This window comes from Cetorhinus maximus, chromosome 32 (assembly GCF_964194155.1).
Source record: "Cetorhinus maximus chromosome 32, sCetMax3.hap1.1, whole genome shotgun sequence".
In the NCBI taxonomy this organism is placed as follows: domain Eukaryota; kingdom Metazoa; phylum Chordata; class Chondrichthyes; order Lamniformes; family Cetorhinidae; genus Cetorhinus; species Cetorhinus maximus.
In genome coordinates this window covers 3,594,287-3,738,465 of record NC_135910.1, presented here as the reverse complement: position 1 = coordinate 3,738,465, position 144,179 = coordinate 3,594,287, and the positions used below count along the sequence as shown (strand labels likewise).

At 47.2% G+C, this 144,179-nt stretch overlaps 1 protein-coding gene across 1 annotated transcript; it reads left to right on the top strand.

The window, feature by feature from the left end:
* The first annotated feature begins 97,558 nt into the window (after nucleotides 1-97,558).
* On the top strand, nucleotides 97,559-124,828 carry chp2 (calcineurin-like EF-hand protein 2). The gene is made up of 7 exons (XM_078533389.1): nucleotides 97,559-97,650; nucleotides 100,558-100,630; nucleotides 113,311-113,391; nucleotides 116,594-116,718; nucleotides 117,733-117,794; nucleotides 120,004-120,126; nucleotides 121,767-124,828. The coding sequence occupies exons 1-7, from the start codon at nucleotides 97,584-97,586 to the stop codon at nucleotides 121,818-121,820; spliced, it is 585 nt and encodes a 194-aa protein (XP_078389515.1). The 5' UTR covers nucleotides 97,559-97,583; the 3' UTR covers nucleotides 121,821-124,828.
* The last annotated feature ends 19,351 nt before the right edge of the window (nucleotides 124,829-144,179 follow it).

Sequence of the window (144,179 nt, the reverse complement as noted above, 5' to 3'; positions counted from 1 at the left end):
CTGAATCGTGTGACAAGTACTGAATAATGTGAAATGCACTGAATAGTTTAAAAATATACTGATTACTGTGACATGTACTGAATAATGGGATATGTAGTGCATAGTGTGACATGTACTGAATATTTGTCATGTGCTGAATAGTGCGATATGTACTGAATATTGTGACATGTACAGAATAGTGTGACATATACTGAATAATGTGGCATGTACTGAATAATGTGGCATGTACTGAATAGTGTGACATGAATTGAATAGTGTGACATGTACTCAACAGTGCGACATTTACTGAATAATGTGACATCTAATCAATAGTGTGACAAGGACTGAATAGTGTGACATTCACTGAATAAACTGAGATGTGCTGAATAGTATGAAATGGACTGAATAATGCGACATATACTGAATAATGTGATATGTACTGAATAGTGTGGCATATGCTGAATAGTGCAACATGTACTAAACAGTGCGACAAGCACTGAATAGTATGACATGCACTGCATAATGTGACATGTAATGAATTGTGTGAAATGTGTTGAATAGCATGACATGCACTAAATAGTGTGACATGTATTGAATAGTGAGACGTGTACAGAATAATGTGACATGTGCTAAATAATGCGACAACAATTGAATAGTATGACATGCACTGCATAATGTGACATGTTATGAATAGGGTGAAATGAATTCAATAGCGTGATATGTCCTGAATAATGTGACATGCATTGAATAGTGTGACATTTACTGCGTAATGCGGCTTGTAATGAATAACATGACATGTATTGAATAATGTGACATGTACTGAATAGTGCGACATGCACTGAATAGTGGGGCATGTACTGTATACAGTGACATTTACTGAATATTACGGCATGTCCTTAAAGTGTGACATTTACTGAATACTGTGAAATGTACTCAATAGTGCCACATGTACTGAAAAGTGTGACATGCACTAAATAGTGTGACATGGACAGAATAACGTGACATGTAGTAAAAACTGTGTAATGTTCTGGTTAGTACGACATGTACTGATTAGTATGAAATGTACTGAATAGTGCGAAAATGACTGAGTTTTGTGACATGCACTGAATAGCTTCATGTCTACATAATAGTGCGACATGTACTGAATAGTGTGACATTTACTGAATACTGTGACAGGTGCTGAATAATGTGACATAAACTGAACAATGTGACTTCTGCTAAATAGTGTGACATGTACTGAACAGTGCGACATGCAATTAAAAATGTGGCATGTACTGAGTAGTGTGGCATATGCTGAATAGTGCGACATGTAATAAACAGTGCAACAAGCACCGAATAGCGTGACATGCGCTGCATAATGTGACTTGTAATGAATCGCGTGAAATGTGCTGACTAGCGTGACATGTGCTGAATCACGTGGCATATACTGAATAGTGCGAAATTTACTAAACTGCGCGACAAGCACTGAATTGTGTGACATGCACTGCATAAGGGACATGTAATGAATAGTGTCAAACGTGCTGAATAGTGCAGCATGTACTGAATAGTGCGGCATGTACTGAATAGTGCGACATGTACTTAATAGTGTGACATGTACTGAATAAGGTGACATATACTGAATAGTGTGACATGTACTGAATAGTGCGACATGTACTTAATAGTGTGACATGTACTGAATAGTGCGACATGTACTGAATAGTGTGACATGCACTGAATAGTGGGGCATGTACTGTATACAGTGACATTTACTGAATAGTACAGCATGTCTTGAAAGAGTGACATTTACTGAATACTATGAAATGTACTCAATAGTGTGACATGTACTGAATAGTATGGCCTGTACTGAAGGTATGACATGGATTGAATCTAGGGACATGTACTGAATAGTGCAAGATGTACTGAATAGTCTAATACGTGCTGAATAGTGCCACTTTTACTAAAAAGTGTGACATGTACTGAATAATGTGGCATATACTGAATAGCGTAACATGTACTAAATCGTGCAACAGCACTGAATAATTTGACATGCACTGCATAACGTGACATGTAGTGAAGAGTATCAAATGTGCTGAATAGTGCGGCATGTACAGAACAGTATGACATGTGTTGAATAATGTGACATATACTGCATAGTGTGACAAGTTGTCAATAGTGTGACATGTACTAAATAATGTGTCCTCTACTGCACAATGTGACAGGCATTGAATAGTGTGACATCTACTAAGTAGTGCTACTTGCACTGAATAATATGACACAAACAGGAACGTGTGACATGTTCTGAATACTGTGACATGTACTGAATAAGGTGACATGTGCTGCATAGTGTGACATGTAATAAATAGAGTCACATGGACTGAATAGTGTGACATGTACGGAATATTGTGACATGAACTGAATAGTGGCGCATCTACTTTATATTGTGACATTTACTGAATCACGTGGCATGTCCTGTAAGTGTGACATGTATTGAATAGTGTGAAATATACTCAATAGTGTGGCATGTCCTAAATAGTGTGACATGTACTGAATAGTGTGACATGGACTGAATAGTGTGACATGTTCTGAATAGTGTGACATGTACTGAATAGTGTGACATGTTCTGAATAGAGTGACATGTTCTGAATAGGGTGACATGTATTGAATAATGCGACATGTGCTGAATAACGTGACATGAATTGAATAGTGTGACATGTGCTGAATAGTGTGACATGTGCTGAATAGTGTGACATGTGCTGAATAGTGTGACATGTATTGAATAGTGTGACATGTGCTGAATAGTGTGACATGTTCTGAATAGTGTGACATGTTCTGAATAGTGTGACATGTATTGAATAATGCGACATGGACTGAATAGTGTGACATGTGCTGAATATTGTGACATCTAATCAATAGTGAGACATTTACTGGGTAATGCGAATTGTAATGAATAATTTGACATGTACTAAATCGTGTGACATGGACTGAATAATGTGATGTGTAGTGAAAAGTGTGAAATGTTCTGAATAGTGTGACATGTACTGAATAGTGTGACATGTACTGATTGCGTGACATGGACTGAACACTGTAACATGTAATGAATAATGTGACACGTACTGAATAGTGCACCATGTACTGTATAGTGTAACATGGACTGAATAATGTGCCATGTACTGAATAGTGTGAAATTTTCTGAACAGTGCGACATGAACAGAATCTTGTGGCATTTACTGAATAGTGTGACAAGTACTGAATAATGTGACATGGACATGTAATCAATAGTCTGGCATATACTGATTAGTGTGACATGTATTAAATGTTATGTCCAGCACTGAACAATGTGAAATACACTGCATAATGTGACATGTACAGAATAGTGTGACATGTACTGAATAACGTGATATGTACTGAATAGTTGCCATGTGCTGAATAGTGCGATAGGTACTGAATATTGTGACATGTACAGAATAGTGTGACATATGCTGAATAATGTGACATGTGCTGAATAATGTGACATGATTTGGATAGTGCGACATTTACTGAATAATGTGACATCTAATCAATAGTGTGACAATTAGTGGGTAATGCGACATGTACTGAATAGTGTGACATGTACTGAATAATGTGACATGTCCTGAATGATGTGACATGTACTGAATAGTGTGACATGTATTGAATAGTGTGACATGTACTGAATAGTGTGACATTTACTGAATACTGTGACAGGTGCTGAATAATGTGACATAAACTGAACAATGTGACTTCTGCTAAATAGTGTGACCTGTACTGAACAGTGCGACATGCAGTTAATAATGTGGCATGTACTGAGTAGTGTGGCATATGCTGAATAGTGCGACATGTACTAAATATTGCAACAAGCACCGAATAGCGTGATATGCACTGCATAATGTGACTTGTAATGAATCGTGTGAAATGTGCTAAATAGCGTGATATGTACTGAATAGTGTGGCATATACTGAATAGTGCAACATTTACTAAATTGTGCGACAAGCACTGAATCGTGTGACATGCACTGCATAATGGGACATGTAATGAATACTGCCAAATATGCTGAATAGTGTGACATGTACAGAATAGTGTGAAATGCACTGAACAGTGTGACATGTACTGAATAATGTGGCATATACTGAATAGTGCAACATGTACTAAATCGTGCAACAGCACTGAATAATGTGACATGCAATGAATAGTATCAAATGTGCTGAATAGTGCAGCATGTACAGAATAGTATGACATGTGCTGAATAATGTGACATATACTGCATAGTGTGACATGTTGTGAATAGTGTGACATGTACTGAATAGTTTGGCATATACTGATTAGTGTGACATGTACTAAATGGTATGACCAGCATTGAACAGTGTGACACACACCTGCATAATGTGACATGTAATGAATAGTGTGAAATGTGTTAAATAGTATGACATGTGCTGAATAATGTGACATGTACTGAATAATGTGATATGTTGCGCATAGTGTGACATGTGCTGAATAGTTGACATTTGCTGAATAGTGGATATGTACTGAATATTGTGACATATACAGAATCGTGTGACATGTGCTGAATAATGTGACATGTACTGAATAACGTGACATGAATTGAATAGTGCAACTTGTACTGAAAAGTGCGACATTTACTGAATATTGTGACATCTAATCAATAGTGTGACATTTACTGGGTAATGCAAATTGTAATGAATAATTTGACATGTACTAAATAGTGTGACATGTACTGAATAATGTGACATGTACTGAATAGTGTTAAATTTTCTGAACAGTGCGACATGAACAGAATCGTGTGGCATTTACTGAATAGTGTGACAAGTACTGAATAATGTGACATGTACTGAATAGTATGGCATATACTGATTAGTGTGACATGTATCAAATGGTATGACCAGCTCTGAACAGTGTGAAATACACTGTATAATGTGACATGTAATGAATAATGTGATATGTAGTGCATAGTGTGACATGTACTGAATAGTTGACATGTGCTGAATAGAGCGATATGTACTGGATATTGTGACATGTGCAGAATAGTGTGAGATGAATTTAATAGTGCGACATTTACTGAATAATGTGATATCTAATCTGTAGTGTGACAATTACTGAGTAATACGACATGTAATGAATAATTTGACATGTACTGAATAATGTGACATGTACTGAATAGTTGACATTTGCTGAATAGTGGATATGTACTGAATATTGTGACATATACAGAATCGTGTGACATGTGCTGAATAATGTGACATGTACTGAATAACGTGACATGAATTGAATAGTGCAACTTGTACTGAAAAGTGCGACATTTACTGAATATTGTGACATCTAATCAATAGTGTGACATTTACTGGGTAATGCAAATTGTAATGAATAATTTGACATGTACTAAATAGTGTGACATATACTGAATAATGTGACGTGTAATGAAAAGTGTGAAATGTTCTGAATAGTGTGACGTATACTGAATAGTGTGACATGGACTGAATACTGTGACATATACTAAATAGTGCGACATGTACTGAATAATGTGACATGTACTGAAAGTGTTCCATATAATGAATAGTGTGACATGTACTGATTGCGTGACATGGACTGAATGCTGTAACGTGTACTGAATAACGTGACATGTACTGAATAGTGTGACATGGACTGAATAATATGCCATGTCCTGAATAGTGTGAAATTTTCTGAACAGTGCGACATGAACAGAATCTTGTGGCATTTACTGAATAGTGTGACAAGTACTGAATAATGTGACATGTACTGAATAGTCTGGCATATACTGATTAGTGTGGCATGAATCAAATGGTATGACCAGCTCTGAACAGTGTGAAATACACTGTATAATGTGACATGTACAGAATAATGTGACATGTACTGAATAATGTGACATGTAGTGCATAGTGTGACATGTACTGAATAGTTGACATGTACTGAATAGAGCGATATGTACTGGATATTGTGACATGTACAGAATAGTGTGAGATGAATTTAATAGTGCGACATTTACTGAATAATGTGATATCTAATCTGTAGCATGACAATTACTGGGTAATACGACATGTAATGAATAATTTGACATGTACTGAATAGTGTGACATGTACTGAATAATGCCACACGTACTGAATAGTGTGACATGTACTGAATAATGCGACATGTACTGAATAGTGTGACATGTACTGAATAATGCGACATGTACTGAATAGTGTGACATGTATTGAATAGTGTGACATGTACTGAATAGTGGAGCATGTATTGTCTACAATGACATTTACTGAATAGTACGGCATGTCCTGAAAGTGTGACATTTACTGAAACTGTGAAATGTACTCAATAGTGCCACATGTACTGAAAAGTGTGACATGTATTAAATAGTGTGACATGGACGAATAATGTGACATGTAGTGAAAAGTGTGAAATGTTCTGAATAGTGCAACATGTACTGAATAGTGTGACATGTACTGAGATTTGTGACATGTTCTGAATAGCCTCATGTCTACATAATAGTGCGACATATACTGAATAGTGTGACATTTACTGAATACTGTGACATGTGCTGAATAATGTGACATAAACTGAACAATGTGACTTCTGCTAAATAGTGTGACATGTACTGAACAGTGCGACATGCAATTAATAATGTGGCATGTACTGAGTAGTGTGGCATATGCTGAATAGTGCGACATGTAATAAATATTGCAACAAGCACCGAATAGCGTGATATGCACTGCATAATGTGACTTGTAATGAATCGTGTGAAATGTGCAAAATAGTGTGATATGTACTGAATAGTGTGACATATGCTTCATAATGGGACATGTAATGAATAGTGTCAAATATGCTGAATAGTGTGGCATGTACAGAATAATGTGGCATATACTGAATAGTGCAACATGTACTAAATAGTGCAACAGCACTGAATAATGCGACATGCAATGCATAATGTGACGTTTGAATAGTATCAAATGTACTGAATAGTGCAGCATGTGCAGAAGAGTATGACATGTGCTGAATAACGTGACATATACTGCACAGTGTGACATGTTGTGAATAGTGTGACATGTAATAAATACATTTACATGGACTGAATAACGTGACGTGTACTGAATAGTGCGACATACACTGGATAGTGTGACAAGTACTGAATAGTATGAGATGCACTGCATAATGTGACATGTATTGAATAGTGCGACATGCACTGAATAGTGGGGCATGTACTGTATACAATGACATGTACTGAATAGTATGGCATGTCCCTAAAGTGTGACATTTACTGAATACTGTGAAATGTACTCAATAGTGCCACATGTACTGAAAATTGTGGCATGTGCTAAACAGTGTGACATGGACTGAATAACGTGATATGTACTGAAAAGTGTGAAATGTTCTGAACAGTGCGACATGTACAGAATAGTGTGAAATGTATTGGGTTTTGTGACATGTTCTGAATAGCGTGATGTCTACAAAATAGTGCGACATGTACTGAATATTGCGACAAGCACTGGATCGTGTAACATGCCCTGCATAATGGGACATATAATGAATAATGTCAAATGTGCTAAATGGTGTGACATGTACTGAATAATGTGGCATATACTGAATAGTGCAACATGTACTAAATCGTGGAACAAGCACTGCATAATGTGACATGTAGTGAATAGTATCAAATGTGCTGAATAGTGCGGCATGTACAGAATAGTGTGACATGTGCTGAATAATGTGACATATACTGCATAGTGTGACATGTTCTCAATAGTGTGACATGTACTGAATAATATGACATGTTCTCAATAGTGTGACATGTATTGAAACGTGCAACATGTTCTGAATAGTGCGTCATATACTGAATATTGTGGTATTTACTGAATAATGTGACATGTTCTCAATAATGTGACATGTAATGAATAGTGCTACATGTACTGAATATTTTGACATGTGCCAAATAGTAAGACACGTACAGAACAATGTGACTTTGATTCAATGTGTGACATGTGCTGATTACTGCGACTTGTACCGAATATTGTGACATGTACGGAATCGTGTGACATGAACTAAATAGCGGGACAAGCACTGAATAATGTGACATGTTGCAAATCATGTGACATGCAGTAAATACTGTGGCATGTACTGACTCGTGTGACATGTACAAAAGAGTGCGACAAGTACTGAATTGGGTGAAATGTACTGAATAATGTGACATATAATGAATATTGCGACAAGGAATGCCTATTGGACATATACTGAATAATGTGAAATTTAATGAATAATGTTACGTGTACTGAATAGTGTGACATGTACTGAAGAGTGCAACAAGTACTGAATAACATGACGTTTACTGAATAATGTGACAGGTGCTGAATAATGGTGAGCAATGTGACATGCACCAACTAGTGTGACATACACAGAATAGTGCGACATGTACTGAATAATGGGATATGTACTGAGTAATGTGACATCTGCTGAATAGTGTGGCATATACTGAGTTGTGTGACCGGTACTGAATATTGTGACATGTACTGAATCATGTCACATGTACTGACTAGTGTCACGTACTGAATAATGTGACAAGTACTGTCTAGTGTTACATGCACCAAGTACTGTGGCATGTACTGAATAATCTGACAAGTACTGACTAGTGTTACATTCAATGAATAGTGTGACATGTACTGAATAACTTGACAAGCACTGAATAGTGTGAAATGCAGTGAATAATGTGAGATTTACTGAATAGTGTGTCATGAACTGAATAGTGTGACATGTACTGAATATTTCGGCATATACTGAATAATACGACATGTACTGAATAATGCGACATGTACTGAATAATGCGACATGTACTGAATTGAGTGACAGGTTCTGAATAATGTGACCTGTACTGAATAATGTGACATGTACTGAATATTTCAGTATATACTGAATAGTGCGACATGTACTAAATAGTGCGACAAGCACTGAATAATGTGATCTGTACTGGATACTGTGACATGTGCTGAATAGTGTGGCATATAATGAATAGTGCAACATGTACTAAATAGTGTGACATGGACTGAATAACGTGACATGTACTGAATAGCGTGACAGGAACTGAATAATGCTACATGTAGTGAATAGTGTGACATGCTCTGAATAGTGTGACATATACTGATTAGTGCAACATGTACTGAATAATATGGCATGTAATGAATAGCGTGACATCTACTGAATAATGTGACATATACTGAAAAGTGTGACATATACTCAATAGTGTGTATATATACTGATTAGTGCAAAATGTACTGAATAATGTGACATGTTGAAAATCGTATAAACATATATTGAATAGCGTGATATGTACTGAATAATGCTACAAGCACTGAATAGTGTGACATGTACTGAATAGTGCGTCTTGTACTGAATAGTGTGACATGTACTGAATAGTGTGACATGTACTGAATAGTGTGACATGTACTGAATAGTGCGCCATGTACTGAATTGTGTGACCTGTACTGAATATTGCGACATGTATTGAATAATCTGACAAGTACTGACTAGTGTTACATTCAATGAATAGTGTGACATGTACTGAATAGAGTGACATGTGCTGAATAGTGTGACATGTACTGAATAACTTGACAAGCACCAAATAGTGTGACATGTACTGAATAGTGTGATATTTAATGAGTAGGGAGGCATATACTGAATAGAGTGATATGTGCTGAATAGTGTGATATATACTGAATAATGTGCTATGTACTGAAAAGTGTTGCATGTACTTTATATGTAACATGTTTGAATAATGCGAGATGTATTGAATAATGTGACGTACTGAATAGTGCGACATGTACTGAATAATGTGACATATACTGAATTGTGTGGCATGTACTGAACAATATGCCATTCACTGAATGGCATGACATACACCTCAATCATGTTCCCCCTCAATCTCCTCTCCTCCAGGGAAAATAACCCCAGTCTATCCAATCTTTCCTCATAACTAAAACTCTCCAGCCCAGGCAACATCCTGGTAAATCTCCTCTGTACTCTCTCCAGTGCAATCACATCCTTCCTATAATGTGGATTCCAGAACTGCACGCAATACTCTAGCTGTGGTCTAACCAGCATTTTATACAGTTCCAGCATAACCCCCCTGCTCTTATATTCTATGCCTCAGCTAATAAAGGCAAGTATCCCATATGCCTCCTTAACCACCTTATCTACCTGTTCCGCTACCTGAAGGGACTGGCGGACATGCACACCAAGGTCCCTCTGATCCTCGGTACTTCCCAGGGTCCTACCATTCATCTGTATTCCTGTGCCTTGCTTGTCCTGCCCAAGTGCATCACCTCACACTTATCCGGATTAAATTCCATTTGCCACTGATCAGCCCATCTGACCAGCCCATCTATATCCCCCTGTAATCTAAGGCTATCCTCCTCACTATTTACCACCCCGCCAATTGTCGTGTCATCCACGAACTTACTGATCAACCCTCCTACATTCAAGTCTAAATCATTTATATATACCACAAACAGCAAGGGACCCAACACTGATCCCTGTGGAATCCCACTGGACACAGGCATCTAGTCACAAAAACACCCCTCAACCATCACCCTCTGCTTCCTGCCACTCAACCAATTCTGGATCCAATTTGCCAAATTGCTTTGGATCCCATGGGCTCTTACCTTCATTATCAGTCTCCCATGTGGGACCTTATCAAAAGCCTTGAAGTCCAAGTAAACTACGTCAATTGCATTGCCCTCATCTACACACCTGGTCACCTCTTCGAAATATTCAATCAAATTGGTCATTCATGACCTCCCCTTAACAAAACCAACAAGACTGTCCTTGATTAATTCCTGCCTCTCCAAGTGTAGATTAATTCTGTCCCTCAGAATTGCTTCCAATAGTTCCCCCACCACTGAGGTTAGACTGACTGGCCTGTAGTTCCCTGTTTTATCCCTTCCTCCCTTCTTGAATAACAGTACCACATTAGTTGTCCTCCAGTCCTCTGGCACCTCTACTGTGGCCAGAGAGGTATTGAAAATTATTGCCAGTGCCCCTGCTATCTCCTTGCTTGCCTCACTCAACAGCCTGAGATACATTTCATCCGGGCCTGGAGATTTATCTACTTTTAAGCCTGCCAGACCACTTAGAACCTCCTCCCTTTCTAGGCTAATTTCTTTATTTATATCACAGTTCTTCTGCCTGATTTCCATACCCACATCGTCCCTCTCACTTGTGAACACCGACACAAAGTTTTCATTTAGAATCCTACCTACATCTTCAGGCTCCACACACAAATTACCACTATGGTCCTTAATGGGCCCTACTCTTTCCCTAGTTATCCTCTTACTCTTAATGTACTTGTAAAATAACTTTGGATTTTCCTTTATTTTACCTGCCAATGTTTTTTCATTCCCCTCTTTGCTCTCCAAATTTCCTTTTTAAGATCCCCCTACACATTCTACACTCCTCTAGGGTTTCCGCTGTTTTGAGCCCTCGGTATCTGCCATAAGCCTCCCTTTTTCTCTTTATCCAATCCTATATATCCCTCGACATCCAGGGTTCCCTGGATTTGTTTGTCCCACCCTTTGTCTTTACTGGAATATGTTGGCCCTGTACTCTCCCTATTTCCTCCTTGAATGAATCCCACTGCTCTGATGCAGATTTACCTTTAAGTAGCTGCTCCCAGTCCACTTTGACCAAATCATATCTGATCTTATATAGTACACTCCCAACAATGTGATTGCTCTGTTTTTATTTTTCAGTTCTACCTATATGGCTTCTTTTGAGGAGCCTTCTAAGATGTCATCCCTCCTTCCTGCTGTAATTGATCCCTTGATCAATATTGCGATACCCCCTCCTCTTTAACCTCCTTCCCTGTCTCACCTGAAGACCCTATATCCTGGAATATTGAGCTGCCAATCCTGCCCCTCTCTCAACCATGTCTCTGTGACAGCAATGACATCATACTTCCATGTGTTAATTTGTGCCCTCAACTCATCTGCCTTATTCGTCAGACTCCTTGTATTAAAATAAATACCATCCAACCTTGCCAAACTCCTTTGTGCCTTAACTAGCCTATAATTTCCATGCCTTCCAGACTCACTTGCTCTCTCTTCTAATTTTGGCTGTGCATCTGCCCTTGCTGAACCTCCACTCAGGATCCCATCCCCTGCCAAGTTAATTTAAACCTCCCCAACAGCACTAGCAAACCTCCCCGCAAGGATGTTGGTCCAATTCCGGTTCAGGTGCAACCCATCCGCCTTGTACTGGTCCCACTGCCCCCAGAAATGGTCCCAATGTCCCAGAAATCTAAAGCCCTCCCTCCTGCACCATCTCTCCAGCCACGCATTCATCTGGACTAACCTCCTATTTCTACACTCACTAGCGCGTGGTACCGGAAGTAATCCAGATGCTCTGTGATGCAGGACTCTGTGCTCTATGGGCTGTTCACAGGGTCACACACCGAGAGAAACATCAACTCGGTGAAAGTAGCTCTTTGGTCTGCCCAAAACCTGTTGGTCTTCCAGCGCAAAGAGTGGTTGCTGACCGAACATTGCAGACTGGCACATTCCACAGTCTGGGGCTGTGTGCTGATGGACGCACTAATGCTTGGGGCAGCCACCACTGAGGCTCAATGGGGAAAGGCCAGTGTCTAAGGTCTTTGAGCCACAGTTCACCAAGGGGTTAGAAGCTGTATGTTGAACACCTCGGGCTGTATACCTGACATGGATTGTACATTCCAAGCATCAGGAGTGTTGAAACTGTATTGAGGCACCTCGGGGTGGAGCATCCCAAATAGAGGAAGGTTGAATTCTACTGGACGTTCTGGAATATTCACATTGAAATGTTTTTGGAATGTACTTTTACAAGTTTTATGAATAAAGTATATTTTTGAAAAAAAAAGTCCTTTTTGACCCACAGCTGAGCTCCCAGAATCCTCTCCATCACTAAGACCGCCTACTTCTATCTCTGTTACTCTACCCAACTCCACCCCTCCCTTCTGCTGCTGAACTCCTCGTCTATGCCCTTTTTAAACTCCAGAGCTGACTATTCCAATGCTCCCGCTTGGCTGGACTCCCATCTTCCATCCTTCGTAAGCATGAGCTCATCCAAAACTCTGTTGCCCCTATCATAACTCGCAATGAGTCACGTTCCTCCATCACCCTGCGCTCCTTGGCCTGCAATAGTTCCTGGTCCAGCAACATCTCAATTTTAAAATTCTTATCCTCAGGTTCAAATCCCTCCATGGTCTCACCCCTCTGTGTCTGAGAGCGCAAAATCTGGACCTAAACCCCAAGGTTGTACTGAGGGAAGAACTCAGAGCTATACATAGAAGAAAGTCACCAATAAACATAATCGGGAATTCAGAGGAAACCTCTTTACCCAGAGGGTGGCGAGAATGTGGAACTCACTTCCAAGGGAGAGAATAAGGAGGAAAGAATAGATGTATCTAAGGGGAGGGGAAGGATGAGCTGAGAGGTGAGATGAAGAGGGGTGAGGCAAGACTTGTGCGAAGCATCAATGGTCACACAGACCAATTATTCTATGGCCTCAATGTAAAACTCATCTAAAAGCTCACCAGGTACATTTTCAAGAATCCTTCACCTGATGTCCTTCTACTTGCTTTTGCCTCTGTTACTATCCTCATCACAATGGGTATTTTCTTGGAGCTTGAAGGCAATCAAAGAGAACCAAATGGCTGCTGGTTCCCACAGCTGCCATTTTGTAACTCTTACAGATGCTCCTACAGAGCCTTCTCACATGAGTGATGTCACGTTCGCTCCATGAGGCTGCTCCATAGGCTGCACACTTAGCCAACCACATGAGCATTGCACATTCAGGAGGAGATGGTGGTGTAATGGTAATGTGGCTGAACTAGCAACCCAGAGGCCTGGACATGGGTTCAAATCCCAGTCTGGCAGCTGGTGGAATTTAAATTCAATTAATAAATCTGGGATGGTAATGGTGATCATAAAACTATTAGCGATTGTTGTAAAGACCCATCTGATTCATTAATGTCCTTTAGGGAAGGAAATCTGCCATCCTTACCCAATCTGGCCTACATGTGACTCCAGACCCACAGCAATGTGGCTGACTCTGAAATTGCCCAGCAGGAGCAATGAGGGGTGGGCAACAAATGCTGGCCTTGCCTGTGATGCCCACATCCCATGAGAGAATAAAAAGCATCTGCTCATCCCTTAACCTTTGACTTTTATTTTGAGAATTATTCCAAAAATTAAGGAGATAGAAGTGTAGCCATTGAAGCAAAGAGCAGTTACAAAGAGAGTGTCGCTTGAACCTACACCAGTCTTGGCATGGTCATTCCACACGACAGAAAGAGCAAAAACTTCACTCAACATTTTCTCTTTTCCTGATGCAAACTAATTTTGGAATCACGCTCAAGATGTTCACTCACAAAGCTGGGCTGTAAGATTGGTCCTTACAATGCAAAGGCTGTCCTTTGAGGAGAGATTGAGTATAATGAGTTGATGTTCTCTCAACAAAAAAATTCTTCGAGGGCTTGACAGGGCAGATGCAGAGAGACTGTTACCCTCTGTCTGGAGAACCTGCAACACTGGGGGACATAAGAAGGCGGCGGACATTTAGGACTGAGATGGGGAGAAACTTCTTCACTCAGGAACTTGTGAATCTTTGAAACTCTCTACCACAGTTGTTGGGTCTGCTCGAGAATGAGGTTGATTGATATTTGGACTCTGAAGGAATCAAGGGATATGGGGAGTGGGCAGGAAGGTGGAGTTGAGGTTAAATATCGGCCATGATCATATTGAATGGCGGAGCGGGCCCTGGTGGCTGGTGGACCTACTCCAGCTCTTATTTTCTTTCCGTCTTCACATTCTTATGATTGCTTGGTTCCCCACAATTTGGAATGTGCAGCCAAGCCCTCTCTATCATTCCTCCTCACCCACTAGTTTTCGAACTCCAGGCTGCCAAGTACTGGAAACAATTGAGCAATGGTTATTTAAATGCTTTAGATAATTTTGTAGGGAAAATTCCGAGCACCATCAGCACTTAAAGATTTGGCACACGAATAGAGTGATTAAAATAAAGGGCTGTTTCTGGCAAAGAGCCAGGAGGGAGGAGCTCTGAGGGGACAGAAGAGAAGGTATCTGGTAGAATAATGGGAGCAGAAGAACTGAGTTCTGGACTTGGTTGTGCAGGGAAGAGCAAAGGTCCATCCCAGGCAACAACAATTGCTGGCATTTCGACAGAATATTTAATGTAGTAGAGCCCCCAAGGCACCTCACAAAAGTGTTAATGGGCAACATGAGTCACCGAGCCGCAGAGGGAGATATTAGGGCTGTTGGCCAAATGTTTGGTCAATGAGTCAGGTTTTCAAGAGCTTCTTAAAAGAGGAGACCGAGTTCAAGAGGTTGAGATGTTTACAGAGGGAATTCCAAGCCACCAGTGATGAAGCAATTGTAAATAAGTAAAATCCTGCGGATGCTGGAAATCTGCAATAAGAACGAAACGTTCTGGAAAACCTCAGCAGGTCAGGCATCATCTGTGCAGAGGGAAACCGAGTTAGCGGGCGGAATCTTGCTGAGGTGTCAGGGTCAGGGCTGCCGGCCAGAGAGCTGGCGAGAGACCCTCACTGCCTCTTTCCAGGAAGGCCCGCCAAACCACAAGCCAATCAGGCAGTGGTGCGGCCTCCCCCCCCCGCCCCCCACAGGAATCAAGACCCCCAGGGGTGGGAGTCTCTCCTACCGAGAGCTGCCAGCCAATCAGAGGCCGGCATCTCCTGTGGCCAGCAGCCCCACCGAGGAGACCGCGGCTGCTGCCGGGAGGACAGGCACCGGAGTCTCAGGATCGCGGAGTGACCCAGGCTACGGGTAAACAATGTGCAGATGGGGGTGGGGGGGTTTGTAGGATGGGGGGGTTGCCGGGGGGAGGGGTTGCAGGGGGTCGGCAGCCACTGAGGTGGGATGGCTCCCAGCTGGTTTCCCCCCCCGCCGCCACCCCCCCACCCTCCCCTCCCCCCGCACCCCCAACACTTCCCAAGTCCCTCACTCAGGCACTGAGTGCCCTTGATCAAGGGATCCCCGGCCCACCCTCCCAGAGGAGTCGAGCAGCCCACACGGGTTTACTTGTCATACACGGCGCTTAGCGACAGGCCCATCTGCAAGTGGATTAATACCAATGGATTAATACCGATTAATAAATCTTTTTACCCACCACCGTCCCCTCCTCCCACCCCCCCACTAGGGCCATCTGTCACTTGTTCATGTTGTTCTTTCCAGAGTGCTTACCCTGGTCCAGCTATTATCACATTCTGCTTTCTACTCTTAATGCTACCATTAGCACCTCCTTTAGCCAGTGCCACCACCATTAACAACCCTTTGACCTTTTATTCATGACATCTTTGTCAATCTGTCCTTTGCCTCCACCTGTCACTGGCCCTCTAACCAGTTTCACCTACTCCACCCCCCCTTAAACAGTATAAATTTTCACCTCATTTCTATTTCTCTTTAGTTCAGATGAAGAGTCACACGGACTGGAAACATTAACTGTTTCTCTCTCTCCACAGATGCTGTCAGACCTGCTGAGATTTCCCAGCATTTTCTGTTTTGGTTTCAGATTCCCAGCATCCGCAGTATTTGGCGTTTAACCATGGCAATAACTGAGATTTAGATAGCGCCCTTAAAGTAAATAAAATGCTTCACAGGAATGTTCTCTCAAAGCGAAAACTTGGCATTGAGCCTCACGGTGGGGGTGGGGAGGGGTTAGGACAGACGGCCAATGAGGTGGGTTTGAGAGGGCGCCTTCAAGAAGGAAAGTGAGGTAGAGAGGCCGGGGAGGACTGGGGAGGGAATTCCGGAGCTTAGGGATTGGGCAGCTGAAGGCGCGGCCCAGGTGAGGGAGAGAGCGAGAAAGCGACTTTCTCGGTGTGGGCTTTGACCTTTCACCCTGTGGGTGTTGGGGCTGCCACGTGGGTGTAGATTTTATGCGCTGGTTTGGGCCTCGGCGCTAGAAGCCTGAAGCAACTGCTCCAACAAACAGCCGAGGGCCAAACCAGGGGCTGGGTAACAGCGTGAGGGTGGCAGTGAAACACAGCGATGGAGGTGAACTCATCAAACCCCCTCCTCTTCAGTAGGCCGGTCCTTTTCGAACACTGGTGGGTTTGAAGCTGTGGACATCTACCGCCTGCAGGATTTCCCCAGGCGGTGGGGACTTTGAAGTGACCATTAAATACATCTTGGGATGTGCGAAATTCCTCAAGGCTTCAAGGAGTGAAGAAGCTGCTTTGATCTTCAATGGCAGAGCCACTGTTGACACTGATGTCGCATCAGAACCATTTGATGACTGTCCATCTCTACAACTCACATCCTCCTGTAGTGGGTGTGTTCACCTTCCTCACCAATCCAGGTTATCGGGAAGGGCGCTGAGGTCAAGGGTCCCTTCAGGATTTTGAACGGCAACAAGGAGGACAAGGCGACCTTGAAGGTGAACGGCCAGTGAGCCATCCTGTGCCCTCCCTTTAGCTTTGCTATCAGGGGAATTTGGGGCTACTTAGCCTCCACAGGGGCAGAGTCTGTCGCAGCTCCAGCAAGTCTGGCCTCGCTCCGGTCAACTGCAGCGCCCGCCTTCTGTAAGAGCGGCAAGCAGGAAGGGCAAGTGGCTGCACACAGGCTCAGTGCTGCAACCTGTGCGGAGCGGCAGGTTCACCCCTACCAGATCCGTCCCAAACACTGGCCCAGTCACAGTCAGGCGGTGAAAGCCAAGCGGGGGCACGGGGAAGGAATGATGCACATGGAGACCAGCATCGCTCCCACCACCAAGTGCTCCAGTGAAAGAGGGACAGGGAGGAGAAAGGAGAAGGAGGAGGAAAGGGAAGGCGACATCCTCGAGAAGGAAGAGAGTGAAAGATGTATGACAGCACCAACGGTCCCCCCCAACCCACTGCGCCACCCAAGCAGAGCGACACTAGCAGGGCAGCACCAGGGCAGATTTCTCAGCCCAGCAACAGCATAAGTATTTGTGAATTGTATGATATGAAACAACATACCCAAGGGCTGGGTCTATCACATAACGACACAGTTTTAACAGAAGGTTGCCTCTATTAATGTGCATCTCACTAAGTCTACGACGCAATGTGTTTTGAACTTGGGGTACCGGTGCCTAGGTCAAAGCTGATCTGCTGTTTCTGCAGGAGTGTGTGATACCGTGCCTCAGCTCCTACAGGCAATGGTCACAATGAAGGTCCCATGGGCCATCGATCTAGTCAGGAGGAAACAATGCCTGTTCCTCCGGCCTGGGTAGGAACAGGAAACAAAGGGTAATGGTCAATGGATGTTTCCAGTGGTGTTCCACAGGGCTCAGTGTTGGGCCCTTGCTGTTTGTTGTATATATTAATGATTTAGACCTAAATGTGGGAGGTATGATTGGGAAATTTTCAGATGACACAAAAATTGGTCATGTAATTGATGGTGAAGAGAACAGCTGTCAACTCCAGAATGATATCACTGGTTTGGTTGAGTGGGCAGAAATGTGGCAAATGGAATTCAATCTGGAAAAGTGTGAGGTAATGCGTTTAGGGAGGGCAAACAAAGCGAGGGAATACTCAATAAACGGGAAGTTATTGAGAGGGGTTGAGGAAGTGAGAGACCTCGGAGTGCATGTCCACAGGTCCCTGAAGATGACAGGACAGGTGGATAAGGTGGTAAATAAAGCATATAGAATGCTTCCCATGATTGGATGAAGTATAGAATACCAAAGCAGGGATGTAATACTGGAACTGTATAAAACGCTAGTTAAGCCACAGCTGGTGTTTTGTGTACAGTTCTGGTCACCACATCACAGGAAGGACATAATTGCTCTGGACAGATTACAGAGAAGATTTACAAGAATGCTGCCAGGGTTTGAAAATTGTAGCTATGAGGAGAGATTGGAGAGGCTGGGGTTGTTTTCCTTAGAACAGAGGAGGCTGTGGGGTGACCTAATTGAGGTGTACAAAATTATGAGGGGCCTACATAGGGTGGACAGGAATGACTTCCTTCCCCTAGCTGAGGGGTCAATTACCAGGGGGCATAGATTTAAGGTGATTGGTAGCAGGGGGCATGAGGAAAAACCTTTTCACTCAGAGGGTGGTGGGTGTCTGGAATTCACTGCCTAAGCTAGTGGCTGAGGCTGAAATGCTCAACTCATTTAAACGGTACCTGGATCTGTATCTGAAGCGCTGTAACCTGCAAGGCTACAGACCGGGTGCTGGAAAGTGGGATTAAAATGAGCGGCTAGTTTCTTTTTTCTGGCCAGCGCAGACAGGATGGGCTGAATGGCCTCTTTCTGCACCGTACCTTTTCTATGGCTCTGGGTTTTCTGCTGCGGGGAGGCAACTTCACCATTTCTGAAGTTAAGTGGGGCAAGAAAGAAGGCTGGAAACTGTGTAGAACCCCTCATGCTATTTGCCTGACATGGAGTGCAAGCACCAGCGAATATTTGATATGAAATGTAAATATATATTGCAAATTTAACCAGTGAGCAACTTCATGTTCTGTATTGAAAGAAGCTCATCTGTATTGTACTTTATGTAATGTCAATTTGAACTGCCATAGAACTATAGAAAAGTTACAGCACAGAAGGGGGCCATTGGGCCCATCTTGTCCATGCCAGCACGAGGACACCTTTCTAATCCCACCTTCCTGCACCCGGCCCATAGCCCTGCAGCTTACAGAACTTTAGGTGCAGATCCAGGTACTTTTTAAAAGAGTTTAGAGTTTCTGCCTCTACCACCAACTCGGGCAGCGAATTCCAGACACCCACTACCCTCTGCATAAAAAAGTTCTTCCTCATGTCCCCCCTACACCGTCTGCCACTTATCTTGAATCTATGTCCCCTGGTTCTAGAATTCTCCATCAAGGGAAACAATTTTATCCTGTCCACTCATCTATTCCCCTCATAATTTTGTACACCTCAATCAAGTCACCTCTCAGCCTTCTTTGTTCTAAGGAAAACAACCCCAACTTATCCAATCTCTCCTCGTAGCTACACTTTTCTAACCCTGGCAACATTCTTGTAAACCTCCTCTGCACTCTCTCCAGAGCTATTACGTCCTTCCTGTAATGTGGTGACCAGAACTGCACACAATACTCCAGTTGTAGCCTCACCAGTCTTCTATACAATTCCAACATTATATCCTTACTTTTATATTCTATACCTCTGCCAATGAAGGAGAGCATTCCATATGCCTTCTTTACAACCTTGTCTACTTGAACTGCTGCCTTCAGGGACCTGTGTACTTGTACGCCAAGATCTCTCACTTCATCTACCCCTCTTAGTATATTCCCATTTATTGTGTAATCCCTGTAACTGTTTGACCTCCCTAAATGTATGACCTCACACTTCTCTATGTTAAAATCCATCTGCCACTTTACCGCCCACTCCACCAACCCATCTAATGCACTTTTACAAATGTTATGAATGAAGTACATTTTTGGAAAAAAGGGTGATAAAAATTGCGAATGTTCAAGAGGCCAGAAATAGAGGAGCACAGACATGTCGGAGGCTTGTGGGACTGGAGGAGCTTACAGAGATAGTGAGGGGGGCGAGGTCGTACAGGGATTTGTGTATTGAGCCTTTGCTGGACCAGGGGCCAATGTAGGGTTGCGAGCAGAGGGGTGAATGGGGCTTGGGGCAAGGGCGTGAGCAGCAGAATTTTGGATGACCTCAAGTTTACAGGTGCTGGAAGATAATAGATGGGCGAGGAGAGCATTGGAATTATTGAATTTGTGCTGACTTAGTTCATTTCCACCTGGTTGATGTTGTTGGTGGGGGCGGGGGGAGGTGGTGATGGCAAAGTGGTATTATCACTGTCTAGTTTTCCAGCAACCCAGGATAATGCTCCAGAAAACCAGGTTCCAATCTCACCACAGTGAAATTTGAATCCAATATAAGTCTGATGACAATCATGAAACCTTTGCTGATTATCGTAAAAACCCATCTGGTTCACTAATGCCCTTTAGAGAAGGAAATCTGCTGGTCTGGCCTACATGTGACTCCAGACCCCACAGCAATGTGGTTGACTCTTAGCTGCCCCTCTGAAATGGCCCAGCAAGCCACTCAGTTCAAGGGCAATTAGGGATGGGCAACAAATGCCAGCTTTGCCAGTGTCACCCACATCCTATGGAAGAATAATAAAAAAACACAGAACTGGGTAACTATGTAATCTACCTGCAACCTGTCACTAAGATGAAACCAGCCTTTCAGGTGCCTCCTTTCTTTCTGCATCTCCCTCTGCCCATCTCCCCCAGCCTCCCATCTCCTCCTTCGTTGGACCTGTTTTGATTATCCTGCCAATCACACTGCTTCCCTTCCCGGGCCACCAGCTAACATTGTAATTGGTTCCTCTTCTCAGCTACTGCCCACCTTTCTTTCAAAACACAACCAACTCAACCTTCTCAAAAAGCCCCTTGTCTGTCCTTATTGTCATATCTTCCACCTTTCTTTCTTCCCCAGATATGTTGGTGCTGCCCAAATCCATGCCCATTTTCCCTTTGAGGCCATGTTTGAATCCCTGCAATTATGGCCGGAATTTTCCAGCCCCTCCCACCAATCGTCTGGTCCCGCCGAAGCCAACGGACATTTGAATGGCTCGCCATATCCACCGGAACCGGGGCGGGGTGGGGGGAAGGGTGGGGGTGGTTGGGAACCAGCCATGACGGGCCCAGAAAATTCCGGCCTCAGCTGCAGCACAGAAACAACCATTACAGAAATCATAAATTACATCCTTGTTTCTATCATCAAGGTATATTTTCCTTTCTCATCCACTTTAACCTCGCTTAAGCTTTGGCATGATTGACCACTCAATCGTCCTCCAACAGATCACCTGGTTGAATGGGGATGCTCTTGTTAGTCTCCAAACGTACCTCAAATGAAGGCTTCAAGTCCCTTTAAACTCATGACTCACCCAAGGATCTAACCTTGGCCTCTCCTCTTTGTTACCTATATGTCAACCCTCAACAACATCACCTGGAGGCCTGTACAGAGGCAACCGAGGCGCCCCCCTCCCTCACCAAACTCTACCTCCCCACCATCTCTCTTGAGCTCTCCACCTCTATTGTGTCACACTGCTTGTCCAAAATGTAGTCTTGGATGAAGCACAACTCCGATTAAACACTGGGAAGACCAAAGTCAGTAAGACCAACTCACCACTAGCTCCATATCCAAGTCACTGAACCTGGCCTCGCCCCTATCTCCATTGACCAATATTTTTTGTGGCCATCTTGTGATATCATATGCACGTCAATGCAGTTCAGAGAAGGTTTACTAGATTAATACCAGGAATGGGTGGGTTTTCTTATGAGGAAAGGTTGGACAGGCCAGGCTTGTATCCACTGGAGTTTAGAAGAGTAAGAGGCGACTTGATTGAAACATATAAGATCCTGAGGGGACTTGACAGGGTGGATGTGGGGAGGATGTTTCCTCTTGTGGGAGAATCTAGAGCTAGGGGTCACTGTTTAAAAATAAGGGGCTGCCCATTTAGAGCAGGGAGGAAGAAAATTTTTTTCTCTCAGAGGGTAGTGAGGCTTTGGAATTCCTTTCCTCAAAAGGCGGCTGAGGCAGAGTTCTGGAACATCTTTAAGACGGAGGTAGATAGATTCTTGATAAGCAAGGGGGTGAAAGGTTGTCAGGGGTAGGCAGGAATATGAGGTTAAAATCAGATCGGCCATGATCTCATTGAATGGCGGAGCAAGCTCGAGGGGCCGAGTGTTCTACTCCTGCTTCTATTTCGTATGTTCGTATATAATGACATGTACCTTTAAGGAGCTGCATAGTGACATCACTGTGACATCACGGTGTGTGAATCTGGTACAGCCCCCATGTTAGATGCTCACTACTGCCTGTGACCCAACAGTCAGCAACCCCAAACTGGACCTTGTCTTCATCACCAAGCCCGACATCTCCCACGATACCTGTTCCCCCTCACTGATGGCCATCCATTCAGACATCTAGGCCCCACATTGGAATTCTGTCCCTGAATCCTGTTGTAGAGTGTTGGATACCATTCAGTAGGTTTTGCTGAAGCCTTCATAGTCTAAATTGGGTTAACTGTATGTATTTATTAACTACAAGGACTACTTAGCTGGATATAAAGCAGTGACGGGAGTTTATTGGCTGTAAAATGTCCAGGGGCATCCTGGAGGCTGCGAAAGGTGCTATCTAAATGCAAATTTCTTGCAGTAAGACATCCCATGGTTACGAAAGGCAAATTAATTTTCCCTGACTGGGCTGAATTCCAGCCCCTATCCTAATAACAAAACAACAGTGTTTGTAGGACTGGCAGTTCAGCCTGAATCCGAAAATTGGCTTTGTACACTGAATTTGTTGCTGCAATTTAACAAGGCGTAACAACTGAGCTCTTCCTATTGTTTATTTGTGCTAAAATCAACTGTTTATACCAGTCAGAACGTGTAGAGATCCAGATGTTTGATCTGGCAAGCTTTGCAATGGTTTCTGACACAATCTGCAAAACTTGCATATTTACGACTAAACATTGTTTTTTTGTGACTGTATATCTTATTGGGAAGACAGATATAAGCTTTTCCAAATGTCACTGTTTTGCTGATTCAGTTTGTACCAGCAAAGCATCAGATACTATCCTAGGTTACCCAGTCTGACCTTCATCTCAATGATTCAGGTCAATCGTTCTGCTCCATTACTTTTTTTTTTGACTCTGATCAGCAGTTGGGGCACGAAAACATAAGAAATAGGAGCAGGAGTAGGCCATTCGGCCCCTCGAGCCTACTCCACCATTCAATAAGATCATGGCTGATCTGATTGTGGCCTCAACTCCCACTTTCCTGTCGACTCCCGTGACCTTTGACTCCCTTGCCTATCAAAAATCTAACTCAGCCTTGAATATATTCAATGACCCAGCCTCCACTGCTCGCTGGGGTAGAGAATTCCAAGAGTTGCGAGAAGAAGTTCCTCCTTATCTCCATCTTAAATGGGAGACCCCTTACTCTGAAACTATTCCCCTCGTTCTGGATCCCACCCCCACGAGGGGAAACACCCTCTCAGCATCTCCCCTGTCAAGCCCCCTCAGAATCTTTTATGTTTCAATAAGATCACCTTTCATTCCAAACTCCAATGAGTATAGGCCCAACCTCCTCCATGGGTGGAGTATTACGGCCTCCTCCGCAGGCAGGGTTTTCCGGACCCGCTGAAGTCACTGGGCTTTTGAACAGCTCGCCGCTTTATATGGCGCGCCCCTCCCACCACAACGGGGCCGCAAAATTCTGCCCAACGTTTCCTGATAAGACAACCCCTTCATCCCAAGAATCAATCCAATGAAGCTCCTCTGAACTGCCTCCAACGCAAGTATATCCCTCCCTAAATAAGGTAACCAAAATTGTACACAGCACCCTGGGTGCAGACTCACCAAAGCTTTGTACAGTTGTAGCAAGATTTCCCTACTTTTATACCCCAAACCCCTTGCAATAAAGGCCAGCATTGCACTTTCCCTCCCAATTTGAGGTTCCAGTACTTATCCTTGAGTAACTCCACTCGTTACAGTTTTCCAACCTGAAAATGCCCCATTTATCCCAACTCTCTACCCATGCTAATATATCACCCCCAACACCGTGAGTCCTTACCTTGTGTGTTAACTTTTTTGCATGGCACCTTATCGAATGCCTTTTGGAAATCCAAATATGCTACATCTACTGATTCTCCTTGATCCCCTTTATGCTTCTTACACCCTCAAAGAACGCTATTAAATTTGCCATACATGATTGCTGTTTCACAAAACTATGTTCACGCAGAATCACAGAATCACACAGCACAGAAGAGGCCCTTCGGCCCATCGAGTCTGCACCGACACGTGAAAAACACCTGACCTACCTAGTCCCATTTACCAGCACTGGGTCCATAGCCTTGAATGTTATGACATGCCAGGTGCTCATCCAGGTGCTTTTTAAAGGATGTGAGGCAACTCGCCTCCACCACCCTCCCAGGCAGCGCATTCCAGACCCTCACCACCCTCTGGGTAAAAAAGTTTTTCCTCACATCCCCCCCCTAAACCTCCTTCCCCTCACCTTGAACTTGTGTCCCCTCTTGATTGACCCTTCAACTAAGGGGAACAGCTGCTCCCTATCCACCCTGTCCATGCCCCTCATAATCTTGTACACCTCCATCAGGCCGCCCCCTCAGCTTCTTTGCTCCAACGAAAACAACCCAAGTATATCCAACTTAAATGTTTCATCGCAGGCAACATCCTGGTGAATCTCCTCTGTACCCCTCCAGTGCAATCACATCCTTCTTATAATGTGGCGACCAGAACTACACACAGTACTCCAGCTGTGGCCTCACCAAGGTTCTATACAACTCCAACATGACCTCCCTACTTTTGTAATCTATGCCTTGATTGATAAAGGCAAGTGTCCCATATGCCTTTTTCACCACCCCACTAACATGCCCCTCCGCCTTCAGAGATCTATGGGCACACACGCCAAGGTCCCTTTGTTCCTCACTCTTTGTTCACTCGACTTGATCATGTGAGAATTGACAGGTATCAAGCTTTATCTCCACCAGATCTTGTGTTCAGTATGATCGCCTGTCCTAAATCATCGTTTATCACATTCACCTTCCACTCAATGACCCTGTGTCCTACACTAGAGGCCTGAGGCCTAACCCTTTTCACTTTAGTCCAGTGTGTGGGTGGGTGCACATGTCAGTCATTGCTGTGAAGACATGCTTATGGCAACTCTTCATTTTTAATCTCACCAGCTGGTTTCATGCTTGGGACCGTTTAAAACCGAAACAAGGGTATTGACTGAAGCTAAAGACGGCTGCCAATTCGCATCACTACTTAGCCATATTCCATTTTATTGGGATGAAGATTCCATGAAAGCCCTATACCCCGGTGAGCGTGGGGGTGGGAGGGAGCACGGAAAATAGGGTGGTGGCAGGTGCCCAGCTTCCTGCCCACCCCTGAGCCTCATCCTCGGGTGCCGAAACCAGCAATGTGCCCGCCATATTTAAATAAATAATTAAGGTTCAATTAGGCTTGTTGCCAAGTCAATTGACCCTGATACTATACTGCCCTCACCATAAACCGTCTGGCGTGGGCAGCCAGGCAGGGGTGGACAGTCCGATTTTCTCACTTGCATGTTTAAAGAGCGAGAAGGAAGGGATGTGGTCGCTGTCTTATGATGGCCCCCTAAGGTTGAGCCCCCCTCACCCCCCCTTCCTTCCACCTGCTCCCTCCTCCTCGTCCCCATGCCCAACCTACCCAAACCCTCCCGGCCCAAGACCCCGGACTTACCTCTCCGGGGGGGGTCCGTCATCCTCGGCCTTCTTCTTCTGCAGTCCCGGCAGTGGCCACCGACGCGCTCTTGGTGCTGTCGGGCCTGACGGAGCTGCCGGTCAATCGGATTGGTCGGCAGCTCCAGAGAGGGGGACGTCCTCCCCAGGGAGGGGCGGAGGTTCCACTCGGCCCTCATTAAATCGTCCCGGAGCGTTGTATGGCTGCAGGGTGGGTCGGCGCAGAGCATGTTGGCTGCACGGCAACTTTATTTCCAGGACAATGTGCTGTCCCACCATTTTATTCACCCAATGGCTTTCCAGCAGAGGTGTAAATAACCTCCTTCCTACCTGATCAAAAATGGAGATCCACAGTATTCAACTCTGGAAGAATGAACCATTCAGAAGCTAATTGCTTGGACGTTAGAATTAAGCACTTCAGCAATGGCTAAGTGAACAATACAGACGTGAATTGATCAAAGCTACCTTTTGCAATATAAAATGAACTTTTTGAACTTCTGTTGGCAAGATGAAGAGAGGCCATATGACATAACTCTTTGTGTGTGGACTTGAACATGGGGCTGGCAGAATGTGCCAGCAACCATGAGGAGAAGCTTGCTTGCTCTCTCTTTCTCTCTCCCTCCTCTAAGTTTGATCCCTGTTTCACTAATTTGGACTGTGTCACAGCAATCAGAGAATTCTACAGAGAGACTTCAATTTCTACAGTGGCATCTCCATAAAGAGAGGGACATACTAGTTACAACATTAAAACCACCGCAGCTGAGAACACCAACCTCCGGGTCTACAACTCATGGACCCTTGTCTTTTATTTCTTATTGAAACATAACTTGGCCAAAGTCAACCTTCTTTACTCTGTAACTTGTTTTTCTCCGTGCTTACATTTTTAATATTTTTTTTTTTAGCCTGTGTGGGTTTTAGCACAATAAAACTAACTCCTTACTTGTTTAATTCAAGAAATCCTGAGTGGGGAAAGAGGGGAACCATTCCACCACTTCTTAAAATATTTTTTCATGGGATGAGACATCATTGGCCTTTGTTGCCCATCCCCAATTGCCCTTGAACTGAGTGACTTGCTGGGCCATTCCAGACAACAGTTAAAAGTCAACCACAATGCTGTGGGTTTGGAGTAACACATAGGCCAGAGTAAGGAAGGCAGATTTCCTCTCCTGAAGGACAGTAGTGAACCAGAATGGTTTATTTTACAACAATTAACGATACCTTCACAGTCACCATTACTGAGAATAACGTTCAATTTCAGATTTATTAATTGAATTTAAATTCCACCGGCTGACCTGGTGGGGATTTGGACCCAGGTCCCCAGAGCCTTAGTCTGGGCCTCTGGATTACTAGCCCAGTGACATTACCACTACAACACCATCTCCTTTACCATAGCACTCATGTTGACTAACCAATTATCTTAAGGTTTCTGATTTTTTGGACTGACTTTGATCGATTGAGTGAGTCGGAGAGGAATTTTTGAGTGTATTTATCTCCTTATTGGCCCTGAGGTATTGTTCTCTGACTTCTTTGGCCTCTCTCAGGAGATTATATTTCTAAAGGAAGGCTGTGGGGGCGGGGGTGGTATTATGGGATGTTTACTCATGATTTAGTCAGGATGATTGTGGTTAGATGGTCTTTTCCTGTGCGCCATTTTCATATATTCGGACTGGCACATCAATATTGTTGCCATGTCAACCTGTGTTGACCAAGACTGATATCTCCACTGCTTTGGCTAAAAGTTACCTCAGCAGATCTGGAAATTGCAAATTTCCATGATTTTCAAAGGCTCAAGATGGATCTTCAGCTTTTCATGTTTTTTGCATTGGATTCAGAAGGGCCCAAAAGGGGCAGATTTGGCCCTAATATCAGAACCTCACCTCCACGTCTTTCATTGATTTTCAATACCTTCTGACCTCATCGCCAATGATGGAGCAGAGTGCTGGGGCATAGAGACCATCCCTCGGGAGTCATCCAGAAACATTAAACAGTTCAGCTTATGTTCCAGCGTGCCCGCTTGGAAGAGGGAATGGATGTCTTCCATGGTCAGTGGGAGCGCAGTCCAGCAAGGGTCGGTGTGTTCAGGAACTCAGGGAGGAGAGAGCTGCTACAATTAAACATACTTTCTAAAATGGATGGAGGCATCTTCGAAACAGATCAGAGAGGATTTCAGGAATTTAGCATCAGGGACAGTCCGCTCTGAGACAGAAGATAGTAGGTCAAAGCCTTGCTGCAGAAAATGAGTGTAAAATTTGGGCCGACGCTTCAGTGCAGTACTGAGGGAGAGCTGCTCTGCCGTCTGTTGGGTGAGATGTTAAACTGAGAGCTCCTTTGCCCGTTCATCCTGCAACCCTACTCGAAGAAGAGCTGCAATCTCTCTTGGCTCCTGGGCAACACGACCGGAAATCGATGATCTGACCATCGATGTGTTTACTGTTAGGCACAGCACAAGCTGGCCACCACACTTACTTCCATTACAACAATGGATAATTTCATTTACTTGTTCCGAAATGCTTTGGGATGAAAGTCTGTTACTAATGCAAGATCTTTCCAATTCACTGAAAGCTCCAAGCTACTTAACAGCCGGAACTTTTAGATCACCATCGCATGACACTTGTTAAGCTCAATCATTTATGTTTAGCTGGAAGCAGCGGTACTTTAACTCTGCATGGAGAAATCCAGAGGGACCAGAAAAACTGCATATAAGTGGTTGTTGCAGCATTATTTCCAGTAACCTGATGAGAAGTTGCATGCGCATTAAATTCCAGGGAAAAGGCACTGGGAGAAACCAACCATAAAGATTGTTTACACACACGCTTTCTTTGGTTGCTATATTTCCCAATTAAATTTCCCCTCCTCTCCACCACACCTCAGTAAACTGCTGATCGAAACCTTCCTGGGAATGGAACTCCAACTTTTCCTGTTCGTTGATTGGAACCCAGTTCGCTAATGACTGACTATGTCTTCGCGTTCACCTCAACACGTGGGCGTCACTGGCAAGTCCCCATTGAGCATCCAATCCTATTTGCTGCCATAACTGGTGACGCCTGGTCTTCTTCTTGAGCCACCACAGTCCCAGTGTAGCGATGGGGCTCCCACAGTGGGTGTTAAGTAAGGAATACGAGTGACAAGGGTACATGTCCAAAGCCAGGATAATGGAGATGATTGTACTTCCAAAATTCGCTTGGTCTAGCCCAGAGGGATTTTCCCTGTGGGCTTTTGATTAATGCATCCTTTCATATTTCTCAATTGCCACCCATTACTTTACTGTTCAGGTGCCTGATGCATCAGACTCAAAGCCACCTATTAGATTTTAAGTAATAGCTTCATAGCAATATCCCCTGTGCCAGAAATTTCACATTCATCATACACTATACAAACCTGTCCAACTGGCTCTGATCCCTGGCATTAGCTGAGGAACAACCGATGGGAATATTCCATTTTTTTCAGCTTTTTCATTAGAATTGAGCAAGTTTTAAATTAAGAGCCATTTGACCCATTAAGCCCTCAATGGCTGATAGCCTCAACTCCATTCCAACAGAAGATTGTGGGCTCAATTCCCATGTCAGATCTTGAGCTTAAAGCCTCGGCTGGTCCTTCAGTGCCGTGCTGAGGGAGTGCTGCACAATCGGAGGTGCCATGTCTCAGGCAAGATGATAAACCCTCTCACGTGTAAAAAAAAAACATCCTGTGGCACTGTTTCAAAGACGCACAGGGGAGTTATTCTCAGTGCCCTGGTTAATATTTATCCTTCAATCAACATCACTAAAAAACAATGATCTGGTCATTATCACATTGCTGTTTGTGGGAGTTTGCTGTGCACAAAATGGCTGCTGCTTTTCTACATTACAACAGTGACTACACTTCAAAAGTTGGCTGTATAGAATTTTGGGACACCCTGAGGTTGTGAAAGGTGCTATATAAATGGAAATCTTTCTTTCTCTCCATCCAGGGCCTACACAGGAATATGTGAGCTCCTCCTGCACCTCCCACTGCCATCTATTCATTCTTCCTTTAAAATACTGAATACTTTCTACCAACAGCTTTATGATCATTCTAATCATTAAGATTATTGGTGTTATTTTTAAATACTAGATGCAAACTGCTATAGAACAATGGTGATGTAGTGGTAATATCACTGGACCTAATAATCCAGAATTCTGACTAAATACTCTGGGGGCATGGGTTCAAATCTCACCATGGTAGCTGGTGGAGTTGAAATTCAATTGATAAGTTGGGGGTAATCAATAAGTCTCAGTAATCTGTCCATGAAACTGGTGCCAATTGTTGTAAAAACCTATTTGGACTGTAATTCTGATGAAAAGGTGGAATTTTACAGCCCTTCCCACCAATGGGATCTTGCAGTCCCACCAAAGTAAATGGATTTTTGACCGGCTCAACCCCCTTGTCCTAATATCCTAATGAAACTCTGTTTCTCTCTCCGCAGACGCTGTCAGACCTGACTTGAGTGGCTCCAGCATTTTTGGGTTTTATTGTGAACTATCACCTGCTTTGAGATTCCAGAACACAGCAGCGTATCTTAGAATTGGAGCCAGGCCGTAGAGGGGTGATGTCAGGAAGCACTTCTTCACACAAAGGGGAGTGGAAATCTGGAACGCTCGCCCCAACAGAAGGAAGGGCTGAGGTTGACCAAGCCTGGTGGAGGGGCTGCTGTCAGGAGGTCAACTTTAAAAACATTTTAAAATGCAGATTGATTGAGTTCTGTTCTTACTTTGCAACAGTGACAACACTGCAAAAGTACCTCATTGGTTGTAAGGCACTTTGGGATGTCTAATGGTCATGAAAGTCGCTACATAAATGCAAAGTTTCTTTCTTTTTAAGGGTGTTGCCAGGAAGATATAATAATGTCCATAATGCTCTTGGAATTTATTGTAAAACAGGGTCTGTGTCTATGTGTGTGTGTGTGTATGTGTGTGAGAGAGAGACTTAATTGAATTAGAGGCAGCTAGTCTGGGTGTTTTGGTGTAAGAAGAGTAGTTAGGTTTGGAAATGTTAATTGGGTAAACATGGGGGTAGTTTAGAAATATAGGTGTCAAGGGAACATTTGCATTTTTAAATAAACTAGACCAGATTGTTTTCAAAAGAGGGAGTGAAATGTGTCACCTAGCCAGGTGAAGTTTAGAAAGAATGTCTTTATTTTTCCCAAAGATCACTGGTAAAACTTAGTGCTATGAGAGATTTTTATTATCAGAAAGATAAAGTCCAAAGACATAGTGAAACAATGGGTATTTGCATTCAAAGGGGAAAATATGTATGAAGGAGTGAAGGCTGTGTGTAAGGGACGGCAGTCTAAGACCCAACAAGTGTGAAATGCCTTCAACCTGTATGTACCAAACTGCTGCCTCCAGGGACTGAAGTTAAGATAACTCACTTTGAATTTCATTGTTCAGGGTATCATTTACTTTGCCTGGGTCTTTTAAAAATGTGTCTTACTATTGCCTTAACGAAAATGTAACTGGGAGTTAAATTAATTAGGGGATTTAGAAGTTATTATAGTAGTAATTTGTAGACATACGTGTGTGCTTAAAAATCATTTATCTTGTTAATAGATGTTTAATTTAGTTTTCTAAAAACCTCTTAAGACTTGGTGGTCTTATTATTACTGAATTCAAAGCCCGCATCTCGAAACATACAAATTGAGAATTAGTTGTGACAGTTGCTTCAAGTTTCCCTCTGGGATTTGAATAGCTCAGCCTTTAATATCTGCTATGTCATAACAGTGTTAATATATAGGAAAAGAAGCTGAGTAAATGGGGTTAAAATATATACTAACCACCATCCCAGTGAGTGGCGGAACAGGTTTGAGGAGCTGGATGGTATTCTCCTGGATGTGTGAAGGACCTCTTTGTACATACTTATCAGCAAAGGTATTTTGGTAGTTGACCTGGGGGTGCCTGGTTCACAGGTCAATCCTTTTATGAACATTAGTTAAAATTCCATTTTCAATCTGCTGGTCCTCACTCAAACATTCTGTATCTGTATTTTCAGTATTGAAAATGCTTTCTAAAATATCACTAATCTTTTTTATTCTTTCACAGGATGTGGGCGCCGTTGGCTGGGCCAGCATTTATTGCCCATCCCTGAGTGCCCTTGAGAAGAGGGTGGTGAGCTGCCTCCTTGAACCACTGTGCCCGGGGGTGCCAACCTGACTCCTTGAGAGGAAGGAGCACCTGGAGGGACGTTGAGGTGCCCTGTTTCCCTCTTGTATTGCCACTGCAGGAACTCACCCATGGCTCCCATGATGGAGCGCAGGTCTGCACACATCTCCACATTCTGCTGGTTGGATTCTAATGGACACGGCTCTGCTGTGAAGCAGCTCACGGAAGGTGGGAGGTCTCCATTGATGCCTGGGGTCTGCTTCAGAGCATCACAGTCTTGGCCATGGGTTGCTACAGATGATTGATGAGGGTTGGGGGGTTGGGGGAGAGGAAGGTCCAGCTGTGAGTGGGAGAGGAGAGGAGTGGGAGTGGGGAGTGAAGTTGGGAGGGGGGGAAATAAGGTGTCGGGGGGCATGAGGCTGGGAGGGGGGGGAATGAAGGTGTCAGGTGGGGTGAGGCTAAGAAGAGGAGGAATGAAGGTATCGGGAGATGAGGCTGGCGGAGGGCATTCCAGGGTGGAGGCTGTAATGGGGGAGAATTCAGCAACTGGGGAGGTAGGTGCAAGGTGGGAAGAAGGTGTTAGGGAAGGAGTTTGGAGGGGGGAAGGACTTTGGGAGGAGGAAGGACCTCAAGCGGGGGAAGAATTTCAGAGGTGGGAAGGAATCCGGGTGGAGGAAGGAGTTTGGAGGAGGGGAGAAGGAGTTTGGAAGGAGAAGGAGTCCAGGGGGAGGAAGGAATCCAGGAGGAGGAGGGAGTTAGGATGGAAGAGGGAGTAAAGGGTGGGTGACATCCAGGTGAATGTGCATGAGAGGGATTCAAGTCCCATTGCAGGTGGTGGCATTTGAATGCAGTTAATAAATCTGGAAATGAAAGCTAATCTCAGTAATAGTGACCATGGAACTATCATTGATTGTCATAGAAACCCATATGGTCACTGATGCCCCTTTAGGGAAGGGAATCTGCCATCCTTACCTGGTCTGGCCTACATGTGACTCCAGACCCACAATATGGTTGCCCTCTGAAATGGCCGTGTAAGCCACTCAGTTCAAGGGCAATTAGGCATGGGCAACAAATGCTGACCTTGCCAGTGTCACCCTCATCCTGTGAAGGAATAATGACAGCACTTCCAACTCCCTCAGTGATGCACAGGTGCTTGAGTTTCTGGAGTGAAACTTGCTCTGAATAAATTATCCTTAAGGTGATTAAATAGCTTATGAACATACAAAATTGGAGCAGAAGTAGGCCATTCGCCTCCTTGAGCCTGCTCTGCCATTCAATACGATACTGGCTGACCTGTGTGTGTTTCGAGTTCCACATTCCCATCTACCCCAATAGCCTTTGATTCCCTTGCCTAACAAGAATTTATCTACCTCTGCCTTAAAAATATTCAGTGACCCCGCCTCCACCACCATCGGAGGCAGAGAGTTCCAAAGTCACACAGCCCTCTGAGAGAAAAATTCTCCTCATCTCTGACCTAAAAGGGTGACCCCTAATTTTAAAACAGTGCCCCCCTAGTTCTGGACTCACCCACAAGAGGAAACATCCTTTCCATATCCACCTTGTCAGTACTGTTCAGCATCTGATATACTTCAATCAAGTCACCCCTCACTCTTCTAAACTCCAGTGGAAACAAGCCCAGTCTGTCCAACCTTTCCTCAAAAGACAACTTGCTCATTCCAGGTAAACCTCCTCTGAACAGGCTCTAACGTATTTACATCCTTCCCCAAATAAGGAGACCAAAATTGCACGCAGTATACGAGATGCGGTCTCACCAATACCCTGTATAACTGAAGCATAACAGTTCCTCTTGTAACAAAGGATAGCATTCCATTAGCCTTCTTGATTACTCACTGTACCTGCATACTAACTTTTTGTGCCTCATGCACTAGAACACCTAGATCCCTCTGCACCTCGGAATTCTGCAGTCATTCTCCATTTAAGTAATACTCTGCTTTTTTATTCTTCCTGCCAAAGTGAACAACTTTACATTTTCCCACATTATACTCCATCTGCTAGATTTTTGCCCCTCAATCATCCTATTTATATCCATCTGCAAACTCCTTATGTCTTCTTCACAACATACTTTCCTACCTATCTTTGTGTTATCTGTAAATTTAGCTACCATGCCTTCGCTCCCCTCATCTAAGTCATTGATATAAATTGTAAAAAGTTGAGGCCCCAGCACAGACCCCTGCGGGACTCCACTCATCACATTCTGCCAATCAGACAAAGACCCATTTATGCAAACTCTCTGTTTTCTGTTAGCCAGCCAATCTTCTATCCATGCTAATATGTTAACCCCAACACCATGAGCTTTTATTTTCCACAATGGAAATCCTTTGATGTGGCGCCTTATCAAATGCTTCCTGGAAATCCAAACACATCACATCTACAGGCTCCCCTTTATCCAGAGCACATATTACTCCTTCAAATAACTCTAATAAATTGATTAAACATGATTGCCGTTTCATAAAACCATCCTGACTCTTCCCGACTACGTTGTGTTTTTCTAAGTGCCCAACTATAACCTCTTTAATGATCGACTCTAACGCCTTCCCCATGACAGACATCAAGCTAACTGGACTATAGTTTCCTGTTTTCTGCCTCGCTCCCTTCTTGAATAGAGGGGTTATATTTGCTACTTTCCAGTCTGATGGAACCTTTCCAGAATTTAGGGAATTTTGGAAAATTAGCACCAGCACATCTCCTACCTCATTAGTCGCCTCTTTTAAGACCCTAGGATGAAACCCATCAGGACTGGAGACTTGTCAGCCCACAGCTCCATCAGTTTGCTCAGTACTGCTTCCCTAGTGATTGTAATTTCACCAAGTTCCCCTTTCCCTTCCACCTCCTGATTTGCAGCTATTACTGGAATGTTTTCTGTAATCTCTATAGTGAAGACAGAGTCAAAATATTTCGTCCGCCATTGCCTTATTATCTTCTATTAACTCTCCATTCTCAATCTCTGGAGGACCAACACTCACATTACCTATTCTTTTCCTTTTAAAATACCTGTCGAAACTCTTGCTATCCGTTTTACATTTTTAGCTATCTTCCTCTCATACTCTAATTTCCTTCTCCTGATTAACATTTTAGTCATTCTCTGCCATTCTTTATATTCTGACCAATCATCTGACCTGCCTGTTAATATGGCAATCACCTTGTTAAAAAACAGTTGCTAGTTAAACAGGCGATGGGCATTGATTACCCCATCTAAACAGAATAAAAAGATACAGCTGGAACACTTCGGGTGGAAGCTATTTGGAAGTCAGTAGCATTGAGGAGCTGTCTTGAAAATAAACCAGCTTGAACCGAAAGACCTGCCTGGGTTAATTCTTCCACCACAGCCTCTTATTGTGAGTAACATGGTAGCAGAGGATGAACTTTAAGCTTTGCTGATTGATTGCTGTATATGAAGATTTCTGTCTCAATCCTCTGAGGGAAATGAAGTGCACTGTTGCTGACAATTTAAGTTATGGATTAGCGGAAGGACAGTGTAAAATCGCCAGCTTTAACTATCCGCCAATTTTTTTCTGACTCTGAACCTCATCAGCAATGGAAGGCTGAAGTTGAAATGTGGATCCGGGTTACTTCCATACCCCGGAGGGAGCAAGGTATGGCTTTGATGTTATCATTACCGGCCAAAAGTAAGATAAGGAGTAAGGTTTTTTCAGAGTGGAAAGTGGATGATTTGGGTCATTAAGAGGGATTAAATCGTCCGAAACAATTTTTGGATAAGTTTTACAAAAAGGATGGGTTATTGGAAGTGTGTGAAGCTGGGGTGATCTTTGATAGGTTTAGGAAATCAGATGATCAGCCCATGGAAGAATATATATCATGGTTTTGATAAATGGTACAGGAGACAACAGAGATTTAAATTTGAAATTCCAGAATCGGTATTGGCATTTAAATTACTGGACTGCGCTCACATTTCCCATGTTGATCATCTTTTAGCACTAACGGGGGTTCAGCTCCGGGGAGAGAATCTCTCTTGGATCGAATGGCCACTGCCCTAAAAAAGTTTCTTGGGAAACAGTTGTTCCCTGCCATTGTTTTTAGCAAATGTGAACAATTATGCTGTAAAACAAAGGATAGAGGATTCAATGGTGGCTGAATTTCACAGTTGGCCAAATATTAGACAAAGATTCCAATACAAAGATGGGGTTAATGACAAGAGGTCTAAAAATGGTCATAACCCTAGCCAATTTGAGAGTCGGAACAAAAAGCGTGTCTGGAATGGTGACCGTAGGCTTTTAAACCCCAAAAATGCATGGGAAATGGTTAATCGGTGTTTTTGGTGTGTTTCCCAGTATCATTACGTAATGAACCTTATTGAACAAATCACTGCTCAGTGTGAAATTTGTCTTAAATATTGCAAGACACCACCGTAACCTGTTGTAAGCTGCCACTAGCCAGGGAGTTTAACGATGCAGTGGCAATGGACTTGAAAGTTTGGGACAAGGATAGGGGTATTTTTTTTACTACACTTCATAGATATGGCAACCAGATTTGGCCTATCCACTGATACATCGTAAAGACAAATTGTCGATAAGGTCATGGGGAAATGGGTAGGAACAGGATTAGGAACACCAATGAAGTTCCTCACAGATAATGGTGGGGAATTCGCCAATGAGGAATTTCGAGATATGTGTGAAAATTTAAACATCACAGCAGCACATAGCAGCTGAAAGACCACATAGTAATGGTCTTTGTGAAAGAAACCAGCGGTAATAGATGACATGTTACATAAAATATTACCTGATCAACCAGGTTGTAAATTGCGAGTGGTGCTCGCACGGGCGGTGCAGACAAAACTCTCTGCAAATGGTTGGGGGGTACAGTCTGTACCAGTTGGTATGCGGAAGAAATCTGAAGTTACCTTTGGTGTTGTCAGATGCTCCCCCTGCTCGAGTAGAAACTAGCGTTAGCTCTGCCTTTTCTGCTCATCTGAACGCTTTGCATGTGGGCAGAAAAGCTTTCAATAAAGCTGGGGTTTCGGAGATAATTCGGCAGGCCCTACGACACCGCATTAGACCATCAGGAATACAGTTTAGACAAGGAGACGTGGTTTATTATAAAATGGAAGGCTGAAAAGGACCTGGCAAGGTAATAGGGAGTGATGAGGAAATAGTAATTGTGCAGCACGGCAATCAAACTGTTAGGTTACATTCTTCACGGTTAATTGGTACTGACTCTCCCTTTACAGGTTCTGAACAGGACATAGAATGCAAGGAGGCACCATGCACTTTCCATACACTGGGTAGTTATGAGCAGCAGATGACGGCAGATACAGGGTTGACTGACTATGAACAAAGTAATACTGAGGTACAGGACAACGCTATTCATCCAAAAGGGCAACTACCCAAAGTAGGAACAAAGGTAACATACATGCCAGAAGGGAGCAGTGTGTGGGGGGATGCCACTATCATAGGGAGAGCAGGAAAAGGTCACTGGTAAATACAAACATTGGTTAAATGTGCAGGATGAGGGACAGGAGACAAGACCTATCGATTGGCAAACCGAGGTAAAGATGTGGAAATCCAGAAAATGCAGTATGAGTTCTGACAGTCGACCAGAAAATGGTTGTGACCCTAGAAAAAAATCACGGACTTGTGAACGGGGTTCTGTTCGCGTGGGAAAACAAACATATATAGTAGCAGTCCAGAAAGGGAGAAGAATGTGAGTAAGGGCCATAGCTTAACAAGGAAGACTAGAGCAAGCTAGCAATCTCAATTTAAGTAAAAGTCCTTATGGCCGAGAGATTCTAGTAGCTGTTAATAAATTGGAAAATAAGTTGATAAATGAAGCCAAATGGAAAGAGTTAGAAAGTTGGAAGGAATTTGGGGTATATTCTGAAATACCTGACAGGGGACAGTCAGCTTTATCTCCCAGATGGATCTGTACAGAAAAGGTACTCTCAGACTGCACGTATAAGGCCAAAGTGTGATTAGTAGCCCGAGGCTTTGAAGAGAGACTAGGAGATCAGGATGTTAGAGTGAACTTGCCGGCTGCGGGGAAAATGAGTTTGGAGATTTTTTTTAGCTATTTTGGCACCTTATTCCTGGGATTGCAAATCGATTGATATAAAGGCTGCGTTTTTACAGGGAAGGAGTTTCAAAAGGAGTTTTTTTGAAACCAGCCAAAGAAGCTGGGGATGTAGAAGGAAAGCTATGGAAATTGAACAAGTGTGTCTATGGGTTTAATGATACATCAAGAGTTTGGTATTTTTCTGTGAGTTCTGTCTTGTTGAAAACTGGTTGCAGTCAGTTAAATGCAGAGCCCGCGATGTTCTACTGGTACCATAAGGAGAAACTGGCTGGAATCTTTATTGTGCATGTTGATGATTTCCTGTGGGGAAGTTCTGTAGAGTTTGAACAATGGGTAATCGAGAAGATAAAGGAGGAATTCCAGGTCGGAAGTCAGGCTTCAGGGGCCTTTAAATACATAGGTTTAGACGTTAAGCAGAGCAAGTTAGGAGTGACTTTGAATCAACAATCTTATCTAGAAAATGTTAATCATATCCCAATAGCTCAGGTTAGATCCTCACAAAAAGAGGATCCTACTTCCAAGGAACAGAAGAACATAAGAGCTAGGAGCAGGAGTGGGCAATTCAGCCCCTCAAGCCTGCCCCGCCATTCAATATAATCATGGCTGATCTCATTTCGGCCTCAACTCCAATTTCTAATTAAAAACCTGTCTATCTCCTCCTTATAAGAACATAAGGAAGAAACGGAACAGTTAATAAGTTTGATTGGACAGTTGAACTGGCCGTGCATTCAGACTAGGCCTGACGCTAGTTATGATGTGTTGGAGCTGAGTACCATGATGAAACATGCTGCAGTTGAGCACATTCTGAGAGCAAATAAAACACTTAAATAAAAAAAAAATTAAATTCTGAGAGATGAGTGCTCAAGTTTCCAGCCTTGGGTGATCCAGAAGATATGAGGTTGGTCATTTTTAGCGATGCTTCACATGCCAATCTTCCAGACGGGTTCTCTAGCACAGCCGGGTTTATCATATTCTTGGTGGGAAAGAATGATAAATGTTGCCTGCTGGCTTGGGAGGCCAAGAAAATAAAAAGAGTAGTGAAAAGTACCTTAGCTGCTGAAACGCTGGCCTTGGTAGAAGCATTAGATATGGGGGTTTACTTATCCAATATACTGACTATAGTATGTACTATATCATATAAGGGGAAATGTGGGAAAAGTTTGCCCATAGAATTTATGTTTATAACCCCGGTCTCTTTGTGGAATGAACATTGTCCCAAAGTGTCACTGAAAAAAGGCTAAGGATAGACTCAGCCAGCATAAAAGAGATATTAGAGAGAAGAGAGATCGCTAAGATAAAATGGGTTGACACAAGTCACCAACTATCAGACTGTTTTTCCAAAAGAGGTGCCTGCCCTAAGAAACTATTAAATGTATTGGTAGAGGCATGCCTTATATGATGCAATGGGGAAAAAATATTGTTTTGATTTTATAATTGCTTATACATGGTGTGGTTAAAGAAATTCAGGAATTATAGATGTGGAAATGCGTGACATTTCCTCCTGTTTGTTTAAATAAAATGTTCTCTAGTTTTTAGTTTTGGGGAATCTGTTAATTTGGCAATCACCTTGCCAAAAAAAACAATTGCTAGCCAAATAGGTGATGGGCATTGATTATCCCATCTAAACAGAATAAAAAGATACAGCTGGAACACTTTGTGTGGAAGTTACTTGGAAGTCAGTAGCACTGAGGAGCTGTCTTGAAAATAAACTTGAACCCAAAGGTCAGCCTGGATTAATTCTTCCACCATAATCTTTTATTGAGTAATACTGCAACTCATCTTTGTGCAGTTATACACTTTCTCCTTAAATTTGATGCTTTCCCCAAATCCCTTAGTTAACCACGGATGGTGAGTCATCCCTTAGAATCTTTCTGTAAAGTAGGGATGTACTTATTCTGAGTATTTTGGAATATCCCCTTAAATGTCTGCCACTGCTTCTCTATTGATCTATTCCCTAGCCTAGTATCCCAGTTCACTTCAGCTAGCCTCAGCTTTCATGCCCACATTGTTGCCCTTATTTAAGTTTAAAATACTAGTCTTAGACCCACTCTTCCTTTCAAACTGGATATAAAATTCAGTCATTGTGGCCGCTGCTACCTGGGAGTGCCTTTACTCAAGAGGTCATTAATTAACCCTGTCACGTTACACAATACAAAGTCCAATCTGGCTCACTAATGTTCTTTAGGGAAGGAAATCTGCCATCTTTACCTGGTCTGGCCTACATGTGACTCCAGACCCACAGCAATATGGTTGACTCTTAAATGCCCTCTGAACTAGGGATGGGTAATAAGTGTTGGCCTGGCCAGTAACGCCCACATCCCATGAATGAATTTTTTAAAAAATCACCTGCTCTCTGGTTGTTCCAGAACTTGCTGCCCTAAGAAACTATGTCAAAAACATTCTGTGAACTCCTCATCCAGGCTACTACCGCTAATCTGATTGTTCCAGTTTATATGTAGATTAAAGTCACCCATGATTATTGCCGTCCCTTTATCACATGCACCCAATATTTCTTCTTGCCCTACATTGTGGCTACTGTTAGGGGGCTTGTAGACCACTCCAACTAATGACTTTTTTCCCCTACTATTCCCCATCCCCACCCAAACCAATTCTACATCCTGATGTCCTGAACCAAAGTCATCTTTAACTATTGCACCAAGGCCATCCTTGATAAACAGTGTTACATCTCCACCTTTACCTAGCTTCCTATTGTTCTTGAAGGTCATGTACCCCTCACTATTCAGGACACAATCCCTGTAATCCTGCAGCCATGTCTCCGTAATGGCTATCAGGTCATAATTATTTAATTCAATGTGCCTTATCAATTTGTTTACTTTGTGCATAGCATTCGCAACATTCAGGTACAGAGCTTTAAGTATAGTCTTTTTGTTATCTTTGTGACATCTAGTCTTGGCTCTTTGTGCGTTCTTAGATTTTTTTTCTCTCTGTCCCCTCCTGCCATTCTCTGACTCTCATTTCCCATATTACTATTTTCCTCTCTTACCTTGTCTCTACTCTTTGGTATTCCACATCTTCCTACAGATGATCCCTTACCCCGACTATTTAGGTTAGAACTCTCCCTGCCTCCCCAGTTATGCGGTCCGCAAGAACACTGGTCCCAGCCTGATTCAGGTGTAGACCGTCCCAATGGTACAGCTCCCTTTCCCCAGGACTGGTGCCAGTGCCCCATGACTGGAACCCACTTCTCCCACACCAGCCTTTGAGCCACATATTCATCTCTTTATGTACCCTATGCCAGTTTGCACGCAGCTCGGGTAATAATCCAGATTATAACCTTTGAGGTTCTGCTTTTCAATTTAGCACCTAGCTCCTTATACTCTCTATGCAGAATCTCTTTACTAATTTTACCTTTGTTGTTGGTACCTACATGGGCCACGACAACTTAATCTTCCCCCTCCAACTGCAAGTTTCCCTCCAACCCTGAGCAGATGTCCAAACACTGGCATCGGGCAGGCAACACAGCCGTCTGGACTCGCTACAGAGAACACTGTCAATTCCTCTGGCTATACTGTCCCCTAATAGCACTACATTCTTTGTAACTCCCCCCACTTGAATGGTTTTCTGTACCATGGTGCCATGGTTAGTTTGTTCATCCAGCCTGCAGCCCCCACTCTCATCCAAACAAGCTGAAAAAAACCTCAAACCTGTTGGACAATTGCAGAGACTCACGCTCCTGCCCTCTTGAGTCCCCTTACCTGCCTCACTCATAGTCACACCCTCCTGTCCCTGACCACTGACCAAATCAGAAGACCTGATCCTATGTGGTGCAATTGCCTCCTGGTATAAAGCATCCAGGTAACTTTCCCCCTCCCTGATGTGTCAGTGCCTGCAGCTCAGCCTCCAGTTCAATGACTCTGAGCCAGAGTTCCTCAAGCCGCAAACACTTACTGCAGACATGTTAGCCCTGAATCACGGTGTTATCCAGGAGCTCCCACGAGCTGCGGCCTTGACATATCACCTGTCCTGCCACCCTTAATGTGTTGTAAATAATTACTTGACTATATTAATCACTTATGTTGCTTTTTTGTATATATTATTAACTTTACCACCAATTTGTGTACTATTTTACACCTTAGAATAAAACTCACCACTTACCAGATACTCAACAAAGAGCTAACTCCTTTCCCTGTAGTGGAGCAAGAGCCAATTCCTACAGGGTAAGAAAGATAGATAAAGGAAACAAACATCTCCATCCCCCCCCCCCCCCTTCCCCGGACTCCCCCTCTCACCAAACTCCAAGTCTTAACTCAGTCACCTCAGCTACAGGCCGTTTGCATTGAGCAGTGTCTGTGATGGGATAGGCTGTAGATGCTGAGGAGCATCCATGAGGAAATATGTTTTCTTAAATCTCCAGACAGAATTGTTATGGAAAGAGGCCATTTGGCCTGTTGTGTCAGCACCAGCTCTCAATGAGCAATTTATCTAGTACCAATCTCCTGCCTTCTCCCCTTAACCCTTCATATTCCTACCTTCCCAGATAACTATTTAGAATCTAGGATGATGTTGATGGTGAGGCAGTGGAAGTCTAAGTCTTACTACTGATGGGTATTGCCAATTCTATTCCTCCTGCCAGTTAGTTAGCCGAATGCAGTGGGAAAGTAGATGGAGATGGAATGAAGATAGGATTGCTTGGTGGTGTTTCAAGTCCAATACCACAGACCAGTAAGTCATTGTCCATCCCCCACACGAGGATGCCCTGATAAAAGCAAAATACTGCAGATGCTGGAAATCTGAAACAGAAAATGCTGGAAAAACTCAGCAGGCCTGAGAGCATCTGTGGAGAGAGAAACAATTGATGTTTCGAGTCCGTATGACTCTTCAGCCACAGAAGTAGAAATGTGATTAAATTTATACTGTTTAAGGGGGGGTGGGGGGGTGAAGCAGGTGAAGCTGGATAGAAGGTCAGCAATAGGTGGAGGCAAAGGAGAGATTGAGGATGTCCTGGTCTTGATTTGCTGCCAGAAGGGATCTTGACAGAAACCTAGGTTTAGGCAGGATGTGTGGCCTGAGGGAGTAGTTCACCATTCATTGTAGTGGCCAAGATCAGGAGAAAAATTCTCCAAGGAATGGTGGAAGATGAATATCTGTCCGCTGAATCTGTTTCTCAATTTACTCAATGTGCAGAACAGCCTGCCCATAGTCTCCTCCCTTTCAAAGGCCATAGTCCCATTACCCTGACTGTTAGACTGCTGGAGATTCCAGTGAGCACCTTTTCCTGACTCAACCATCAATCTAAACTCCCTGTACGTTCTTCCAATGACCCTCTGAGAATCACTTGAATGGTACCAAGGATTTCGGTCAATGCGGAGAGGACTGGAGAAGCTGGGGTTGTTCTCCTTCGAGCGGAGATGGTTAAGAGGAGATTTGATAGAGTTGTTCAAAATTACCGTGGGTTGTGATTGAGTAAATAAGGGAAATCTTCCCACTGACAGGAGGGTGGGGAGCCAAGGGGACACAGATTTAAGACGATTGGCAAAAGAACAGATTTTTTTTTGTTGTGCAGCGAGTTGTTGTGATCTGGAATGTGCTGCTTGAAAGGGCGGTGGAGACAGATTCAGTAGGAACTTTCAAAAGGAAATTGGCTACGTATTTGAAGGGGGCTGAAATTTGCACTGCAATGGGGAAGGAATGGGCAGACGTGGGATTAATCTACCCACAGGCACGATGGGGTAAATGCCACCCCCCCACCCCCGACTGTGCTGTATGCAATCTCATGTCAGAGTTTTTATCTCGGGCAATAAACTATTTCAACCCGAGGAAGCAGAGACTGCAACGTTTCCTGGAATTTGTGGAATTTACATGGCAAATTACTTGGAATGGAAGTGGCCAGTGAATATGAGTGCTTTGTACCTCCGTGCTGCCCTAGGGAGTCAACTTCTCACGAGTTGGAGGTTTTAAAAACAGGGTGTGAAAAGCTGAAGCAGAGAGAGAGCCAGTACTGTTTCTGATGATGGAATCAGCAGGAAACATTAGTGTGTGTGTGTGTATTTCAACTCTGAACTGATCTGTTTGGCATTTTCTGTTCTGTTTTTCAGAAATGAAATTTGACAGTGTTAACAACAACTGCTGCGTCACGTCATGCTAGATTCCAGGGGCTGTGATAATAACTGAGGACAGCAATGATAAGAGAATGACAAAACCGTCTCCCAATTTCAATTGCTATAAGGCTTGCTCCCTTGTCTCTGGTCTACACATGACTCCAAACTCACAGCAATGTGGTTGACTCTTAACTGCCCTTTGAAATGCCCTAGCAAGCCACTCAGTGGTACCAAACCTCTACGGGGAAAGTCAAAAAATGGAATGAAACTGAATGGACCACCCAGTGTCAACCAAGGCACCGGAAACCACAACTGCACACCCAGTCCTATCAAAGCCCTCCTCACTAACATCTGGGGGCTTGTGCCAAAATTGGGAGAGCTGTCTCACAGACTAGCCAAGCCACAGCCTGACATAGTCATCCTCACAGAATCATACCTTACAGATAATGTCCCAGACACCACCATCACCATCCCTGAGAATGTCCTGACCCTCTGGCAGAGGTGACAGCACAGAGGTATACAGTCGGGAGGGAGTTGCCCTGGTTGGGAGCCCACGACATTGGCTCCGGACCCCTTGAAGTCTCATGGAATCGGGTTAAATATGGGCAAGGAAACCTCCTGTTGAACACGATCTACTGCCACCCAACAGCTGATCAGTCAGTATTCCCGCATGTTGAACACAAATTGAAAGAAGCACTGAGGTGGCAAGGGCACTGAATATACCCTGGATGGGGGACTTCAATGTCCACCACCAAGAGTGGCTTGGTAGCACCACTACTGACCGAGCTGGCCAAGTCCTAAAGGACATAGCTGCTAGACTGGGTCTGCGGCAGGTGGAGAGAAAAAATATACTTGACCTCATCTTCACCAACCTGCCTGTCACAGATATATCTGTCCATGACAGTATCGGTAGGAGTGACCACCACACAGTCCTTGTGGAGACAAAGTCCCGGCTACTCATTGAGGATGGCCTCCATTGTGTTGTGAGGCACCACCACTGTGCTAAATGGGATAGGTTTCGAATCTAGCAACTCAAGACTGGGCATCCATGAGGCGCTGTGGTCTATCAGCAGTAGAATTGTACTCGAACACAGTCTGGAACTTCCTGGCCCAGCATATCCCCCACTCTACCATTACCATCAAGCCAGGAGATCAAACTCGGTTCAATGAGTGCAGGAGGGCATGCTGGGAGCAGCACTAGGCATAACTAAAAATCTGATGAAGCTACAACACAGGACTACTTGTATGCCAAAATGCATAATCAGGATGCAATAGACACAACTAAGTGATCCCACTGCCAACAGATTAGATTAAAGCTCTGCGCTCTTGCCACTGGTCGTGAATGGTGGTGGACGATTAAACAACTAACAGGAGAGGAGGCTTCACAAATATCCCCATCCTCAATGATGGGGGAGCCCAGCACATCAGTGCAAAAGATAAGGTTAAAGCACTTGCTGCAGTCTTCAGCCTGAAGTGCCAAGTGGATGATCCATCTCGGCTCCTCCTGAGGTCCCCAGCATCACAGGTGTCAGCCTTCAACCAATCCGATTCACTCCACATGAAGGGGAGGTGGTATTGTCACTGGCCTAGTAATCCAGAGGCCCAGGATAATGATCTGGGAACCTGGGTCTAAATCCCAACATGGCAGATTATGGAGTTTGAAGTCAATAAAAAAATCTGCAATTAATGACCGTAAAACTATTGTCGATTTGTTGTAAAAACCCATCTGGTTCATTAATGTCCTTTAGGGAAGAAAATCTGCTGTCCTTACCTGGTCTGGCCTAAAATGGACTCCAGACCCACAGCCATGTGGTTGACTCTTAAATGACCCAGCATGCCACTCAGTTGTGTCAAACCACTGCAAAAAAATTGGATAAGGACCAAAAATGGACAAAGCACCCTAGGCACCGGAAATGATAACAACAAACTCAGTCCTGTCGACCCTGCAAACCCTCCTTACTAACATCTGAGGGCTAGTGCCAAAATTGGGGGAGCTGTCTCACAGACTGGTCAAGCAATAGCGTGACAGTCATCCTCACAGAATCATAGCTTACAGATAATGTCCCAGACACCCCCATCACCATCCCTGGGTATGTCCTGTCCCTCCGGCAGGACAGACCCAGCAGAGGTGGCAGCACAGTGATATATAGTCGGGAGGGAGCTTTTTTAATTCATTCATAGGATGTGGGGGTTGCTGTCTGGGCCAGCATTTATTGCCCATCCCTGATTGCCCTTGTTCAGAGGGCATTTTTAAGAGTCAACCACATTGCTGTGGGTCTGGAGTTACATGTAGGCCAGACCAGGTAAGGACAGCAGATTTCCTTCCCTAAAGGACATTAGTGAACCAGGTGGGGTTTTACAATGGTTTCATGGTCATCATCAGACTTTTACCTCCAGATTTTTGTTACATTCAAATTTCACCATCTGCTGTGCTGGGGTTCAAACCCAGATTCCCATGAGTCCCTGGAATACTAGTCCAGTGACAAACACACTCTGCCACCTCCTCCTCAACATCTCAACATCAATTCCAGCCTTATGGTATCAGGTCAAACATGGGCAAGGAAAACTCCTGCTGGTTATCATGTACCATCACCCCCTCAGCTGATGAATCAGTGCTCCTCCATGTTGAACACCACTTGGAGGAAGCACTGAGGGTGACAAGGGTGCAGAATGTACTCTGGGTGGGGGACTTCAACGTCCATCACTTGGAGTGGCTCAGTAGCACCACTACTGACCGAGCTGGCCGAGTCCTAAAGGATATAACTGCTAGACTGGGTCTGTGGCAGGTGGTGAGGGAACCAACAAGAGAGAAAGTCATACATGACCTCACCCTCACCAATCTACTTGTCACAGATGCATCCGTCCATGACAGGGCTAAGCGATTCCACAACCAACGGATCAGATCTAAGCTCTGCAGTCCTGCCACATCCAGCTGTGAATGGTGGTGGACAATTAAACAACTCACTGGGGGAGGAGGCTCCACAAATATCCCCATCCTCAATGATGCAGGAGCCCAGCACATCAGTGCAAAAGATGAGGCTAAAGCGTTTGCAACAATTTTCAGCCAGAAGTGCTGAGTGGATGGTCCATCTCTGCCACCTCCAGAGGTCCCCAGCATCACAGATGCCAGTCTTCAGCCAGTTCAATTCACTCCATGTGATATGAAGAAACTGTCGAAGGCACTGGATGCTGCAAAGGCTATGGGCCCTGACAATATTCCGGCAATAGTACTGAAGACTTGTGTTCCAGAATTTGCCGCACTCCTAGCCAAGCTGTTCCAGTACAGCTACAACACTGGCATCTACCCAGCAATGTGGAAAATTGCGCAGCTATTTCCTATACACAGAAAGTAGGACAAATCCAACCCAGCCAATTTCCACCCCATCAGTCTACTCTCCATCATCAGTAAAGTGATGGAAGGGGTCATCAACAGTGCTATCAAGTGGTACTTGCTTAGCAATAACTTGCTCACTGATACTCATTTTTGGTTCTGCCAGGGTCACTCAGCACCTGACCTCATTACAGCCTTGGTTCAAACATGGACAAAAGAGCTGAACTCCATAGGTGAGGTGAGAGTGACTGCCCTTGACATCAAGGCAGCATTTGACCGAGTGTGGCATCAAGGAGCCCGAGCAAAACTGTCAATGGGAATCAGGGAAAACTCTCCACTGGTTGGAGTCATACCTAGCACAAAGGGAGATGGTTGTGGTTGTTGAAGATCAATCATCTCAGTTCCAGGACATCACTGCAGGAGTTCCTCAGGGTAGTGTCCTCAGCCCAACCATCTTCAGCTGCTTCATCAATAACCTTCCTTCCATCATAAGGTCAAAAGTGGGGATGTTTGCTGATGATTGCACAATGTTCAGCACCATTCGCAGCTCTTCAGATACTGAAGCATTCCGACCCTCACTATCGACATGCTGGGGGTTACCATTGACCAGAAATTAAACTGGACTAGCCATATAAATAATCTGGCTACAACAGCAGGTCAGAAGCTGTAAATCCTGTAGTGAGTAACTCATCTCCTGACTCCCCAAAGTCTGTCCACCTTCTACAAGGCCCAAGTCAGGAGTGTGATGGAATTCTCTCCACTTGCCTGGATGAGTGCAGCTCCCACAACACTCAAGAAGCTCGACACCATCCAGGGCAAAGCAGCCCATTTGATTGGCACCACATCCACCACCTTCAACATCCACTCCCCCCACCAGTGCACAGTGACAGCACCTAGAAGAACTGGTCGGCCTATAAAAGTTGAGAAATTCTTTTGCAAGTGGTTACACAGGTGAACACATTCTGCAACTTTATAATCTGAGGATATATTCACTTTCACTGAATAATGTGCAATGTTGTCTTTCAGCTTCATTTCCAGGCTTTGCGAGTCTTCCCCCTGCATCCCCCCCACTAGCAGGTCAGCTGCACACAGCCGGCCCATGAGTGATTCTGGAGGGAGAGTGTGTGTGTGGCAGGGCCTTTCAGAGCCTCGTGTGAGCCTCTCCCACACACACGGACCCTTCCTCCATCACACTCAGCTCAATGTCCGGAGTATTTTCAGTGCTGCTGCTGAGATTCTCTTTCAGTTTGTCCATCTGAGCCTGACCTGTATCTCCGTCCACCCACTGACCTCACTCCCAGGCAGCACCTGTTCCCGTCCAACACGAGGCTCCGCTCAGTTTTACTTTGTAACCCATGGTTGTAGTCAACTTTCTGCTCAGGTCCCCCACCCTTTCCCCTCCCCTGATCACCCATGTCCTTTCCCCCATCACTGTTGACCCCCCCAGCATCACCTTCCACCTCCCCACCGTCACCTACCAGCCAGAACCCTTTTCTTTCCGGGATGTCCAGGTGAAAGTCCACATTCCCCACCTTCCTGAGAATCCACCCCCCACATTGACCTCCCCGACCTCCTTCTTCCCACCCCCAGGGTCCGTGTCTGCCTCCAAGTCCCCACCAACCACCCTCATCATCCCTTCTACCGCCACACCCTCACCCTCCTACCCCTCCGTTTCAGTCTGTCCCCTCTCACACTCACCACTACCTCCTACCACGCCCACACTCAGTTCACCCCCCCGAGGAGGCAGTCATTGACTCCACAGCCCCCTCCCTTGCACCTTCATCTGGACATCACCCGCCCCTTACTCCCTCCTCCACTCTTAATCCCTCCCCCCCCCTTCCCCCAGATTCCCCACTCCCAAAACCTTCCACACCCCCGGACTCCTTCCCCTCTCCGAACACCTCCCCTCACACCTTCTTCCCCCTTACACCTACCTCCCCAGTTGCTGCATTCTCCCCCATTACAGCCTCCACCCTGGAATGCCATCCCCCCCCCCACCAACACCTTCGTTCCTACATCCCCCCCCCACAACACCTTCATTCCTCCCCCTCCCAGCCTCACCTCCCCCCCCGACACCTTCGCTCCCCACCCCTCCCAACTTCACTACCCCCCCCCTCCCAACTTCACTCCCCCCCCCCCTCCCAACTTCACTACCCCCCCCCTCCCAACTTCACTCCCCCCCCCGACACCTTCGCTCCCCGCCCCCCTCCCAACTTCACTCCCCACTGTGCGCCTTCCTCTCCCACTCACAGCTGGACCTTCTGCTCCCCATCCACTGACGATCATCCATAGCAGCCCAAAGCCAAGGCCGTGATCTTCCGATGCAGACCCCAGACATCGACGGAGACCTCCCACCTTCCGAGAGCTGCTTCGCGGTGGAGCCATGTCCGTGAGAATCCACCCAGCACGTGATGCACGTGTTCCTCCAGCGTCCGGTAGCTGTAGGGCTCCAGCATCTTCTGCTCCTCGGATGCCCGCGATCTGAGTGAGGCCCTAACGGTGAGTCCCGGCTTCCGCACGTCCCACTGGTCCAGACGCGTTCTGGGCCTGTGTGTTTTCCTGTTGGAGTAACGGTAAATCTGGCATGGCGGGGGTGGGGGGTAGCAATTCAGTCAGGACTTACTTAGCCCATTAGCGGGATGCAAAGTGGGTTCAAACCGGCGTCCCAGTGGGATTGGCGCTCCACCATGGCACATACCATCGGGATGATCCCGCCGTGCTTTCACGCCGGGGTGAAACTGGCTTTTGGCCTTCTTGCCATACTGTACACCCCCACCCAACATGACACCCGACGCCAACAGGGCTAGAACATTCCGACTTTAGCCTCAGTAATGGTGACCATGAAACTCTTTCGAGTTATCAACAGTCACAGATTGCAACTCTTTCGAGTACAATCACAGTTCTTGGTTTCCGGGAGTGGGACATGAACCCACAGCCCTCTGATTCAAAGGCGAGGGTGCTATGGACTGAGCCACAGCTGACACCTCTATGGTGACCATGAAGCTGTCATTGATTGCCTTTTAGGGAAGGAAATCTGCCACCCTTACCCGGTCTGGCCTACATGTGACTCCAGGCCCACAGCAATGTGGGTGACTCTTCACTGCCCCTCTGGAATGGCCTAGTAAGCCACTCAGTTCAAGGGCAATTAGGGATGGGCCACAAATGCTGACAATCCTATGGAGGTTTTAAAAAAAAAAAAAATAGCCTAGCAATCCATTTGGTTGTTCACAGGACAAGTAAGAATGGATAATAAAAGCTGCCGCTCCAGCACCTCTATGGTCCTGAGGTCAAATTGGAAAAAAAAAAATTGCCAACTGCCCTTTAAGTTTCAGAATGACAGGAACGTTTCTAATTGTAGGGATACAGGCTCCTGAGATTTCTTGGGACTGTGTAAGGAATTCAGAAAAACTATTCAAAATGCTTCTCCTGAATAGGTCCCAATTTGTTTTTCACTTTATTTTGAATCTCTCCTAACAAATTGCATAGTTGGGGTTTGGTAAAGAGGGGCATTGTGGAGGAGCAGTGTGGCACCTTCCCTCAGGAAGGATATAGTGACCTTTGAGGGCAGTACAGCTCTACCTGAGTTATACCAGGGCTAAAAGGGCAGATTCTAAGGGCTGTTGATGGAGAAGGTTTATATTCCCATGAATTTAAAAGGCTGAAGGTGAACTGATTGATTGATTGAGGATTTACGTAGAATTACACAAATTTCTCAAACGTCAGAAGCCCTTCAGCCCAACTGGTCCATGCTGGCCCCTATGTTCCACATGCGTTTCCTTCCACACAAGGTTTGAAATACATGGGGGCGGTGGGTCAATTTGCTCTCAAAAGCCCCCAGAAAGCACATGAAAAATAATGACAGGGAGACTGATGAGAGAAAACCCGCCCCAATACACAGGAGAAACAAAATCTGTGGCTCCTCCAATCACGGACTCTGTTTCTCCCAATGCTCACCACCCCAACTCCTCCAATCACAGGCTCTGTATCTCCCCATGCTCACCGCCCCAGCTCCTCCAATCACAGGCTCTGTCTCTCCCCATGCTCACCACCCCAGCTCCTCCAATCACAGGCTCTGTATCTCCCCATTCTCACCGCCCCAGCTCCTCCAATCACAGGCTCTGTCTCTCCCCATGCTCACCACCCCAGCTCCTCCAATCACAGACTCTGTATCTCCCCATGCTCACCGCCCCAGCTCCTCCAATCACAGGCTCTGTCTCTCCCCATGCTCACCACCCCAGCTCCTCCAATCACGGACTCTGTTTCTCCCCATGCTCACCACCCCAACTCCTCCAATCACAGGCTCTGTATCTCCCCATGCTCACCACCCCAACTCCTCCAATCACAGGCTCTGTCTCTCCCCATGCTCACCGCCCCAGCTCCTCCAATCACAGCTGCCATCTCCCATTCTTGCCTCTCCTCCAAACAATGGCCGAGATTTTCTGTGCCCACTGGCGTTGGGCCTGTTTGGTGGTGTGAGCGGACAATGTGGTGAGAAGGCCAAAAATCGGTTTCACGATGTCGTGAAACCAGTTTGCGATCGATGGTGGGAACCTCATTGTAATACATCAGCATATCATTATAAGGCCAGCCCGCTGGGACTCATCCACCCCACCCCCAACCCCTGATCGTCTGCCCAAGTTGGTAGGAAAACACGCTGGTGTAGAACACGTCTTGACGTTGAGAGAGGGATGTTGTGATGCAGGATCCTCACGTGGGTGTTCACCGCCGACCTCACCATCACCACAGGCACGGTCCACATCCTCACCAGTCAGCGCAATGGCCGCTCCTCAAAGTGAGTGAGGGGCCTAATGTGGGCCACTCCACCCCCCCGGTCTGGGACCTCTCCCTGCTGCTGTGAGCCAGCTTCTCCTGCATGAAAACAGATGGAGAGAGTGTGAGCTGGACACATGGCACTGAGTGGAATGTTTGTGTGGTGAGGGGAGCCATGGACAGGATGTAAACGCGAGCGCGAGAGGCTATGAGCCTGATGAAGATGTGAGGGTGTGTGTGAGAGTTAGTGGTGTTGTCCTTGAGGTGTGAGATCCCTGTGGGTGTGTGATGGGGTTGAGAGTGATAAGAAGAGTGAATTACCTTGGCGGAATGGATGAGGCCATTCATCCTGTAGCGGCACGGGGTGGCTGTCCTCTTTTGAAGGGCATTGGTGCTGACTACTGCTGCTACCGCCTCCCAAGTCAGATTAGTGAGGTTGCTGCCATTCTGTGGCCAAAGCGGGGGTAGAGGACATCATGGTGAGCCTCCTGTGTGTCCAAAAGGCGTTTGAGGGACATGTCATTGAACCTGGGGGTTGCAGTCTTTTTGCCTTTCAGGGCCATGTCTTCTTTGCAGCAGTCGCGGGCTAGAAGCACTGAGAGGTGTGCACGTGGCTGGACTTTAAATATGGCGCCTGGCGTGATGAAGCGGCGAGGTGATGGCGTGACTGGCGAATGAGAGGCCGATCGCCATGGAAACGGAGTGTTTCCCGGGTGGGTTTGGGACGATACGGTGTGTAAAGCCGCCATTGCAGCCGACAGGCAAAACATCGTGTTACCCACCCACTACCCCACACACTGTGCAAACCTGGGACCATTCCGCCCATGGCCTCTAAAGAAGGAAATCCTAAAGAAAATTCAACGTGAATGCAGAAGGTGATGTTAACACGAGACTGCGTCCCCTAAGAATGGAGCCAGTGAGAACGGAAAAGGAGCCCCTGAGAACCAAAATGTAGCCCCCGAAAATGGATAAGTAGGCCCTGTGAGAAGAGACTGAAAAAATAGAAATTATTTTGGCCCCTGCTCCCACGCTACTCCATCCAACTCCAACGTATCCTTCTTTTCCTTCCATCAACCACTCCCTGTGGTAGTGAGTTCCCCATTCTCACCACTCTCTGCGTAAAGAGGTTCCCCCTGAAATTCTTTATTCAATTTATTAGTGGTTATCTTATGTTTATGGCCCTAAGTTTTGATGTTCCCTACAATGTTTTGTCCATATCTACCCTATCGAGCACTTTCATAATTATACAGACCTCCATTGGGTCACCCCTCTCGTTTCTAGAGACAAGACCCCCAATCTGTTCAAACTTTCCTGGTGGGCAGAACCCCTCAGTCCCGCTATCACCCTTACAGACATTTTTGTACCTTCACCAGTGCGTCTATATTCTTTTCATGATATGGAGGCCTGAACCGTACCCCGTGTGTTCAAGCCAAGATTCGATACGGTACAGTGAGAGAGAGAAACAGTTCCTTCTGTTCGTAGAATCCAGAACAAGGGGGCAAAACCTCACACTCAGTGCCAGGCGGCCAAGGGTGATGTCAGGAAGCGGGGAGCAGAAATCTGGAACCCACTCCCTCAGAAAAAGCTGGGAGGGGGTCAATGGGAAATATCAAAAGTCGGATTGATGAACATTTGTTAAGCCAGCGTATTAAGGGATATGGGACCAAAGTGGGTAGATGGAGTTAAAATATTGATCAGCTATGAGTGGTGGGGCAGGCTCGAGGGGCTGAATGGCCTCTGCCTGTCCCTGTGTTCTTAATGTTCTGTTATCTGGGTTAGTTGTGAACCTGATTTCTTTTTCTGTCCTTTTCTCTTGACTGTATCGGTGTCCTCCCTGTGATACTTCTGGTGTTCATGGCTGGAAGTCCTTTATGTACAAAGATTAGAAATAAGGACTGGAACTCCCTGGTCCTCAAACGCCCCAAGCATCTACTAACAAAAATGACTGCACTTGTGGATGTAATGGGACCGGGAAAAAAACAACAATTCTGGTTGAGTAAGCCATTGGAAGTAATTGAATAAGCTGGGACAAGGCTAAATGGGTTAGCTCACTCTCTGACCTCTGGGACTTCTATTTAATTTCAGCTTTGATATTGAGGAAATGCACCTTTTGCCAGATGTCGAAGTCCCAAGAGAAATGGGCTCTAATTTAGATTATCTTCTGCGTAACATGCAAACAGAAACTGATGCGCCCCCACCAACCCCGCCTCGCTTCTGTTAAAATAAATCCCAACTTTTCCAGCGAAATATTACTGATTGTGAACGCTGTAACTCTGCCAGGAAGTAAAGCAAGTTTGATGATCTTGGCTTGCTCCTGATGGCCCTAGGGTATCGGACATGGCGCTGCATGTTATACACGCAGAAGCATTTTGGAACAAAGAGGAGATGAAGGGAAAATAGTTACTCCATACTCCACTTCCCCAACAAGGAGCAAACAAACCTACAGAGCTGTCGGGCAGAGAAAGACCAGCTCGTCTGTCGAACCCGCCCCACAACATTATGGCTAAACGTTTCTTCCCACACACCCCCACCTTCCTCCCTGAGCCCCCTACGCATGTAATCCCCTGCGATAGGCAAAGGAACTGGGGGAAAAACCCCTAGGCCCAGCACAGGACAGAGACCCTGGAAAATTCCTTTCCAGCCGCCCATAAAGTGATTGAAACCAGTTCGGCTGGGGAGGGGGGGTTTGTGGTCACACGGGCCTGAATGTTGCCTGAAAAGACAATTATGTGCTATGCAGAGCAATCTCAGTCCCAGCCAGGAATTGCTCCAGCTCCCTTTCGCGCAGAGCCTTAGGATCCATCCTAACAGGTGCCAACACATTCCAGAGTTTCACTAACCAACCCCCCCCACCATGAACCACCCGACATCTAGTCTAGTCCCACTCGTGCATAGTTTCAACTCCTCTCCTCAACACACCGACATAACCTCAAGCACAGCTCGAGCATGGGATTCCCATCATTAGGCAAATGGACAAAACAGCTTGAAAATGTCAACCGTTTGCATTCTTACTGATTTGTTTTTCTGTAAGAGCTTTGCCTGGTCAATACCAGACTCACTATTGTACTAGTTATATTTAAACTAGTTCACGGGCACAGCCAGTCAGTGAGGAAATGAGGCTGGATGGCTGCAACATTATAAACAAAAACCCAAGGCCCCTGACTGAGGGACCCGTACTCTCCGACGCCCCATTAAGCGAGTTATTTTCTGGATGCGATTGGGCGTTGGAACTCAATGGGCTGAATTTTTAGCTCGGGGGCGGGCGCGTTCCTGACCCGACCGAGGGTTACATGAGGCGCGTTGATGTCGGGCGAGCGTCCCTGATGTCATCGCGCAGTCCCGCGGTATTTCGGACGGCAGGCACAGAGCCAGCAGCGCGCCCACCGACAATGAAAAGGCCCGTTAAGGCCGGTGACAAGGTCATTAAAAGAAATTTTTCACTGCCCGGCCAACCTTGGGCAGGCGAAAAGGCCCAAGCGGCCTTTGCATTTTTTTTTTAGAAACTTCATCCATGGGCGGGATGAGGTTTCCGACAGCAAATAAAAAATCAAATTAACATTTTAAAATGTAATTACTATCACGTCCCTGCTCCTGTGACAGAGTCACACAAGGGCACACGTTTCACCACATGTTAGAAGGCTTTATTTTCTAATTTGAGAAATGTTCATCTCCCTGAGGCAGCCCTGTGCTCGCCCTCCTTCACCCCCCCACCCCCCCACCCCGCGCCACCACCCCGCACAGGCAGCACTGAGCGCCGCCACTCGCCTATCATGCTGGGCAGGCCTTAATTGGCCCACCAGCGTGAAATCGCAGTGCAGCCCCGATCACGGGCAGCGGTCAGGGCCCGATGAGGCCTGATGTTCCCTCTCACCTTTGAAAATTCAGGCCCGATGAGGGAAAAACCCTCCCCAGTGAGTTCGGTCATTAAGGTTCCGAAAGGTTTTGGTTGACGGGGAGTCAAAGGGTGGGTGGAGTTGAGGCCACAGTCAGACCAGTCATGATCTTTCTAGATGGTGGGCTAGGCTTGAGGGGCTAAATGGCCTACTCCTGATCCTAATTCATAAAGAACCCCAAGCCTGCACTGCAGAACCCCCAACTCAGGAAGGAACCATCGCATCTTTAGCTCCATGATGAGATGTGACCCACACCAGGGGGTCGGGGCTTTGTCTACGTGACCAATTTTCTCCCCCACCCCGAGATTTTTGGCTCTGTTGCTTGTAATGGTGAGGCTGTCAAAAGTGACGGGTTTGGTGGTTAATTTACCATGAAGCTGTCAGGTTATCATGCTAACCCAATGAGTTTACTTGCATCCTTTGGAGGAGGAAACTTGCTAGGCCTTAATTGATCTGGACCCTCATGTGACTCCAGTCCCACACCAGTGTGTGGCTGACTCCTCACTGTCAATCTGAAGTAGCCAAGTGACCAGTCAACTCAAACACTTATCAAGCTCTTAGGGACGTCTAGGGGTGGGCAATCAATGCCAGCAACAGTCACATCCAGAAAATGAATCTGTAGAATTATTGGGTTGCCTGAGTGTTTAGAATTGAGGGCAATAAGGCAGGAAGGAGCAGGGGCCCCTGTTGGACCCCATCCATCTATTTGCTAATGAGAGGGGAAAATGGGTGCCCTCTCTGTCCAACTTTCCTGTATTCACTGCACCTGAATTTTGAAAGGTGAGAGGAAACTCTGTCCCAGTAGGGTTAAGTTGCGGTCTGAAAGCACAGATGCCTCACTCAGGTGGTCATTGGTGACGTGGGACTCTGATTGTTTTTATCGATTCCTTTATGGGATGTGGACGTCAGTGGCAAGGCCAGCATTTGTTGCCCATCCCTAATTGCCCTTGAGCTGAGAGGCTTGCTAGGCCATTTCAGAGGGGTAGTTAAGAGTCAGCCACGTTGCTGTGGGTCTGGAGTCACATGTAGGCCAGACCAGGTAAGCATGGCAGATTTCCTGAACCAGATGGGTTTTTACAATTGATGATAGTTTCATGGTCACCATTACTGAGACTAACTTTATAATCGAGATTTATTGATTACATTTTTAAATTCCACCAGCTGCCTGGGTAGGATTTGAACCCAGCATTAGCCTGGGCCTCACTGCTAGTCCAGTGACATTAATAGTGAATAGTGAGGCATCAGCTAATCCATCACAACTCTGTTAGAACTCTTGAAAATTATGAAGGAATTTGATAGATTCAATGTGGAGGTTTATTTCTACTTGTGGGAGAGGCCAGAACCAGTGTCCATAAATATAAGTATCAGATAGTCACTAATAAACCCAATGGGGAATTCAGGAGTGACTACTTTACCCAGAGAGAGGTGAGAATTGGGAACTCTGCTATGGAGAGTTATAGATGTGGATCATGACTTTAAGGAGAAGATGGATAAATATGTGAGGGAGAAAGGAATAGAAGGTGTGCTGATAAGATGAGATGAAGTAGGGTGTAAGGAGGCTGGTGAGGAGCATAAAGACCAGCATGGATCTGTTAGGCTGAAGGGCCTCATCCTGTGATATACATTCCCTATAATTCAGTGAATTCAACTAGGCTTGTCCTGTTGTCATTTTTGCATTAGTAACCCAGGCCAAAATCATTCCTTGTCTTTCCAGCAAGGATTTCTTTTATTCATCCATGGGATGTGGGCTTCGCTAGCTGGGCCAGCATTTATTTCCCATCCCTAATTGCCCTTGAGAAGGTGGTGGTTAGCTGCCTTCTTGAACCGCTGCAGTCCCTGTGGTGTAGGTGCACCCACAGTGCTGTTAGGGAGGGAGTCCCAGGATCCTGACCCTGTGACAGTGAAGGAACGGCGATATATTTCCAAGTCAGGATAGTGAGTGGCTTGGAAGGGAACTTCCAGGTGGCGGTGTTCCCATGCATCTACTGCTCTTGTTCTAGGTGGTAGAGGTTTGGAAGATGCTGTGGAAGGACCCTTGACGAATTACTACAGTACATCTTGTCTATGGCACACACTGCTGGTCTTCACTACAGAGGATACAAGTAACATCCCACAAATATCTGTAAATCAGGAATTTGAAAGGAGGGAGGAACTCAAGAAAATTACCATCACCAGAGAAGTAGTATCGCAGAATTTTAATGGCACAGAAGGAAGTATTGAGTAAATTGTTGGAGCTGCGGGCTGACAAGTAACGGAATCCTGATGGACTTCATCCTTGGGGCTTTAAAGAAGTGACTAGTGAGATAGTTGATGTGTTGGTTTTAATTTTCCAAAATTCACTCAATTCAGGGAAGGTTCCATTAGGTTGGAAAATAGCTAATGTAACTCCTTATTCAAAAACGGGAGGGAGACAGAAAGCAGGAAACTACAGGCCAGTTACCTTAATGTCTGTCATAGGGAAGTCATTAGAAACTATTATTAAAGAATTTATAGCTGTGCACTTAGATAAATTCAAGGTAATGATGCAGAGTCAACATGATTTTGTGAAAGGGAAATCATATTTAACCAATTTACTAGAGTTCTTTGAAGTAGTAACAAGTGCTGTGGATAAAGGGGGATCAGTGGATGTGCTGTACTTAGATTTTCAGAAGGCATTTGATAAGGTGCCTCATCAAAGGTTATTGCAGAAAATAAAAGCTCATGGTATAGAGGGTAACATATTGGCATGGATAGAAGATTGGCTGCTAATAGGTAACAGAGAGTTGGCATAAATGGGTCATTTTCTGGTTGGCGGGGTGTGATGAGGGGTGTGCCACAGGGATCAGTGCTGGGGCCTCAACCATTTACAATTTATATAAATGATTTGGATGAAGGGGCAGGTACTCAGTGCAGAAACCCCCTGTGGCTGTCCCCCTCTCTAACAGCTATACCATTTTGGATACTGTTGGGGGGGATGGCCTATTAGGGGAAAACAACAGCAGTAGCCAGAGCAGTGGCACCACGGCTATCTCTGTTGTTCAGCAGGGGGTGTCAAAGCACAGAAGAGCAATTGTCATAGGGGACTCTATAGTCAGGGGCTCAGATAGGTGCTCCTGTGGTCGTGAAAGAGACACCAGGATGGTATGTTGCCTCCCTGGTGCCAGGGTCCAGGATGTCTCTGATCGGGTACGGGACATTCTGAAGGGGGAGGGAGAACAGCCAGAGGTCGTGGTAACATTGGTACTAACGGCATAGGCAGGAAGAGTGACGAGGTCCTGCAGCGGGAGTTCAGGGAGTTAGGCAGAAAGTTAAAAAACAGGACCTCTAGGTTGTAATCTCAGGATTACTCCCTGTGCCACATGCCAGTGAGGCTAGAAATAGGAAGATAGTGCAGCTGAACACGTGGCTGAACAGGTGGTGCAGGAGGGAGGGTTTCCGATATCTGGATCATTGGGATCTCTTCCGGGGCAGGTGGGACCTGTACAAGAAGGACGGGTTGCATCTAAACTGGAGGGGCACCAATATCCTGGCTGCGAGGTTTGCTAGTGTCACTCGGGAGGGTTTAAACTAGTATGGCAGGGGGCTGGGAACCAGAGCAATAGGTCAGCAGGTGAAATAAATGACTAGGAACCAGTGAATATGGCCAGTAGGACTAAGAGGAAGGGCAGGCAGGGAGGAATTACTGAACACAGTGGGACTGGGGGTCTGAAATGCATTTGTTTCAATGTGAGAAGTATAACAGGCAAGGCAGATGAGCTTAGAGCTTGGATTAGTACTTGGGACTATGATGTTATTGCTATTACAGACACTTGTTTGAAGGATGGACAGGATTGGCAGATAAACGTTCCAGGATTTACGTGTTTCAGGCAGGATAGAGAGGGATATAGAAGAGGTGGGGGAGTTGCACTGCTTGTTAAGGAGAATATTACAGCTGTACGACAGGAGGACACCTCGGAGGGCTCATGCAGAGAGGCAATATGGGTAGAGCTCTGGAATAGGAAGGGTGCAGTCACAATGTTGGGGGTTTACTATAGGCCTCCCAATTGCCAGCGGGAGATTGAGGAACAGTTATGTAGGCAGATTTTGGAAAGATGTAAAAGCAATAGGGTTGTTGTGGTGGGTGATTTTAACTTTCCCTATATTGACTGGGAATCACTTAGTGCTAGGGGTTTGGATGGTGCAGAATTTGTAAGGTGCATCCAGGAGGGCTTCCTGAGACAATATGTAGATAGTCCAACTAGGGAAGGGGCAATACTGGACCTGGTATTAGAGAATGAACCCGGCCAGGTGGTCGAAGTTTCAGTAGGGAAGCATTTCGGGAAAAGTGACCATAATTCAGTAAGTTTCAAGGTACTGGTGGATAAGGATAACAGGAGTCCTCGGGTTAAGGTGCTTAATTGGGGGAAGGCTAATTATAACAATATTAGGCAGGAACTGAGGAATCTAGACTGGAGGCGAATGTTTGAGGGCAAATCAACAACTGACATGTGGGGGGCTTTCAAACGTCAGTTGATAAGAATTCAGGACCGGCATGTTCCTGCTAGGATGAAGGATAAACATGGCAAGTTTCAGGAACCTTGGATAATGAAGGATATTGTGAGATTAGTCAAAAACAAAAGGGAAGCATTTGTAAGGGCTAGAAGGCTGGGAACAGATGAAGCCCGTGGAGAATATAAAGAAAGTAGGAAGAAACTTAAGCAAGGAGTCAGGAGGGCTAAAAGGGTCATGAAAAGTCACTGGCAACCAGGATTAAGGAAAATCCCAAGGCCTTTTATACATATGTAAAAAGCAAGAGGGTAGCCAGGGAAAGGGTAGGCCCACTCAGGGACAGAGGTGGGAATCTGTGTGTAGAGCCAGAAGAAATGAGAGAGATACTAAATAAGTACTTCTCATCAGTATTCACCAAAGAGAAGGACTTAGCGGTCGATTTGTCTAGGGAAGAGTGTGTAGATAGCCTGGATCATGTTGAGATCAAAAAAGAGGTGTTAGGCGTCTTGAAGAATATTAAGGTGGATAAGTCCCCAGGGCCAGAGTACTGAGGGAAGCAAGGGAGGAGGTTGCTGGGGCCTTGACAGAAATCTTTGTATCCTCACTGGCTACGGGTGAGGTCCCAGAGGACTGGAGAATGGCCAACATTGTTCCATTGTTTAAGAAGGGTAGCAGGGATAATCCAGGAAATTACAGGCCGGTGAGCCTTACGTCAGTGGTAGGGAAATTATTGGAGAAGATTCTTTGTGACAGGATTTACTACCATTTGGAAGCAAATGGGCGTATTAGTGAGAGGCAGCATGGTTTTGTGAAGGGGAGGTCGTGTCCCACTAACTTGACCGAGTTTTTCGAGGAAGTGACAAAGATGATCGACGATGGAAGGGCAGTGGATGTTATATACATGGATTTCAGTAAGGCCTTTGACAAGGTCCCTTATGGCAGACTGGTACAGAAGGTAAAGTCGCACGGGATCAGAGGTGAGCTGGCAAGATGGATACAGAATTGGCTTGATCATAGAAGACAGAGGGTAGCAGTGGAAGGGTGCTTTTCTGAATGGAGAGCTGTGACTAGTGGAGTTCCGCAGGGATCAGTGCTGGGACCTTTGCTGTTTGTAGTATACGTAAATGATTTGGAGGAAAATGTAACTGGGCTAATTAGTAAGTTTGCAGACGACACTAAGGTTGGAGGAGTTGCAGATAGTGAAGAGGATTGTCAAAGGATACAACGGGATATAGATTGGTTGAAGACTTGGGCGGAGAAATGGCAGATGGAGTTTAATCCGGACAAATGCGAGGTAATGCATTTTGGAAGGTCTAATACAGGCAGGAATTATACAGTAAACGGCAGAACCCTTAAGTGCATTGACGGGCAAAGGGATCTGGGTGTACAGGTCCACAGGTCACTGAAAGTGGCAACGCAGGTGGATAAGGTAGTCAGGAAGGCATATGGCATGCTTGCCTTCATCGGCAGGGGTATTGAGTATAAAAGCTGGGAAGTCATGCTGCAGCTGTATAGATCCTTGGTTAGGCCACACTTGTAATATTGCGTGCAATTCTGGTCGCCACATTACCAGAAGGATATGGAGGCGTTGGAGAGGGTGCAGAGGAGGTTTACCAGGATGCTGCCTGGTCTGGAGGTTATTAGCTATGAGGAGAGGTTGGAGAAACTCAGATTGTTCTCACTAGAGCAACGGAGATTGAGGGGCGACTTGATAGAAGTTTACAAAATTATGAGTGGCATGGACAGAGTAGATAGTTAGAAGCTTTTTCCCAGGGTGGAAGAGTCAATTACTAGGGGACATAGATTTAAGGTGAGAGGAGAAAACTTTAGAGATGTGCGGGGCAAGTTTTTTACACAGAGGGTAATGAGTGTCTGGAATTCGCTGCCAGAGGAGGTGGTGGAAGCAGGTACGATAGTGGTGTTTAAGAGGCAGCTTGACAAATACATGAATAGGATGGAAATAGAGGGATATGGACCCCGGAAGTGCAAAATGTTTTAGTTTGACAGGCAATATGATCGGCACAGGCTTGGGGGGCCGAAGGGCCTGTTCCTGTGCTGTACTTTGTTCTTTCTTTGATCTTTGAAGGGACCAATGGTATGGTTGCTAAATTTGCTGATGACACAAAGGCAGTAGAAAAGTAAGTTTTGAAGAGGATGTAAGGAGACTACAAAAGGATATATATAGGGTAGGTGAGTGGGCAAGACCTGGCAAAAGGAGTATAATGTAGGAAAATGTGAGATTGTCCATTTTGGCAGGAAGAATAAAAAAGAAGCATATTATCTAAATGGTGAGAGATTCTGAGCTCTGAGACGCAGAGGAATCTGGATGTCTTAGTGCATGAGTTGCAAAAGGTTAGTATGCAGGTACAGCAAGTAATTAGGAAAGCTCATAGAATGTTATTATTTATTGCAAGGGGAACTGAATACAAAAGTAGGGAGGTTATGCTCATTATACAGAGCATTGGTGAGACGACCACATCTGGAGTACTGTGTGCAGTATTGGTCCTTTTATTTAAGGAAAGATGTAAATGCATTAGAAGCAGTTCAGAGAAGGTTTACTAGACTAATACCTGGAATGAGTGGGTCGTCTTATGAGGAAAGGCTGGACAGGCTAGGCTTGTATCCACTGGAGTTTAGAAGAGTAAGAGGCAACTTGATTGAAACATGTAAGATCCTGAGGGGACTTGACAGGGTGGATGTGGAGAGGATGTTTCCTCTTGTGGGAGAATCTAGAACTAGGGGTCACTGTTTAAAAATAAGGGGTTTCCCAATTCAGATGGAGATGAAGAAATTATTTTCTCTCAGAGGGTTGTGAGACTTTGGAATTCCAATCATCAAAAGGTGGCTGAGGCAGAGTCCTTGAATATCTTTAAGGCAGAGGTAGATAGATTCTTGATAAGCAAGGGAGTGAACGGTTATCAGGGGTAGGCAGGAATATGAGGTTAAAATCAGATCAACCATGATCTTGTTGAATGGCAGAGCAGGCTCGAGAGGCCGATTGGTCTACTCCTGCTCCTAATTCATATGTTCACATGCTGCTACTGTGCATCAGTGATGGAGGGAGTGCATGTTTGTGGATGGGGTGCCAATCAAGCGGGGCTGCTTTGTCCTGGATGGTGTCGAGCTTCTTGAGTGTTGTGGGAGCTACACTCATCCAGGCAAGTGGGGAGTATTCCATCACACTCCTGACTTGTGCCTTGTAGATGGTGGACAGGGAGTCAGGAGGTGAGTTACTCGCTGCAAGATTCCTAGTCTCTAACCTGCTTTTGTAGCCACAGTATTTATAACCTGGTCCAGTTCAGATTCTGGTCAATGGTAATCCCCAGGATGTTGATAATGGGGGATTCAGTGATGGTGATGCCATTGAACGTCAAGGGGAGATGGTTGGATTCTGCCTTGTTGGAGATGGTCATTGCCTGACACTTGCGTGGCGCGAATGTTACTTGTCACTTGTCAGCCCAAGCCTGGATATTGTCCAGGTCTTACTGCATTTGGACATGGGCTGCTTCAGTATCTGAGGTGCTGAACATTGACAGTCAAACCCGAGTTTCTTCCCTCTCCAGTGGTCTCCAGTGCAGATCCTGACTGAACTCATTCAAGAATAAAAAAACTTGCATTTATATATCACCTATCACAACCTCAGACCATTCTAAAGCCCTTTACAGACAATTAAGTTACTTTTCTTGAAGTGTAATGACTGTTGGAATGTTAGAAACACAGCAACCAATTTGCACACAGCAAGCTCCCACCAACAGCAATGTGATAATGAACACATAATCTGCTTTTTGCGTGTGTGCGCTTGTGTGTCAGTAATACAGTATTTTTACAGTGCAGAAGGAGGCCATTCAGCCCATCGAGTCTGCACTGGCTCTCTGAAAGAGCATTCCACCTAGTCCCACTCCCCTGCCTTATCCCCATAACCTTGCACATTCTCTCTTTTCAGATAGCAGTCCAATTCCCTTTTGAATACCTCGATCAAACCCGCCTCCACCAGCCTCTCAGGAAGTTTGTTCCAGACTCCAACCACCCTCTGGGTGAAAGGAATTTTCCTCACATCACATTTACTCCTTTTAGCCAATTATTGTGAATCTGTGCCCTCTAGTTCTTGATGTCCTCTTGAGCGGGAACAGTTTCTCACTATTTAACCTGTCCATACCTCTCAAGATCTTGAATGCCTCTATCAAGTCTCCTCTCAGCCTCCTTCACTCCAAGGAAAACAGTCCAAACCTCTCCAATCTATCCTGATAGCTACAGTTCTTCATCCCTGAAATCATTCTTGTGAATCTCCTCTTTATTCTCTCCAATGATTCACATCCTTCCTCAAGTATGGCACCCAGAACTGGACACAGAGCTCCAGATGAGGCCTAACTAGTGTCTTATACAAGTTTAAAATGACCTCCTTACTCTTGTACTCAATGCCCCTATTAATAAAGCCAAAAATATTATTTGCTTTATTAACAACTCTCTCAACATGCTCTGCCACCTTCAATGACCTATGTACGTATACACTGAGGTCCCTCTGTTCCTGCACCTCCTTCAGAGACTCTCCCTTTATTTTATACTGTCTCACCATATCTTTCCCGCCAAAATGAATCACATCACTCTTCTCTGCTTTAAACATAATCTGCCACTTGTCTGCCCAATCCACCAACATGTCTATGTCCTTCTGAAGTTCAAGACTATCCCCATCACAGTTGACAATATTTTCAATCTTCATATCATCGGCAAATTTTGAAATCATGCCCTGAACACCACAGTCCAGGTCATTAATATACATCAGGAAGAGCAAGGGTCCCAACACTGACCCCTGAGGAACTCCACTACAAACCTTCCTCCAATCTGAAAAACAACCATTTACCACTACTCTCTGTTTCCTGTTGTGTGTGTGTTTATGCATGTGTATGTTTGTGTGATTGTATGTTGTGTGTGTCTGTGTGTTTGTGTGCCTATGTTTGTGTACTTGTGTGTGTCTGTGTGTGGGTTTGTATGTTTGTTTATGTCTGTGTTTGTATGTTTGTGTATGCGTTTGTTTGTGATTTTATGTTTGTTTGTATGTGTGCTTATGTGTTAGTGCTTGAGTGTATTTATGTGTTTGTGTCTGTGTGTCTGCATGTTTATCTGTGTGTGTGTGTGTCTGCGTGTCTACGTATTTATCTGGTGTGTGTGTGCGTGGATGCGTATTTATTTGGTGTGTCTGTGTGTGTGTCTGCGTACTTATCTGGTGTGTCTGTGTTTGTGCGTGTCTGTATTTACCTGGTGTGTCTGTGTGTGTGCGTGTCTGCGTATTTATCTAGTGTATGCATGTCTGCGTATTTATCTGGTGTGTGTGCGTGTCTGCGTATTTATCTGGTGTGTGTGCCTGTCTGCGTATTTATCTGGTGTGTGTGCCTGCGTATTTATCTGGTGTGTGTGTGTGTGTGCATGTCTGCGTATTTACCTGGTGTGTGCGTGTCTGCGTATTTATCTGGTGTGTGTGTGTGTCTGGTGTGCCTGTGTGTGTGTGTGTCTGGTGTGCCTCTGTGTGTGTATGTGTGTGTGTGTGCATGTCTGCGTATTTATCTGCTGTATCTGAGTGTGTGTGCGTGTCTGCATATTTATCTGGTGTGTGTGTGTGCGTGTCTGCATATTTATCTGGTGTGTCTGTGTGTGTGCCTGTCTGCATATTTATCTGGTGTGTCTGCGTATTTATCTGGTGTGTCTGTGTGTATCTGTATATTTATCTGGTGTGGCTGCATATTTATCTGCTGTGTCTGTGTGTATCTGCGTATTTATCTGGTGTATCTGCGTACTTACCTGGTGTATCTGCGTATTAATCTGGTGTATCTGCATATTTATCTGGCATGTATGTGTATCTGCATATTTATCTGGTGCGTCTGTGTGTATCTGCGTATTTATCTGGTGTGGCTGTGTATTTATCTGGTGCGTCTGTGTGTATCTGCATATTTATCTGGTGCGCCTGTGTGTATCTGCGTATTTATCTGGTGCGCCTGTGTGTATCTGCGTATTTATCTGGTGTATCTGCGTACTTACCTGGTGTATCTGCGTATTAATCTGGTGTATCTGTGTGTATCTGCATATTTATCTGGCATGTATGTGTATCTGCATATTTATCTGGTGCGTCTGTGTGTATCTGCGTATTTATCTGGTGTGGCTGTGTATTTATCTGGTGCGTCTGTGTGTATCTGCATATTTATCTGGTGTGGCTGTGTATTTATCTGGTGCGCCTGTGTGTATCTGCGTATTTATCTGGTGCGCCTGTGTGTATCTGCGTATTTATCTGGTGCGCCTGTGTGTATCTGCGTATTTATCTGGTGCGCCTGTGTGTATCTGCGTATTTATCTGGTGTGCCTGTGTGTATCTGCATATTTATCTGGTGCGCCTGTGTGTATCTGCGTATTTATCTGGTGCGCCTGTGTGTATCTGCGTATTTATCTGGTGTATCTGTGTGTATTTGTGTATTTATCTGGTGTGGCTGTGTATCTGCTTATTTATCTGGTGTAGCTGTGTGTATCTGCGTATTTATCTGGTGTGGCTGTGTATTTATCTGGTGTATCTGTTTGTATCTGCGTATTTATCTGGTGCTTCTGTGTGTACCTGCGTATTTATCTGCTGTGGCTGTGTTTTTTTCTGGTGTATCTGTGTGTATCTGCGTATTTATCTGGTGTGTCTGTGTGTATTTGTGTATTTATCTGGTGTATCTGTGTGTATCTGCGTATTTATCTGGTGCTTCTGTGTGTACCTGCGTATTTATCTGCTGTGGCTGCGTATTTATCTGGTGTGTCTGTGTGTATCTGCGTATTTATCTGGTGTGTCTGTGTGTATCTACATATTTATCTGGTGTGTCTGTGTGTATCTGTGTATTTATCTGGTGTAGCTGTGTATCTGCATATTTATCTGGTGTGGCTGTGTATCTGCGTATTTATCTGGTGCGTCTGTGTGTATCTGCGTATTTATCTGGTGTGGCTGTGTATTTATCTGGTGTATCTGTGTGTATCTGTGTATTTATCTGATGTATCTGTGTGTATCTGCATATTTATCTGGTGCGTCTGTGTGTATCTGCGTACTTATCTGGTGCATCTGTGTGTATCTGCGTATTTATCTGGTGCGTCTGTGTGTATCTGCGTATTTATCTGGTGCGTCTGTGTGTATCTGCGTATTTATCTGGTGCGTCTGTGTGTATCTGCGTATTTATCTGGTGCGTCCGAGTGTATCTGCGTATTTATCTGGTGCGTCTATGTGTATCTGCGTATTTATCTGGTGCGTCTGTGTGTATCTGCGTATTTATCTGGTGCGTCTGTGTGTATCTGCGTATTTATCTGGTGCATCTGTGTGTATCTGCGTATTTATCTGGTGCGTCTGTGTGTATCTGCGTATTTATCTGGTGCGTCTGTGTGTATCTGCGTATTTATCTGGTGCGTCTGTGTATATCTGCGTATTTATCTGGTGCGTCTGTGTGTATCTGCATATTTATCTGGTGTGGCTGTGTATTTATCTGGTGTGTCTGTGTATATCTGCGTATTTATCTGGTGTGGCTGTGTATTTATCTGGTGTATCTGTGTGTATCTGCGTATTTATCTGGTGTGGCTGTGTATTTATCTGGTGTGTCTGTGTGTATCTGCGTATTTATCTGGTGTGGCTGTGAGTGTGGTAATCACATTGCTGAGATTTATCTCTCTGTTGCCGGGCTCTTGTCCCCCTGAGCGACTTGGAGCTCTGAATAAGATTGAAAAGATTCTCAATCACTTCATTCTTGCCTGCAGTGTTGACATTGATAAACTTGGGAAAAGGGATTAAAACCAGGTGGAGGTTTCCGAGAGGGAACGAAGGAATTGAGTGAGAGATTAAGATTTAAGATAAATTTGAGGATGTGCCAGGTTTTCAGCGAATTTTGCTAATCACTGTTTCCTGTCAGTAAAGCTAATGTTCCTGGACTGGGTAATGTTGATAAGCATCTTTTGTTTCATTTCAGTGTGAAAGCCATGAGGGTTATTTACTGTAATTATCTGGAAATTCCCAAATTTGACATCTCAGTATGCAAATCAGAACTAATATCTACGACCCTCCTGCACACAACCCACTGCGAATGATGAAATATACTCCACTATTTTCACTGGGCTGTACTATCTCAGTGTTGCATTACAAGATAAGTGATTTATTACCAGCAGAAATTACTGATCTTTGTTTCCGAGCACGGCACTGATAATTGGCCAGTAAACCTTGGGGCTTGGAGCAGGTGTGACCCTCGCCAGCAGAGTCAAGGACCGAGATTTCAATCTCTCCGATCCCTTCATAATGTGAACTTGCTCACAATTAGCCTCACAATTCCTCCCCAACAGCCAGGGCAGCCTATAGCCGGGAGAGAATTTGAATTCGAATAGATTACACATTTTTTTAGTTCCATCCACAGCTCCTCGGACACTGAAGCATTCCCTACCCTTGTGCAGCAAGGCCTGGGCAGAATTCAGACTTGGGCTGATAAGCGACAAGTAACATTCGTGCCACACAAATTGTCAGGCAGTGACCATCGCCAGTGAAACTGATCACTAACCCCTGACGTTCAATGGCGTTACCATCGCTGAATCCCCCAACATCCTGGGGGTTACCATTGACCAGGAACTGAACTGTACTAGTCATTAAAATACTGTGGCTACAAGAGCAGGTCAGAGGCCGGTAATTCTGCAGAGCGTAACTCACGTCCAGACTCCCCAAAGCCTGTCCACCACCTAGAAAGCATGGAAACACCATTACCTCTGAGTTTCTCTCCAAGTCTCATGCACTCTCCTGGCTTGAACTCATATCACTGCCTCTTCATTGTCACCAGATCCAGATCTTAGAACCAGCTAGCTAGTTAGGAGGTGTAGGAACACCTACACCACACGGACTGCAGTGGCTCAAGAAGAAGGCACTTCACCACCACAGGGAAGGGCAATAGATGCCCGCTTTGCCAGTGACACCCAGGTCTCAAGCACCTAAAAGAATCTGGAATCTCTGCTATTCAGATTCCTCAGCTGTGGAAATGCTGTTTTGATAGCACTGTCGACAACTCCTTCCAACACTTTGCTGATGCTCGGGGGTAGGCTGAGGTCATTGGCCAGATTGGATTTTTCCTGCTTTTTGTGGACAGGACACACCTGGGCAATTTTCCCCTTTGCCAGCTAGATCAGCTCACCTCTGACAGTGCAGCACTCCCTCAGAATTGCATTGGGAGTTTTTTTTTAATTCATTCACGGGATGTGGGTGTCACTGGCTGGACCAGCATTTATTGTCCACTCCTAATTGCCCTTGAGAAGGTGGTGATGAGCTGCCTTCTTGAAAATCTGCAGTCCATGTGGTGTAGGTACACCCACAGTGCTGTTAGAGAAGGAGTTCCAGGATTTTGACCCAGCGACAGTGAAGGAACGGTGATATATTTCCAAGTCAGAATGATGTGTGACTTGGAGGGGAACTTCCAGGTGGTGATGTTCCCATGTGTCTCCTGCCCTTGTCCTTCTAGATGGTAGTGCTCGTGGGTTTGGAAGGTGCTGTCTAAGGAGCCTTGGTGAGTTCCTGCAGTGCATCTTGTAGATGGTACACACACTGCTGCCACTGTGCCTCAGTGGTGCAGGGAGTGAATGTTTGTGGATGGGGTGCCAATCAAGCGGGCTGCTTTGTCCTGGTTGGTATCAAGCATCTTGAGTGTTGTGGGACCTGCATCCAGGCAAGTGGGCAGTATTCCATCACACTCCTGACCTGTGCCTTGTAGATGGTGGACAGACTTTGGGGAGTCAAGAGGTGAGTTACTTGCTGCAGGATTCCTAGCCTCTGACCTGCTCGTGTAGCCACAGTATCGGCCTAGACTGTGTTCAATTCTCTGGAGTGGGGCCTGAACCCAGAAGTTTGTAGTTAAGCCAAACTGACTGTCGGAGGGCACCTTCTGCAGTTGGAAATACAACACATCTGTCTGGGGGGAGACGGTGGTGTCGTGTTAATAAAGTCTGGAATTGAAAGCCAGTCTCAGTAATGGTGACTGTGAAACTATCAATTGCTGTAAAAAAAAAAGCCATCTGGTTCACTAATGTCCTTTAGGGAAGGAAATCTGTCTTGCTTGCTTGGTCTGGCCCTAAAATGGACTCCAGACCCACCCCAATGTGGTTGACTCTTAGCTGCCCTCTGAAATGGCCTAGCAGGGTAACTAGGGGTGGGCAACAAATGCTGGCCTTGCCAGTGATGCCCATGTCCCATGAAAGAATGATAAAGAAATCTAAAGTTACAGAGCTGTCCACAGGTTACTGCTGTACCAGTGTGAACAATTCGTCAACTTTTTCACCACCAGCAAATTTTGAACTTCAAGGCTGAGCTGTGATCCTTTTGGAATACCCATGCTCCCAGACTTTGTGCTCCCCAGACAAGTTCAGCTACTTTCAAGGTCTCTGGGCAACTTTGTTCTACACCAATAGTCTATTCAAACCAGAGGAGGGAGCACATCCCAAAATATTCATGGCCCACTCTATAGCCAGAGCTCCCTGTGGGACTGTGTCGGCTTCATCTACCCTCCCAAGTGGATGTAACAGTTCCCATGGCATTATTTCAAGGAAGCCCAGGGCAGTTTTCCCTGGTGTTCTGGCCAAAATTTATCCCACCCCCAATCACCCCAACAAATCAGTATCTGGTCATTATCACATTGCTATTTATGGGATCTTGGTCTGCGCAAACTGGTTGCTGTGTTTCCTACATTACAACAGTGACTAGATTTCAAAAGTACTTCATTGATTGTAAAGCATTTTGGACATCCTGATGTTTGGAAAGGCGCTATATAAATACTGTTACGGAGGGAGTTCCAGATTTTGACCCAGCGACAGTGAAGGAACGGCCGAGATATTTCCAAGTCAGGATGGTGAGTGGCTTGGAGGGGAACTTGCAGGTGGTGGTGTTCCCATGCGTCTGCTGCCCTTGTCCTTCTAGATGGTAGTGGTGGTGGGTTTGGAAGGTGCTGTCGAAGGAGCCTCGGTGAGTCAATGCAAATTCTTCTCTTCCTTCCTGTTGCCGTTCACTCCTCTGCAGTATTTGTTCATGTAACAGTGCAGCCTGAAGCGACTACACCACACGTATTGGTTCATCGGAGGTAGTATTGCCTGGAGGAATCCTGTAGAGACAGACACTTTCAACTGACTGCTTTTCAACAGGTATGGAGCAGCCCTGACAGGAGGAGTAATCCAAAAACACCCAGCGTTGTTCCACTGATCGGAAAGAGAAACTCTCAAAGCAGCGACTCAAAACTTAATTTGAGAAATGCTTAACAAAAATTACACCAAAATACACAGGTACCATCACTGTGATAATATATATATAATAAATCTTACCAGTCCCAAGCTGACCGGGGGTGTGTGTGTGTGTACTGGTTCTGAACAACAGAATGAAAAAGGATGCAGTGATAGAGGAGCCTTCAGCTGCCATGGCCCTAACTCTGGAATACTCCCCACTTACCTGGATGAGTGCAGCTCCCACAACACTCAAAAACCTCAACACCATCCAGGACAAAGCAGCCCACTTGATTGGCACCACATCCACAAACATTCACTCCCTCCACCACCGATGCACAGTAGCAGCAGTGTGTACCATCTACAAGATGCACTGCAGGAACTCACCAATGCTCCTTAGATAGCACCTTCCAAACCCACGACCACTACCATCTAGAAGGACAAGGGCAGCAGACACATGGGAACACCACCACCTGGAAGTTCCCCTCTAAGTCACTCACCATCCTGACTTGGAAATATATCGCCGTTCCTTCACTGTCGCTGGGTCAAAATCCTGGAACTCCCTAACAGCACTGTGGATGTACCTACACCACATGGACTGCAGCGGCTCAAGAAGGCAGCTCACCACCACCTTCTCAAGGGGCAATTATGGATGGGCAATAAATACTGGTCTAGTCAGTGACACCCTCATCCCATGAAAGAATAAAATGTGCCCTCCCTAAACCTTTTTGCCTGTCAAGCTCTCTCTCCTCCCTTAAGATGCTCCTCCTTCTTTAACTAAGCTTTCATCGTCTCTGTTCATTTCTCCGTCTTTGACACAGTCTTGTAAAGACAATCTGTAAGCTCACAGCCTGGCAAACACCTCACTCAGCCATTACCATTCAGCCTGGGGACCAAGCCTGAATCAATGAAGAGTGCAGGAGGACATGTCAGGAGCAGCAGCAGGTATACCTAAAAATGAGGCACCAACCTGGTAAAGCTACAACTTCCTCCAAATAAGGGGTGTAGCTATGGGTACCCGCATGGGCCCCAGTTATGCCTGTCTCTTTATGGGGTTTGTGGAATATTCCTTGTTCCAGTCCTACCCCGGCCCCCTCCCACAACTCTTTCTCCGGTACATCGATGATTACTTCGGTGCTGCTTCATGCTCTCGTCGAGACCTAGAAAAATTTATCAACTTTGCTTCCATATTCCACCCCTCCATCATTTTCACATGGTCCATCTCTGACAATTCCCTTCCCTTCCCTTCCTTGACCTCTCTGTCTCCATTTCTGTCCACCAATATTCATTACAAGCCTACCGACTCCCACAGCTACCTCGACTATAGCTCCTCACACCCCGCTTCCTGTAAGGACTCCGTCCCATTCTCTCAGTTCCTTCGCCTCCGTCGCATCTGTTCTGACGACGCCACTTTCCAAAATGGCGCTTCTGATGTGTCCAAAGCTGCAACTCGCCTGCTAAACAGCGGGAAGAGCGTGTTATAGTCAGAGAGTGATAGAGATTTACAACACCAAAGAGGTCATTTGGATTCAGAAATAAGCGATTCCCCAGCCAACGAATCAGATCAAAGCGCTGCCACACCTAGTCACCGATGGCGATGGATAATAAGCAACAACTATGAGGAGGGGGAGGAGGCCCCAGGAACATCCCCATCTTCACCAAAGGCAGAATCCCGACATGTGAGTGCAGAAGACAAGGCTGAAGCGTTAGCAACAACCCTCAACCAGAAATGTCGAGTGGACAATCCATTTCGTCCTCCTCCCGAGGCCCCCAGTCTTCAGCCAATTCGACTCACTCCACAGGATATCAAGAAACAGCGGAAGGCACTGGATACTGCAAAGGCCATGGGTCCTGACGACATTCTGGCTGGACCAGCACCACCAACAACAACTTATATTTATATAGCGCCTTTAACATGGTGAAACGTCCCATGGTGCTTCATAGGAGTATTATAACACAACGTATGCCACCGAGCCACATAAGGAGATATTAGGTCAGGTGACCAAAAGCTTGGTCAAAGAGGTAGGTTTTAAGCAGTGTCTTAATGGAGGAAAGTGAGGTAGAGAGACCGAGAGGTGTGGGAGGGAATTCCAGAGCCTGGAGCCCAGGCAACTGAAGGCACGGCCACTCTTGAATATTTTTAAGGCACAGCTAGATAGATTCTTGATTAACAAGGGGGTGAAAGGTTATCGGGGGTGGGTGGGAAGTTACAATCGGGTCAGCCATGACCTTATCGAATGGTGGAGCAGGCTTGAAGGGCCGAGTGGCCTAGTCCTGCTCCTAGTTGGTATGTATGTTCAATGGTGCAGCGATTATGATTGGGAATGCACAAGAGGTCAGAATTATGGGAGCACAGGTATCTCAGAGGGTTGTGGGGCTGGAGGAGGTTACAGAGGTCGGGAGGGGTGAGGCCATGGAGGGATTTGAAAACAAGGATGAGTATTTTAAAACCAAGTCGCTGCTTGATTGGAAGCTGGTGTAGGTCAGCGAGAACAGGGGTGATAGGGGAATGGGAGGGGCTGCGAGTTAAGACATGGGCTGCAAAATGTCGGATGACCTCAAGCGGAGAGCAGAATGTGGGAGAGCAGCCAGGAGCGCATTGGAATAGTCGAGTGTGGAGGTAATAAAGGCATGGATGAGGGTTCCAGCAGCAGATGAGCTAAGACAGGGGTGAAGTCGGATGATGTTACAGAGGTGGAATTAGGTGGTCTTAGTGATGGTGTGAATATGAGGTCAGAAGCTCATCTCAAGGTCAAATGTGACAGCGAGACTGTAAACAGACTGGCTTAATCTCAGACTGTTGCCAGGGAGAGGGATGGAGTCAGTAGTTTGGGAACAAAGTTTGGAATGGGGACTGAAAGTAATGGCTTCAGTCTTACCACTTGTGCTCCAGAACTTGCCGCGCCCCTAGCCAAGCTGTTCCAGTACAGCTACAACACTGACATCTACCCAATAATGCGGAAAATTGCTGAGGTAAGTCCTGTCCAGAAAAAGCAGGACAAATCCAACCCGAGCCAATATCGCCCCTTCAGCCTGAGCAAAGTGATAAAGGGTGTTGCCAACAGTGCTATCAAGCAGCACTTACTCAGCTATAACCTGCTCACTGACACTCAGTCAGGATTCCCCCAGGGTCACTCAACTCCTGACCTCATTACAGCCTTGGTTCAAACATGGACAAAAGTGCTGAAGTCCCGAGGTGAGGTGAGAGTGACTGCCCTTGACATCAAGGCCAGATTTGACCGAGTGTGGCATCCAGGAGCCCGAGCAAAATTGAAATCATAGGATTATGCAGGGTATATGGTACAGAAACAGGTCACTCGGCCCATCCAGTCCATGCTGGTGTTTATGCTCCACTCGAGCCTCCTCCCATCTTTCCTCATCTAAATCTATCAGTGTAACCCTCTATTCCCTTCTCCCTCATATACATGTCCAGCTTCCCCTTAAATACATCTATACCATTCGCTTCAACCACTCCTTGTGGTAGAGAGTTCCACATTCTCCCCACTCTCTGGGTAAAGGAGTTTCTTCTGAATTCCCTATTGGGTTTCTTGAGGGCTATCTTATCTCGATGACCTCTAGTTCTGCTCCTCCCCACAAGAGGTAACATTCTCTCTGTATCTACTCGATCAAAACCTTTCAGAATTTTAAACACCTCTCTTGGTCACTCCCCTTAGCCTCCGATTTTCAAGAGAAGAGAGACCCAGCCTGGCAACCCTTTCCTGATATGTATACCCATGCACTCCAAGTAATCATCCTTATAAATCTTCTCTGCACCTTCCTCAGTGCCTCTATATCATGTTTATCATATGGCGACCAGAACTGGACACAATGCTCCAAATATGGTCTAACTAAGGTTCAGTATCGTCTCTAGAAATAAAGGCTAGTACTTGGCTTGTTTTACTTCTGACCTTGCTAACCTGTGCTGCAACTTCTAATGATTGATGTATCTGTATTCTGAGATCCCTTTGTCTCTCTCCGCCACCTCAACTCGCACCTTCCAGGTAATAATTGACCTCCCAAGTTCTTCCCCCCAAAACATAACTACCTCACATTTATCTGTGTTGATGTCAATGGGAATTGGGGGAAAACTCACCGCTGGTTGGAGTCATACCGAGCACAAAGGAAGATGATTGTTGGAGGTCAATCGCCTCAGCTCCAGGACCTCACTGCAGGAGTTCCTCAGGGCAGTGTCCTCGGCCCAACCACCTTCAGCTGCTTCATCAATGACCTTCCTTCCATCATAAGGTCAGAAGTGGGGATGTTCGCTGATGATTGCACAATGTTCAGCACCATTCGTGACTCCTCAGATACTGAAGCAGCCCATGTCCAAATGCAGCAAGACCTGGACAATATCCAGGCTTGGGCTGACAAATGGCAAGTAACATTCGCGTCACACAAGTGCCAGGCAATGGCCATCTCCAACAAGAGAGAATCTTAACCATTGCCCCTTGATGTTCAATGGCATTACCATCACTGAATCCCCCACTATCAACATCCTGGGGATTACCATTGACCAGAAACTGAACTGGACTAGCCATATAAATACTGTGGCTACAAGAGCAGGTCAGAGGCTGGGAATCCAGTGACGAGTAACTCACCTCCTGACTCCCCAAACCCTGTCCACCATCTACAAGGCACAAGTCAGGAGTGTGATGGAGTACTCCCCACTTACCTGGATGAGTGCAGCTCCCACTACACTCAAGAAGCTTGACACCATCTAGGACAAAGCAGCCCGCTTGATCAGCACACCATCCACCACCTATAACATTCACTCCCTCCACCACTGACGCACAGTAGCAGCAGTGCGCACCATCTACAAGATGTACTGCAGCAATTCACCAAGGCTCCTTCAACAGCACCTTCCAAACCCTCAACCACTTCCACCTAGGAGGACAAGGGCAGCAGACACATGGGAACAGAACAACCTGCAAGTTCCCCTCCAAGTCACTCACCATCCTGACTTGGAAATATATCTCCGTTCCTTCACTGTCACTGGGTCAAAATCCTGGAACTCCCTCCCTATCAGCACTGTGGGTGTACCTACACCACATGGGCTGCAGTGGTTCAAGAAGGCAGCTCACCACCACCTTCTCAAGGGCAGTTAGGGATGGGCAATAAATGCTGCGGTGCCCATGATGCCCACGCGCTGGTATTGAATAAATAAAAATAAATGACATTTTTAAAAAGTGTTAACTTTTATCTGATTCCATTCTTGTGAAAGACCTCAGGAAGTCTCCTGCTGTTAAAGGCACAATTTAATTGTTGTTATAGATGATGCTGAGCTTGGACTTTGAAAGACAGGAACAGCGAGGGAGCTCAGAGGGAGGCAGGGAGTTCCCTAGTTTGGAGATCCTGGACTTGTAGAGATTGTCAGCATCAACGTGCGCACTGTGGTCCACCTGGCTTGCCCCAGTGTAAAGTGTTAGAGGGAAGTGCAGCGTGAAGGATGGTGTATTCGGAGTTTAGAGAGAGAGAGAGAGAAAATTCCAGACAATCCAAACGTGACAGTCGATCAGTCAGAGTGACAATCAACGTGTCACAGTCGGGAGAAGTCAGAACGGATCGGGTGTTCGAAAACAGGCTTTCCCTCCGACTCTGTCAAGGAGTGTGAGAGAGTTGAAAGCCAAACGGTGAGGGAAGATTCCAAGTTGGGAAAAGCCAAACTCAGGATTAATATCAGCAAGTGTTATTTTCAGAAAGTGTGCAATGGAATTCTGGGGCAGCTAAAGGTCAAGAAGCCAAAGGTACCAACTGATTGGCAGATATTTTGGGACATTTTTCTCTGTTGGCCATGACCAACACTTGGGATGAACTAAGGGAGCAGAGAGAGGAGGCAAAAGGGACAGAACTATTGGAGGGACAATTCGATGTTGCAGGGTCATGTTGGGTGAACAAAGGGCTGAATGGCTTCCCTCATCTGCAAATTGTGGTCAATATATTTTACATTTCGTTGACAGGAGGAGGTATCCCCTTTTAGGGATAATGATATCTAAACACTTTAAGATAAAGAAGAAGCTCTCTCTAACATCATTCCTAACAATTACTGTGTTCACTGCAGCTAATTTGACCTTTGCCCTTTGACATTACCCAATTTGAAGAGCAAAGGAATTTTAAACTATCAGGTTCTCATCTCCTCCCACATTCTGTTTCCGAATCTGATCCCTTTCGCATTTAATTCTCCGAAGTATCTTCTCTGGCTTCCCCTCCCCTCCCCCACTTCACATAAAAGATTGTCAGATTATTTGCGTTTATGTAAGGTGAACGTACTGGAATTTCCCTGTCGCTGAGTCCAAACAGGAAGTTGGTTTTCAGGCTGATTTTGAGTCTAGAGCGTCCTCTAGTGACTCCAGTCTCTGTCCCCGGGCGTCCTATGGCAATCCCAGTTCCAAGCAGCAGCGCCATCTGGCTCCCCTGGTGGGCACACTTAGTCATTGCGGGGGCTGATAGCGAGCCATCCAAGTTCGTCAGACCCCAGAGTCAGTGGTGAGTTAACTCATCTCCATCGTGCCAGCAAAACAGAGGACTGGGGAGCAGGGGTAGGCCATTCGGCCCTTTGAGCCTGCTCCAGCATTCAATAAGATCTTGGCTGACCTGGTCTCAGCTCCACTCCCCTGTCTGCCCCCCATATTCCTCCACTCCCCTGTCTGCCCCCCATATTCCTCCACTCCCCTGTCTGCCCCCCATATTCCTCCACTCCCCTGTCTGCCCCCCATATTCCTCCACTCCCCTGTCTGCCCCCCATATCCCTCCACTCCCTTGTCTATTGAAAGTCCATCTAACTCAGCCTTGGATATATTCAATGACCCAGCCTCCACCGCTCTCTGGGGAAGAGAATTCCACAGACTAATGACCCTCAGAGAAAAAAAGTATTCTCCTCATCTCGTTCTTTGAATGATAGACCTCTTATTCTTAAACTGTGTCCCCTGGGTCTAGTCTCTCCCACAAATGGAAACATCCTCCCAGTATCCACCCTGTCAAGCCCCCTCAGGGTCTTATATGTTTCAATAAGGTCACCTCTCATTCTTCTAAATTCCACTGGGTATGGGTCCAACCTGTTCAACTTTTCCTTCACAAGTTAGGTCATAATGATAAGGGTTCATCCTGTCCTCCCCTCCCACTCCATATCCAATGGATTATCCTCCATCATTGCTGCTGGCTCCAGCAAACATATCTCCCCCTCCTTTCCCCTCTCAGCATTCAGAGGGGACCGTTCCCTCCGCAACAGCCTGGTCCAGCCTTCAGTCACTCCTAATACCCCCCCTCCCTTCCCCTCGCCACCCCCCAGCACCTTTCCATGCAAGCACAGGAGGTGCATCACCTGCCCCTTTACCAGTTCTCTTCTCTCCACACAAAGCCCCAAACACTCCTCCCGAGTGAAACAGCGATTCACTTGTCCCCCTTTCAGTCCAGTGTGACCATGCGGTCAGATCTACATTGGAGAGGCCAAATGCGGATGAGGTGAGCACTTTGTGTGACACCTCCGTCCAGTCTGTAACCATGACCCCTAACGTCCTGTCACCTGTCATTTTAATTCTCCACCTTGCTGCCACACTGACCTCTCTGTCCTTAACCTTTCACCTTTCACCTCCCCCCCCGCCCCTGGCTTAACAAGAATCTCTCTACCTTGGCCTTAAAAACATTCACAGATTCTGCTTCCACTGCCTTTTGAGGAAGGGGGTTCCAAAGGCCGGAATTTTGCCTTTGGCGGGTGCAGGCCCGAGCGATTGGTGGGCCTGGGAGCCATCGGGAAGCGGGAATGCAATCGGTCCCCGACCGGCGAGAGGCTGAGCTCTGACAGGGTGGGAGCGGGAAGAGGGAGAGTGATGACCTCACTGCGGGCGGGGGTCAGCGCTGAGAGAGAGACCTGCCTCAGGGAGCCGTGGACCTGGAAATCATCAAATAAAGATTTTAAAAGCTGATAAAAAATTGCTGCCCACAAATATTCATTTTTATTTTATTTCTTAACGGAGATTTCGTCCGGCCCTCGGGTGAGGTTTGATGAGAAATGTAAAGGCCGCCCGGCCGATTCACCTGTCCGCCAACTGTAAGGTTGGACAGGCCCCACGAACAATCGGAGACAATTGCACCGTCTACACTCCCGACCATCTGAGTGAAAAAAATTCTCATCATCTCTGTCCTAAACAGGTGACCCCTAGTTCCAGATCCTCCCACAAGAGGAAACATCCTCTCCACATCCACCCTGTCAAAACCCCTTGTTTCAAAAACATGTTTCAACCAAGTCACCTCCTACTCTTCTAAACTCCAGCGGATACAAGCCTAGTCTGTCCAACCTTTCCTCATAAGACAACCCACCCATTCCAAGAACTAGTCTGATAAGCCTTCTCTGAACTGCTTCCAACAAATAAAATCCTTCCTTAAAAAGGTGACCAATACTGTACACAGTACTCCAGATGTGATCTCACTAGTGCCCTGTACATGAAGCATAACCTCCTCACTTTTGTATTCAATCCCCCTCGCAATAAATGATAACATTCTATTAGCTTTCCTAATTACTTTCTGTACCTGCAAACTAGCCTTTTGTGATTCATGCACGAGGACACCCAGATCCCTCTGCATTTCAGAGCTCGGCGATCTCTCACCATTTAGATAATATGCTTCTCTTTTATTCTTCCTCCCAAAATGTACAGTCACTGGAGGTCAGGGGCTACACCTTGATGGGCACCACTCGGTAACAAGGAATCCCTCCGACTCTTACATTGGAGTGTGTTGGAAAGATTTACAGGTTGACCCTCAATAATGAACACACCTTCCATGGCCATCAAGTCCTGGAGTGGGTCTTGAACCTGGAGCTTCTGGCTCAGAGGCAGGGACGCTACCCATTGCCCCACAAGACCTCCACCCAACGCCTCCACCATAACAATAGCAACTTGTATTTATATAGCGCCTTTAACAATGCTCTAACCTCCCAAGGCGCATGCCTCGGAGTGGTCTCAGCCAAAATGTGAACCAAGCCTCACAAGGAGGAGTTAGAATGGGTGATAAAAGTCTTGGTCAAAGAGTTAGAGAGAGTCGGAGGGGTGTAGGGTAGGTATTCCAGAGTTTAGGGCCCAGGCAGCTGAAGGCAGAGCTTCCGCATGTTAACAAGCATTTAAATCACCTGTCGCCTCCTCTTGACTTCCGATTTTTGAATCCTGGCTGCATGAATTCCACAGAGTGTAGAGCGGACCAGGGAAAAGGAGGCCTGAACTTGGTGGATTCATTGGGATAGCCAGGGTACTCCTCCGGATAGGGTCCTGGGACACCTTTCAGACAGGTAAGGCACCCTCTGGGATTGTTAGAAGTCAACATGGTTTATGCACGTTTTGTTCACAAACTCTTTGGAACTGTTGAGCTGTTAAGGAACTGTCAAAGGAGACTAGGTGAGTTGACATGGAGGGGGTAAGGGCAAAAGGCGGGGATGTGTGGGGGGCGTGGGTTGGCAATAGTTGGCTCTAAATTGACAAAGAGAATGAGGGGCTAAAGGGGTGGGTAGAGGGGCTGGGTTGGCACCTGTTGGCATGGATGGGGCACAGGGAGTGTGTGGGAGGAGGTGGCGCTGGAGGGTTTTAAAAAATTTAATTGAAAACAGGGCCGGGAGACAGAGGCAGGACTTAGGCCCCCGAGCTTCCCAACCCCACCCCACCCCCGGCCTCCCCACCCCACCCCCCCGAGCTCCCCACCCCCACCCTCCCACCCCCCGGCCTCCCCACTCCCCCCGGCCTCCCCACCCCCCGGCCTCCCACCCCCCACCCCCCCGGCCTCCCCACTCCCAGCCTCCCCACTCCCGGCCTCCCCACCCCCCGGCCTCCCCACCCTCCCCGGCCTCCCCACCCCCAGCCTCCCCACCCCCAGCCTCCCCACTCCCCCCGGCCTCCCCCCCCCCCCGGCCTCCCCACTCCCAGCCTCCCCACTCCCGGCCTCCCCACCCCCCCGGCCTCCCCACCCCCCCGGCCTCCCCACCCCCCCGGCCTCCCCACCCCCAGCCTCCCCACCCCCAGCCTCCCCACCCCCCCGGCCTCCCCACCCCCAGCCTCCCCACCCCCCCCCGGCCTCCCCAACCCCACCCCACCCCCGGCCTCCCCACCCCCCCCCGGCCTCCCCACCCCCACCCCACCCCCGGCCTTCCCACCCCCACCCCCCGGCCTCCCCACCCCCACCCCCCCTCGGTCTCCCCACCCGCTGGGCTCCGCACTCACTCCGGGGTCACTTCTGTTTCAGCCCCACATCCTCAGACCAAAACTCCGAGCTGCATCTGGACATTTCTAAAAGCCGCTTTCACCGAGCGGGGAAATTCCCCCGACTCCACACCCCCCGAGCCCAGGGACAGGAACCCGGGCCGCAGATTGGTCAACCTCCCCGAGGTGAGGAGACGGAGGGCGATGGAACCAGGGTGGGTAGCTGGAGATAAGATAGAGACCAACCATCATCTCATTGAACGTTGGAACAGGTTTGAGGGGCCGAATGGCCTTCTACTGTTCCTAATATGATGGAGGAATACGTTTTATTCTTGATAGGACAACCCATCCATACACATGGACCCAATCCACTTGATTTCAATGGGGTAATAGGAAGGGATGGGTCTATTCTCCTCTCCCCTCCCAAGCCCCCTCTCACTGCCAAAGACACCACAGGAAGGGTTGTTGCCGATTTGCACTAGGTGCAGTAGTGGGTGGGAAAGGAGTTAATGTACCCGCCGGCCACAATGGTGGGTCTTCACGCTCATTATTCCACTCCCGCCTCATTAATAATACATTCATGGGAAACACACCGGATCGCTGGTGAGCAGGGTCGGATTTGCCCCCCTGCCATGACCTCAGTGCTCCCTCGCTCCGGGCACACCAGAGCGCCGCCCACTTCATGTCTACAGACCAAGACCTGCTCCAGGTGATAGTTGGCCCTGAAAACAAAGATGGCAGCCCCCAAATGTAGAGACGTCTCTCTGGGGCGCTTGCTGGGTGCAGTGGAAGGCCACCACGCTGTCCTCTACTCCCGTTCCGGCCACAGGAGGTCCAGAGACATCAACCCAGCCTGGGAGGCCATGGCAGCGGGGGTCAGTGCCACTGGAGCACAGAGGATGTCAACCATCCAGGGCAGGAAGAGGATGAATGTTCACATCTGTCCACCAGGGTAAGGCAACCACCTCATCACTCTCAACTCACACACTCACAAACCCATCACACACCCACAGGGATCTCACACCTCAAGGGACAACACCACTAACTCTCACACACACCCTCACATCTCCATCAGGCTCATACCCTCTGGAGCTCACATCCTGCCCATGGCTCCTCTCACCACACAAACAGTCCACTCAGTGCCATGTGTCCTGCTCACACTCTCTCCATCTGTTTTCATGCAGGAGAAGCTTGTTCACAACAACAGGGAGAGGTCCCAGACCGGGGGGGGTGGAGTGGCCCACATTAGGCCCCTCACTCCCTTTGAGGAGTGGCCATCGCGCTGACTGGTGAGGATGTGGACCGTGCCTGCGGCGATGGTGAGGTCGGCGGCAAACACCCACGTGAGGATCCTGCACCACATCATCCCTCTCTCAATGTAACTCTGAGTGCTCTCTCTCCTTCTGACTCTGCTGCCATGTGCTAATTATCTCTACTTTGGTTCACAGGGAGCTCTGCCAAGTGACTGACACCCTCAGCCAGCCAGTCCCTCAGCTCCATCCACATCCTCACCTCCAGCCAAGAGGACACCTCCTCCATTGAAGAGCTGGGAATAAGCCTGGAAGACCCGTCACAGCGCTTACCCACACCCTGCACCAGCGCAGAGACACACACCTGAGGTTCGGGTTCACAATCTGGTGGTCACCACATGGACACATGTCTGCAGCAGGAGGAGGCAGGTTTGTGTGAGGTCCCCGGCACCCCCTGGCATCACCTTCCACCTCCCCACCGTCACCTACCAGCCAGAACCCTTTTCTTTCCAGGATGTCCAGGTGAACATGTACATTCCCCACCTTCCTGAGAATCCCACCCCCATCCACATTGACCTGACTGACCTCCTCCTCCCCACCCCCAGGGTCCGTGTCTGCCTCCGAGTCCCCACCAACCACCCTCGCTGTCCCATCTACTGCAGCCAATCCACCCCCTCTGGCTCACTTTGCCCCCTCTCATACTCACCATTCCCTCCTCCCACACCCACCCTCAGTTCACTCCCCAGGAAGCAGTCATCAACTCCACAGAGCCCTCCCTTGCACATTCACCTAGACAGGCCCCACTCCTTACTCTGTCCTCCACCCTTACTCCCTCCTCCACCCTTACTCCCTCCTCCACCCTTACTCCTTCCTCAACCCAGACTCCTTCCTCCCTCTGAACGCCTTCCCACCTCTGACCTCCCTCCTCCCCCCAGACACCTTCCTCCCCTGGACTCCTTACCCCTCCAAACTCCTTCACCCCTCTAAACTGCCTCCTCCTCTCAGACTCCTTTCCCTTCCTGAACTCCCTCCTCCCCCCACAACACCTTCCTCCCCCTGGACTCCTTACTCCTCTGCACTCCTTCCCCCCTCCAAACTCTCTTCTACCCCCGGACTCCGTGCTCCCTCTGAACTCCCTCCTCCCCCCAGACTCCGTGCTCCCTCTGAGCACCCTCCTCCCCCCCAGACACCTTCTCCCCTCTGAACTCCTTCCCTTACATTTTCCTCCCCTTCACATCTACCCTCCCACTTGCTGCATTCTCCCCTGTAACCCCCTCCTCACCCCTTACCCCCTCCTCCCTCCTCCCTCCTCCTGTCATGATAATAGCTGACTGTAGTTGTGGACTCTAGTATTAGATACCAGACGGTGCTCTGTACTATATACAGGGTTACCTGACCTGGAGGTTGAAGGTCAGATCGCACCTGTCTTGATAGAATTCAGTTACTGCACATGTGTGTTCATGTTAGGAAAATGTGTTACCAATGAAGTTAGCTCAGCTACAGTGTCAACGGCCTGTGTGCACCATTAAAAAGAGAAACAAGAAACAAGACATGGTGTCAGAAGTAAACTAAATGCAACAATGGAGGTTCTGAGACCACTATAGTTCAGTTTGGAGGGAAATCTCACCAGAAACTGGAGGAGGTTCTGTCAGCGATTCGAGCTGTACCTCACAGTGACGGGTAGTGATAGAAAATACCTTCAGGTACAGTCTTCCATCTCTCTTCACGTAGCAGGGGAAGAAGCCCTAGGAGTCTATAACACATTCACATTCGAAAGTGATGAGAAACAAAATGACTTGAAAGAAATAATGGAAAAATTCAGAGCCTGCTGCAGCCCTAAGAGAAACATCACGTATGAAAGATACTCATTGTTTACACGCTTGCAAGGCAGTGACAACATTAGTCAGTATGTAACTGAGCTGAGAAAATGAGCTAAATGATGAGAATTTGGAGAGTTTGAAGAATCCCTCACCTGAGATAGAGTAATTTGCAGGATCACAAATGACTCTGTGAGAGAACGGCTTTTGAGAGAAGTTAATCTCACGCTGGAGAAAGCAATAAATATCTGCAGAGCGGCAGAGATAATGAAATGCCAGATTAAACAGATGACAAGGTGATAAGCTGCACATGGTCAAGCAATTAGATGCAGTTAAACAGAAACAGCCTCAGGAAAGAACAAATAGACAGCCTTGAAGGTAAAAAGAACAAAACAGCTATTAAAACATTTAAATGCAGCTGATGCAGAACAGAGCATTTACCATGTAATTGTCCAGCCTACATAAAACAGTGTGAGAACTGTGATAAACTAAATCACTTCGCTAAAATGTGTAAATAGAAGAAAGTGCACACGATTGCAGATGTTGACAGACACTGAAATTGAACTTCTCGTTGGTGCAGTAACAACAAATTCCAAAGAAGACGAATGGAAGGTTGATTTAAAAATTGCCAACATGATGGTGAATTTCAAGCTTGACACAGATGCACAAGCGAATGTCATTCCCATAAGCCTGTATCGTAAAATAAGCAAAGAAAAACAGCTAACTAAAACAAAAGTGAAGCTGTCAACTTATACAGGTGAAAAAATTACTGTAGAAAGCAAGTTCACACTTAAAGTGAACTCCAAAAAACAGTCTAAAGCGCTTCCATTCACAGTGGTGAAAACTGATGCAAAACCCATTCTTGGAATCAAAGTTTGTGCAAATCTGAAGCTAATCAAGAGAATAATGATCGTCACCACTGATGACATCCTGAGTGAGTATAAAGATATGTTCCAAGGCATTGGCTGCCTAAAAGGAGAACACACCAACAAGATTGACAAAACTGTGACACCCAAAATTCACCCACCCAGGAAAATACCAGTAATGCTGAAAGAGCGACTGAAAGCAGAGTTGGACAGAATGGAGAAACTTCACATCATCAAGAAAGTTGAAGAACCGACAAAGTGGGTTAATCCAATTGTAATTGTGGAAAATTCAGAGGGGAATCTGCGAGTCTGTCTGGATCCCAGAGACCTAAACCAGGCAGTACAAAGAGAGCATTACCAGCTGCCCACAGTAGAAGATATCATGTGTAAACTAGCTGATGCTAAATACCATTCAATATTGGATGTGAGTTCAGTCTTCTGGCAGGTCAAGGTGGATGAACTCAGCTCCTATCTCTGTACCTTCAACATACCATACGAGTGAAACAGGTTTTTACACTTACCTTTTGGTATTAATTCAGCTCTGGAGGTGTTCCACAGACAGTGAAGCAGCTGTTTGAAGGGTTGGAGGGCGCGGAAACTTATATCGATGATGTTCTGGGTCTGGGGAGCCTCACGAGAAGAACATGACCACAGACTGAGGCAGGTACTGGCCAGAAAGGAACCTCAAGTTGATGAAGGAAAAGTGAAAAATAGGTCTTCATGAAATCAAGTACTTGGGACATGAGCTAACAAGTGAGGGACTGAAGCCGGACCCGAGTAAAATCGAATCAGCCGTGAAGATGCCTCCCCAGAATGTAAGAAAGACTTGGAGAAGTTTTTGGGAATGGTGACCTATCTTAGGAAATTCATTCCAAACATGTCAGACCTGACAGCATCTCTCAGAGAACTCCTACAAAATGATGTGGAATGGCACTGGGAACAAAGTCACCAGGAAGCGTTGACCAGTCTGAAGAGAACATTGACCCAGGCACCAGTGTTAAAGTATTACAATGTCAGTCAGCCAGTCAAGATCTCAGTGGACGTTTCAAAGACTAGCCTGGGAGTTGTTCCTCTTGCAAAATGAGGCACCAGTGACATACACTTCAAAGGCAATGACTGAAACACAGCGGCGCTATGTCTAAATAGAGAAAGAAATGCTAGCAATTGTGTTTGGCCTAGAACGCATCCACCAGTCTGTCTATGGCAAAGACACGGAGGTAGAGTCTGATCACAAGCCTTTGGAAGCTATTGAGAAAGAAAATATTACAGGATAGGAAATCGAGAGGTAAGAGGGAGTAAGCTAAGAAAATAGCCAGTTGTCCCGTAGCCTAATGAAACCCACAATGGACAAGAAGGAGGAAGACATGAAATGTTAACAATCCTGACTATGTTTAACTTGTACCGTATGTGCCTGCAGATAAATGTTAAAGTGAAATCGTAAGCTTTGTGTGAAAACCAGGAAAGTACCCTTAGAGCATAGCCAGAATCAAATGAACTTTGTGCGCGATTAATTATATAAGTATGGTGGCCAGTTTGTCTTTTTTATCTTCCCCGTTCTTTGTATTCTATGTCTCGTAGACTGTTGATTGTGTTTTAATTTGATGCAACATATCTTGTAAACTGTCTGTCTTGCATCTGATGTAATTATCTAGTTAACTTACTGATTACCTGACCCTATTGTGAGATATAACTGCCTGAACTGATAACGGTTGATGCATAACCACCTGATTGTTACAAAATTATAACTCAGATAAAAAGGATCAGGTGTTATCTCATGAATGAATAGTACATTGTTAGAAGAGATAAGTGACGATCAAGAAAACTGTCTGGGTAAACAAAATCAATTAGCTAACCTAATTATAAGAGAATAAAGATGGGCAAGTTGATAAGATCATTGTGTGAATATGCGGGAGTCACGTAATTGTATTGTATAAATATTGCTTGTCGAACGCTGTATCGTTGAGCAGATTCATTGTGATCTGCTCCCAATGGCCATAGTACTGTTCAACGCTAAATAAATTGTACTTTTTCCTGAAGTAACCCGCAGTTGCTGATTTATTCTTTGACACTATATTTAAAAAGCCTCTGAACTGTGCACCATCAAGAGTCCAAATATTTACTAGTGCGTCTGCAGAAGTACCAGGTCAGAGTTAAATACAAACTGGGCAAGAAAATGTATATCGCAGACACTCTGTCATGTACATACCTCACCCATCACGGAGAAAGAGGATAAAGAAACTGAAGCACAGGTTCACATACTGACAAAGAACTTACCTGTGGCTGTAACCAAACTGGATGAGATCAGGGAAGTGACCAAGAGCGACCCCACCCTGAGAAAACTGCAGCAGATTGTGCAAACTGACTGACCCGCACACCGGAGCGGAGCCCCTACAGCTGTACAAGAGAACTGGAGCTTTTATGAGGAACTTCATATAGCAGGAGGAGTACTTTCCAAGGGAGAAAAGATCGTAATTCTTGCAACACTGAGGAAAGAAATGCTGCAGCGCAAATATGAAAGTCACCTCAGCATAGAGACATGCAGGAGAGGAGCTCGAGATGTAATGTATTGGCCTGGAATGGGAGCACAAATCGGGGAAATGGTGAATGCCTGTGCAGTGTGCCAAAAGTACAGTAAATCACAACAAAAAGATCCTCTTCAACCACACAGTGTTCCAGAGAGGCCCTGGGAGAAAATTGGAGTGGACTTGTTCACGTTTGACAACAGTGAACACCGACTAGCAGGAGATTATTACTCAATGTTTTTTTGAGTCTGTGCTGCTGAGAAATGATCGTAAGAGCATCACTGTAATAAATCATTGAAAATCAATGTTTGCTCACCACGGCATACCTGAAGTGCACGCCTCAGATAATGGTCCACAACGCTCAGGCACTGAGTTTCACAGATTCACACAGGACTGGGAGTTTTGCCACATTACGTCAAGTCCCAAATATCCACAATCCAATGGAATGGTGGATCGTACTGTGCAGACCTGGAAACACCTGTTGAAGAAGGCAAAGGCAGACGGGAGAGACCCCTACCTGGCTCTGCTGGATTTCAGGAATACTCCATTATAGGGCATTGGATCATCTCCAGCACAGCTCCTGAGGGGGAGAAGACTAAGAACTCAGCTTCCAACTGCACCCCTACTGTTATTTCCACAGCCAGTGAGCTACAGCGTGCAAGACCAGCTCAAACTGAGACAGCAAAAGCAGAAACAGTACTTCAATTGAGGTGCCCGACCTCTGCCTGACCTGAACATGGGAGAGACAGTGAGGATTCAGCATGAAGGACTCTGGAATCCTGCTGTTGTCACAGGAATCACAGGGGAACCAAGGTCTTACATAGTACAGACTCCAAGCAGACAACAGCACAGGAGAAGCTGGAAATTCTTACAGAAAACAAATGAACCACAACCCTGCTCTGAACCAGAAAGTGTAGCTGAAGATCAAAATCCAGAATGTACCAGTGAAGCAACAGATAACCAGACAAAGCCTGAGAGTCCTGAAAACTACCCAAGGGCTGATAGTGACACAGAGCTGGAGAAGGCCCCTTGTCCTTCAAAATCACTTCTGTCACCATTCAGAACATCCAGTGGAGGAATTGTGAAAAAAACCACAGAGGTACAGAGATGAGTGAAAGACAGAGTGAGAAAGGATAGATAAGAGACTTTGTATACTTGAGTTGTATAAAAGTATTTTTTTTAAAAAGGGAAATGTCATGATAATAGCTGATTGTGGTTGTGGGTCCCGTATTAGATACTATACGGTACTGTGTATTATATACGGGGTCACCTGACCTGGGGGTTGAAGGTCAGATAGCCCATGTTGGAGTCTCTCTTGATAGAATTTAGTTACTGCAGATGTGTTCATGTTAGGAAAATGTGTTATTAATAAAGTTATCTCAGCTACAACCTCGACGGCCTGTGTGCACCATTAAAACAAAAAACAAGAAACAAGACACCTCCCAACCCCACCCCAACCCCCACCCCAGTGCACCTTCCTCTCCCACTCACTGCTGGACCTTCCTCTCCCCCCCCACTCCCGCTGGATGATCATCCATAGCAGCCCACGGCCGAGACTGTGATGTCCTGAATCAGACCCCAGACATCGACGGTGACCTCCCACCTCCCGTGAGCTGCTTCCCAGAGGAGCCACGTCCGTGAGAATCCACCCAGCGCGTGATGCACGTGTTCACCCAGCGTCCGGTAGCTGTAGGGCTCCGGCATCTTCTGCTGCTCGGACGTCCGCGATCTGAGTGAGGCCCTGACGGTGAGTCTGCACGTCCCACTGGTCCGGACGCGTTCTGGGCCGGTGTGATTTCCCCGCCGGAGTAACGGTAAACATGGGGTTGGGGAGGGGGAGGGGCACAATTCCGGTCAGGCGTTACTCTGCATCCCGTTAGCGGGATGCAAATCGGGTTCACGCCGGCCTCCAGCGGGATTGGCTGCCCGCGGACACCATCACCGGTGTGGAATCGGTAACTGACATTCCCGTCATGTTGTCCATCCCACTGCCCAATGCCAACAGGGCTGGAAAATTCCAGCCGACACATCTCCATAAAATGATGAACTATTCACTAACTCATCGACATAAAGAAATATTATGGGCTGGACAAACCCCGAGCTGGAACAAGCTTGTAACCCAGTCAGGCCTCCTGTGTCTGGGCTCCCTCGGAGTGAATGACCTTTTACCATTAACTCTGTGTCGTGTCACTTTCTTCAGATTTACATTCAGGGTATTTTTGGAGTTGCCGGATTGTATTTGAGGCAGTTGTTCAGACTTTTCCTGGTATTGTCAGGTTGGCATGGAAACAAGTTCCGTTCTCATGGGGCTAAGTCACAGCCCTTGCTGACCCTTGGCGACCGGACTGCAGAGGAACATGAAATGCTGCAGTATCTCGAGTACCCACCAGATGGCACCAACTGCCCACAGTTCATCAAGATTCCTGGCGTGACCTTCCCACATCATAGTTGTAGAATCATTGTGGCACAGAAGTAGGCCATTCGGCCCATTGAGTCCATGTCGGCTCTCCATAGAGCAATACAATCAATCCCATTCCCTCACTCTATCCCCTGTAGTCATGTGCGTTTACACCCCACCCCCGAGTGCCCACCCAATATCCTCTTGAAACCATTGGTTGTATCCACTTCCAGCACCTTCCTTAACACTCGCTGCGTAATAAAATTCTTCCTCATATTCCCCCCTTCATTTCTTACCCAAAATCTTAAATCTGTGTCCCCCCTAGTCAATGGGGACAGCTTATCTTTGTCTGCTTTATCTAATCCTGTTATAATCTCGCACATCTCGATCAAGTCTCCCCTCAACCTCCTTTGCCCCAAGGAGAACAACCCCAGCTTCACCAGCCTAACCTTGTAAGCTAAAATCCCTCATCCCTGGAATCATTCGGGCAAATCTCCCCTGCACCCTCTAATGTTCTCCTTCTGGCCCACCCAGATCTTGGTACAGGTTCATGTGCATTTATGTAGCACCTTTCACAGCCCCAGGACGTCCCAAAGATCTTTGCAGCCAATCGAGCGTGGTTGAAGTGCAGTCACTTGTGTCATGTGCTCATGATGAAATGCGAGGTGAGGTGGAATTGTGATTCACTCCCCAGTTGAATATCCTGATAACATTTCCTGTCACGCAGCATGAATTAGCCCTTGGGTGAGTTATGGAGGGAGTCCTGCAGCTCAGGGAGCCGTATCCAGGGAAAGCAGGAAGCAGGAAATCCTCGAATTGACTTCCCGTGCTCGGGTCTATCACTCCCAGGTCATTCCCGAAAGTGAGTTCAATCCCTGATTTCTGATCGGCGTTTATTGGAGAGAATGTTTGCCTGCGTGATATGTAAAGGTCTCCACTGCGTAGAATCATAGCTTGGCTGCAAGCACTGAGGGAGACCATTCAGCCCATCATGCCCATGCTGACCCTCTGCAGGACCAATTCACCCTCGTGCCGCTCCTCTTCCCGGTTTCCCAGTCGCTCGGCTCATCTCCCTCCTCCTTCGGCCGTGAGGTTTGAAACAGGGAAGCGGCACGGCCACCATGACACACCCCTTGTAGCCCATCGCCTACACCGGCAAGACAGTCCCAGGCGAGGCTGGGAGGACGCCACGTTTAAAGGGGCAGCCCCTACATTAAAGGAAAGGAATTCAGCCCATACCACACACTCGGTGTGTTAAAAATTAAAGAAAGGTTTTGCCATTCGATAGCGCCTTTCACCACTTTGGGATGTCCCAAAGGTGCTTTACAGCCAAGGGCACACTTTTGAAGTGTCTTCACTGTTGTAATGTAGCAATCACAGTGGCCAATTTAGGCACAGCAAGCTCCCACAAACAATTATACAACAACAATCAGAAAACCCGTATCTAGCGATGTTGGTTGAGGAAAACCTATCGTCCAGGACACCAGGGCGGAGTCACCCAACTCGTGGCGGGATCTCTTCTGTCCAGCTGAGACAGCAGTTAGGGTCTCAGTTTAAACGTCCCGACTGGAAGACAGCACCCCCAACTGTGCAACATTCCCCGCGTACTGCACAGGCAGGGCAGCTGCACCTGGACTGAGGTCCTTGACTGGGACTTGAACCAAACCTGTTCTCACTCAGGGTTAAGATCACTGCCCACTGTGGAGGCCAAGTCACATTTAAGAAGGAAACAGATAAGATTTCTGGACTCTAAAGACACCAAGGAGTATGGGGAGAGAGATGGCGCTGAGATAGAGGATCAGCCATGATCACATTGAATGGCGGAGCAGGCTCGAAGGGCCGAATGGCCTTCTCCTGCTCCTAGTTTCTATGTTTCAATGTTTCACCCCAGGGGTTTATTTTATTCTTTTGGGGATGTGAGCTTCGCTGGTTGGCCCAGCATTTATTGCCCATCCCTAATTGCCCCTTGAGAAGGTGGTGGTGAGCTGCCTTCTTGAACCGCTGCAGTCCATGTGGTGTAGGTACACCCACAGTGCTGTTAGGGAGGGAGTTCCAGGATTTTGACACAGTGACAGTGAAGGAATGGCGATATATTTCCAAGTCAGGATGGTGAGTGGCTTAGAGCGGAATTTCCAGGTGGTGGTGTTCCCATCTATCTGCTGCCCTTGTCCTTCTAGATGGTAGTGGTCGTGGGTTTGGAAGGTGCTGGCAAAGGAACCTTGATGAATTCCTGCAGTGCATCTTGTAGATGGTACACACACTGCTGCTACTGTGCGTCAGTGGTGGAGGGAGTGAATGTTTGTGGATGTGGTGCCAATCAAGCGGGCTGCTTTGTCCTGGATGGTGTCAAGCTTCTTGAGTGCTGTGGGAGCTGCACTCACCCAGGCAAGTGGAGAGTATTCCATCACAGTCCTGACTTGTGCCTTGTAGATGGGGAGTCAGATAACACATGGTGTGACACTCTAACCAGACAGACTCAAAGTAATCCAGGTTCGATTTGCGGCCTGGATTAGGTCTCAATCTGAGTGATGGTCTAATATATTATTATCGCATTGCTGTTTGTGGGATCTTGCTGTGCACAAATAGACTGCTGTGTTTCCTACATTACAACAACGATTACCATTCAAAGGCACCTCATGGGCTGGAAAACTCCGTGGGAGACTTTGAGGTTGTGATAGGTGCTATGTCAATGCAATTTCCTCTTTCAACCTTTACAAGTTGAGTATTTCCAATTTGGCTGGGATAATGTGGGAGGGGCTTGTTTCTGAGGCGATGGGAATGGCCAATGATTAAATTATCATGCATTGTGACTTTTAAAAAATTTAAACAAAAGCGCTGGGGGCAATCGTTCCCTGACGCATTCTCCATGGCAAATCCTCGACCAATCAGAGTCAACACGCCAACCAATCAGCAGCCTTTTCTCATGCAGTATAAATTGTTGTTCCCTTTGAAATTTGGCATTCTTCAATCTGTCCTGGTGAAGTATTGTCCCTTTCTCAGCAATTATTATAGATTATTGCCTGTCACTGCAGTCAGTACTGGGATGGGGGTTGATCCGAAAGTTCGGATTAGCTGGGATAATGCAGCTAAATCCACGGATACGGGTCATCCATAAACACCCCCTACGAGGAGTCATTGGGCTGGATTTTACCCTGGGCTTTGGCGGCCGGATGTTGGGACCTGGTGGGGTTTCGGAACCTGAACTTGCAGGAGTGGGACTGACTCACGGGTCTTACAGGCGGGGGCCTCCTGGTTAGCAGCTCGGAAGCCTCAGCTCCATCACTGGGAGGGGTGGGGGCTGCTGAGGCAGGCCGGCAACCAAGAGGGGCCACCTCCAGGTAAACCGGTTCAACCTGAGGGACTCAGGGGGCTGTGGGGCGGAGAGGAAGCCCCTCGGGATGCTCCGTGGGGTGGTGGGGGGGGGGGTCCCGGTGTTTGTCCGTGACTCCCTCTTCGGCCCCTGGTCACCCACCCTGGGCTGCTGCAAGGAAACCTCCTTCATGAGGGTTGGCAGCCTCGCCGTGCAGTGTGAGGGAGGGGGCACTCCGCCATCGACAAAATGCCAGCGGCCCCACTTAATGGCCCCTCCCGGGGGCCTTAATTGTACCAATTGGCTGCCCGCCTCTGTGGGGTGGGCCTCCCCCAATCAGTAACCGAGGGGCTACCCGAGCGAGGGGGCAGGATGAGGGAACTCCTGATGCTTCCCCGATCCCACCCCCCACCCGGCGCACCCTCCATTCCAGCCACTCGGTGGGTGGGGGGCGGGGGGAGGGTAAAATTCAGCCCATCGATCGTCTCCCAGAGACACAGGGACGAGCAGAAGAGAAAAAGGAAACCTGTCTGTAGGGCGGACAGTTCCTCCCAACCTCACTTTCAGGGTCACTCGGAATCCACGGCGGGTGGTTGAATTCGGGTTTCTGAGATCAAACCCCGCCCTCAGGCTTCTGGGGGTGATGTAGGCCGCGATGAGAGGGGGTACCGGGCTCTCAGTGAGGGCCCTGAGCTCATCTGAAAGCTCCAGAAAGGCAGCTCGAGGAACAGACCAGCGTTTTCCTGGGGACGTGTCCAACGTTATCTCCCCAAATCAGGCTGGAGGGGGGAGGGGGAGGGGAGGGGGGAGGGGGGGGGGAGGGGGGGAAGCAAAGAAAGAAACAGATTCAATCAGCGTTGGCTGCCTTGCTGTTTTTGGGATCTTGCTATGCACAAAGTGCTGGCTGACAGTGACAGTCCCTGTGGATTCTGGTTGTCAGTTCAGAAGCACTTGTTTAAAGTTTATTGTCTGTCTATCCGCCCCGTGTCCTCACCGATCAGCCCGAGTGCTGCAACGCCTTGTATGAGGGAGCAACGAGATGTGAAGTGTTTGGTTTAGTGACACTGTCCATGTGGTTTCCAGGTCAAGAGCTGACCCTGGGCTCTGGATTCCCCCCCTCCACCTCCCCTCCCCTCTAAACCTCTTTCTCCTCCTTTAACTTATTCCTATTTGGACCACTTGTTCCAATCTCACTATTTTCTGGGGGCCCGGTGTCAAATTTAATCGTGTTTTACTATAATGAGGGCTTTGTGCATTTCTGTTTATTCTTCTGCACAATGTGGGCATCGCCAGCATTTGTTGCCATAGTTGCCCTTGAACCATGTGACTTGCTCGGCCATCGCCCAGGGGCAGCTAAGAGCCAACTCCTGGACTCAGTGTTGACCCCCACCCTGTAGGTCAGAGTAGGAAAGGCTCCCTAAAGCAGGGTGGGGGTGGGGAGCTAGATGGGTTTTTACAACTGAGGCTAGTTTTCAATTCCAGATCTGATTAACCGAATTTAAATTCCTCGGGTTGGGATTTGAACCCATGACCCCCCAGAGAATTAGCCTGGGTCTCTAGTCCAGTGACATTACCGCTACGATCTTCCCCGTAAATGCACTCTGTTGTTAAGTTCCCTGAAACGCTTTCCCGTTCTGTAACATCACAGGATGAAAGCTTTGTAGACGCTGAATTTGCTCCCTTTCCTGCTCAGGAGCTATCACACCAACTGCAGCCAGGTCAGAATCACGGAACCACACAGTGCAGAAGAGGCCCTTCGGCCCATCGAGTCTGCACCGACACGTGAGAAACACCTGACCTACCTACCTAATCCAGTTTACCAGCACTTGGCCCATAGCCTTGAATGTTATGACGTGCCAAGTGCTCATCCAGGTACTTTTTAAAGGATGTGAGGCAACCCGCCTCCACCACCCTCCCAGGCAGCGCATTCCAGACCCTCACCACCCTCTGAGTAAAAAAGTTTTCCCTCACATCCCCCCTAAACCTCCTGCCCCTCACCTTGAACTTGTGTCCCCTTGTGACTGACCCTTCAACTAAGGGGAACAGCTGCTCCCTATCCACCCTGTCCATGCCCCTCATAATCTTGTACACCTCGATCAGGTCGCCCCTCAGTCTTCTCTGCTCCAACGGAAACAACCCAAGTCTATCCAACCTCTTTTCATAACTTAAATGTTTCGTCCCAGGCAACATCCTGGTGAATCTCCTCTGTACCCCCTCCAGTGCAATCACATCCTTCCTATAATGTGGCGACCAGAACTGCACACAGTACTCCAGCTGTGGCCTCACCAAGGTTCTATACAACTCCAACATGACCTCCCTACTTTTGTAATCTATGCCTCGATTGATAAAGGCAAGTGTCCCATATGCCTTTTTCACCACCCCACTAACATGCCCCTCCGCCTTCAGAGATCTATGGACACACACGCCAAGGTCCCTTTGTTCCTCAGAACTTCCTCGTTCATTGAATACTTCCTTGTCAAATTACTCATTCCAAAGTGTATCACCTCACACTTTTCAGGGTTAAATTCCATCTGCCACTTATCTGACCTAGCAATGCAGCTCCCTGTATTACTGGTGTCGCTATGGTGGATTTTTTTACTGGGATTTGACAATTTGGAACTGTTCTGTCAGGAACACAGTTAACAAAGGAAAAGCTGATGCTTTGCTTTCTCTTCACGCAGCCTATGAGTTACTGCAGCTGTTTTAGATGTCACAGTCGGGCCAGGAGTGTGTGGAGTGACTGCCTCCCAGCCTCACGGATTCAGACAGACAGCAGCAGTGAAAAAGAAACACATTGTGTACGAGCAGAGGGAGCTCTGAGAGCGACCTGTGTTGGAAGACTTGCCGAAGTTTGAGGGTCACAGTTGGGCAGCTATATCAGGGAGCGATCTCCCTCCCTTTCACCACCCAAACAGCTGATGCCTCAGTGAAACTGCCTGGGAGGGGGTGGGGGAAGCCCTGTCATTGGAGGGTGTAAACGTCAGTCCCACCGGCAGGGCGGGTCATGTGTGCTGTCAATGTGTGAGTCCAGACACTGTGGAGTGTTCCCAAAGTGTTTGAAGGAGGCTGCACAATGGGTTCCTATTCCTCCCACCTTTCCAAAATTGAGGATCTGCAGGGGATTATACAGGAGACCGGCTGTGAGTAACCGGGTAACAGTCGGGGGATTGAAACTATTTGTTTGCCTGTTCAGTTGAGAACTGCTGCAGGAGATTTTCTGCTGTGTATGTGTTGCAAAATCAGAAGCGGGTTGAAATTGTGAGAGCCCTCACACCCCAGAACCTGGACTGCAATCCTTCTGCTTTCCACCGCCCCCACGCGAATGTCTCTCTCGGCACTTGGGAGAAGCTTAGTTCGTGGTGTGGAAGGTTTGAGGCTTGAAAGACTTGGGCAAAATGGGCTCGGGCGATGTGGGCTTTAGTCTGTGTGTAAAACAAAAATACAAAGTGTGAATGTTTCCAGAGATTGGGGGAAGGAATTTTAACCTTCAGTTAGCAGCTTGGCAGCAGGGTTTCGAGTTGTGGGGTAAAGAATACTTGCATTTATAACCCCTTTATTCATTTGCTTTCGAGGATTTGTCTCAAAGCCCTTTACAGCCAGTGAAGTACTTGTTGAAGTGGGAACATTGAGAGTCAGGGTGCGCACAGCAAGATCCCACAAGCAGCTAAGGTAGCCTTCACCAGATTGTCGTTTCGTCCAGATGTTGGTTGAGGGTCAAGTATTGGCCAGGACGCCAGGGAGAACTTTCGCCCCCCCTCTGCTGGTCCGAAATAGTGGCCAAAGAATCTCTTCCCTCCGGCCACCCAGAAGGAAAGGCCGGATCAGACTTTTCAAACCCCAGTAAAAATCAGAAGCACTGGAGGTTCCGCTTCTAAGGCTGGCAAGATCAGCTCGGACAAGTTTAACTGGGTGCCCTTGGTCCCTGAGTTTTACTGGCTCGTTCCTCCTGGGCACTTCCCGTCTAAAGGACGGCACCTCAGGCAGTGTTGCACCCCGTGTGTGCCGTCCCCAGGTCCTTGTGCTCAAGTCACCAGAGTCCGATAACCATCGGGCTCCAGGGTAGCATCGCACAGCCAAGGGTACAAAAGGTGTGTGTGGTGGGTGGGGGCGGGGGGCTGTGGGGAGGGGGAATATCCTGTAATTTTGGGACTTGGAAGAGGGGGAAACGAGGGGAAACAATCATGAACCATCGAGGACTATTCTGTGTGCACTTTGATGTCCAGCGACTGTCATATAGTCAAATGCGGTAGTTGTTTTTCTGCATGGCAAGATCCCACACATAGTGATTGAGATGAGTGGCTAGTTAGAGGATTTAGTTAGCTTTAGTGAACCTGTATTTTCTCACTGCAGCTGTTGCTATTCTGTTTTATACTCTTTACCCTATTGCTAGGCCCTCAAGGTTACCGTGTTTATATTGCTGCAGGGAACTCATAGCTCCAGCAGCAACACTGGAGTTATCATAAATGTACTTTGTGCCCATTGAGTTGCTCACTGGTCATAAACCTTCACAATCACCGGAGGCGGGGGGATGAAAGGTTCAGGGACACCAACGAGCTTCAAATTGCCTCTCGGGCCTGTGTAGACAGGCTGAGAGCAAAGCCTGCCATGTGGCCTGGCAATATTGGGCACCCCGTGGTTTACCTCCCTGACCATGGTTGATTATGTTGGAGAAAGGAGCTGGTTCACTCCCTGGAAAGCCTCCAATTGAAGCTACATTTTGTTTTGGTCAGTGGGTGACAGTCCAATCTCTTGAGTCAGGAAAGTCATGGGTTCAAGCCCCACCCCAGAGACCTGACGTCGTCCAGACTGGCCCCTCGCTGAGGGAGTGCTGCACTGTTGGAGGTGCCGCCTTTTGGAGGGGGCGTTAAATCGAAACTCAGCCTGTCCCCTCGGGAACGTGTGTTAGGTCCCCGTGGCCACTATTTCAAAAGGGGATTAACCCTCATCTTGCCAACATCACGAAAAGGTCAGATTATCTGGTCATTATCAGATTGCTGTATGTGGGAGCTTGCTGTGCACAAATTGGGTGTGACGTTTCCCACAGTACAACGGTGACTACAGGTTAAAAAGTACTGCATTGGCTGTAAAGTGCTTTTGGAAATCCTGAGGGGATATATGAATGCAAACTCTTTCATTTATAGGGTTAAACGGGAAAGATTTTGGTCCATCAGACTGGGAACCAGTAAAGCCCATTGGACATCGCTCAATTGGAGAAGGGCAGATACATTGGCATTCTCCAGATTGAGGGCCATTTTGCCCTTCCAGCACTTGATGAAAGAGATTTGGTCCAATGGTGTCCGTGGGAGGAGGGGCTTGTCTTATGAGGAAAGGTTGAGCAGGTTGGGCCTGTACACACTGGAGTTTAGAACAACGAGAGGTGATCTTTTGGAAACATGGAAGATCCTGAGGGGCTTTGACAAGGTAGATGCTGAGAGAATGGTTCCCCTGGTGGGGGAATCTAGAACAAGAGGGCAAAGTTTCAAAAGAAGGGGTCTCCCATTTAAGATGGAGGTGAGGAGGAATTGCTTCTCTCAGAGGGTGGTTAGTCTTTGGAATTCTCTCCCCCAGAGAGCAGTGGAGGCTGGGTCATTGAATATATCCAAGGCTGAGTTAGACAGATTTTTGATAGACAAGGGGATCGAGGGTTATGAGGAACAGACAGGAAAGTGGAGTTCAACCATGATCCTATTGAATGATGGAGCAGGCTTGAAGGGTCAAGTGGTCTACTCCTGCTGCTATTCCTTATGTCCTGGGGAATGGGAAGTAGTGTAATTCTCTAGTGTTCTATAGAAAAAGATGGAATTTGGGACAGCGATACTTTATACATTGGGGAGCAGTTTGGCCAGTGGGGGTGAATAGACTGGGGCGAAGTTGGACCATTGGAATATTGCAGCATAACTGCAAAGCGTTAATTTAAAGGATTTAAAGCGTTAATCAGTTTCTTTGCAAGATTCCAGGGAGAATGTATTTTTTTAAACACTAAAAGGGGTCATACAGACGACTCGCTTAATGACAACAGTCTGACGTCCCTATGTTCATTCTTCCAGTTTCTAAGGCTCACATCTGCCGCCTGCATGATCGATTTGAAGAGTTGGACAAGAGTAACAATGGAGAATTGAGGTAAGTGTAAGAACCTGATTAGTTATTAATCATGGAAACGCAGCAGCTCCATCCACAGGTGAACACAAGGGGTGGGTGACATCGGTGGGATTTGGGAACCTCTTTATTCGACTAGAGAGAGATTGGCGGAGAGAAGCTGGTGAGTGGGAATCCAGTCAGGCTGGTCTGAAACTCAAGAGCCCTGAGCTCCCCAAGCCTGGTCCACCCTGGCACGACCCACCTCCACTGTCCTCTCCCTCCTTAGGTCACCTTGTGTTCCTCACACGCACTGCCCTGTGTGAAACAGCTAAAACCATCCCTGCTTTGTCCTTATGCCAAGCAATTTGCATCAAACAAAGTTATTTACACCCCTATAGAAGCTTGAAAACTTCAATCAGGTCTCTCCCCATCTGGCTTTTTTTTAAATTCATTCACGGGATGCGGGTTTCGCTGGCTGGGCCAGCATTTATTTCCCATCCCTAGCTGCCCTTGAGAAGGTGGTGGTGAGCTGCCTTCTTGAACCGCTGCAGTCCATGTGGTGTAGGTACACCCACAGTGCTGTTTGAAACAAAAACCTTTACTGTACAAGAATTAACAAAAGCAAGTAGTACTAACAACACTATATTTCATAAACACTTATACTTTAAACCCAAACATTTCAATGGAACACCCCTCATCCTAGTTTTATTCCCACCCAAGCACTCCCCTATACTTTACAGGATCTTGAGGAACCTTCACTTCTTCTACAACCAAACCAAGGTGTGCCACAGCTCTCAGGAATTCACTTTGATTCTCCTCCACGTTCCTGCTTTTCTCCAAAGCATGAGATTTCTTGGAATCCTACAATTGACATCTAGCTAGGTGAACCCTCCTACTCTCCTTCAACACCTCATGAGTGCGGACTCCCCAGTTCTATCATAGGGCCTCTTGCTTTCTTGCTCAGTGACTTCAGATCAGAAACACCCCTGGTCCCTGATAGCCCTCAGCCACTTGTTCCAGCTGCTTCTAAGCACCAGCAGCTGGTAGTTTTCTCTCTCTCTCTGCTCCCAGGCACCAACCAGCTCTTTCTGTAAGAACTCTCACAGATAAAACTCGAAACCAAAAGAAAACACCTCCCTGCAATCTATCCCCATGGCATCTGGTTAGCCTGGGATGTCCCAGATAGAGATTTGAACCAATTCTCTCCAATTACCAAGCCTCCCCTTTGGGAAACTATATGAATAATTTCAACCGCTTATTGAGGCAGCTGTAGACACCCGGTCTCCACAAAGAAGCTCAGAGATATAGCCCATTGTTCAGTTCCCAATACTTCCCACTATCACCTAGTGAAACAAACAGAAGCCACTCTTTGATTTGCAATTACTTTAGATTTCTTTACCAGCTTCTTAAACCAGGTGTTTTCATTTATCTTACATTTAAAAATTTCATATCCTAGACTAAAATTTATACTCCGAAAACATACGAATCATAAAATTAAATATTCATAACATTGACAATGCCACAATTTTAATCTCCCCATGGCCACGCACCCTATCTCTGTAATCTCCTCCAACCCCTACAACACTTCCTATATCTATAATCTCCTCCAGCCCTACAGCTCTCTCTATCTCAGTAATTTCCTCCAAACCCTACAACCCTCCCTATATCTATAATCTCCTCCAGCCCTACAACCCTCTCTATCTCTGTAATCTCCTCCAGCCCCTACAACCCTCTCTATCTCTGTAATCTCCTGCAGCCCCTACAACTCTCCGAGATATCGGCACTCCTCCAAATAGGGCCTCTTGCATACCATTTATTGCCCTATCATTGGCAGCTGTGTCTTCAGTTCTCTAAGATCTAATGTTCCCTCTTTAAATCTCTCCACCTCTCCAACTCTCTTTCCCTTCAAATCACTACTTAAAAGTTACCTCTTTGACCAAGCTTTTGGTCACTTGTCCTAACATCGCCTTCTGTCAAATTTTGTCTGACAGCACTCATTTTGCTACATTAAAGCCTAATAAAAGTATACATTTCTATTGTGGTATACTGCACTCCACACTGATGGTATAAATAAACTAATGGAAGCCCCCCTACCTGTGTGCCCTGTAGGCTGGAACCATTCCCCTCCAGTTCCCAGTGCTACAACCCTCACCTTTGTGTCGTACTTAGACCAAGTGCAAATCCAGGTTTTCACTTTGCTACAAAGCCCAGTCCAAATGACTTAACTTGTCAGCCTCAATGTGGGCAAAAGATTTCCCAATCACTGGGAAAGCTGGTTTTGGTAGTGAACGGGAATGATTGTAGTCAGCCTGTGGGAGTGAGTCTGCATGAACTGCAGTAGACTACCGACAAAGAAAAAACAAAGAGAAAGATTTGCATCTATATAGCTCTATTCATGAACACCAGACATCTCAACACATGACAGCCAGTGAAATACTTTTGAAGTGTTATGACTGCCATAATGCTGGAAACTCCAGCAGCCAATTTGCACACAGCAAAGTCCCACAAACTGCAATATGACGATGACCATATAGCCTGTGTTTTTTTTTTGCAATGTTGATTGAGGGATAAATATTGGCCAAGACACCGGGGAGAACTCCCCTGCATTTCTACAGAACAGCACCATGGGATCCTTTACACCCACATGAGCAGGCAGATTGGGCCTCGGCTGAACATCTCATCTGAAAGATAGCACCTCCGACACTGCAGTGCTCCGTCAGTACCGTGTCAGCCTTGATTTCTGTGCTCAAGCCCTGCAGTGGGACGTGCGCTGCAGTGGCCACTAGCAGAGCTGTGTGAGATGTTGAGTGATGATTTATTAAAATGTAGTGACTTTCACGGGAAGCCAGCATGTGTGAGTATTGAAATGTGTTAGAGTACTTTTCCAATTGGAAAAGGGGCTCTTATGCATTCAAAACAGTTGAAAAGAGTGCTTGGGGACATGCTTGTCTTGATTTGAACAGTGAGTTTAATGTCCAGACTGCTGTAGCTTAGAAAAAAAAACCTAGCCATCTATTCCTTCAATTTCAAGAAGATCCATTGTATTGAGCTGCAATGCTTTCTTGACATAGCTGGAATCATTATGAATGCTTGGCTGGGTTTCAAAATGGCTAATGGCCTGAGCACAGCATGGGATTGTTTACACAGTTGTCCAACAGACTGAGAGCTTTGTGTGCTTTACAGTTTTATTAGGTTATAGTGGGATTATCTGTCTTTGATCCAGTTTTTGAGTGGATGTGTGTTCATTTTCATAACTTTATGAAAACTTAAGGGAATTTCATTTTTTTCAGTAGGATTAGTGTTTTCTCACTGGCGTATGAATGGATGTGTGTTCGATTGACAGGTATAGGAGTTTGTAAGAGATTTCTTTTTTTTTGGAAGTCCATTTGAAAGGCTTCTCAATGCTATTGCATAGCCAATAGGAAGCCCTCTAGCACTGAAGAAGCAGCAGCTGGTCTTTTTGGGTAAGGGGGAGGGAAGGTGCCCAAAGATGGACGCAACACTCTCCAACACTTCTAACTTTAAAATAAACTTTAAAGACCAGGAAGAGCGTGCAGCAGGTCAGGATCACTGTGAAGCACATAAATAGTAAGAGGGTGGGAAAAGGAGGAGTAGTTTGGGACCAAAAAGGGAATTTACACCTGGAGGCAGGGGGCATGGCTGAGAAATTGAATGAATACTTTGCATCTGTCTTTACCAAGGAAGAAGATGCTGCCCAGTCCATGGTGACAGAGGAGGAAATTCAGTCACTGGAAGGGTTTAAAGTTGATAAGGAGGAAGTGTTGGTAGGCTATCTGTAATTAAAGTTGACAAGACACTGAGACTGGATGAGATGCATCCGAGGATACTGAGGGAAGTGAGAGTGGAAATTGCAGAGGCACTGACCATCATTGTTCAGTCTTCCTTAGACTCGGAGGTGATGCCAGAGGACTGGAGAATTGCAAATGTTACACCCTTGTTCAAAACAGGGTGTGAACATAAGCCCAGTAACTACAGGCTAGTCAGTTTAACTTTGGTGGTGGGGAAGTTTTTAGAAATGATAATCTGAGACAAAGTTAATAGTCACATCGACAAATGCAGGTTAATTAAGGAGAACCTGCAGGCAGTTGTTAAGGGAGAATTGTGTTTAACTAACTTGCTGGAGTTGTTTGACGAGGTAACAGAGAGGGTTGATGAGAGTAATGTAGTTGATGTGGTGTACACAGACTCCCAAAAGGTATTTGATACAGTGCCACACAACAGACTTATGAGAAAAGTTATAGCTCATAGGAATAAAGGGACAGTAGCAACATGGTTATGAAATTGGCTGAGTGACAGGAAACAGAGGGTAATTAACGGTTGTTTTTCAGACTGGAGGAAGATTTATAGAGGAGATCCCCAGAGGTGAGTGTTAGGACCCATGCTCTTCATGATATATAATGATGACCTAGACCTTGGTGTATGGGGCACAATTTCAAAATTTGTAGATGGTACACTACTTGGGAGTGTTGTGAACCATGAGGAGGACAGTGTTGAACTTCAAAAGGACATAGACAAGTTGGTGGAATGGGCGGATAGGTGGTAGATGGAGTTCAATGCGGAGAAATGTGGAATGATTCATTTTGGTAAGAAGGACATGGAGAGACAATATAAAATAAATGGTACAATTCTAAAGGGTGTGCAGGAGCAGAGGGACCTGGGTGTATATGTGCTTAAGTCATTGACGTGGCAGGACAGGTTGAGAGCGCAGTTAGTAAAGCATACAGTATCTTAATCTTTATTAACAGGGGCATAGAATACAAGAGCAGGGAGGTTCTGTTAACTTATATAAAACACTGGTCCAGCCTCAAATGATGTATCGCGTCCAGTCCCGGGAGCCACACTTTAAGAAAGATGTGAAGGCATTAGAGAGGGTGCAGATAAGATTCATGGGAATACTTCCAGGGATGAGGAACTTCAGTTACATAGATAGATAGATTGGAGAAGCTGGGACTGTTTTCCTTAGAGAAGAGAAGGCTGAGAGGAGATTTGATAGAGGTGTTCAAAATCATGAGGGGTCTGGACAGAGTAGATAGGGAGAAACTGTTCCCTGTTGGAGGAAGGATCGAGAACCAGAGGGGACACAGATTTAAGGTGATTGGCAAAAGACGCAATGACGACATGAGGAGAAACTTTATCACACAGAGAGTGGTTAGGATCTGGAATGTGCTGCCTGAGAGTGTGGTGGAGACAGGGTCAATCGAGTGGTTAGGATCTGGAATGTGCTGCCTGAGAGTGTGGTGGAGACAGGGTCAATCGAGTGGTTAGGATCTGGAATGTGCTGTATGAGAGTGTGGTGGAGACAGGTTCAATCGAGTGGTTAGGATCTGGAATGTGCTGTCTGAGAGTGTGTTGGAGACAGGTTCAATCGAGTGGTTAGGATCTGGAATGTGCTGCCTGAGAGTGTGGTGGAGACGGGTTCAATCGAGTGGTTAGGATCTGGAATGTGCTGTCTGAGAGTGTGGTGGAGACAGGGTCAATCAAGTGGTTAGGATCTGGAATGTGCTGTATGAGAGTGTGGGGGAGACAGGGTCAATCGAGTGGTTAGGATCTGGAATGTGCTGTATGAGAGTGTGGTGGAGACAGGGTCAATCGAGTGGTTAGGATCTGGAATGCACTGTCTGAGAGTGTGGGGGAGACAGGGTCAATCGAGTGGTTAGGGTCTGGAATGCACTGTCTGAGAGTGTGGGGGAGACAGGGTCAATCGAGTGGTTAGGATCTGGAATGTGCTGTCTGAGAGTGTGGGGGAGACAGGGTCAATCGAGTGGTTAGGATCTGGAATGTGCTGTCTGAGAGTGTGGTGGAGACAGGGTCAATCGAGTGGTTAGGTTCTGGAATGCACTGTCTGAGAGTGTGGTGGAGACAGGGTCAATCGAGTGGTTAGGATCTGGAATGCACTGTCTGAGAGTGTGGGGGAGACAGGGTCAATCGAGTGGTTAGGGTCTGGAATGCACTGTCTGAGAGTGTGGGGGAGACAGGGTCAATCGAGTGGTTAGGATCTGGAATGTGCTGTCTGAGAGTGTGGGGGAGACAGGGTCAATCGAGTGGTTAGGATCTGGAATGTGCTGTCTGAGAGTGTGGTGGAGACAGGGTCAATCGAGTGGTTAGGATCTGGGATGTGCTGTATGAGAGTGTGGTGGAGACAGGGTCAATCGAGTGGTTAGGATCTGGGATGTGCTGTATGAGAGTGTGGTGGAGACAGGTTCCACTGAATCTTTCAATAGAGAATCAGATCACTGTCTGAAAAGATAAAATTTACACAGCTACAGGGAAAAGGCAGGGGTGTGGCACTAGGTGATTTGCTCTTTCAATGGGCTAGCACAAACATGAATGCCTGATTGGTCTCCTGTGCTGTAACCATTCTATGGCACTATAAATTCTTTAAAAAATCACCTTAGCAGCTGGGCCACCACATGAAGGTGGATCCCCTCCATAGGGGAGCCTGTGGCTGCAGCTGAAACCAGGCAGTCAGAAAGGACCTTTTGAGCCTCATGCTCTTCATGCTACATCGCACACAATTAATGATTCATCCGGCAGTGCAGCACTCCCTCAGTACAGTACAGGGGGGGGTGTCAGCCCAGATTTTCTGCTCAAGTCTCTGTAGTGGGATTTAAACTACCCTCAACCCTGGAAGAACATCTCCAGGCAGTTACGCAGTTCCTACTGCCTCTGGGGACCCCGACACTGACTGGAAAATCCCAATCGACCTCCATTACCTCCAAATAGGTGGGAAAGTAAGTTGCAATGAAGAAATAAGAAATTTACAAATGGATATGGACAGGTTAGGTGAATGGGCCAAAATTTGGCAGATGGAGTTTAACGTGGATAAGTGTGAGGTTATACATTTTGGTCAGAAGAATAAAAAGGCGACTTATTATTTAAATGGAGAGAAGCTTCAGAATGTTTCAGTGCAGAGGGATCTGGGTGTCCTGGTGGATGAATCGCTGAAAGCCAGTATGCAGGTACAGCAGGTAATAAGGAAGGCAAATGGAATTTTGGCATTTATTGCTAAAGGAATAGAGTATAAAAATAGGGAAGTGTTGTTGCAACTGTACAAGGCATTGGTGAGACTGCACCTGGAGTACTGTGCACAGTTTTGGTCCCCTTACTTGGGGAAGGATGTAGTTGCACTAGAGGCGGTTCAGAGGAGGTTCACTAGATTGATTCCAGAGATGCGGGGCTTGTCTTATGAGGAGAGATTGAGCAGTTTAGGCCGATACTCACTAGAGTTTAGAAGGATGAGAGGAGATCTAATTGAGGTATATAAGATGCTAAAGGGGATAGACACAGTTGACATGGAGCGGATGTTTCCCCTTGTGGGGCATTCTAGAACGAGAGGCCATAGTTTTAGGCTAAGAGGTGATAGATTTAAATCAGAGATGAGGAGGAATTACTTTTCTCAAAGGGTCGTGAATCTGTGGAATTCACTACCTCAGAGTGCAGTGGATGCCGGGACACTGAATAAATTTAAGGAGTAGATAGGCAGATTTTTAATTAGTAACGGGTTGAAAGGTTATGGGGAGAGGGTGGGAAATTGGAGTTGAGGCCGAAATGAGATCAGCCATGATCGCATTGAATGGCAGGGCAGGCTCGAGGGGCTGAATGGCCTACTCCTGCTCCTAGTTCTCGTGTTCTTATCACTGGACCCTTAATGAGGTGAATTGGCCACTTGCAGCTTGTGGGAGGGTAGCCCTGCTGCCCCTGGTCCACCAAACCACCCTGGGGGTGGGATAGAGGCTGCACACAGGCTGGTGGCTCAGATTCTCACCACCCCCACCCCCCACCACCCCCGTCATGCGCTTCCGTGTCCCCCCTCATCGATGCTGACACATTCAGCCCGAGTGTTTTATGACCGGCTGGTTGTAATATCCAAATGAACCTGTGCTGTGCTTGGAGGAATCAGGACATCTCCGATTCAATCCCAGCACTCATCGCAGGCGGCGCTGTAGTTGGGGTCTTACAATGAGTAGTCACAGGGTATCAGGCCTAGTGAACAAGGGGACACTAATCCAGGGATCAGTGTCCATCGAACCTTCTGGCAAAGACATGAAGGTCAGTTGAGAATAACGTCAGCCTTGACTGTGACACACTGAGCCAGAAGGTCATGGGTTCAAGCCCTACTACAAAGACATAAGATCTGGCCTGACACCCCCTGTACAGTACTGAGGGAGTGCTGCCCTGCCAGAGTGCTGCCCTGCTGGAGGTGCCATTTTCCGGATGAATTGTTAATTGTGAGCGATGTAGTACAAAGGACGTGAGGCCTGCACTTTGTGAAAAGCTCTCGAGGGTGAAAACCATGGAGGAGCTAAAATAAAAATGGAGGTGGGCAAAAAACTACTTGACTTAGAGTCAAGACTCATCCAGTCAGCTAATGGTCAATCTGCTCTCCAGTTGGCTGTGGGAAAGCAGGGCAACGTCAGGATGGACGGATCGTCAGCCAATGGCGGGAGAGCGGAGGGGCAGGGCAGCTGGAGGCTGGATAATCATGTGACAAAAGTGGGTGGAACATGTCAAGCCAGAGTTAAGGCCTGGTTGTGAGGCTGTGGAAGGGCTTCTGGAGATGCTGGTTGGACAAGTGAGGAAAGGGGGATAAAGGGATAATGGGAGCAGGATATGGGCTTGGGATTGGGACCACTGCAACAAGGACCAGTTGGGCCAAATGGTCTCTTCCCGTAATGTAATTCCCACGTTTCGGAAGGTAGTCAGTGAGACAAGTTAGTAGGAAGCTGCTGTTAAAAGTGGGAGCCTGTGGGAATCAGCACCTTCACAGAGTGAGGGGAAAATTGGAGAAGGGGGAAAGTGTTGAATCTAGCTACAAGTTAGGTGATTGGGCAACAAGATGGCAGATGGAGTATAATGTGGGGAAGTGTAAAGTTATTCACTTCAGTCATAAGAATAAAAAAGCAGAATTTTTTTTAAAATGAGAAACTTGTAAATGTTGAAGTTTGGAGAGAATTGTGTGTACTTCTATAAGTAGCATTAGCAGTTAACAGGCAGCAGTTATGAAAGCAGATTGCAGGTTAGCCTTTATTATAAGAGCTTTGGAGTACAAGAATAAAGAAGTCTTACCATAATTGTACAGGGCTTTGATGAGACCGTGCTCTGGAGCACTGTGTGCAGTTTTGGTCTCCACATTTAAGAAAGGATATGCATTGGAGGTGGTACAGCGAAGGTTCACTAAATTGGTCCCTGGGATCGAGGAGGTATCCAATAATGAGAGGCTGAGTAAATTGGGTCCATATCCTCTGGAGTTTAGAAGAGTGAGAGGTGATCTCATTGAAACTTAGAAAATTCTGAAGGGGCTCGATAGGGTGGACGCTGGGAGTTCCGCTGGTTGGGGAACGTAAAACACAGGGGCACAGTCTGAGAGAAAGGGGCTGATCTTTCAGGACTGAGGTGAGGAGAAATTACTTCACTCAAAGGGTTGTGAATCTTTGGAATTCTCTACCCCAGAGGGTTTGTGGATGCTCCATCTCTGAATACGTTTAAGGCCGGGGATAGACAGGTTTTTGGTCTCTCAGAGAATTAAGAGATATGGGGAGCGGGTGGGAAAATAAAGTTGAAGCCCAAGATCAGCCATGATGGTATGGGATGGCAGAACAGGCTCGATGGGCCGAGTGGGCAACACCTGCTCCTATTTCCAGTATTCTTGAGTTGAAAATTCTCATCAAAGCGGAAGTAAGATTCCAAGCAGATTCAGTCAGAGGGGAATGTGTATGAGTTGAGCAGGTTATTTGATATCCCAAAACACATGAGCCTGGCTTGAGATTAACTGTGAGACATCCAAACTGCCAACTGCTTTGACCCTGACTGACCCTCTCTGTGGAGTTGGCAGTGTTACCAAGTGATTCTTAGTGAAGCTGCACAGTGCGGTTTTAGCGAGTGTTTCCATCCCCTTTAATTACAGGGCACACCTCTTAAAGGGGAAGGCTCAGCTGACTGAAATGCATGACTATTTTACCGTTCTCTTTCTCGTTTTGCGCTGAAGGAACTGAGTCAAACTGGCAAATGCCCCATTTCTTCATGAATGAGCCTGGGCTGGAGTTCAGGCATTGGGGGAAGGGGGAGGGAGCTGGGGGTAGGGGCGGGGGGAATGAATATCACAGCTGAGATGGAATCTGTATTTATCCAGCATGTTTTTTTTTATTGGTTAATGGGATGTGGGTGCCGTTGGCTCATCAAACAGTTATTGCCCATCCCTAATTGCCCCTTGAGAAGGTGGTGGTGAGCTGTTGCCTTGAACCGCTGCAGTCCATGTGGTGTAGGTACACCCACAGTGCTGTTAGGGAGGGAGTTCCAGGATTTTGACCCAGCGACAGTGAAGGAACGGTGATATATTTCCAAGTCAGGATGGTGAGTGGCTTGGAGGGGAACTTCCAGGTGGTGGTGTTCCCATCTATCTGCTGCCCTTGTCCTTCTAGATGGTAGTGGCCGTGGGTTTGGAAGGTGCTGCCTAAGGAGCCTTGGTGAGTTTCTGCATCTTGTGGATGGTACACACTGCTGCTACTGTGCGTCAGTGGTGGAGGGAGGCTGCAAGTTTGGAAGGTGTGCACACACATTTTTTGAAAAGGGATCACTAGTTTGTCAATCAGGAGTGGGAATCACCCCTGACACACAAGATGTTTACCCTGCAACAGCCCCAGAGGGGTGCTGAGGCCAAGTACTGCACCCCCCGCTGCTGCTGCTGCAGCTTAAGTAAGCTAAGTTGAGCACAGGCCTGAAATCAGACCCATTGGCTTTGCATGTATGTGTATGTGAGCACACACGTGTGTGTGTGTGTGTGTGTGTGTTTTAACACCACATTGAGCTGTGCAGTAACCAGCTGAGTCACAAAGGGAGCTCCTGTCCTCTCCCTCTGTTCAGATTGACCCATGTTGAAGTGGGGCCCAGTGGTTGCCAGCGAGAGGTTCTTTACCATTGATCACCACATCAGTCATGATCCATTGATTGTGAATTTACGTGAAACCTTTGTATCTTTTATTTTTTTATTAAAAAGAGTAAAGAGCCCAGCCCAGCCGATCTCACACGGGGAAGTAAAATAATGCAAATCCAAGCCGTGTCCATCCAGGCTGCAAAATGCAAGGGCAGAACAGCCCGAGTTTACCTCCTCCCGTCTACCTGCGTTGGTCACCTCTTAGCTTCAATGTGGGGAAATCCCTGTGAGTGTTTACAAGTGCCAGCGAACCCCAAACAAGCCTCAGAAGAATGATGTTAACTACCCACTTGAGAGCCGGTATTGGCAGCAAACCATTTAATCAGCAACCAGGAGCAGAATAACGGACGGGCAGGTCAACCGTACAGAGAATGTGGGATCCCCAAGTGACTGAACTCTCAGTGTGCAGGGCAGCAAGGCCCAGGCAAATCAAACTAACCTTTGCATGGTCCGCCACGGTGTTTGGAAAGTCATCAACTCCATTTTGGAAATTCCCTGGTTTCTGTTTAATCTGGGAAAATTGACTAAGCAGTTGGAACACGTAGAATTACTTGTGCACAGAAACAGGCCATTTGGCCCATCGGTTCCGTTCTGCAGTTTGTTCTCCACGTGAGCCTCCTCCCAGCCCTCCTCGTCTCACCCTATCAGCATATCCTCTGTTCCTCTCTCCCTCCCTGTACTTATCTCCACCCTGAATGGATCTACACTGTTCACCTCAGTCACTCCCTTGGGTAGTGAGTCCCACCTCTCAACACTCCCGGGGTAGGGAAGTTTCTCCTGTAGGATTTTTTTGGGTGACTATCTGATGTTTGTGTTTGGAAATGGATAGAGGTAAATCAAGAAGCAAATGGTCATGTGACCCTATATGAGAGGAAGGAAGGTCAGTCCCCAGTACTGACCTCTGTCTGTATGAAGTCCAGGCCCTCACAATGCAAACTCCTGTTCCATCCGATTCCCCCTCGCGTGTGGGCACTCGCTCCCCCTTGCACACCAGCCCTCCCCACTAACACGCCCTCCCCCCTTTTCCTCATGCCCTACCCTCCTCTCATGCACCATGTGCTCTCTCCCCTCTCCAACACGCAGGCTGCACCCCCCCCTCTCTTGCAAGCATGCCCCTTCGCATGTGCCCTCTCCTGTGCCTCATCCTCCTCTCCCTTCTCCCGGCTTCCCCTCCCCCTCACTGTCCCCCCCCCCCACCCCCCCAAACCTCGCCGAGAGACTGCTCAGGGAGTGCTGCAGTGCTCTGGGGGTACTGAGGCAGTGTTGTAATGTTGAGCCAGCGCCAAGGGAGGGCTGCGGTGCCGAGGGGTCTGCTGCGGCGCCGAGGGAGTACTGTGGTGCCGAGGGAGCGCTGCGGCGCCGAGGGAGCGCTGCAGTGCCGAGGGAGCGCTGCAGTGCCGAGGGAGCGCTGCGGTGCCGAGGGAGCGCTGCGGTGCCGAGGGAGCGTTGCGGCGCCGAGGGAGCGTTGCAGCGCCGAGGGAGCGTTGCGGCGCCGAGGGGGTGCTGCGGTGCTGTTCTGTCCTGTGGTTTGCCAAGAAATAAAGATGATGGCCTGCTGATTTAGATGAACCCTAGTGACCCCAAGGTAATATTCCCCCCTCTAAAAACACCTCATTGCAGTATTTTGAGGGATTTTATTCTGTGTGTAATGGTCACATTAGAGGGGGGGGTGCATCTCAAGCAGTTACATTGTGAACTAACAGGTGAAATGCTGGCACCGTCTCTGTGAGTTCCAACAAGGGACAAACACTCGCCTGCGTTTGTCTTTCAGCCGCGAAGATTTCCAGAGAATCGGAGAGCTGGCTGTGAACCCACTCGGAGACCGAATCATCAACGCTTTCTTTCCTAATGCGTAAGTGAGCTGGAGTTCGATTTTTGGGCAGGTGGTGCCTGTACCTCAATGGGACGTGTGTGTGTGCCTGTACCTCAATGGGAGGGGGAGGTGTGTGTGTGCCTGTATCTCAGTGGGAGGGGGAGTTTGTGTGTGCCTGTATCTCAGTGGGTGGGGGAGGTGTGTGTGTGCCTGTATCTCAGTGGGTGGGGGAGGTGTGTGTGTGCCTGTACCTCAATGGGTGGGGGAGGTGTGTGTGTGCCTGTATCTCAGTGGGAGGGGGAGTTTGTGTGTGCCTGTATCTCAGTGGTAGGGGGAGTTGTGTGTGTGCCTGTATCTCAGTGGGTGGGGGAGGTGTGTGTGTGTCTGTATCTCAGTGGGAGGGGGAGTTGTGTGTGTGCCTGTATCTCAGTGGGTGGGGGAGGTGTGTGTGTGCATGTATCTCAGTGGGTGGGGGAGGTGTGTGTGTGCCTGTATCTCAGTGGGTGGGGGAGGTGTGTGTGTGCCTGTATCTCAGTGGGAGGGGGAGGTGTGTGCCTGTATCTCAGTGGGTGGGGGAGTTGTGTGTGTGCCTGTATCTCAGTGGGAGGGGGAGTTGTGTGTGTGCCTGTATCTCAGTGGGAGGGGGAGTTGTGTGTGTGCCTGTATCTCTGTGGGTGGGGGAGGTGTGTGTGTGCCTGTATCTCAGTGGGTGGGGGAAGTGTGTGTGTGTGCCTGTATCTCAGTGGGTGGGGGAGGTGTGTGTGTGTGCCTGTACCTCAATGGGAGGGGGAGGTGTGTGTGTGCCTGTATCTCAGTGGGACGGGGAGGTGTGTGTGTGCCTGTACCTCAATGGGAGGGGGAGGTGTGTGTGTGCCTGTACCTCAATGGGAGGGGGAGGTGTGTGTGTGCCTGTATCTCAGTGGGAGGGGGTGTTTGTGTGTGCCTGTATCTCAGTGGGTGGGGGAGGTGTGTGTGTGCCTGTATCTCAGTGGGAGGGGGAGTTGTGTGTGTGCCTGTATCTCAGTGGGTGGGGGAGGTGTGTGTGTGCCTGTATCTCAGTGGGAGGGGGAGGCATGTGTGTGTGCCTGTACCTCAATGGGAGGGGGAGTTATGTGTGTGCCTGTATCTCAGTGGGAGGGGGAGGTGTGTGTGTGTGCCTGTACCTCAATGGGAGGGGGAGTTATGTGTGTGCCTGTATCTTAGTGGGAGGGGGCGGCGTATGTGTGTGCCTGTATCTCAGTGGGTGGGGGAGGTGTGTGTGTGCCTGTATCTCAGTGGGAGGGGGAGGCATGTGTGTGTGCCTGTACCTCAATGGGAGGGGGAGTTATGTGTGTGCCTGTATCTCAGTGGGAGGGGGAGTTGTGTGTGTGCCTGTATCTCATTGGGAGGGGGAGTTGTGTGTGTGCCTGTATCTCAGTGGGAGGGGGAGGCATGTGTGTGTGCCTGTATCTCAGTGGGAGGGGGAGTTATGTGTGTGCCTGTATCTCAGTGGGAGGGGGAGTTGTGTGTGTGCCTGTATCTCATTGGGAGGGGGAGTTGTGTGTGTGCCTGTATCTCAGTGGGAGGGGGAGTTGTGTGTGTGCCTGTATCTCAGTGGGAGGGGGAGGCATGTGTGTGTATGTATCTCAGTGGGAGGGGGAGGCATGTGTGTGTGCCTGTATCTCAGTGGGAGGGGGAGGCATGTGTGTGTGTACCTGTATCTCAGTGGGAGGGGGAGGTGTGTGTGTATGTATCTCACTTTCAGTCAGGCCTCTGTGGTCAATCCTATGAACACACATCAGATTACGACTGCAAAAGGAGGTTATGCTATTTGTAAGTCGAGAGATCCAGGGCAATTGGGCAAATTGGATCCAAAATTGGTTTAGTGGCAGGAGGCAGAGGGTGATGGTCGAAGGTTGTTTTTGCGATTGGAAGCCTGTGACGAGTGGTGTACCACAGGGATCGGTGCTGGGACCCTTGCTGTTTGTAGTGTACATTAATGATTTAGACGTGAATATAGGAGGTATGATCAGTAAGTTCGTACGAAAGCTGGTGCCATTGTAAATAGCGAGGAGGGAAGCCTTAGATTGCAGGACAATGGGTTGGTAAGATAGGCAGAGCAGTGGCAAATGGAATTTAATTCTGAGAAGCAGAAGGTGATGCATTTTGGGAGCACTAACATGGCAAGGGGATACACAATGAATGGTCGGACCCTAGGAAGTACAGAGGATCAGAGGGACCTTGGTTTATATGTCCATAGACCCCTGAAGACAGCAGCACAGGTAGGTAAGGTGGTTAAGAAGGCCTGTGGGATACTTGCCTTTATTAGCCGAGGCATAGGATATAAGAGCAGGGAGGGTGTATTGGAGCTGTATAAATCGCTAGTTAGGCCACAGCTGGAGTACTGTGTGCAGTTCTGGTCACCACATTATAGGAAGGATGTGATTGCACTGGAGAGGGTGCAGAGGAGATTCACCAGGATGTTGCCTGGGTTGGAGCATTTCAGCTATGAAGAGAGACTGGATAGGCTAGGGTTGTTTTCCTAAGAGCAGAGAAGGCTGAGGGGGGCCTGATAGAGATATACAAAATTATGAGGGGCATAGATAAGGTCGATAGGAAGAAACCAGTCCCCTTAGTGGAGGTGTCAATAACCAGGGGGTATAGATTTAAGGTAAGGGGCAGGAGGTTTAGAGGGGATTTGAGGAAAATCTTTTTCACCCAGAGGGTGTTTAGAATCTGGAAAACACTGCCCGAGGGGGTGGTAGAGGCAGAAACCCTCACAACATTTAAGAAGTATTTAGATGAGCACTTGAAATGCCATAGCATACAGGGCTACAGGCCAAGTGCTGGAAAATGGGATTAGAATGGATAGGTGCATGATGGCCGGCACAGACACGATGGGCCAAAGGGCCTGTTTCTGTGCTGTATAACTCTATCACTCTATGACGCAGCTTTAAGGTAATTGGCAAAAAAGCCAAATGAGGGGTAAAGAGGTATTTTTCACACTGTGTGTTTATGATGAGCTGTAAGATTAGTGACAGCAGATTCAGTGAATCCCTTTGCAAAGGGAAATAGCTTAAATAATTAAGGGGTGAAAATTTGACAGGCTTTGGGAGGGGACAGGGGAGTGGGATAGTGGGACGGTGACGTGGAGCATAAACACCAGCGTAGACCGGCTGGGCCGAATGGCCTTCTCCTACGCTGTAATCACTCCATGGAAATCTCACTTCTGGCTTTGCATCTCTTTCGGAATCGTTTACAGGAAACAGACTCTGGATTTCCGATCGTTTGTCCGGATCCTGGCCACCTTCCGACCCACAGTAAAGGACAAGTCGACCAATCCCAATGCACCGGAGCCGATTAACAGTCGAATCAACAAGATGAGGTGTAAGTACCGAGTCTACTTGACCTGTCTGCAGCTTCACATAGAGGTGTTCGTGTTCCAGCTTAACCTTTGACCCTCAGTCTGACCCTAGTAAAGCTCCGGCGCTGTGCTGCTTGGCGACCTCCCACATTTGACCTTGCCACCTCACATGGCCTCGCTACTCCCATTGCATCAATCACAGATCATCTCTGGTCACTTCCTTGTGTCACTCTCCACCCATATCCTCTTCCCCTCCCCAAACCTGTGGCTGTGCCAGAAGGAAAATTTACTTTGCCAACTTACTTAGAACTCTACTTTCAAAATCCCAGACATCTCGCCTTTGGTGCTTCCTTCACCACAACGTTTCTGAGCTACTGATTGGCTCGGCCATACCCTCAACCCCACCTTTGATACCCAAGTCCCCATTAAAACCATGACTCTCTCTCACCCTAACCATCAACCCCCCCTCCCCCCCGCCCAGTTTGGTCCTCACCTCCACTTGCCTTAATCTAAGGGATACAGGCTTGAATGAAGATCATAGATGGTTTAGCCATTCACCGCCAGACTGCAGAGATATTTTACCGCACCTTAAATAATGTTCCTGCACACTGGGAAACGAGTGTCATCTCTGCATTGCTTTGAAGCAAATCAAATATAGAAAATATACCACGCCTGCCAGATTCACTAGGGTTGCTGGTTGGGGTGCCATTTTTCACCCGGCTAAATTATTTGCAAGAAATCCTTACAGTACTGAGTGGCTGGGTGAGGGCAGGTCAGGGGGTTAGTGGCGATAGGAGAGACCTGCTCAGTATATCCACTGGAGCCAACCGAAGAGCGGGAAAATGGGCACGTGAGAATTCCCATCCCTGGGAAGGTCTGACCTACCAATGCCATCACTCTCTGAGTACTCCTGGGCTACAGTGTAACAGTGTGTGCCCCCCGCAGTGCCAACGTCTGTCGTTGATGCCTTAAACAATCAGAGATTGACAACGTACACTGGCCTTAAGTAACAGCCTTCTTTCTGCTTCTCATTACAGTTGCATTCCAACTGTACGACCAGGACAGAGATGGGAAAATCTCCAGAGAGGAACTAATCCAGGTAAAGGCTGCAATGAGAAAGTCATGAAATTTGGGACCTGAATAATTACTCTTCCCAGTAAGCTGTCTAACTGGCGCTTTCATGAACAAGTTGAGATACCAATTTTCTCTACGAGTTGTGACACGGGTTATCAAGGCCAGAAAAAAACCCAAAACCAAGCACCAGGCTTTAGTTCTGGAGGGATAGAATTGAAAAGTAGGGCGGTTATGCTAAACCTGTACTGAATCTCAGTTAGGCCACACTTAAGAGTGCTGTGTGTGGTTCTGGTTGCCATTTTATAAATCGGATATAGAGGCACTGGAGAGGGTTCAGAGAAGATTTACGAGGGTGATACCAGAAATGCATGGGTATACCTATCAGGAAAGAGTCGACAGGCTGAGTCTCTTTCTCTTTAAAAAAAAAATAAGGCCGAGTGGGTGACCTAATCAAGGTCTTTAAAATTATGAAAGGGTTTGGTAAAGTGGATACAGAGAGAATAAGACCATAAGACGTAGGAGCAGAAGTATTCCATTCGGCCCATCGAGCCTGCTCTGCCATTCAATGAGATCATGGCTGATCTGATAATCCTCAACCCCACTTTCCTGCCTATTCCCCCATAAACTTTGATTCCAATGTTTCCAGTTGTGGGGAAGAGCAGAACTAGAGGCCATCAATTTTAGATAGCCACCAAGAAATCCAATCGGAACAAGGTGTGATTTCAATGGCGTCTAGATGTCATTAGCTAAAGGAGGCATGTATGAACGCCGGACAAATGCGTGCTCAAAATAATTTATGGTCTGTCCTGCCCTGCATGTGAAAATTGGGATCTCAGCTTGATAGAGGTCCTGTGAGATTAACCTCCTCCTGCACAGCCTTCTGCAGAGACTCAAAACTACAAAAGTCAGATTCTTTCAAAACAAGAAAACAGATGAAAAACAATGTTTGTATTGTGTTAAACCCAGCATTGTAATTGTGCTAGTTTCTTTGCTGTTATCTGCCTCAATGTAAACTTGGTTACACAATACTTATAAATATCAGTTTTAGCCGAGATATTAGTCTGACAGTGTATTCACCACCTCTAAGTGGATGGGAAGATCCCATGTGCTGTCTGGTGCATTACTCAATGACTGAGATGTAATTGTAATCCCTGGCACACTACCCCAGTAATGCGCATTTAAAGATTCAGATTCTAGCCCCAAGGATACCCCAACTGGAATTTCCTCAGAACAGCTCCAATTCTTCCACTCGTAACCGGGTCGGAAGTGGAGCGTAAACCCAGTTTACGTGAGTGAAGGAGTTTTCACCCTGAAGGTTAGAGCATCGGGATAAGAGAATCTTAGGGGGTAGCTCAGTGTCCTGGCCTTTAAACAGAATTGAATAACCTGCTGTGTTTCTCTGTGAAGTGTGGAGCAAGAAGAATTCTGGATTGTAAAGCTGACATTATCTGAATTCCTTTAATACTTTAGCGGTAGCGCAATCCCATTTCACATATACCCATAAACATCTGTATTAACAGATGATTTGTTTGTTGGGCTACTTCAGAGGTTTACAGTTAAGAGTCAGAACAGAGAGGATTGTTGAGACTCCTTCCTAAAACAGCATTGGTGAAATTGGAATTTTTCCAAAGTCTAGCCTCTTTCGGTGATGCGGGCTATCTGATAGTTTTCGATTGGTGTTTGAACCCGTGACCTCTCCTGCTGCTAGTCCACTAACATGACCACTAACTAACTGTATTTGTTAATGGATCCCATGCCGGACGCTGAAATATGAAACCAGACCCAAATCCTTTTATCGATAATAGGCTTATTTACAGATTGCAGCATTACATATGTTTGCCTTCTACCTACTACCCAGTGTCCCTGTGGTCTCTTTTTATACTCTTTTCAGTAAAACAAATTTAACAAATTGACAAATTAATCAATTGAAAAGAAACCAATTAAGCTAGTGAATAGCCCCTGAAGCGCGCTGTAACTAAAGAAAAAATTTAAAGGAACCTTGCCGAATTAAATTAAAATATCATTTTGGGAGATGAGGAAGTACTCTGTGGTGCCCACCAGCCATGGAATAGTGTCTCCTTATAAGCGCTCAAGTTCTTAAATTAAACAATGCCCTTCATCTGTGTATCTTGTCAATCTAATTAACATAACATTAACACCATGTACCCCTTTCATCCACTAATGTCACTGACAATTTCTCAGTGAACATCAAATACAAGTCTCTCTTTGATTAGGTGCTTCGTATGATGTTGGAGGCACAAGTTACAAACGACCAATTGGAGAGCATCACTGATCGGACCATTCAGGAGGCTGACCTGGATGGAGATGGTGCCATCTCATTTGAGGAGTTTAGAAAGGTACTTTCACCACCCAGATAACTTGAGTCCAGTCAAGTGCTGGAGATGACCTATTGATCAGACATGTTGAACTGTTGGTTTAATCAATTCACCGCATAGTGAGAAAGCACGCAGGTCAGGGAGGTAACTGGGTCAATGTGTGATTTTGATGAAATCATTAATCTCCAACTGGGAGTACTAGGATTTCCCTGGGGGCTCGGGGAGGTTTTGGGGGAGGAGGGAAATCAATCCAAGTCCCACTCTTGTCCATTCTCCACTGATTTCTGCTGACCGGTTCCCCAAGTGGACATTGGATGTGGGTTGAGGCCAGACCTGCTATGATGTCCTCTGACTGTTTGACTAGGCTGCCTCACCAAGCTGAGACCAGAGAAATGGCTGAGTGCTGTGCCTGGATGTTTATAAGATGTAGTCACATATCCTTATTACCCTTATGGGGGGGTGTTATAGTATATTGTCATACTTACCGTATCTTGAATACATGTTTGAGGGCTACAAGACACTGCAAGGTCTGTTAATATACTTTATATTAAATAACGTTAATGAGACACAACCCCTTACTTAATATCCAATTAATATTCATGTACCAGGGACTGCTCAGGAGGCTGCAAGCTTGGCATCTTCATTGCTCATGCTAGCCCCAGCTAGACAGGGTGGAAATCCCCGAGGCATTCCAGTAGATTAGCTCTTTCATCAGTTTCATTACGTGGGATAAAAGTGGGTCCCATAGTTCTGTGTGTGTGCTGTAAATCAGTAAGCTGATGAGGTTAGCAACCATCATTTGTGGTGCTGGCCAATTAATGGCTCGAGTTATTTAGACTCCAGACCACCCACGTGAAGTCTCACTGGACTCTGTGGCATTCATTCCTCCTCTGAGTACATCCAGACACAAGCCTATTCATGTTCCCCCAGAGTCTCCAAACTGCCTATATTACTCCTCTCATGGACAGTTAATGGAGCAATGGCTCCGATTTTTCAGGCCTGACCTTGTCTGGCCATTGCAGAATGAATGTAGTTCACTGTGGCTGTTTGACCTGGCACTGATGGAACAGGCCGCCCCAGGCAAGCATATCCAAACACGGGTCTTACACCTTCAGCAGAGACTCCGCAAGGAGAAAAGGGGGAAGCACACATGGAATGTCTAATGTCTCTCCACTTCACCCTCTGCCTGCAGTGTTACTTTGATAGCACTCTCACCTCTGAGTCACAAGGCTCTAGGCTCAAGTCCCATCCCAGGAATTTGAGCACAAGAATTTAGGCAAACACCCCAGCGGAGTACCGAGGGAGTGCTGCATTGCCAGAGATGCCGCCTTTCAGACGAGATGTTAAACAGAGTCCCCATCTCCTGTTTGGCTGGATGTAAAAGGCCCGATGGCACTATTGCAAAGAAGAGCAGGGGAGTTTTCCCCAGTGAACAGGACAATATTTACCCCTCAGTCAACATCACAAAAACAGATTATCTGGCCATTATCACACCGCTGTTTGGGGGAGCTTGCTGTGTGTAAATTGGCTGCCATGTTGCGTACTTTACAACCATGACCGCACTTCAAAAACTACTTCATTGGCTGTAAAACGCATTGGGACACCAGATGGTCATGAAAAGCATAATATAAATCCAAGTCTCTCTGTTTTCCCTCTCGCAGTCGCTCGAGAATATTAATTTGGAACACAAGATGAGCATTCGATTTCTTCAGTAAATGTCTGGAGATTTGCCAGGAAGGAAGTTTATTGCTGATGTGAATTCCTGGCAAGAGGAACCGGATGGAGATGAGAATTGTGTGCTGCCAAACTGCCATTTGAGATTTGTGCGTTGAGATTTTGAGCTTCCTTGAATTCCCCGCCACCCTCGGGGTTTTGCTGAGTTTCCCCAGTGAGTCTGGGGTCCGTACAGGAACGGGGGAGATTCTGGGCTCTGTTCCCAGCCAGTGTTGAGTCCTCTGTTCTTCTGGCAGGTTGGCAATAAGGAATTGAAAATCACTTCAGCGTTCTGGGATCAGGAAGCAGGAATGTCAGCCCGTGCTCACAAAACACAAAACAGTGTCCAACATTAGAGGTGATTCCGCGATTGGACAGCATTTGCTAAATAATCCTCAATGTGCTAAGAATTACACTGACAACCAACTTAAAATTGTCAGTCGGGCTCACATTGTGGTGCATTTATGTGGACTGGGCGGCCACATATATTAATACACGGGGCCCTATTCTTTGCAGACAGAAAGAACATGTACATGCCTGTTTCAGCTAAACAAAATAAGTGACAGACATTCGCTGGTTCTTTCCCCTGACGTTGGTACTCTCTTGCTAATTGTCCTGATGAGTGCAATACAAAAAGCTTCGACTAAACCGTCACTCTTTTCAGCAAAACACTCGAGTTGTTATTTAATGGAGGTGACGGGGGTCTTGCCCATTGGCTGGACATCCAGCAAGTGCCCCATGCCACCTCCTTTGGGGGACGCCGGTCGAATTAAGTACCTCCCAGGCACTTAAGTGGCCAGTGGCGAGCCTTACCCCGGGATCAAGGCCCACGGGGCAGGAATCCTGCCTCTTCCCCCCCACCACCCCAGCCTCCCCACAAGAGCTGTGGGCCAGAGGCTGGCAGCTGCGCATTGTAAGCAGTACCACTGGGGGAGCTGTGGCTTCTCCTGGCAATGCACCCACTGGAGGCCTCAGATCATCGAGGAACCCAGGCCACAGGTGTATGAGTGTGGGATGGGGGTCAGGAAGAGGGAGGGGATCACAGTGGACAAGGGGGTGGACAGGGGGATGGCTCTCAGTAGACCCCGCCCGTCCTGACGTCAGGTCCCTTTGATCAAGCACACGGGGCCGGATTTTCGCTACCGAGGCAGACAGCTGGAGTTGGGAAATTTCCCAGCTCCAAACATCCCCACTTCTGACCTTATGATGGAAGGAAGGTCATTGATGAAGCAGCTGAAGATGGTTGGGCCGAGGACATTACCCTGAGGAACTCCTGCAGTGATGTCCTGGGACTGAAATGACTGACCTCCAACAACCACAACCATCTTCCTTTGTGCTAGGTATGATTCCAACCAGTGGAGAGTTTTCCCCCTGATTCCCATTGACTCCAGTTTTGCTCGGACCCCTTGATGCCACACTCAGTCAATTGCTGCCTTGATATCAAGGGCAGTCACTCTCACTTCACCTCTGGAGTTCAGCCCAAGGCTGAAATGAGGTCAGGAGCTGAGTGACACTGGCAGAACCCAAACTGCGCGTTAGTGAGCAGGTTATTGCTGTGTAAGTGTGATCAATTTTCTGATGATCGAGGGTAGACTGATGGGGTTGCATTTGTCCTGCTTTTTGTGTACAGGACATACCTGGACAATTTTCCACATAGCCGGGTAGATGCCAGTGTTGTAGCTGTACTAGAACAGCATGGCTAGGGGCACGGCAAGTTCTAGAGCACAAGTCTTCAGTACTATTGCCGGAATATTGTCAGGGCCCATAGCCTTTGCAGCATCCAGTGCCTTCAGCAGTTTCTTGATATCACGTGGAGTGAATCGAATTGGCTGAAGACTGGCATCTGTGATGGTGATGGTGGTGTCTGGGAGATTGTCCGTAAGGAATGATTCTCTGAGTATGACATTGTCAGGCTGTTCCTTGACTAGTCTGTGAGGCAGCTCTCCCATTTTGTCACAAGCCCTCAAACATTAGTAAGGAGGACTATGCAGGGTCAACAGGGCTAGGTGTGCTGTTGTCGTTTCCAGTTACACTTGGTTTTAGTCTTATTTAACTTTTCTGCAGTTTGATACAACTTAGCGGTTTGCTGGGCCACTCCAGAGGGCCAGTTAATGGTCAACCACATTGCTGCAGGTCTGGAGTCATGTAGACCAGACCGGGTAAAGATGGCAGATTTCCTTCTCTAAAGGACTGTAGTAAATCAGGTGGGTTTTTATGACAATCAAAGATAGGTTCATGGCCTCCATTAATGTGATTGGCTTTTAATTCCAAATTTATTTATTGACTTTAAATTCCCCCCCAGCTGCTGTGGTCAGATTTGAACTCATGAACCCAGAGTGTCAGTCCAGGCCTCTAGTTTACTAATGTAGTGACATTATCACTCTGCTACTGCTTTACACAGGGGGTAGTCTTCGGAGCACGACCAGGCACAGGAGCCACACAAATCCGGAAGTCAGGAGCATTCCTGTACAACTCCTGGACTTGGACATTGGAATAGGGGTTTGGGCAGGGGAGGGAGGGTGTGTGCGATACAGAGCAGCACTCACCAGCCCTGGCCTGCAGAGGGAGGGGTGCTGAGAGTACCTGCCACTGCTTTTATTTTCACACTTGTTCGCTGTATGCCACGTGGCTTATGTCAGAGGTCAGAGGTCCCAGTTACTATGAGTGTCCTGTCATAGAGTGTGTCACCCACTGGCCTTCCCACCCCCGTCTCCACCACACCAGCCCCACTCACCCCCACTCACCCCACTGGACACGTGTCACAGTATAACTGGGGTTCCCAACTCCATGACCCAAGGTGCCCTCTGACTGACTCACCCTGTCACATGGAGGGTCTGTCCACCTTCCTGATCCCAGTAGCCAGAAGTGATATGAAGCCTCCTTCAGCTTGGAAACAGCCAACACGGGGTTGGTCCCAAATATCGTGATGTTGAATTGATTTTAAAAGTGCCAAATTGGATTCGTTGCCGCTACCAGGGGATGGATTTGTAATAAATAAAATAATTCTGCAAACGGAGTGTCGAGTTGGTTTTTTGTTTTTTTGCTCGGGCTGGTTTTTCTCCTCCTGATCTCACTCACGTATTTTCCATACACACGTTCGTCCTCCACCTGCGGAGCTGAGCAGTGAGTCTCGGCTTCGGGGACCCTCGCCGCTGGGGTGGTTTGGATTATTGTCTACCGCAAACATGTCCTTCACAACCGCTGTCCGCTGTGGCTCAGTGGCCAGTACCTTCTCACCTCCGAGCACAGGGCCTTTTGGTTCCAGCCCCAATCCAGAGGATTGAGCACAAAAAGCAGGCGGACGACTCGCAGGGCAGTACTGAGGGAATGCTGCACGGTTGGAGGTTTCGGATGAGCCATTAAACCAAGGCCCCCATGCAGGGGACACCAAAGAGCTGACATACCGCTATTTGAAGAAGACTATTCGATGTGGAGTGGAAAATGGCTCATGTTATGACATTAATTTACATAGCATGACATCAGATGAGTATGGCAAGGCACAGGCTACAACGGTATTTATCAAACATCCCCTTTCCATAAAAATACAAAGAGAAACTGCATGCGCTATCTTTGCAACTTATTCCACAGATGTAGTCCATAAAGAAAATGATCACACATGAACAGAAGATGTTTGTTCTTTCCGGTCCGTTCCGATTTCAGATCTCCCTACGCGAACATAGGCCCGGGTTTACGTTCCCGTGTTGGGTAGTGAGAGTCAGGGAATTTCAGGAAAAAGTGCCCCAAATGGCAGGGTCTTTGGTCTGGGATTCAGAGTCGGACCCTCAGATGCAGGTTGGAGGTGGCCATAGCGGCTGCCGAGGGTCGAGGTGGACTTAAACAGCCCATCTCAGTTCTCTGGGGCTTTGTCCCAGTTGATTTCTTAAATGTTAGGCCCTCTAGCCCTTTCACCCCCAGCCACTCCCTATGCCCATTCATGCCAACTCATGCCAACCAATGTTCCCCACCTACCCCAATGGCCCCTTATAGTCCCTGACAACTTAATGCCAACTCATGACCCCTCCACCCATCCCCAAAGTCCCCTTATAGCCTCTATGCCAACTCATGCCTCACCACCCTTTGCCCTCACACCCTCCATGCCAACTCACCCAGTATCCACCATGGGCAGACCTCAGGAGTGATGCTGAGATGAAATAAAATAAAGTTCAAAATATCTATTATTGACTTCACTCCGCCATTCATGAAAACCCATTCAATAGATTTAAGTTGCCTCAACTACTTAATCCCTTATAGAAACAAACACTTGAGTTCATAACACCAAACAGCTAATCCTTTAATAACCTCTGAGCTGTCGATCAAACTGTGAACTTACACCCAGCCCCTACCCCCACTGTGACAATGATCATTTGTGGAAAGCAGCCAAGCATTAATAATGGTATAATGAAAGCACTTTGGGTAATGCCATCAAACAGATATTGAAACTCTTCAAACAGATTTTTCAACTCTCACATACTTATTTCAATTTTTAAAGGGCTGGCCATTTAAATAACTTGAAAGCTTGACAGTTCTACAGACATTATCTGCCCTTCAACAGCATTGATGACATTTCTAGAGTCACAACTCTCACACTGCTGGATAAGGCCCATGGTCCAGTGAAAATGGGGTCTGTTTGAACATAGCACTGATTTCAAATGGCCCTGCTGGGTTCAGGTTTCCTCTATGTGGAAGTCACTCCTCACCTCTGCTTCCCCAAACCCCACCCCGGTGAAAATAGGGTCTGTGGAAAGTGGGGGTGGGTCTTCCAGATCAGAGGAAGGCACGCCATTTTGAAAGATCCCTGGATTCTCCACAGGTCTGCAGAAATCCAAGCCATAATCTTTAAAGCCTTCAAGTTTTTTTTATCGTTATGTATGCGAGTTGTTATCGGCTTTTCATCTGGTGTCTGCTGGTTCCTGGGGCAATGTGGCCTCTCTGGGGAATGTTTGTTGCCATGGCGAGTGTTGCTGTTGTGGTGATTGTTGCTGCTGATCTGTTGTATTTGTTGGGGAACAGTTGGCCTCTGGGACTGACGGTCATTCAGTTCCTTGTTCAGTTGGCAAGATCAAATCTGCCTCATCAGCTGTCTGTTGTGAAGAAGCAGCTTCTCCGGTTGAGCGTCGGTGTCTGTGGTTGCGTTGCTAGATCTGGTCATTCACTTTCACTAAGGTAACAGCCTCTCCACACAGGTCCCAAGTTGCCAAGTGGGCTGCCTTGTTGAGTGCATCGAATGTTTGCACTCTGATCGTCTCTCGAACGCCCAGCTCTGCAAAGATATGGCAGCTTGATCAAAGTGAAATTTGGCTTTCGGTCATTTCACTAGGATTTTGTCACTCGATCTTTTTATTACTTTTGGCTTCAGTAGGTTTTTATCTGTTGGAAGAGGAGACTGGGTGCGGTGTGACATTCAACACTGGGCTAGGCTACTCTCCATGCTTTCAGTAGGTGTGTTTCTCCAGTCTAAAATTGTCCTGTTTGCTGTGTTTCTGGGTTCCTTTGTGCAAACTCAGGTTCGATTTATTTGAAGACTCCAACTAAAATATATATAAATCAAAAGTTCACAAATCGTGCAAACCGCTGAACAGCTTTCACAGCCCTTGGTTGCTGAATCTCTGTCACAGCTCACACCTTAGGGCAAAGTCCTCCAGCTCTCAGTACGTGACCTATATACTTCATTTCAGTCATCTTCGGGTGCAGTGTTTCCTTGTTCAGCTTTTGGTTCTAGAGTCAGAGGTCTACGACACAGAAAAAGGCCCTTCAACCCATTGAGTCTGTGCTGGTCAAACAAGTACCTAACTATTCTAATCCTATTTTCCAGCACTAGGCCCATAACCTTGTATGCCATGGCATTAGAAGTGCACATCCAAATACTTCTTAAATGTTATGAGGGTTTCTGCCTCCACCACCCTTTCAGGCAGTGAGTTCCAGATTCCCACTCTCACATCCCCTCTAAACCTCCTGCCACTTACCTTAAATCTATGCCCCCTGGTTATTGATCCCTCCACCAAGGGGAAAAGTTCCTTCCTGTCTACCCTATCTATGCCACTCATAATTTTATACACCTCAATCATGTCCCCCTTCAATCTCCTCTTCTCCAGGGAAAATAACCTCAGTCTATCCAATCTCTCCTCATAACTAAAACTCTCCAGCCCAGGCAACATCCTGGCAAATCTCCTCTGCACTCTCTTAAATGTGATCTTCTGATGAGCTCTCTCGCAGCCTCGCTAGATTTCGATCATGGCCTACGATGGCTTCTTCCACCATATCTCTACATTGTCACAACCACGTGAGAAGGGGTGAAAATGTCTCCCCTATCCTACTGCCACAGGTCTGACCGGAACAGGGTTTTTTTCTGAATTTAGAGAGGATGGGCTTTTTAATGCTGCAGGAGTCCCACTCTGTGCATTTTCAGGTTATAAAGAATTGGTTAGTCAGGTCGTTTGGGTTTAAGCAAAGAACAAGTTAAGGTTATTGAAACTACTTCCCAAATTAATAAAAAGGAATGAAACCGGACAGACCACCCGGCATCAACCGAGGCACCAGAACTGACAACCGCAAACCCAGTCCTGTCGACTCTGCAAAGTCCTCCTTATGAACACCTGGGGGCTAGTGCCAAAATTGGGAGAGCTGTCTCACAGACTAGTCAACCAACAGCCTGACATAGTCATCCTCATACCTTACAGATAATGTCCCAGACACCACTATCACCACCCCTGGGTAGGTCCTGTCCCATTGGCAGGACAGACCCAGCAGAGGTGGCAGCACAGTGGTATACAGTCGGGAGGGAGTTGCCCTGGGAGTCCGCAACATCAACTCCTGACCCCATGAAGATTCATGGCATCAGGTCAAACGTGGGCAAGGAAACCCCCTGCTAATTACTACAACCGCCCTCCCTCAGCTGATGAATCAGTGCACCTCCATGTTGAACACCACTTGGAGGAAGCACTGAGGGTGCCAAGGGCACAGAATGTACTCTGGGTGGGGGACTTCAATGTCCATCACCAAGAGTAGCTCGGTAGCACCACTACTGACCGAGCTGGCTGAGTCCTAAAGGACTTAGCTGCTAGACTGGGTCTGCAACAGGTGATGAGGGAACCAACAAGAGGAAAAAACATACTTGACCTCACCCTTACCAACCTGCCTGCTGCAGATGCATCTGTCCATGACAGTATCGGTAGGAGTGATCACAGCACAGTCCTTGTGGAGACGAAGTCCCATCTGCACATTGAGCCTACCCTCCATCGTGTTGTGTGGCACTATCATCGTGCTAAATGGGACAGATTTTGAACACATCTAGCAACTCAAGACTGGGCATCCATGAGGCTCTGTGGGCCATCAGCAGCAGCAGAATTGTACTCAAACACAATTTGTAACCTCATGGCCCAGCATATCCCCCACTCTACCATCAGCATCAAGACAGGGGATCAACCCTGGGTCAATGAAGAGTGCAGGAGGACATGCCAGGAGCTGCACCAGGCATACTTAAAAATGAGGTGTTAACCTGGTGAAGCTATAACACAGGACTATTTGTGTGCCAAACAGCATAAGCAGCAAGTGAGACAGGGCTAAGTGATCCCACAACCAACGGATCAGATCTAAGCTCTGCAGTCCTGCAACATCCAGTCATGAATGCTGGTGGACAACAACTCGCTAGAGGAGGCAGCTCCGCAAATATCCCCCTCCTCAATGATGGAGGAGCCCAGTACATCAGTGCAAACAATAAGGCTGAAGCATTCGCAACTATCTTCAGCCAGAAGTGCTGAGTGGATGATCCATCTCAGCCTCCTCCAGAGGTCCCCAGCATCACAGATGCCAGTCTTCAGCCAATTCGACTCACTCCATGTGACATCAAGAAATGGCTGAAGGCACTGGAAACTGCAAAGGCTATGGACCCTGACAATATTCCAGAAATAGTGCTGAAGACTTGTGATCCAGAACTTGCCGCACCTCTAGCCAAGCTGTTCCAGTACAGCTACAACACTGGCATCTACCCGGCTATGTGGAAAATTGCCCAGGTATGTCCTGTACACAAAAAGCAGGACAAATCCAACCAGGTCAATTACTGCCCCATCAATCTACTCTCGATCATCAGTAAAATGATGGAAGGGGTCATCAATAGTGCTATCAAGTGGTACTTACTTAGCAATACCTTGGTCACTGATGCTTAGTTTGGTTTCTGCCAGGGTCACTAAGCTTCTGACCTCATTACAGCCTTGGTCCAGTCATGGACAACAGAGCTGAACTCCCGAGGTGAGGTGAGAGTGGCTGCCTTTGACATCAAGGCAGCATTTGACCGAGTGTGGGATCAAGGATCCCGAGCAAAACTGGAGCCAATGGGAATCAGGGAGAAAACTCTCTGCTGGTTGGAGTCATACCCAGCACAAAGGAAGATGGTTGTGGTTGTTGGAGGTCAGTCATCTCAGCTCCAGGACATCACTGCAGAAGTTCCGCAGGGTAGTGTCCTTGGCCCAACCATCTTCAGCTGCTTCATCAATGACCTTCCTTCCATCATAAGGTCAGAAGTGGGGATGTTCGCTGATGATGCACAATGTTCAGCACCATTCAAGATTCCTCAGACAATGAAGCAGTCCATGTCCAAATGCAGCAAGACCCGGACAATATCCAGGCTTGGGCTGACAAGTGGCAAGTAACATTCGCACCACACAAGTGTCAGGCAATGACCATCTCCAACAGGAGAGAAACTAACCATCGCCCCTTGACATTCAATGGCATTACCATCACTGAATCCCCCACTATCAACATCCTGGGTAAATCGCAACCACCATTCATATGTCACACACATTCCCTGGGCCCTACACACACCAGTACAGGTGGCAGAATAAGAGGATAGACTTAAAGATTTTTTTTACATTTCATGAAGATGATAAAACAAAGGAGTACAGTGTTAACTGTCCTTTGGCTGCTCTCAATGTGGTGATTCCGTGTTGCAGCCATTTTGTTCAGTTGTCTTCCTGGATGTAGCTATAGGAAACAGATTTCCACATTTTATTTCCAAAAGATCTCGTCTGCGGGGGATTTCTCTCTTCTCAGAATGGTTACTTTGCAAATCTGGGCACAATACATTCGGTGAGAGAGTGAGAGAAAGAGAGAGAGAGAGAGCGAGATTCTTTGCAGCCTTTCAATGCAGAATTTTGATCTTTGATCCCTCTGGCTTGGTAAACAGTCCTTAAAGTGCTGCTGCTTGTATATTCCAGAGGAATCCACTTAATCCATGTTTGTTGCTGTCATTGTTTTTCAAATGTATTTTGATATTTCATCTCGGAAACATTTGAAAAGTTTCAGGATGGGGTAAACAGGAGATGGGGACTTTCACACTCCCCGGGGTGTTTGCGTGTCTGTTTATTTTCATCCCACTTGGGTAGAATGCAAGTATGTATGTTGTGACTGGCTGGCGGGTCATCCATTGTCTTAATAGGGTTACAGTTTATTGTTTTATCAAAATCGAGCTACAAAAATTAGAATTAGAAATTGTATTTTTTTTTTAAAAAAAGGACATCCTCGTAACAACAGTCAGCAGATCACCCACGATTGATTCCATTCCTGGAAGATCATTGACTATCTAATGCTGTCAGCGTTGATATTCTTCTGGAGCAGTGGAAATGCCAAATGGCATACACAACCACCAGGACTGCCCAAATGGCATCCAGGGTGTAATCAGAAAACTGCCGCTTTCATCCAACATCACTTGGCAATGTCTGTCCTTCACATCTAGGGTTGGAAAGACCTTTGCCTTGGCAAGTTGAGGCAGAATTTCTTCAATGGTTGACGCGAGGTTGTGAGATCTCTTCAAATCTTTATTGCGGTCCTTTGGATCTATCACGCTCTCAGCTTTCCAGTTTGTTTCACTGCTCCCACGCTGCTAATCCCGTCTCTAGGAGTTGTCACTTTCTTCATTACTCCCAGCTCCTCTAACCCATCTTTCAGGCTGGGCTTGAGAGCAGCTGGATCTCTCCTCAGAAGATGCTGCAGTGGCCTCATGCTCTCATTTACTTCAAGGTGATATTCATCAAGAAGACATCCAAGGCCCACGGAAACATTTTTGTAATTTGTCAGGATCTGTTCAGTAGTCAATGGCTTGGTATCATGTGAAACACTGCAAATCTCTTCTGGTACATGGAGAGTTATCAGTCCAAGCTATTGACATGTTTCAGCTGGGATGAGGGGATTTTGCTCTGTGCCCACTATCTGGAACTGAAGATCTTCTTTCTTCCTGTTGTATTGGATCCTCAGCTTAGTTTGTCCTCTTGGGGTGAGCATTGTTCCATCACAGAGCCTCAACTTTACCATCGGCAACTTCGCTTTCAGGTCACCATCCTGAGCAACTTCACACAAGTCTGCAAAGCCAATGATGTTGCACGTAGCACTGGTGTCTATCTGAAGCATCACATTAACTTGATGCTCTCCTTCTGCAGGCATCATTCCAACAGTCACAAACCACTCGAGACGTGAAGGCACCAACCTGTTCGAGGTGTTCAGTGATTCGTCAAAATCATCGTCTGACATCTCTCCAGCTACCATCTTTTTGGGTTGATTATTCTTCTTTCTAGTGAAACACGTGTGTACAAAGTGATTCAGCGTCTTGCAGTGGGAGCACTGCTTTCCCCACGCTGGACATACTCCCTTTTCCTCATGCGGTGTCCTCCACAATGTTTACATCCAGTAATTCAGCCTCGATCTTTTTGCTGGTCCTTCTTTAAGTTGTCCTTCCTTTTAATCATTGACATGCTTAGAAGGCTTGGTCTGCCTCTCAACATAATGCAAAACCTCATCAGTTTTCCCATCAATACTTTTCAGTTGATGATTAGCCACCTCAGAGCTTCTGCACATGTCAATAATTTTCCTGAGAGTGAGTTTCTCCTCTTAGTTGACGTTCTCTCACAGCAGGATCTCTTGCTCCTAATCCTACCTCTGATGAGATCATCTTTCAGTTGCCCAAACTCACATGATTCAGTTCGATGTCTCAGTACAGTCACATACTGATCAATATTCTCTCTCTCTCACTGAGCTCTAATGTTAAAACCAATAGTGATCATAAGTAACATTACCAGAGGGTTCAAAATGGGTCCTCAACGCCTCCAAAATTTCACACAACTTGCTTTTTTGCTCCTCAGAGAGGTTACAACACAGTTTGTATCACTCCTTCCCCGTCACTGTTTACAGAGTTGTTACTCTTATCTGTTCAGGTTTCATCTTCAACTCCGTGGGAGTCCCATAATTTTGGGAATTGCCAATTCCCTCTCAAATCTCCCTTCATCTCCGGAAGAGCAGGTACTGGAAAATTCAAAGCCATAATGACTCACCCTTTGTCGATGTCCTGTACTGAGTTGCAGACCAAAGTTTTGATTATTCACAGAATCACAGAATTTTAACAGCACAGAAGGAGGCCATTTGGCCCATCGTGTCTGCACAGGCTCTCCAAATGAGCATTATGACCTAGTGCCACTGCCCTGCCTTTTCCCCGTACCCCTGCACATTGTTCCTATTCAAATAATCATCTACTGCCCTCTTGAATGACTCGATTGAACCTGCCTCCCCCACACTTCCAGGCAGTGTATTCCAGACCCAAACCACTCGTTGTGGGAGAAAGTTTTTTCTCACGTCACACTTGCTTCTTTTACAAATCATTTTAAATCTGTGCCCTCTCGTTCTTGATCCTTTTACAAGCGGGAACAGCTTCTCCCTATCTACTCTGACCAGCCCCCATCATGATTTTGAATATCTCTATCAAATCTCCTCTCAGCTTTCTTCTCTCCAAGGGCAGTCCCAGCCTCTCCAATCTATCCTCATAGCTGAAGTTTCTCAACCCTGGAACCATTCTTGTAAACCTCTTCTACACTCTCTCCAATGTGTTCACATCCTTCCTATAATGTGACACCCAGAACTGTACACAATACTCCAGCTGAGGTATAATGAGTGTCTTATATAAATGCAGCATAACCTCCCTGCTCTTGTACTCTATGCCCCTATTAATAAAGGCCAGGATACTATATGCTTTATTAACTGCTCTCTCCACCTGTCCTGCCACCTTCAATGATCTATGCACATATACACCCAGGTCTTTCTGCTCCTGCACCACCTTCAAAATTTCACCCCTTACTTTATATTGTCTGTCCATGTTCTTCCTACCAAAATGCATCACCTCACACTTCTCCGCATTGAACTTCATCTGCCACCTATCTGCCCACTCCACCAAGTTGTCTATGTCCTTTTGAAGTTCCACATTGTCCTCCTCACCGTTTACAACACTCCCAAGTTTTGTATCATCCGCAAACTTTGAAATTGTCCCCTGCACAACAAGATCTAGATCATTAAAATAAATCCAATTATAGCTACTTGTTTAAAAAAATTACACTTTTTAAATTTACTCACCAGGTCCTATTTGCCAAGGCCACCGCTCCACTTTCTGAGGGAAGGTGGAAAAGGAAAGGAGCACATCCTCCCTCCTCATCCAACTCCCTCTATCACCTCTCCTCTCGAACCCTCACCGCTTCTCACACTGTTTTTATTGGTCCTATGTTCTCCTCTAGGAGCTGCTGACTGCCTGTCCCAGGGTCCTCCTCTCACAATCTCTTGTAGGTGCTGCTGACTGCCTGTCCCAGGGTCCTCCTATCACACTCTCCTCTAGGTGCTGCTGACTGCCTGTCCCAGGGTCCTCCTATCGCTCTCTCCTCTAGGTGCTGCTGACTGCCTGTCCCAGGGTCCTCCTATCGCTCTCTCCTCTAGGTGCTGCTGACTGCCTGTCCCAGGGTCCTCCTCTCACACTCTCCTCTAGGTGCTGCTGACTGCCTGTCCCAGGGCCCTCCTCTCACACTCTCCTCTAGGTGCTGCTGACTGCCTGTCCCAGGGTCCTCCTATCGCTCTCTCCTCTAGGTGCTGCTGACTGCCTGTCCCAAGGTCCTCCTCTCACATGCTCCTCTGCTTTTTTCACATCGAGTGACCCTCTTACACCTATCAAAATCTACTCAATCCCAGCTATATACTTCTGGCACCAAGTTCCACGTTGTGTGTCAAATGGCTCCTGCCCAAATGCCTGTGTTTACATATCATGACATCAGAGATGTCAACCTAGAGTGTGCAAAGGAACTTAGCCAAACAAAGAGCAGCCTGGTTCTTCCCAGACAAATATTTTTCCTCAAATAACATCACTTTCATAAAGAACAGGCTATCTGACCTAGCTGTTTGTGGGAGCTTGCTGTGTGGAAATCGGTTGCCTACACTACAACAGTGACTTCAGAAATAGTTCATTGACTGTAAAGCGCTTTGGGACATCCTGAGGTGGTGATAGGTGCTATAGGGACATAGGAACAGGAGCAGGCTATTCAGCCCATCGAGTCTACTCCACCATTCAATACGATCATGGCTGATTAAACACTTCAATTCCTTTTATCCACATTATCCCCATAACCCTTTACGCTATTATAGTCAGAAATCTGTCAATCTCTACCTTAAACACACTCAATGACTGAGCTTCCACAGCCCTCGGGTAGAGAATTCCAAAGATTCACAACTCTCTGAGTAAAGGAATTTCTCCTCATCTCGGTTATTTTGAAATAGACTCCCCAACCAGAGGAGACATCTTATCTGCATCTACCCTGTCTATTCCTTTAAGTATTTTGTACGTTTCAATGAGATCACCTCTCATTCTTCGAAACTCTAGAGAATACAGTCCCAGTTTCCCCAATCTCTCTTCATAAGTCAGCCCTGTCATCCCTGGAACAAGTCTGGTGACCCTTCACTGCACTCCCTCTATGGCAATAATATCCTTTCTGAGGTAAGGGGGCCAAAACTACACACAGTACTCCAGGTGTGGTCTAACCAAGCTTCTTATGCAATTGAAACAAGACTTCACTACTCCTGTACTCAAATCCTCTTGTGATAAAGGTTAACATCCCATTAGCCTTTTTAATAGCCTGCTGTACCTGCATGTTAGCCTTCAGTGACTCATGGACAAGGACACCCAGATCCCTTTGTACATCTACACTTTCTAATCTCTTACCATTTAGGAAATACTCTGCACATCTGCTCCTTCTACCAAAGTGGATAACCTCACATTTTACCACATTATATTCCATCTGCCATGTTCTTGCCCACTCACTAAGTCTGTCCAAATCCTCCTGTAGCTGCTTTACATCTTCCTCACAACACACATTTCTGCCTGGCTTTGTATCATCTGCAAACTTGGAAATGTTACATTTGGTCCCCACATCCAAATCATTGATATATATTGTGAACAGCTGGGGCCCAAGTACTGATCCCTGCAGTACCCCACTAGTCACAGCCTGTCAAAGCAAGAATAACCCGTTTATCCCTATTCTGTTTTCTGCCTGTTAGCCAATCCTTAATCCATGTCAGTATATTGCCTCCTATCCCACGTGTTGTTATTTTGCTAATCAACCTCCTGTGAGGGATTTTATCAAAAGCTTTCTGAAAATCCAAGTATACTACGTCTATTGACTCTCCTTTATCAACTTTGTTAGTAACATCCTCAAAAAAACTCCAAGTTCGTCAAACATGATTTCCCATTCGCAAATCCATGCTGACTGTGCCCAACCAGATCATGATTATCCAAGTATTGGTTTATCACATCCTTTATAATAGATTCTAGCATTTTCCCTACTACTAATGTAAGGCCAACAGGTCTGTAGTTCCCTGTTTTCTCTCTCCCTCCCTTCTTAAATAGCGGGGTGACATTTGCTACCTTCCAATCTTCAGGAACCATTCCAGGATCTATAGAATTTTGGAAAATGATCACCAACACATCCACTGTCTCCATAGCAACCTCTTTCAACACTCTGGGATGCTGAATATCAGGTCCCAGGGACTTATCCACTTTCAGTCCCATTAATTTCTCCAATACAACCTTCTTACTAATACTAATGTCCTTCAACTCCTCATTCTCCCTAGTCCCTTGGATCTCTAAATCTGGGAGATTTCCTGTATCTTCCTCAGTGAAAACAGACACAAAGTAATCATTTAGCTTCAGCTGGGGGGCCTGGGGAAAATTAACATCAGTGGCATTTCCCTCGTTTTTTCGGGGTTTCCCCAGCTCTGTCTCCGAAGGTACAACAGAGAAACAGCGAGCCCCCCACCTTCCTCTAACCACCTTTCGTCACATGTCTGGCAGAGTGGCCCCTGCCTATAGACCCCACGGTGTATTGTAAAGAGGACAATGGGAGAACTCTGGAAACACAAACCACACATTCACGGTGCAGGATTCAACCGCATTCACTGGCCCCATTGTGGGATCTTACAGCGCAGAAGGAGGCCATTTGGCCCATCGAGCCTGTGCTGGCTCTTTGACAGGCCACCACGCGATCGGCTGAACTTTGTGTGTGTCTTTCGGGACTCTAACAATTTAGCACGCCACAAAATTCTTGAAGGTGACTGCAAAGGAAGATGAGGTCTCAGGAGTAGCTGGTCGGAGAGGGTTCAGATTTACTAGAATGGGACCAGGGACGAGAGACTTCATTACCTGGGGCCAGTGGAGAAGCTGGGGCTGTTCAGGGCAGAGTTAACAGAGGGGGTCAATAGCTATGAAATAGCTCATTTGAGTAAGTAACAAGTAGTAAATGTTCCCCCCCACCCCCCACAACTTGCAGGAGAGTTGTTAACCAGGGGGCAAGGATTTAAGTTAATCGGCAAAAGAACCAGAGGTGCAAATGAGAATTTTTTTAATACTGGGTGATGGAAGCCGATTACACACAACAGGGAACCGGATAAACACTTGAAAAAGGAGCAACATTGTAGGGCTATGAGGGAAGAGACAGGGAACGAGGTTAAGTGGAGAGTTCTTTTAAAACCCAGCACAGGCTCGAAGGGCCGAATTGCCTCCTTCTCTGCTGTATGATACTGATGTCCTGTGCTCTCCAGTGACTGTACGCATGGGCCCGAGTTCCTGATCTCCACTCGGGCTCTCCGCTTGGTGTGCCCTCTAATGGTAGGAGGCGGAAGTGGAAGGAAGGTGGAGGCAGCGCTGCCTCTTGCTGTTAGCGCCAGGCAGCCTGGTGACAGAGTCCAATCATCAGCAGGGAACGGCAGTCAACAGGGAGGTGTACAGCCTGAGGACAACTTCCAGAGAAACATGTGGAAGAACGTCTTGTTAAAGTTAATGGTTTTGCAATGCACTGGTCAGGTCTCGTGTAGATTATTGGGCTCAACTTTAGGTGCTGCACTGCCAATATTGCAAGCAAAGAGTATCAGTGAAGAAAGGGGATGAGTTTTGAACAGAGACACTTAAACTCTAAAGTCCAGGGCTGGGTGGGGTTGCTAAAGGAACTTTATGATTAAATATTGAAAGAAATAGATAAGGTAAAGGGTACTTTATGATTTCAAAGTCCACCCATATTAACTCAGAGGATATGAAGGGAAAGCTCAGTTTGAGATAAATATCGGGATAGACTCCTTTACTCACAGGTAAACATTTGCACTAATTTCCTAACCAGTCAAAAGCATTGGGATTATGGAATGCTATCAGGTGAGATAGCTGGTCTATTGTCAGCAATGACAACTTTGTGCTTCAAACTCAACTATTCCAACGCATTCCTCAATCCACATTCTACCCTCCGCAAGTTTGCACTCATCCCGAACTCGACTGCCTTAACTCGGCACCAGCCCCATCCCCCTATCGCCTTCCGCGGTCGCTGACCTACCGCAACACTGTGATTGTTAAACCCTTCACCCTTGTTTATCAAATCCCTCCATGGCCTCGCCCTTCCCTATCTCTGCCATCTCCTCCAGCCCATTGACCTCCAAGATATCTGCGCTCCTCCAATTCTGGTCTCTTGCGCATTCCCCAATATAATCACTCCACCATTGGCGGCCGTGCCTTCAGTTGCCTGGGCCCAAAGCTCTGGAGTTCCCTCCCTGCACCTCTCCGCCTCTCTATACCTCACTTTCCTCCGTTAAGGCGCTCCTTAAAACCGGCCTCTTTGACCAAGCCTTTGGTCACCTGACCTAATATCTCCTTCACAAAAACAAAAAATGCTGGAAAAACTCACCGGGTCTGACAGTCTCTGTGGAGAGAAAGACAGAGTTAACATTTCGAGTCCGTAGGACTCTTCTTCAGAGCTAATATCTCCTTATGAGACTCAGTGTCATACTTCATGTTATAATGTTCCTGTGAAGCACCTTGGTACGTTTCATTGCGTTAAAGGCGCTATACAAATATAAGTTGTTGTTGTTGCTCAGTATTGGGCCCTGGAACCTCAACTTTCTGCTGCTGATTCCAGCACTGGACACTCACCTTCAGTGTCCCTCAGCTAAGCTGCAAACCCCACATATGTCACCTCAACAGGATCCCTCTCCACCATCTCCAGAATATTGTCCCTCTTCCCTGTTATATATAAACCACCCGCACCACGGGCGCTGGGACACACCACGAAGACAGCAATTTATAAAATCACAGAATCGTGACAGCACAGAAGTAAACCACTCAATCCATCGAGCCTCTCCCGGCTTTCTCCACAAGAACCACTTAGCTAATCCCAGCCCCACCACCCCCTCCCCTCAGCTTTTCCCCGCAGACAGGCAATTCTTTTTCATCAGGTAATTCTATTCTGAAACCACTCAACTGACCCTGTCTCCACCACACTCTCAGACAGTGCGTTCCAGACCCTAACCACTCGATTGACCCTGTCTCCACCACACTCTCAGACAGTGTATTCCAGACCCTAACCACTCGATTGACCCTGTCTCCATCACACTCTCAGGCAGCACATTCCAGACCCTAACCACTCGATTGACCCTGTCTCCACCACACTCTCAGGCAGCACATTCCAGATCCTAACCACTCGATTGACCCTGTCTCCATCACACTCTCAGACAGCACATTCCAGATCCTAACCACTCGATTGACCCTGTCTCCAACACACTCTCAGGCAGCACATTCCAGATCCTAACCACTCGATTGACCCTGTCTCCATCACACTCTCAGGCAGCACATTCCAGATCCTAACCACTCGATTGACCCTGTCTCCACTACACTCTCAGGCAGCACATTCCAGATCCTAACCACTCGATTGACCCTGTCTCCCCCACACTCTCAGGCAGCACATTCCAGATCCTAACCACTCGATTGACCCTGTCTCCATCACACTCTCAGGCAGCACATTCCAGGTCCTAACCACTCTCTGTGTGAAAAAAAGTTTCTCCTCATGTCGTCATTGCTTCTTTTGCCAATCACCTTCAATCTGTGCCCTCTGGTTCTCGGTCCTTCCACCAATGGGAACAGTTTCTCCCTATCTCCTCTGTCCAGACCCCTCACGATTTTGAACACCTCTATCAAATCTCCTCTCAACCTTCTCCGAGGATAACAATCCCAGCTTCTCCACCCATCCTCATAACTGAACTCCCTCATATTCTCATATTCCTTTCTCCAATGTGCTGCACCTTAAACTCCAATTCAACATTTACTCTCCCATTCCTACCCAATCCCAAATGCCTTTGCCTCCTGCGCTCACTGACCTTTTTACTGGTTTAAGTCCCCAAACCAACTGAATAAAACAAATTCCTCACACTCCTGTTCAGCATCCTCCGCAGTCTCTCTCGGCAATTCTTCTCTAGGCCTGTAATAGGAACCTGGAGATTAACCAAACCTTGTGAAATAAAGTAAACGGGGTGGAGTGTTGAGGGGGGTGGAGGGATGAGGGGGGTGGAGTGTTGAGGGGGGTGGAGGGATGCTGAGTGGGATGTGGAGTGGGATGTGGGCATAGTGCTGGTAACTGTGAGAGTAGAGGGAAGAGTGGGGAGGGGGGCAAGAGTGGGGAGTGGGGGGGCGGAGGCAGGAGTGGGAAGAGGAGGGGGAATGGGGGAAAAGCAATGGGTGGAGGGAAGAGAGGGGGAGTGGGGGGGAGGAGTGGGGGTTGGGGGAGGTACGGGAAGGAGGGGGGAGTGAGACCATAAGACCATAAGATATAGGAGCAGAAATTAGGCCATTCGGCCCATCGAGTCTGCTCTGCCATTCAATCATGGCTGATAAGTTTCTCAACCTCATTCTCCCGCCTTCTCCCCGTAACCTTTGATCCCCTTACCAATCAAGAACCTATCTACCTCGGTCTTAAATACACTCAATGACCTGGCCTCCACAGCCTTCTGTGGCAATGAATTCCATAGATTCACCACTCTCTGGCTAAAGAAGTTTCTCCTCATCTCTGTTCTAAAAGGTCTTCCCTTTACTCTGAGGCTGTGCCCTCGGGTCCTAGTCTCTCCTACTAATGGAAACATCTTCCCCACGTCCACTCTATCCAGGCCTTTCAGTATTCTGTAAGTTTCAATCAGATCCCCCCTCATCCTTCTAAACTCCATCAAGTATAGACCCAGAGTCCTCAAACATTCCTCATATGTTAAGCCTTTCATTCCTGGGATCATTCTCGTGAACCTCCTCTGGACCCTCTCCAGGGCCAGCACATCCTTCCTGAGATACGGGGCCCAAAATTGCTCACAATATTCTAAATGTGGTCTGACCAGAGCCTTATAAAGCCTCAGTAGCACAGATAGAGGGAAGAAGGGGAGTGGGTGAAGGGGAGGGGGGAGGAAGGGGAGTGGGTGAAGGGGAGGGGGGAGGAAGGGGAGTGGGTGAAGGGGAGGGGGGAGGAAGGTGAGTGGGTGAAGGGGAGGAGGGAGGAAGGGGACTGGGGGGGCAGAGTGAGGAGTGGGGGAGGAGAGGGGAGTGGGGGGAGGGGAAGTGGGGGAGAAGGGAGGAGTGGGACGAGGAGGGGGGTGGGGGATGAGTGGGGAGTGGGGGAGGAGGGGGTGGGGGATGGGCGGGGAGTGGGAGAATGGGGGATGGGCGGGGAGTGGGGTGTGGGGGATGGGTGGGGAGTGGGGGGATGGGGGATGAGCAGGGAGTGGGGGGATGGGGGATGGGTGGGGCGTGGGGGATGGGGGATGGTCAGGGAGTGGGGGGGTGGAAGAGGAGCGGGGAGTGGGGGGGAGGGGGGAATGGGGGATGGGCGGGGAGTGGGGGATGGGGGCTGGACGGGGAGTGGGGGATGGGGGATTGGCGGGGAGTGGGGGATGGGCAGGGAGTGGGGGGGATTGGGGGAAGTGCAGGGAGTGGGGGATGGGGAATGGGCGGGGAGTGGGGGGGATGGGGGATGGGCAGGGAGTGGGGGGATTGGGGGATGGGCAGGGAGTGGGGGATTGGGGGATGGGGGATGGGCGTGGAGTGGGGGATTGGGGGATGGGGGATGGGAGGGGAGTGGGGGGAGTGGGGATTGAGGGGTGGGGGATGGGCGGGGAGTGGGGGATTGGGGGGATGGGCGGGGAGTGGGGGGAGTGGGGGGAGTGGGGGATGGCGGATGAGGGTGGGCGGGGAGTGGGGGATTGGGGGGATGGGCGGGGAGTGGGGGGAGTGGGGATGGGGAATGTGGGTGGGCGGGGAGTGGGGGATTGGGGGGGATGGACGGGGAGTGGGGGGAGTGGGGGATGGGGGATGGGGGTGGGCGGGGAGTGGGGGATTGGAGGGATGGGCGGGGAGTGGGGGGAGTGGGGAGTGGGGAGTGGGGAGTGGGGGATGGGGGGATGGGGGATGGGCAGGGAGTGGGGGGTGGGAGAGGAGCGGGGAGTGGGGGGAGGGGGAATGGGGGATGGGCGGGGAGTGGGGGATGGGGGATGGACGGGGAGTGGGGGATGGGGGATTGGCGGGGAGTGGGGGATGGGCAGGGAGTGGGGGGGATTGGGGGAAGTGCAGGGAGTGGGGGATGGGGGATGGGCGGGGAGTGGGGGGGATGGGGGATGGGCAGGGAGTGGGGGATTGGGGGATGGGCAGGGAGTGGGGGATTGGGGGATGGGGGATGGGCGGGGAGTGGGGGATTGGGGGATGGGGGATGGGAGGGGAGTGGGGGGAGTGGGGATTGAGGGGTGGGGGATGGGCGGGGAGTGGGGGATTGGGGGGATGGGCGGGGAGTGGGGGAGTGGGGGGAGTGGGGGGAGTGGGGGATGGCGGATGAGGGTGGGCGGGGAGTGGGGGATTGGGGGGATGGGCGGGGAGTGGGGGGAGTGGGGGATGGGAGATGTGGGTGGGCGGGGAGTGGGGGATTGGGGGGATGGACGGGGAGTGGGGGGAGTGGGGGATGGGGGATGGGGGTGGGTGGGGAGTGGGGGATTGGGGGGATGGGCGGGGAGTGGGGGGAGTGGGGAGTGGGGAGTGGGGGATGGGGGATGGGCAGGGAGTGGGGGGATGGGGGGTGGGGGTTGGGCGGGAGTGGGGGGGATGGGGGGTGGGGGGATGGGCGGGGAGTGGGGGATGGGGGGATGGGCGGGGAGTTGGGGGAGTGGGGGATGGGGGATGGGGTGGGCGGGGAGTGGGGGATGGGGGGATGGGCGGGGAGTGGGGGAGTGGGGAGTGGGGAGTGGGGGATGGGGGGATGGGGGATGGGCGGGGAGTGGCGGGATGGGGGGTGGGAGATGCTGCTTGTGACCATAAGGCTGCCTGGTGTACAACAGCCACAGTGCACACACTCACACAAAAACAAAGAGGCAGGAAATGTCCCTAAAGGGATGAGGGACAGAGTCAAACTAAGGGACCATCCCTTGAAGTACAGGTCAGTTGGTCACCCTGCCTGCAGCCCCCTTCCTCCAGCCCGGGCACACTGCCTGCGGCCTTCGTCACCACTGATAACAGAGTCTCCAATCGCCACATCCCCTACATCTGACGGTCAGAATCAAAAGGTCATGGGTCAACTCCAACTCCAAATACCGAGACACAAAATCCAGGTTGACACTCACAATGCAGTACTGAGGGAGTGCTGCACTGTCGGAGGGTCAGTACTGAGGGAGTGCTGCACTGTCAGAGGGTCAGTACTGAGGGAGTGCTGCACTGTCAGAGGGTCAGTACTGAGGGAGTGCTGCACTGTCAGAAGGGCAGTATTGAGGAAATGCTGCACTATTGGAGGGTCAGTATGTGGGAGCGCTGCACTGACAGAGGCTCAGTACCAAGGGGGTCCTGCAGTCGGAGGGGCAGGACTGAGAGAATGCTGCACTGTCAGAGGGGCAGTACTGAGGGAGTGCTGCACTGTCAGAGGGTCAGTACTAAGTGAGCGCTGCACTGTCAGAGGGTCAGTACTGAGGGAATGCTGCACTGTCAGAGGGTCAGGACTGAGGGAGTGCCGCACTGTCAGAGGGTCAGGACTGAGGGAGTGCCGCACTGTCGGAGCGTCAGTACTGACGCAATGCTGCACTGTCAGAGGGGCAGCACTGAGGGAGCGCTGCACTGTCAGAGGGTCAGTACTGAAGGAGTGCTGCACTGTCAGAGGGTCAGTACTGAGGGAGAGCTGCACTGTCAGAGGGTCAGTACTGAGGGAGTGCTGCACTGTCAGAGGGTCAGTACTGAGGGAGTGCTGCACTGT

Coding starts and splice junctions, on each gene's coding strand:
- chp2 (XM_078533389.1), top strand. CDS start 97,584: ATGGGTTCCTATTCCTCCCACCTTTCCAAAATTGAGGATCTGCAGGGG. Junction 113,392..116,593: donor AACGCTTTCTTTCCTAATGC/GTAAGTGAGCTG, acceptor AATCGTTTACAG/GAAACAGACTCTGGATTTCC. Junction 116,719..117,732: donor TCGAATCAACAAGATGAGGT/GTAAGTACCGAG, acceptor TTCTCATTACAG/TTGCATTCCAACTGTACGAC.